Source organism: Coregonus clupeaformis, unplaced genomic scaffold (assembly GCF_020615455.1).
Source record: "Coregonus clupeaformis isolate EN_2021a unplaced genomic scaffold, ASM2061545v1 scaf0133, whole genome shotgun sequence".
NCBI lineage: Eukaryota > Metazoa > Chordata > Actinopteri > Salmoniformes > Salmonidae > Coregonus > Coregonus clupeaformis.
Genome location: NW_025533588.1, coordinates 95062 through 219891, shown reverse-complemented (window position 1 = coordinate 219891; position 124830 = coordinate 95062). Strand labels below are relative to the sequence as shown.

At 44.0% G+C, this 124830-nt stretch overlaps 2 protein-coding genes across 4 annotated transcripts; one reads left to right on the top strand and one right to left on the bottom strand.

Annotated features, from left to right (window-relative positions):
- Positions 1–14667: 14667 nt before the first annotated feature.
- Positions 14668–67935, bottom strand: LOC121555918 (protein phosphatase 1 regulatory subunit 1C-like). Of its 3 annotated transcripts, none has more exons than XM_041869775.2 (5): positions 67714–67935; positions 66889–66949; positions 39857–39897; positions 38931–38997; positions 14668–15827 (listed from the first exon to the last, which is right to left on the bottom strand). In XM_041869775.2, the coding sequence occupies exons 1-5, from the start codon at positions 67792–67794 to the stop codon at positions 15757–15759; spliced, it is 321 nt and encodes a 106-aa protein (XP_041725709.1). In that variant the 5' UTR covers positions 67795–67935; the 3' UTR covers positions 14668–15756. The 3 variants fall into 3 exon arrangements, with proteins under 3 accessions (XP_041725709.1, XP_041725710.1, XP_045069571.1); XM_041869776.2 differs by lacking the exon at positions 14668–15827 and adding an exon at positions 23276–23811; XM_045213636.1 differs by lacking the exon at positions 14668–15827 and adding an exon at positions 23818–24368.
- Positions 67936–107587: 39652 nt separating this feature from the next.
- LOC121555898 (neurogenic differentiation factor 1-like) lies at positions 107588–109546 on the top strand. Its single transcript, XM_041869758.1, has 2 exons — positions 107588–107689; positions 108213–109546. Exon 2 carries the CDS (start codon positions 108238–108240, stop codon positions 109234–109236), a length of 999 nt encoding a protein of 332 aa, XP_041725692.1. The 5' UTR covers positions 107588–107689; positions 108213–108237; the 3' UTR covers positions 109237–109546.
- The last annotated feature ends 15284 nt before the right edge of the window (positions 109547–124830 follow it).

The following is a 124830-nucleotide window of genomic DNA, read 5'->3' as shown; positions in this document are numbered from 1 at the left end:
GCTTTCCGGATTGAAACGTTTCGGACCATGGATAAACCCACCACGAGAACGGAAGGACTACAGATGGGTTTATTGGGTAAATGACGGGGCCTCTCCCAGGTGATCTGCCTCCTAGCAGGTTGAGGGGGGCTAGCAGCTGAGACTGATGACCTAGCGGTAGGCAAGGAGCGCAGATGAGTGTGCTTGGGCACTTCCACCTGAGAGTGAGATGGCAGCAGTAGAGATGTAGCGGAGGGACCCTGTACAGTATGATTGGAATGCACTTCCAGGTCTTCCAGGACCTTGAATCTCCTCCCCAACTGTAGCACTTCCGAAACATTTAATGGATTCCGTTTCCTGGAGTGCTTTACTCCCCAGACAGCAATCCAGGCATCCTGAGGCGGAGCAGAAGGGGTGGAACAGACCGGGCCCTTCGGTTTAGCTCCTAGCCTGGGCCATGGCTCATTTAAGGGAACCGAATGGAGTTTCTCCGTTACAGGCTCCCCAGAAGTGGAGGTGCCAAGCCAGGGGCAGGTGACGTCGTCGATTTTGGAGGTGGTTTGTGCAACCATGGAGTCCAGGAGTTCCTCGTCCTCCTTGATCTGGCGCAAGACAGATACTCTCCCCTCCAGCTCAGCGACTCTCTGGCTCAGGTACTGGCAGGTGGTACATCCAGGGGTGAGCGAAGCCATGAGAGACATCCAACTTTCAGCTTGCTCCTCTCTGTAGGTCGTCTTGTCGTTGTTGGTAACCAGGAATCTGGGACACAAACTTGCGGTCCCAGCCGTAAAGGCTGACCGCGTCGCGGAATCAGTAGCAATGCAAACTTTAGCTATGATTTAAAAACGATTTCATAAAAACAACAAACCGAGTGTAGGCAGTACACGGTTCTGTTGCGTGATGACGTATGTGGTGGGAGTCAGAAAGGAATGAGGCTTAGATTATTGTATTCTCACATCTCGAACACAAACAACTGGGCAATCGTCACTAATGTCTTGGGCGAAGACACAGAAATATAAACTGAACAAAATATTACATGCAAGAATTTCAAAGATTTTACTGAGTCAATTGAAATAAATTAATTAGGCCCTAATCTATGGATTTCACATGACTGGGAATACAGATCTGCATCTGGTGGTCACAGATACATTAACAAAAAAAGTAGGGGTGTAGATCAGAAAACCAGTCAGTATGCAGCGTGTCACATCTCCTTCGCATAGAGTTGATCAGGCTGTTGATTGTGGCCTGTGGGATGTTGTTCCACTCCTCTTCAATGGCTGTGCGAAGTTGCTGGTTATTGCCGGGAACTGGAACACGTTGTCGTACACGTTGATCCAGAGCATCCCAAACATGCTCAATGGGTGACATGTCTGGTGAGTATGCAGGCCATGGAGGAACTGGAACATTGCCAGCTTCCAGGAATTGTGTACAGATCCTTGCGACATGAGGTAGTGCATTATCATGCAGAAACTTGAGGTGATGGCGGCAGATGAATCGCACAACAATAGGCCTCAGGATCTCATCACAGTATCTCTGTGCATTCAAATTACCATCTATAAAATGCAATTGTGTTCATTGTCCGTAGCTTATGCCTGCCTGCCCATACCATAACCCCACCGCCACCATGGGGCACTCTGTTCACAACGTTGACATGAGCAAAACGCTCACCCACACGATGCCATACACTCTGTCTGCCATCTGCCCGGTACAGTTGAAACTGGGATTCAGCCGTGAAGAGCACACTTCTCCAGCGTGCCAGTGGCCATCGAAGGTGAGCATTTGCCCACTGAAGTCAGTTACGACGCCGAACTGCAGTCAGGTCAAGACCCTGGTGAGGACGACAAGCACGCATATGAGCTTCCCTGAGATGGTTTCTGACAGTTTGTGCAGAAATTATTTGTTTGTGCAAACCCACTGTTTCATCCGCTGTCCAGGTGGCTGGTCTCAGACGATACCGCAAGTGAAGAAGCCTGATGTGGAGGTCCTAGGCTTGCGTGGTGAAACGGGTTCTGCGGTTGAGGCCGGTTGGACATACTGCCAAATTCTCTAAAATGACGTTGGAGGCGGCTTATGGTAGAGAAGTTAACATAAAATTCTGTGGTAACAGCTCTGGTGGACATTCCTGCAGTCAGCATGCCAATTTCACGCTCCCTCAAAATCATCTGTGGCATTGTGTTGTGTGACAAAACTGCACATTTTAGTGGCATTTTATTGTTCCCAGCACAAGGTGCACCTGTGTAATGATCATGCTGTTTAATCAGCTTCTTGATATGCCATACCTGTCAGGTGGATGGATTATCTTGGCAAGGGAGAAATGCTCACTAACGGGATGTAAACAAATTTATGCACCAAATTTGAGAGGAATAAGCTTCTTCTTTTATTTTTTTATTTTTTATAGCACAGTCAGAAATGAGAGTGAGATACATGTAGAGGGATAGACAAATGAGAAGGGCTGAGACGGGATTCGTATTCACCACATTGCCAGACATTTGTGGTCCGGTGTTGCAGTGGCGAACCACTATGCCAGACTCCGGCACCACTTTAGAATTCTTATGTTCTAGAGCATCACAACACAATTCAACAGCGGATTGTTCCACAATGAAGTGGCTTTTCAAAAATCCATATTGTATGTGATATGGAATCCTATCACAAACAGACCAGTTTACTGCAAGGCTAAAGGAAATAGTTTAATCAGAAATAATTTTGCTAACATGACCATCAACTGACCCATCAAATGGTCTTGCAATGGAGATGGTAGACTCATTTAGAAACTTTAATATGCTGTCATCGGACTTAGATAATGTGGCTATCAGACAGAATTAGATTTCCTTTTTCATCACATCCAACATCCAGACATGGTCATGACGAAGACTAAATCTGGTAAATTATGGTACAATACAGTGGAAATGGCCAAATCTAGAAAAATAAGGGATCTCTATCGTTCAGGTTTCTGACATTTTGTTCAGGTTTGTTTGGCATGGCTTAAACATTGTTCAAATATTGTCATCATTTGAATCTTCCCAGACTCTCCCTGACATTTAACCTTAACAGGCTGACCAGACCGCCTGCGTTGCGTACCCGAGCGTTGCAAAATAAATGTACACATACATGTTATTCAATCATTGCAACCACGCTGCTCACGTGCGTCAACGAGCGTCTGCGTAGCCAGGTGACGCTCGATGCACTGCAATTCCCGCCTGTCCCATCTCCTCATTGGTTTTTAGGAGCATATACCCATGTGGGTGATCGAAAGATGAACGGAGGTTCACACTCCAGTCCAGTTGGTGGTGGTAATGCACCTTAAAGATGGTTACCAACAACCATATAAAGTCCAAAGAAGAAGAAGCCTGAAGGAGGAGAGAACTAGAAACTAAATTGGTTTACTCTTTTATCTGTGGATTAATTGTCGGAGTAGAGGACCTTGTGCATTTCAGACTCTCCCTGACATTTAATCTTCAGGATACTTCCTAACTGGCTTGTAGATAATGGTGTTACACTGTAGCCTGATACAAGATAACCTGTGTCAAACAACCATTATTTATACATATTTTTAAAGTTCTTGGATGCTATATCCTGGGTTGTGTTCATTGGAGCACACAGCAAAAAACGTTTTGAAATACTTTGCAATGGAAAAGAAAAATGAGTAGTCCCTCCCTGTTCCAGTCCGTTTTCTTGGTTCCTAATGAACACGACCCTGGACTCTCCTTTGAGAGGTTAGTTGGGAGGATTCATGTTGTGGTCTAGCCATGAGAGGATTTCACCTCTGCCTCATCTCTCCACAACAAGAAGAGAAACCCTATGATCTTGCATGAACTCACAAGACAGATTGATCTGCAATCTAATTAAAGTGTCTGTAAATAGACAATGAAGGAGAGCACACATGCAGAGACTCTCCCGCCACACAAATACAGTATGCATGCATACACAAGCACCATTCACACTCTGTATTCAACATTGCTTTTGAAACCTCCTATGCTTACTTTTATAATTTTTTTAATGTAAAAATAAATCACAGATTCATAAACATCTTGATTTTAATGTACCATGATGGCCCCATTAAAATACATAAAGAATGTGAGGTGAATGGATCAAGGTTTGTTTGGATTATTGTTAAAAAAAAACGGATAGAATCTTGCAAAGGAGTACAGTACGTGGTTGTGTGTATGCCTTTATTATTTTGTAGTAACTAAAACATGGTGAGCTTTAGTTGATTATCATCTTTCACATCATATATGAGTCTCCACAGGAAGAGACTCGTCATTGGCAAATCTACTGTATCATTGTCTGTACTTATAGTACCTGGCACGAAGAACCCATACACACATTCTACAAGATGGCGTAGCAGTGCGGTCGTGTTCTTTGTTGTGTGTCCGTGTAAATAGCCAGTTTTTTTGTATTTTTTTGTATTTTTCGTACATATTTCCCTATCACACTTTTCATCCTTCTACTAAATATACTTTCCTGCAACCCGCCTCACTCAATGTGGAACGGATTCTATTATTTACTCACCTTTATCTAGAATCTCCAGTTGAAACTAGCTAGCCAGCTAACTAGCTACTTGCTATTAGCCACCGTTAGCGGTTTTCACCCAGAACATCGGATTTTCTGCCGGAATAACTGAATCACTGGACCCTAACACCGGATCGCAACTAGCTAGCCACAACCAAATGGATGTTGCTGTAGGCTAATCACCACTGCCCCCGAAGCAAGCACCAGTTAGCCTTGAGCCAGGCCCATATCCCGGCTATCTACCTCTTTGTCTACCGGACGGGAGTAGCCAGCTAACTAGCTACTTGCTATTAGCCACCGTTAGCGGTTTTTCACCATTGTCCGTGGCCTGCACAATCTACCAGCCAGTTCTAGCCTGGACTATTATCGGCCAGTCTGCACTGTCTGCACAGCGCGTTATCGACCCAGAACATATCGGATTTCCTACCGGAATCACTAAATCACTGGACCTTTAACACCTGATCATCGCAACTAGCTAGCTGCAACCAAATGGATGTTGTTGTTGGCTAATCAGCCTTGAGCTAGCCTCGAGTTAGGCACATCTCCCGGCTATCTACCTCTCTGTCAACCGGACGGGACCTCCTAGAGTCGACACGGAGCCCCGCCGATCCTTCACGACTGGTCTGCCAACGTAATCGTCTGTGGTTTCAACAGGCTTCCCGTTGTGACGACCACGAAGATCCATCTGCTAGCCCCGGCCCGCTAGCACACGCAAACAGCCGTGCTTCCTGCTCGCTGTACTTTAGCACCAATTCGAACTGCTCTCGGACTCACATATTGCTGTTCACTGGACCTTATGATCACTCAGCTGCACAGCTGATGCCTGCTGGACTGTTCCTTTACACGGTACCCTGTCCTGTTTATCTGTTTAGCCTCAGCCCAAATTTTCATCGCCATTACCAGTTGTTGTCTTAGCTCTCTCTAATAACACCTGTGATTGCTTTATGCCTCTCTCCCATGTCAATATGCCTTGCCTATTGCTGTTCCAGTTAGTTCTTATTATACAATTTCAATATAGAACCCCAAGTCATTCTCAAACTGCCTCAAATATCTCCTTTGTTCCACCCCCCATATACGCCGAGACCGGCTCAATCGGTGTCTCCAGTGATGCTATCTCTTTCATTGTTACCCAACGCTTAGGTGTACCTCCACTGTACTCATATCCTTCCATATCCTTGTCTGTACATAATGCCATGAATCGATTCTACAATGCCCGGAAATCTGCCCCCTTTATTATCTGTACCCAATGCACTAGAAGACCAATTCTTAAAGCCTTTAGCCGTATCCTTATTCTAGTCCTCCTCTGTTCCTCTGGTGATGTAGAGGCTAACCCAGGCCCTGCAGCCCCCAGTATCACTCCTACTCCCCAGGAGTTATCATTTGTTGACTTCTGTAACCGTAAAAGCCTTGGTTTTCTGCACATTAACATCAGAAGCCTCCTTCCTAAGTTTGAGTTATTCACTGCGTTAGCACACTCCGCCAACCCTGATGTTCTGTGTCTGAATCCTGGCTTAGGAAGGCCACCAAAAATTCAGAAATGTCCATCCCCAACTACAACATTTTCTGTCTAGATAGAACTGCCAAAGGGGGTGGAGTTGCAATCTACTGTAGAGATAGCCTGCAGAGCTCTATCATACTATCCAGGTCTGTGCCCAAACAGTTTGAGCTCCTACTTCTAAAAATCCACCTTTGGAGAAATAAGTCTCTCACTGTTGCCGCTTGCTACAGACCCTCCTCAGCCCCCAGCTGTGCCCTGGACACCATATGTGAATTGATTGACCCCCATCTATCCTCAGAGTCCGTACTGCTTGGTGACCTAAACTGGGATATGCTTAACATCCCGGCAATCCTACAATCCAAACTAGATGCCCTCAATCTCACACAAATTATCAAGGAACCTACCAGGTACAACCCTAAATCTGTAAACATGGGCACCCTTATTATAATAATAATAAATAATATGCCATTTAGCTGACGCTTTTATCCAAAGCGACTTACAGTCATGCGTGCATACATTTTTGTATATGGGTGGTCCCGGGGATCGAAACCACTACCTTGGCGTTACAAGCGCCGTGCTCTACCAGCTGAGCTACAGAGGACCACATTATTGATATCATCCTGACTAACTTACCCTCTAAATACACCTCCGTTGTCTTCAACCAGGATCTCAGCGATCACTGCCTTATTGCCTGTGTCCATAATGGGTCCGCGGTCAAACGACCACCCCTCATCACTGTCAAACGCTCCCTAAAACACTTTAGCGAGCAGGCCTTCCTAATTGACCTGGCCCAGGTATCCTGGATGGATATCGATCTCATTCCGTCAGTAGAGGATGCCTGGTTGTTCTTTAAAAGTGCTTTCCTCTCAATCTTAAATAAGCATGCCCCATTCAAACTTGACTGCCCTTGACCAGCACAAAAACATCCTGTGGCGTACAGCATTAGCATCGAATAGCCCCGGCAATATGCAACTTTTCAGGGAAGTTAAGAACCAATATACACAATCAGTTAGGAAAGCAAAGGCTAGCTTTTTCAAACAGAAATGTGCATCCTGTAGCACTAACTCCAAAAAGTTTTGGGACACTGTAAAGTCCATGGAGAATAAGAGTACCTCCTCCCAGCTGCCCACTGCGCTGAGGCTAGGAAACACTATCACCACCGATAAATCTACAATAATCGAGAATTTGAACAAGCATTTTGCTTCGCTTCTCCTTCACACAAATTCAGACAAATGATGTTCTGAAAGAGCTGCAAAATCTGGACCCCTATAAATCTATAAATCATCTGGGCTAGACAATCTGGACCCTTTCTTTCTAAAACTAGCTGCCAAAATTGTCGCAACCCCTATTACTAGCCTGTTCAACCTCTTTCGTAACGTCTGAGATCCCCAGAGATTGGAAAGCTGCCGCGGTCATCCCCCTCTTCGAAGGGGGTGACACTCTAGATCCAAACTGTTACAGACCTATATCCATCCTGCCCTGCTTTTCGAAGTTTTTGAAAGTAAAGTACCAAACAAATCACCGACCATTTCGAATCCCACCGTACCTTCTCCGCTATGCAATCTGATTCCCGAGCTGGTCATGGGTGCACCTCAGCCACGCTCAAGGTCCTAAACGATATTATAACCGCGATCGATAATAGACAGTACTGTGCAGCCGTCTTCATCGACCTGGCCAAGGCTTTCGACTCTGTCAACCACCGCATTCTTATTGGCAGACTAAATAGCCTTGGTTTCTCAAACGACTGCCTCGCCTGGTTCACCAACTACTTCTCAGATAGAGTTCAATGTGTCAAATTGGAGGGCCTGTTGTCTGGACCTATGGCAGACTCTATGGGGGTGCCACAGGGTTCAATTCTTGGGCCGACTCTTTTCTCTGTGTATATCAATGATGTCGCTCTTGCTCCTGGTGACTCTCAGATCGACCTCTACGCAGACGACACCATTTTGTATACATCTGGCCCTTCATTGGACACTGTGTTAACAAACCTCCAAACGAGCTTCAATGCCATACAACACTCCTTCCGTAGCCTCCAACTGCTCTTAAACACTAGTAAAACTAAATGCATGCTCTTCAATCGAACGCTGCTGGCACCCGCCCACCCGACTAGAATCACTACTCTCGACGGGTCTGACCTAGAGTATGTGGACAACTACAAATACCTAGGTGTCTGGTTAGACTGTAAAATCTCCTTCCAGACTCACATTAAGCATCTCCAATCCAAAGTGAAATCTAGAATCTGCTTCCTATTTCACAACAAAGCCTCCTTCACTCATGCTGCCAAACATGCCCTCGTAAAACTGACTATCCTACCGATCCTTGACTTCGGCGATGTCATTTACAAAATAGCCTCCAACACTCTACTCAGCAAATTGGATGTAGTCTATCACAGTGCCATCCGTTTTGTCACCAAAGCCCCATATACTACCCACCACTGTGACCTGTACGCTCTTGTTGGCTGGTCCTCACTACATAGTCGTCGCCAAACCCACTGGCTCCAGGCCATCTATAAATCACTGCTAGGCAAATCTCCGCCTTATCTTAGCTCATTGGTCACCATAGCAACACCCACCCGTAGTATGCGCTCCAGCAGGTATATCTCACTGGTCATCCCCAAAGCCAACACCTCCTTTGGCCGCCAGTTCTCTGCTGCCAATGACTGGAACGAACTGCAAAAATCTCTGAAGCTGGAGACTCTTCTCTCCCTCACTAACTTTAAGCATCAGTTGTCAGAGCACCTTACCGATCACTGCACCTGTACACAGCCCTTCTGAAATTAGCCCACTCAACTACCTCATCCCCATATTGTTATTTATTTTGCTCATTTGCACCCCAGTATCTCTATTTGCACATCATCTCTTGCACATCTATCATTCCAGTGTTAATACTAATTGTAATTATTTTGCACTATGGCCTATTTATTGTCTTACCTCCATAACTTGCTACATTTGCACACACTGTATATATATATTTTCTGTGGTATTTTTTACTTTATGTTTTGTTTTACCCCATATGTAACTCTGTGTTGTTTTTATTGCACTGCTTTGCTTTATCTTGGCCAGGTCGCAGTTGTAAATGAGAACTTGTTGTCAACTGGCTTACCTGGTTAAATAAAGGTGAAATAAAAAATAAAAATAAAATAACGTCATTTGGTTTGTAAAGAAAGATTCTCCAGACTTCCTTAACAACAAATGTCTCATAAATAACAAGGGTAAGGTAACGTACAGGATCTTCACTATTATATACAAAAGTATGTGGACACCCCTTCAAATTAGTGGATTTGGCTATTTCAGCCACACCCGTTGCTGACAGGTGTATGATAAAGAGCACCCAGCCACCCAATCTCCATAGACAAACATTGGCAGTAGAATGGCCTTACTGAAGAGCTCAGTTACTTTCAACGTGGCACCGTTCCAACAAGTCAGTTCGTCAAAATTGTATTTGTGGCGCCGGAGAAGATGGCTGCCGTTTTACAGCCCTCTAACCAATTGTACTATTATGTGTGTTTTTTCGCGTTATTTTGTAATTCATTCTGTACATAATGTTTCTGCCATCGTCTCTTATAAACAAAAAGAGGTTCTGGATATCAGGACAGCGATTACTCACCTCGTATTGGACGAAGATTTTTTCTTCAACGAGTCGGACGCGAAGGATATCCTACAGACACCCGACAAGGCCCAAATCCCCGTCATTCGCATGAGAAATAGACGGAGATATCGTGGACGTAGGTCGGGGTGCCTTGTAAGGATCCAACGGCGAGCGAGTAAACTGCCTCTTCCATCAACCCTATTAGCCAATGTTCAATCATTTGAAAATAAATTAGATTACCTAATATTACGGTTATCCTACCAACCGGACATTAAAAATCTCATAATAAGCTGTAGACCACACTATCTACCAAGAGAGTTTATCTATATTTTTCATAGCTGTCTATTTACTACCACAAACCGATGCTGGCACTAAGATTGCACTCAATGAACTGTATAAGGCCATAAGTAAACAGGAAAACGCTCATCCAGAGGCAGCGCTCCTAGTGGCCGGGGGACTTTAATGCAGGGAAACTTAAATCCGTTCTACCTCATTTCTACCAGCATGTTAAATGTGCAACCAGAGGAAAAACAACTCTAGACCACCTTTACTCCACACACAGAGACGCGTACAAAGCTCTGCCTCGCCCTCCATTTCGCAAATCTGCCCATAACTCTATACTCCTGATTCCTGCTTACAGTGGGGAAAAAAAGTATTTAGTCAGCCACCAATTGTGCAAGTTCTCCCACTTAAAAAGATGAGAGAGGCCTGTAATTTTCATCATAGGTACACGTCAACTATGACAGACAAATTGAGAAAACAAATTCCAGAAAATCACATTGTAGGATTTTTAATGAATTTATTTGCAAATTATGGTGGAAAATAAGTATTTGGTCACCTACAAACAAGCAAGATTTCTGGCTCTCACAGACCTGTAACTTCTTCTTTAAGAGGCTCTTCTGTCTTCCACTCGTTACCTGTATTAATGGCACCTGTTTGAACTTGTTATCAGTATAAAAGACACCTGTCCACAACCTCAAACAGTCACACTCCAAACTCCACTATGGCCAAGAACAAAGAGCTGTCAAAGGACACCAGAAACAAAATTGTAGACCTGCACCAGGCTGGGAAGACTGAATCTGCAATAGGTAAGCAGCATGGTTTGAAGAAATCAACTGTGGGAGCAATTATTAGGAAATGGAAGACATACAAGACCACTGATAATCTCCCTCGATCTGGGGCTCCACACAAGATCTCACCCCGTGGGGTCAAAATGATCACAAGAACGGTGAGCAAAAATCCCAGAACCACACGGGGGGACCTAGTGAATGACATGCAGAGAGATGGGACCAAAGTAACAAAGCCTACCATCAGTAACACACTACGCCGCCAGGGACTCAAATCCTGCAGTGCCAGACGTGTCCCCCTGCTTAAGCCAGTACATGTCCAGGCCCGTCTGAAGTTTGCTAGAGTGCATTTGGATGATCCAGAAGAGGATTGGGAGAATGTCATATGAAACCAAAATAGAACTTTTTGGTAAAAACTCAACTCGTCGTGTTTGGAGGACAAAGAATGCTGAGTTGCATCCAAAGAACACCATACCTACTGTGAAGCATGGGGGTGGAAACATCATGCTTTGGGGCTGTTTTTCTGCAAAGGGACCAGGACGACTGATTCGTGTAAAGGAAAGAATGAATGGGGCCATGTATCGTGAGATTTTTTGTGAAAACCTCCTTCCATCAGCAAGGGCATTGAAGATGAAACGTGGCTGGGTCTTTCAGCATGACAATGATCCCAAACACACCGCCCGGGCAACGAAGGAGTGGCTTCGTAAGAAGCATTTCAAGGTCCTGGAGTGGCCTAGCCAGTCTCCAGATCTCAACCCCATAGAAAATCTTTGGAGGGAGTTGAAAGTCCGTGTTGCCCAGCGACAGCCCCAAAACATCACTGCTCTAGAGGAGATCTGCATGGAGGAATTGGCCAAAATACCAGCAACAGTGTGTGAAAACCTTGTGAAGTCTTACAGAAAACGTTTGACCTGTGTCATTGCCAACAAAGGGTATATAACAAAGTATTGAGAAACTTTTGTTATTGACCAAATACTTATTTTCCACCATAATTTGCAAATAAATTCATTAAAAATCCTACAATGTGATTTTCTGGATTTTTTTTTCTCATTTTGTCTGTCATAGTTGACGTGTACCTATGATGAAATTTACAGGCCTCTCTCATCTTTTTAAGTGGGAGAACTTGCACATTGGTGGCTGACTAAATACTTTTTCCCCTTAATATTGAGAAACTTGTTATTGACCAAATACTTATTTTCCACCATAATTTGCAAATAAATTCATAATCCTACAATGTGATTTTCTGGATTTTTTTTCTCATTTTGTCTGTCATAGTTGACGTGTACCTATGATGAAAATTACAGGCCTCTCTCATCTTTTTAAGTGGGAGAACTTGCACAATTGGTGGCTGACTAAATACTTTTTTCCCCCACTGTAGTATTAAAAAATAATCAAATGATATTGTGCATCCTTCTTCCCCTGAGACAAATGGCACATTACCTTGGTGACAGGCGTGTGTGAGAGACGTTATCGTGACTGGTGTGTGATATGTCTTCACAGGAGAGAGTGCAGAGATAAACGAAGAGGAGCCCCAGAACCCTTAATCCACCCCTTTGCAACTTTGTCTCTCATGTTCACTATCAGTACTATAATTTTTTGTAAATAAATTATTTTCAGTCTTATGTATGGCTATTTATTAAAGATACTACTGCAGCACAATGTTTTATTTTCAACAATCAGTTCTGCATAGGCTACATTGTTATACTGTATGGGCACCATTTTCGGGGAGCGAAAGACAACAGATCTGTGCAAAAAGTACTGATTTGATTTGAAACTTTTCTTATAATAATAATATGCCATTTAGCAGATGATTTTATCCAAAGCGACTTACAGTCATGCGTGCATACATTTTTTTTGTGTATGGGTGGTCCCGGGGATCGAACCCACTACCTTGGCGTTACAAGCGCCGTGCTCTACCAGTTGAGCTACAGAGGATGTGGTAAGGAGGCGACAATATGCATTGCTCAGTTTACAAAACTCTCGTTACAGTAAATATGTGCTTCCTTACAACAAACATTATTGAATACATTATTTTAATAATTAAATCATGCTGCCAGAATATAACGAGGTTAACAGTATTTTTTGTGCTCTTTTTCCACCACTATTTTGTTATATTTGTAAAGGTGTGCCACCCCCCCTCTCCCGCCCTCATACAATGGAGTATGAAATTTCATTATGAATCATCTAGCACTGTGCTCTGAAACATACAAGGATAAACATGTACAAGGACAAATATGTTTATTTTCTCAAAATATCCAAACAACAAATAGTGCCAAAGACTATGGGTAAAATAAATGTTTGTATCTTGAACATAATAGTAGGCCTACAGTACAGGTTGGCTACAACATAATAGACAAGAAGAGTCAAAGACAGATGGAGGATTGGCAGGTTTCCTTCTGGAAATATGGACCCATCATGGACGTGTCAGCTGAAACCTAACTCTTCAGTCTAGTCTAATAAAGAGGAGCACAGCACTCAGTTTGATTCAATTTGCTTATGATGGCCATTAGGGGCCATGCTAAAAGCATTCGCTAAAGGTATGGGTAGTTCTGGCTTGGACAGACACATTAGGTGATATAGCCTTTGCAGCAAACCAATTCCGCTATAGTATATATACTGAACATAAATATAAACACAACATGTAAAGTGTTGGTCCCATGTTTCATGAGCTGAAACAAAAGATCCCAGAAAATGTCCATAAGCACAACAGTTTTGTGCATACATTTGTTTACATCCCTGTTAGCGAGTATATCTCCTTTGCCAAGATAATCCATCCACCTGACAGGTGTGGCATATCAAGAAGCTGATTAAATAATTAAATAGCATGATCATTAGACAGGTGCACCTTGTGCTGGGGACAATAAAAGGCCACTCTAAAATGTGCATTTTGTCACAGAACACAATGCCACTGATGTAAAAAAAAAATTAGGGAGCATGCAATTGGCAGGCTGAGTGCAGCAATGTCCACCAGAGCTGTTGCCAGAGATTGTTATGTTATTATCTCTACCATAAGCTGCCTCAAACGTCGTTTTAGAGAATTTGGCAGTACGTCCAACCGGCCTGACAAGCGCAGACCACGTGTAACCATGCCAGCCCAGGACCTCCACATCCGGCTTCTTCACCTGCAGGATCATCTGAGACCAACCACCCAGACAGCTGATGAAACTGAGGAGTATTCTGTCTGTAATAAAGCCCTTTTGTGGGGAAAAAAACTCCCAGGCCCACCCATGGCTGCGCCCCTGCCCAGTGATGTGAAATCCATAGATTAGGGACTAATTTATTTATTTCAATTGACTGATTTCCTTATAAGAACTGTAACTCAGTAAAATCGTTGAAATTGTTGCATGTTGCATTTATATTTTTATTCAGTATATTTAAAACAAAAAGATAGCTTAGACAGGTCCTGTGATAGAGAGAATCATCAGTGTTGATACACACAACAACCAAATGGTTATATACATTACCAAATAGGGTTTGTTTGGCTCGTAACCATAGCGGATCCCTTTTTGGTGCTATACACTAAGTGTACAAAACATTAGGAAGACCTTTCCATGACATAGACTGACCAGGTGAAAGCTATGATCCCTTACTGATGTCACTTGTTAAATCCACTTCAATCAGTGTAGATGAAGGGGTGGAGACAGGTTAAATAAGGATTTTGTAAGCCTTGAGACAATTGAAACATGCATTGTGTATGTGTGCCATTCAGAGGGTGAATGGACAAGACAAAACATTGAAGTGCCTTTGAATGGGGTATAGTAGTAGGTACCAGGCTCACCGGTTTGAGTGTGTCAGGAACTGCAATGCTGCTGGGTTTTTCACACTGAACAGTTTCCGGTGGTATCAAGAATGGTCCACCACCCAAAGGACATCCAGCCAACTTGACACAACTGTGGGAAGGATTGGATTCAACATGGGCCAGCATCTCTGTGGAATGCTTTCGACACCTTGTAGAATCCAAGCCCGACGAAGTGAGGCTGTTCTGAGGGCAAAAGTGGGTGCAACTCAATATTAGGAAGGTGTTCCTAATGTTTTATACACTCAGTGTATAGAACCCTTTTTTGAAGGTTCTATAAAGAACTATGCTCATACAGTTCTAAATTTAACCTCTATATTTAATTTTATTTAGCCTTTATTTTATTTAACCTTTATTTTCTATAAGGAAGTCTTTTCTAAGGTTTTAAAAATAACTATTAAAAAAAAGGTTCTATATAGGACCCTTTTTTAATACCTTTCTCAATCTCAAATATTCTACAAAGGACTTTTGAAGAACAATACAGGGTTCTTTTTTTCTGGTTAGCTATATTATATTATAACAAATCCATAGATATTCTTATGTTAATTGACAAGTTGAATCAGATGTGCTAGCTCTGGAACAGCTGGGATCCCTGAGGAGAGAATTGAGTACCACTGATTTAGACATCAGTTCTCAATTGACACAAGGCCATATGTGCATTTTTTACAAGACACCATTACTGGCCACAGTCATATTTAACATGTAACGGCATAACAGAAAACAGTAGATAAACTTGGACCTCACGGTTGCACAAAACGAGCTGTGAGCAAACCACAGCCAAAAATATTTGAATGAGCCAACCCCACTACATTTTAATTATCACTAAAATAGAAAATAAACCTTTTCTGAACTGCTTAGAACCATTGAAGGGCTCAAAGGGTTATTTGAGTCATTATGGTTCCACATGGAACCATCACCCTTCCCAAAGAACCCTTGAGGAACCCTCCTTTCTTAGTGTTTATTAATAAATTAAGTAAATTGCATTGTATCTATGATACAATTATTGCTTATAGTTTAAATTGCTTATAGTTGAAATTGTCCTCTATCAGGTTGAATACAATTGTGCATTGTCGGCTATTATTGCCTCCCTTACTGCTGAGTTGAATAAGACTTTTACACTGTAGCCTGTCTGAGAGAATGAAAATAATGTATGTACATGAAAGCAAACTCAGGAAAGACATGAACATGAAGACAGATCATATCTTATCCAGGTACGAAAATAGAAGGTTGAGTTTTTGGCTCCGACAAGGCTGCGTCCTGCAGCACTCATCCCTCCCTTCCTCCCTCTGGGCTGTGAATGGGGAGCAGAGGCAGTGCTCTCAGTCCTGGGTATTTGAGACTTCCTCCTCTTCAAGTAGGGAAGATGTCTTCTGTGTCTTGGGTATTTTCCCTAGTGTGAAAACATACATATATATAAAGAACTATCATGGTAACCAGGCTGACATTGCACCCCTCCCTCTTCAACCACATGCAATCATGCATACAAACTCATACACACTCACAACAGTTAAAAAGAAGTTCAGGATTTTACAACTTGATGTTAAATGGTTCCTCACCCTGAAAGTAGTCTATGGGCCAGGAGAAATTGTAATCCATGTTTCAGTTTTCTCTAAACAGCTACTATAAAGTTCAGCTAACTTTAGCCACCAATAGGAATCAATCAGTCATGGGTGAACAGGGAGTACAGGAGTGGGTTGAGCACGCACCCTTGTGGGGCCCCAGTGTTTAGGATCAGCGAAGTGGAGGTGTTGTTTCCTACCTTCACCACCTGGGGGCGGCCCGTCAGGAAGTCCAGGACCCAGTTGCACAGGGCGGGGTTCAGACCCAGGGCCTCAAGCTTAATGATGAGCTTGGAGGGTACTATGGTGTTGAATGCTGAGCTATAGTCAATGAACAGCATTCTTACATAGGTATTCCTCTTGTCCAGATGGGATAGGGCAGTGTGCAGATTGATGGCGATTGCATCGTCTGTGGATCTATTGGGGCGGTAAGCAAATTGAAGTGGGTCTAGGGTGGCAGGTAAGGTAGAGGTGATATGATCCTTGACTAGTCTCTCAAAGCACTTCATGATGACAGAGGTGAGTGCTACTGGGCGATAGTCGTTTAGATCAGTTACCTTTGCTTTCTTGGGTACAAGAACAATGGTGGCCATCTTGACGCATGTGGGGACAGCAGACTGCATTACCTTTGATCTTTTAGTGAGTAAATTGAGTAATTTATGTCAGCAACGTCGGCGGCTCATCTATGCCGGACTTTCCTGGGACACCCTCTGTAACTAATGTTATATGCAGTGTTGGGGAGTAGTGAACTACATGTAGTTCAATCAGTAACTACATTTTGCACTAGCTTGGTGGTAATTGAAGTAAATTCCAATCTTGGTAGTGTTTTCAGTAGTTAATTACTTTTTTGCCAACTAACTTCTGTGAACTACACACTACATTTTTTTGCAAAAATAAAATATGGGTGAAGGCAAGAATTTCCTTTCTTTTTCGGCATCAGACCTGCCTAATTATCACTTTAAAAATAGTTTTTGTGTTTAACAGGATGAATTACACATTCTGTTAACATCTGAGTACTGAGGGATCTGTTCTTGCAATTTGTATTCTGACATTTCAGATTTAGATATGAAAATTTTTCAGAAAGTAGTTTGGATGTAGTGAACTACTTTTTCAAAGTAACTTTAGTTAAGTAAACTAGAGTTTTCTTAACGGTAGCTTTAGTGAAGCTTAACTCCTTCCAGTGTGAAGTAATTAGCAGCTTGTTAAACTATCTTTCCAGTTTAGCTTCCCCAACACTGGTTATACTCTATGTCAGACATTTGTAGATCTGAACATCTGATTTAGTTTAATATTGCATTATTGTCAGTAAAGCAATTGAGACTGTTAATCTGTTTGTGTTTTGTATTATTTAGTTACATAGAAATGTACTTAACGAAAGTAGCTAGCTAGCAAGAGACGATTCGTGTTTACATTATACAGTATAAATTATCTTGCAACATATTTAACAAAACCTTAACATAGAACATTAGCATATATAATAACCCTACATGGCTAATAGCAAAAGGTAACTTGCTAGTGCAGAAGCTATAGGTTATCCCTCGTCATGATCCATGGTTATTTAGCAAGCTGCCCAAGTTAGCTGGCTTTCTAAGCCATCACTCGTCATGATCCATGGCTACATGGGCTACTATATAGCCTTCAAGGACTCTGTCAACCCTGGGAAAACATGCCAATATGAAAACCTGGTACTAAACCTTGTACTAGCTACACTACAAAATAAACATCCGGACAATACAGACCCGACAGCTAAGAGGATATCCATCCAGAGGAGGGCAGTTAAAGGGCAGCAGTGGAAGGAAGCACTGAGAGCTGCTGTCAAGGTGTTGTCTGTCAGTGTAGGTATCTCTTGTGGGTCTTCCCAATGATTACAGGTGATTAGTTGTGGTTTGCTGATATTATCACGCAGTCAGCACTGGTCACCATCCTCTGTGTCAGATTTTCTTTTTTTAAGTGAGAGGGTGGGAGTCGGGAGACGAGAGATGTGTGTGCCTCACAGTCACCTCAGCACAACTATGCCGTGTGATGTTACTGCCTATTCACTCAATCTGCTGCCTGCCAGACATCCAGGCTAATGGTAATACAGATGACACAAGATAACTACATAAAGAAACGTTTAAGTTCGTAATTATCATCTAGCTATATAGTGGGGAGAACAAGTATTTGATACACTGCCGATTTTGCAGGTTTTCCTACTTACAAAGCATGTAGAGGTCTGTAATTGTTATCATATGTACACTTCAACTGTGAGAGACGGAATCTAAAACAAAAATCCAGAAAATCACATTGTATGATTTTTTTATAATTAATTTGCATTGTATTGCATGACATAAGTATTTGATCACCTACCAACCAGTAAGAATTCCGGCTCTCACAGACCTGTTAGCTTTTCTTTAAGAAGCCCTCCTGTTCTCCACTCATTACCTGTATTAACTGTACCTGTTTGAACTCGTTACCTGTATAAAAGACAACTGTCCACACACTCAATCAAACAGACTCCAACCTCTCCACAATGGCCAAGACCAGAGAGCTGTGTAAGGACATCAGGGATAAATTTGTAGACCTGCACAAGGTTGGGATGGGCTACAGGACAATAGGCAAGCAGCTTGGTGAGAAGGCAACAACCGTTGGCGCAATTATTAGAAAATGGAAGAAGTTCAAGATGACGGTCAATCACCCTCGGTCTGGGGCTCCATGCAAGATCTCACCTCATGGGGCATCAATGATCATGAGGAAGGTGAGGGATCAGCCCAGAACTACACGGCAGGACCTGGTCAATGACCTGAAGAGAGCTGGGACCACAGTCTCAAAGAAAACCATTAATAACACACTACGCCGTCATGGATTACAATACTGCAGTGCACGCAAGGTCCCCCTGCTCAAGCCAGCGCATGTCCAGGCCCGTCTGAAGTTTGCCAATGACCATCTGGATGATCCAGAGGAGGAATGGGAGAATGTGGTCTGATGAGACAAAAATAGAGCTTTTTGGTCTAAACTCCATTCGCCGTGTTTGGAGGAAGAAGAAGGATGAGTACAACCACAAGAACACCATCCCAACCGTGAAGCATGGAGGTGGAAACATCATTCTTTGGGGATGCTTTTCTGCAAAGGGGACAGGATGACTGCACCGTATTGAGGGGAGGATGGATGGGGCCATGTATCGCGAGATCTTGGCCAACAACCTCCTTCCCTCAGTAAGAGCATTGAAGATGGGTCGTGGCTGGGTCTTCCAGCATGACAACGACCCGAAACACACAGCCAGGGCAACTAAGGAGTGGCTCCGTAAGAAGCATCTCAAGGTCCTGGAGTGGCCTATCCAGTCTCTAGACCTGAACCCAATAGAAAATATTTGGAGGGAGCTGAAAGTCCGTATTGCCCAGCGACAGCCCTGAAACCTGAAGGATCTGGAGAAGGTCTGTATGGAATAGTGGGCCAAAATCCCTGCTGCAGTGTGTGCAAACCTGGTCAAGACCTACAGGAAACGTATGATCTCTGTAACTGCAAACAAAGGTCTCTGTACCAAATATTAAGTTCTGCTTTTCTGATGTATCAAATAATTACAGTGGGGGAAAAAAAGTATTTAGTCAGCCACCAATTGTGCAAGTTCTCCAACTTAAAAAGATGAGAGAGGCCTGTAATTTTCATCATAGGTACACGTCAACTATGACAGACAAATTGAGAAAAAAAATCCAGAAAATCACATTGTAGGATTTTTAATGAATTTATTTGCAAATTATGGTGGAAAATAAGTATTGGGTCACCTACAAACAAGCACGATTTCTGGCTCTCACAGACCTGTAACTTCTTCTTTAAAGGCTCCTCTGTCCTCCACTCGTTACCTGTATTAATGGCACCTGTTTGAACTTGTTATCAGTATAAAAGACACCTGTCCACAACCTCAAACAGTCACACTCCAAACTCCACTATGGCCAAGACCAAAGAGCTGTCGAAGGACACCAGAAACAAAATTGTAGACCTGCACCAGGCTGGGAAGACTGAATCTGCAATAGGTAAGCAGCTTGGTTTGAAGAAATCAACTGTGAGAGCAATTATTAGGAAATGGAAGACATACAAGACAACTGATAATCTCCCTCGATCTGGAGCTCTACGCAAGATCTCACCCCGTGGGGTCAAAATGATCACAAGAACGGTGAGCAAAAATCTCAGAACCAAATGGTGGGACCTAGTGAATGACCTGCAGAGAGCTGGGACCAAAGTAACAAAGCCTACCATCAGTAACACACTACGCCGCCAGGGACTCAAATCCTGCAGTGCCAGACGTGTCCCCCTGCTTAAGCCAGTACATGTCCAGGCCAGTCTGAAGTTTGTTAGAGTTCATTTGGATGATCCAGAAGAGGATTGGGATAATGTCATATGGTCAGATGAAACCAAAATATAACTTTTTGGTAAAAACTCAACTCGTCGTGTTTGGAGGTCAAAGAATGCTGAGTTGCTTCCAAAGAACACCATACCTACTGTGAAGCATGGGGGTGGAAACATCATGCTTTGGGGCTGTTTTTCTACAAAGGGACCAGGACGACTGATCCGTGTAAAGGAAAGAATGAATGGGGCCATGTATCGTGAGATTTTGAGTGAAAACCTCCTTCCATCAGAAAGGGCATTGAAGATGAAACGTGGCTGGGTCTTTCAGCATGACAATGATCCCAAACACACCGCCCGGGCAACGAAGGAGTGGCTTCGTAAGAAGCATTTCAAGGTCCTGGAGTGGCCTAGCCAGTCTCCAGATCTCAACCCCATAGAAAATCTTTGGAGGGAGTTTAAAGTCCGTGTTGCCCAGTGACAGCCCCAAAACATCAATGCTCTAGAGGAGATCTGCATGGAGGAATGGGCCAAAATACCAGCAACAGTGTGTGAAAACCTTGTGAAGACTTACAGAAAACATTTGACCTGTGTCATTGCCAACAAAGGGTATATAACAAAGTATTGAGAAACTTTTGTTATTGACCAAATACTTCTTTTCCACCATAATTTGCAAATAAATTAATAAAAAATCCTACAATGTGATTTTCTGGATTTTTTTTCTCATTTTGTCTGTCATAGTTGACGTGTACCTATGATGAAAATTACAGGCCTCTCTCATCTTTTTAAGTGGGAGAACTTGCACAATTGGTGGCTGACTAAATACTTTTTTCCCCCACTGTATGTCATGCAATAAAATGCAAATTAATTACTTAAAAATCATACAATATGATTTTCTGGATTTTTGTTATAGATTCCGCCTCTCACAGTTGAAGTGTACCTATGATAAAAATTACAGACCTCTACATGCTTTGTAAGTAGGAAAACCTGCAAAATCGGCAGTGTATCAAATACTTGTTCTCCCCACTGTATGTGAATCATAACGATCTAGCTAACAAGCTAGTTTAACAGGCAAACTAAAACTAATGGTATGCAAGGTAGATGACTAGCTAGTTGTAAATTCTTCATGCTAGCTAATGTTAGCTACCAATTCTTTATGGCTAGCTATCTAGAAAGTTAGCCCTATTGACGTACTATGGGGTTGCGATCTACGCACACTACAGTGAGAATTGTAGGCAGGTAAACATGCCAAAATTAATACAATGTATTTATTATCGTATCAAGATAAAATACTGTAGTCAGGCAACATATGAGATGTTAATGGTCAACATTTCATTCTGAAGCCTGAGTTTATTTTCTCTCGTTTCAGCCCAAATAATGGGCACCATGGATTTCACTAAATCTTTCGTTGATTTTTACATGGTTGCGTCATATTTCTGTCCATACTTTTCATTGAGACTTGCATCGATGCATACTTCGAAATGTGTACAAGCCGAGTACGCATCCGAGAAGTGCCCTCCGTGCTCCGTTTCGCATACTTTGATTTAGACTCATACTCCGACTGATGCATGAGAAACACCCTAGGAGTGATATGGTCAATTGTCCAATTGACAAAATCTCATGGCCAAATCAACATATTTGGTTTGATGTTAGTTAAAGGTTATTTGGCTTTAAAAAATAAAAACGATTTCTCAAAATATCCCCTTATCACTTTCATTGATTGTCAGCTAGCGGTAGTTAAAGTTAGCTGAAGTATGTAGTGGCTCTTTAAGAAAACAGAACCATGGATCACAGTTTCTCCTGGCCCATAGACTACTTTCAGGGTGAGGAACCATCTAACATCAAGTTGTAAAATCCTGAACTTCCCCTTTAATGTGCATACACTGTTTATAAAATTCACATATATCCAACAGATACTGCATTCTAACGGCTCTATTAAGTCAGATCCAATGTTATGGCGGTGTCGGAGGTAGAACTGCATTAGTGCTGTCAAATACACAAGCAGCTCCTGGCATTATACTTAAAGCGGACATTGCCATTGGCTGCACGTAGTCGCATTAAGAGAAATACCATGCAACCTTGTTTACAAGGGCGAACACTGGAATGTGAGATGTAATCTAGACCTCAATTAGGCTGTTAGAAATCCTCATTATTTCTTTATAGCCTACACTTTCTCGTTCTGAACTTCTAACATTAGTGGGATGGGTGTGGCTTCGTGACAATGATCAAGAGCAGCTGCTCACCGATTTGACAGCTCCAACGCCGTTACACCTCCGACATTGGCAAAACATCAGCTTTGCGGGTGTCGGCTATCGCCGGTTAATGCTTGATCTGATTGAATCAAGGCCTAAGACTGACAGACACACACTTATAATCACCCTCCTGTTGGGAATCCTCTAATTGTTCCATGAGGTCACCCACCACCCTTCTGGAGTACTTATGGTATACCCTGCCCTCTTTAGAGAAACCAAAACCCCAGTACTCTACTTAGTGTCAGAGCTGACATAGTGCTCTCAAAGAATTGAGTCATTATGGGCCCAATAAGGAGAAGAATGTGTCTATCCCTACTGCTCTGAGATCAGAGGTCAGGTTTTTTGCCTTCCCACAGAGAGTCCCAACTGGCGAGGGTCAGAGGCGCATAAAAGTCCATTTATGTACTCAACATGTTCCCCACAGTCTCTCTCTCTCTCTTTCTTTCTCCCTTTGTTTCTGTTCTAAGTGGGATCCACATTCCATGTTTTATGCTTGTGTCAGGTGCTAGAGGTTTTGTTTGTGCTTTTACAGCTATGGGGATGTTGACTCATGCACACCAAAGCCAGACGTAGGTATTTTCATGGTGTTGCTGTACTAGTCAGGCCCCTAGTGCCATTCCATTTACTGTACTGTGAATCCTTGTGTTAGTTCAATGTAGCAGAGAAATATGTGGCATTTCATAAAACACATTTTATTTTAACAAGTTCCATTCATTTTGCAAGATAAACCTTAAGAACAGTACATATTAACATATTAATAACAAGAGACCAACTATCGTCTAAATTGACAAAAAACTAACAAACAAACCAGCAAGCTTTCTGAACAAAAATATGATTTGAATGATGTCTTAGACCTCACTAATTACATAAATGACCTAACATCAAGTTAGATAAGCAATGAAAATAATCCAATCTTACACTTCTGGGACACTATGTACATCAGGAGAGCTGGAGCTGTATAGTTTATGGAAACATAACTTCCAGTGATAACAACCATTGTATAATTGGAAGCAGAAACAGAGGACCAGAGTTTTGTTCAGTAGGCACGAAACAAAATAAAACGTTTTGAAACTTAAAGAGATGGGGAGGTATTATCTGAAATGTTCTGTTGCAAAACGTTTTGCTACGGTGTGCCCTAATGAACATGACCCAGGAACAAGCGATAGACAGGAAGACAAAACAGAGTGACATTGTTATCGCGAGATAGACGTGGGACTGGAGATATTGTCCTGCTGACTTGTAGACTCTAATAATAATAAAAATATGATAATGACAATAATAATAGTAATAATGATAACAAAAGAGGGAGAGAAAGAGAAAGGAGATATATTAGTAACATGTTGGAGAGAATTCATCCCCCCCAAATAAATCTGAAGAGCAGCACAAACTTTACATCTTTCATCTTGATCCTTATTTTATTTTCATTATTCGTTTATGATATTTTGTAGAGAGAAGCATAAAACTGCTGTTTGTGTGGATGATGGTGCAGGTGATAAGCAACTTAGTGGAAATTTCAAATAGTTTACTTGTTTTTAAGGTGAGGTGGGACAGCGGCAGACACTGAGCCACACTTACCCCCAGTACAGTTGCTGTCTGCAACTGGGAGCCCCCCATTGGCTAGCAGTAGATGATTGGCATAAATCTCATTGCCATTTGGCTCATCAGGTCCGTTATGATTACCCCGTTGGGCAGTATTGCCATAGTGCTGGGCTGTGATTGGGCTGAGCTGGTCAGTGTTCTCACAGAGACCCGCTTCCAGATGTTCTGGTTTCTGAAAGTGTTGGTCCACTACCATCTGTAGCTCTGAACTCGACAGGGGAACACAGAAGCACCATATATGGTGGGAAGCTGACAGCTGAGCTAATACATGTTTAACATTGATCAATAATAATGTGTTATTGTAGATCTTTGAGGGGTCTTTGAAACTGAACCAAGAGGATAAACTATTTAGGTTGAAAATAAGGGTAATAAATACAAAGAGAGCAGAATTAAGAGTGTAACGGCCACAGAAAAGTATTAGAGGAATGAGCCATATGAGAAACTTACACACCTTTACATACTTGATACAATATATTAACCTATTCCACTATTTGGTTCAACTAACCAATCACCCAAGCCACCACATTCCCTGACACACTGTTACAATACTCACCATGAATAATTTAAAACTATGTGCATTGCATTGAACAGCAAAGTCTTTGTAATTAACTTTAGTCTTTCCTTCTCTGCTCCTAACTGATGCTCAAACACTTGATATGCCCGCAGTAGCAGAGCAACTGGAAGTCCATTACAGCTCTGTTACAGAGTGGCTGAAGGCAGCTAGCTAAGTGCCCATGCAGAACTCAGCCTTGGGCGGGCCGTGTCAGTCCATTTGCAGGCATTTACTGCATGACCACTCTGGCTGGATCAATAGCAGAGATAAATATGCATTTAGCGTTAAACAACACTTCTATTCCAGGAATGAGCTGCTCTGTTAAAGTGAGTCAGCATGGAGATCCTAAAGCTCACCCCCTGCCTCTTCGAAGAACTCCCACACTCCTCTTTGCTTCATGGCTGAGGTAATGGCTCTGCAGAAGATGGTTCATTTGAGTCCAATGGCATTTCTGTCTAATTGTTATGAATTGTGACTATGGTCCAATCCATGTATTTTAAGTTCAGTGAGGCCACCGATTATCCCTTCATTAGTTCTAGAGTATAGAGTATGATATATTATAAAGACTATTAATTGTATTCTAGTATAGTTATGTACATTGTAAAGGGATATCAGCCTAACCTCCAACATGAAGTAAAATGATAGGTATTGCGTGTGTGTGTAATATAATATATATACAGTGCATTCGGAAAGTATTCAGACCCCTTTACTTTTCCATATTTTGTAACGTTACAGCCTTATTTTAAAATGGATGAAATAGTTATATTCCCTCATCAATCTACACAAAATACCCCATAATGACATAGCAAAAACAGGTTTTTATAAATTTTTGCCAAAAAAACCCCCTGAAACATCACATTCATAAGTATTCAGACCCTTTACTCAGTACTTTGTTGAAGCACCTTTGGCAGAGATTACAGCCTCAAGTCTTCTTGGATATGCCGCTAAAAGATTGGCAAACCTGTATTTGGGGAGCTTCTCCCATTCTCCTCTGCAGATCCTTTCAAGCTCTGTGAGGTTGGATGGGGAGCGTCGCTGTACAGCTATTTTCAGGTCTCTCCTGCGTTGTCTTGGCTTTGTGCTTAGGGTTGTTGTCCTGTTGGAAGGTGAACCTTCACCCTAGTCTGAGGTCCTGAGCACTCTGGAGCTTTTTCTTTTGATCAAGGATCTCTCTGTACTTCATAGTTCCCTCGATCCTGACTAGTCTCACAGTCCCTGCCGCTGATGGTACCAGGATTCCTCCAGACGTGACGCTTGGCATTCAGGCCAAAAAATTCAATCTTGGTTTCATCAGACCAGAGTATGTTGTTTCTCATGGTCTGAGAGACCTTTAGGTGCCTTTTGGCAAACTCCAAGGGGGCTGTCATGTGCCTTTTACTGAGGAGTGGCTTCCGTCTGGCCACTCTACCATAAAGGCCTGATTGGTGGAGTGCTGCAGAGATGGTTGTCCTACTAGAAGGTTATCCCATCTCTACAGAGGTACTCTGGAGCTCTGTCAGAGTGACCATCGGTTTCTTGGTTACCTTTTCCAATATCTATGTTTTTGCATGCACATTGTTTGATAAATGAATCTTATGCTACTCAAATATAAATAAAATACATTTTTCTAAACTAATCCAATCTTTTACTTGGATTTATTGCACTCATTACTGAAATGGTTGTTCCAGTTTAGATGCTTTAGGTAGTCTCATATGTTAGTTTTCCCAACCCTGGCAGTCATTCTGAATGCAGGTTGTGGGTGAATAAAAAATTGAGATTTTGGATATCCCCGCTCTGGCTGGATTGCAATAGGAATTACACATTGCTTTGCAAGCCAGCATAATGCGACTTGCAAGTAGTGATGGGCATTCTGAGTCTTTTCGGTGAGCCTGATTTTTTGGCTCCGTTCAGCAAAAAGAGCTGTTTATTTGGCTCCCAAACGGCTCTTCGTTCAGTAGTGCATAAAAATGGATGAAAAAACATGAAAAATAGCACATTTCTAATCATTTTTCTATAGCCTAAAAAGTTGCCTGCCATTATGTCTGATTATGAACTGTGAGTTCAAATACATATACAAAATGGCTTAAGGACAACAAAGTCAAGGTATTGGAGTGGCCATCACAAAGCCCTGACCTCAATCTTATAGCAAATTTGTGGGCAGAACTGAAAAAGCTTGTGCGAGCAAGGCGGCCTACAAACCTGGCTCAGTTACACCAGCTCTGTCAGGAGGAATGGGCCAAAATTCACCCAACTTATTGTGGGAAGCTTGTGGAAGGCTACCCGAAATGTTTGACCCAAGTTAAACAATTTAAAGGCAATGCTACCAAATACTAATTGAGTGTATGTAAACTTCTGACCCACTGGAAATGTGATGAAATAAATAAAAGCTGAAATAAATCATTCTCTCTACTATTATTCAAAAATGTCACATTCTTAAAATAAAGTGGTGATCCAAATGACCTAAAACAGGGAATTCCTACTAGGATTAAATGTCAGGAATTGTGAAAAACTGACTTTAAATGTATTTGGCTATGGTGTATGTAAACTTCCGACTTCAACTGTATATATATATATATATATATATATATATATATATATATATATATATATATATATATTGTATATATTTTTATTTTTCTTACACAATGCAAAAATGTGCATGGACCAGAATAAGGCTCTCTCCTCACTACCTATTGTTCCTGCAGGGAGGAATTAACATCTTCAGATAATGTTTCTATAACTTATATACAGATAATCATTGTCTGGAGCAAAAAAATATGTGAGAATGGCGCCGGAGGAGATGGCTTCCATTTTACGGGCTCCTAACCAATTGTGTCCCTCGACTAACCTGTACCCCCGCACATTGACACGGTACCGGTATCACCTGTAAATAGCCTCATTATTGTTATTGTATTGTTATTATATACACTACACTACCAGTCCAAAGTTTGGATACACCTATTCATAATAGTGAAGACATCAAAACTATGAAATAACAAATATGGAATCATGGAGTAACCAAAAAAGTGTTAAACAAATCAAAATGTATTTTATATTTGCCTTGATGACAGCTTTGCACACTCTTGGCATTCTCTCAACCAGCTTGATGAGGTAGTCATCTGGAAAGCATTTAAATTAAAAGTTAATTTGTGGAATTTATTTCCTCCTTAATGCATTTAAGCCAATCAGTTGTGTTGTGACAAGGTAGGGGTGGTATAAAGAAGATAGTCCTATTTGGTAAAAGACCAAGTCCATATTATGGCAAGAACAGCTCAAATAAGCAAAGAGAAATATATATAGAAATGACAGTCCATCATTACTTTAAGACATGAAGGTCAGTCAATACGGATAATTTCAAGAACTTTTAAAGTTTCTTTAAGTGCAGTCACAAAAACCATCAAGCGCTATGATGAAACTGGCTCTCATGAGGACCGTCACAGGAATGGAAGACCCAATGTTACCTCTGCTGCAGAGGATAAGTTCATTAATTTCTGCCCAAATAAATGCTTCACAGAGTTCAAGTCACAGACACATCTCAACATCAGCTGTTCAGAGGAGACTGCGTGAATCAGGCCTTCATGGTCGAATTGCTGCAAAGAATACACTACTAAAGGACACCAATAATAAGAAGAGACTTGCTTGGGCCAAGAAACATGAGCAATATACATCAGACCGGTGGACATTTTGAGATTTTTGGTTCCAACCGCTGTGTCAATGTGAGACGCGGTGTAGGTGAACGGATTATCTCCGCATGTGTATTTCCCACCGTAAAGCATGGAGGAGGTGTTATGGTGTGGGGTTGTTTTGCTGGTGACACTCTCCGTGATTTATTTAGAATTCAAGGCACACTTAACCAGCATGGCTACCACAGCATTCTGCAGCGATACGCCATCACATTTGTTTTGGGCTTAGTGGGACTATCATTTGTTTTTCAACAGGACAATGTCCCAACACACCTCCAGGCTGTGTAAGGGCTATTTTACCAAGAAGGAGAGTGATGGAGTGCTGCATCAGATGACCTGGCCTCCACAATCCCCCGACCTCAATCAAATTGAGAAAAATACTTTGGGATGAGTCGGACCGCAGAGTGAAGGAAAAGCAGCCAACAAGTGCTCAGCATTTGTGGGAACTCCTTCAAGACTGTTGGAAAAGCATTCCAGGTAAAGCTGGTTGAGAGAATGCCAAGAGTGTGCAAAGCTGTCATCAAGGCAAAGGGTGGCTATTTGAAGAATCTCAAATATTAAATATATTTTGGTTTGTTCTACACTTTTTTGGCTACTACATGATTCCATATGTGTTATTTCATAGTTTTGATGTCTTCACTATTATTATACAATGTAGAAAATAGTAAAAATAAAGAAAAACCCTTGAATGAGTAGGTGTGTCCAAACTTTTGACCATTAGTGTATGTTCAAAAAGAGACCTTAATCACTACTTGCAGGCCTGATGTGGCCTGTAAACCATGAGTTTCAAGCCACTGTATTATGGTAAAACTAGGCCCTCAAAATAAGGCCTTACAAAACACAGTATGTATAGTTTTAAATACATTTATTTTAAAGATCACTTATTGGATTAGGACCTCAATACAACAACCATGTCTTTGTCACTAACAAATACAGTCATGGGTGGTAACTCTACAATTCAGTTGAAATCAAGGCAACCTGGGAAATATGCAAATAAGGCTTTACTCTCAGCAGTGTGTTAATTTAACACTGAAAAGTAAGTCATTTATGGAGGACATCTGTTCTGTGTGTGAATCCATGATAACAATGACGGATAAATCAGACTCGAGGGACAATCAAGGCAAAACAACATGGTTGTGGAAGGAATTGCAGAATCTCTACATGAGACCTGGACGGAGTCTGAGGACAAAGTGAGGGAAATGATCTCTGAGAAATTGAAGATGGACCACAGGAAGATTGAGGTGGAGCGCGCCCACAGGTCTGGAAAACCCACCACCTGCCCAGGTGACAGGCCCAGGCCACTGGTGGTCAGGTTCCTCAGGTTCTAGGACAAGGTAGCTGTTCTGGAAAGAGCCAAGAACTTGAGAGGAACATACAGTCAGGTCCATAAGTATTTGGACAGTGACACAATTTGAATCATTTTGGCTCTGTACGCCACCACAATGGATTTGAAAGGAAACAATCAAGATGTGCTTTAAGTGTAGACTTTCATCTTTAATTTAAGGGTTTTGCCAAAAATTATTGTATGAACCGTGTAGGAATTATAACCAAGTTTTAATACATGGTTGCAAATCCTTTGCAGTCAAGGACTGTCTGAAGTCTGGAACCCATAGACATCACTAGATGTTGGGTTTCTTCCCTGGTGATGCTCTGCCAGGCCTTTACTGCAGCTGTCTTAATTCCTACTTGTTCTTGGGGCGTTTTGCCTTCAGTTTTGCCTTCAGCAAGTGAAATGCATGCTCAATGGGATTCAGGTCAGGTGATTGACTTGGCCATTGCAAAACATTCCACTTCTTTGCCTTAAAAAAGTATTGGGTTGCTTTCGCAGTATGCTTCGGGTCATTGTCCATCTGCACTGTGAATCGCCGTCCAATGAGTTTTGAAGCATTTGGCTGAATCTGAGCAGATAACACAGCCCTAAACACTTCAGAATTCATCCTGCTGCTTTTGTCAGGAGTCACATCATCAATAAATACAAGGGAACCCGTTCCATTGGCAGCCAGACATGCCCACGCCATAACACTAACTCCACCATGCTTCACAGATGAGGTGGTATGCTTCAGATCATGAGCAGTTCCTTCCCTTCTCCATACTCTTCTCTTCCCATCATTCTGGTACAAGTTCATCTTTGTCTCTGTCCATAGGATGTTGTTCCAGAACTGTACTTTTTTATATGTTTTTTGGCAAACGCCAAGCTGGTCTGCCTGTTTTTGAGGCTTACCAATCTGTATTTACTCTGGTGAAGTCTTCTCTTGATTGTTGACTTTGACACAGATACGCCTACCTCCTGGAGGGTGTTCTTGATCTGGCCAACTGTTGTGAAGGGGTTTTTCTTCACCAGGGAAATCATTATTCTGTCATCCACCACAGTTGTTTTCTGTGCGTTCTTTCTTTTTAAGAATGCACCAAATAGTTGATTTGGCCACACCTAATATTTTTGCTGTCTCTCTGATGGGTTTGTATTGATTTTTCAGACTAATGATGGCTTGCTTCACTGGCAGTGACAGCTCTTTGGACTTCATATTGAGGGTTAACAGCAACAGATATCAAATGCAAATGCCATACTTGAAATCAACTCTAGACCTTTTATCTGCTTACTTGTAAATTAACTCATGAGGGAATAACACACACCTGGCCATGGAACAGCTGAGCAGTCCAATTACCTTTGGTACCTTAAAAAGGGGCACATATAAAAAGTGCTGTAATTCCTACACCGTTCACCTGATTTGGATGTAAATACCCTCATATGAGCTGAAAATCAGCACTTTCAGCTCATATTCATTATTTAATTTCAACTCCAATATGCTGTGGTAGACAGCTAAAATAATAATAACTTGGTCAATGTCCAAATATTTATGGACTTGACTGAATATCTTCCTCAACGAGGACTATCCTGAAGCTATGCGCCAGAAGAAAAAATAACTTATCCTAGCCATGAAAGCTGCCAGAGCACATGGGGACATTGCTTACATCCGCTATGACAGTCTCATTGTCCACCCTCCCTCCCAGAAGCCTGGAAGGGATGAGAGAGCCAAGCCTATGGGTTCGTAGCTTCAACCCCCCCGCAGCACAGACACGCCAATTGATTAATGGACTGCTGAATGTACTGTATATATTTTTCTCTTGCTTTGTTTGCTCTTTTCAGTATTATGTCTATCTTTGATAAGCTACCCAGGAAAGGGCTGAAAATAGCCCAAATTAATATATGTAGCCTTAGAAATAAGGTTCATGAACTCAATAACTTCCTAACATCAGATCACATTCATATATTAGCAATTTCTGAGACTCACTTAGATAATTCATTTGATGATACAGCAGTAGCAATACAAGAATATAATATATATAGAAGAGACATAAATGCTTATGGGGGAGGTGTTGCTGTATATATATATATTCAGAGCCATATCCCTGTAATGCTTAGACACGATCTTATGTCAAGTGTTATTAAAGTGTTGTGATAACAGGTTCACTAGCCACATCTAAAGCCTTTTCTTTTGGGGTATTGCTATAGGCCACCAAGTGTGAACAGTCAGTATCTAAATAATATGTCTTTAATGCTTGATAGGGTATGTGATGTAAACAGAGAGGTCTACTTTCTTAAGGACCTGAATATTGACTGGTTTTCATCAAGCTGTCCGCTCAGATTACAGTGCCTGTAATCTGGTTCAGGTTATAAATCAACCTACCAGGGTGTTTACAAACACTACAGGAACAAGCTCATCCACATGTATCGATCACATTTTTACTAATACAGTAGAACTTTGTTCTAAAGCTGTATCCGTACCCATTGGATGCAGTGATAAAAATATACAGTGGCGGAAGTATTCACCCTCCTTGGCAATTTTCCTATTTTGTTGCCTTACAACTTGGAATTAAAATATTTTTTTGGGGGGTTGTATCATTTGATTTACACAACATGCCTACCACTTTGAAGATGCAAAATATTTTTTGGGGTGAAACAAACAAGAAATAAGAAAAAAAAAGAACGAAAACTTGAGCGTGCTTAATACTTTGTAGAGCCACCTTTTGCAGCAATTACAGCTGCAAGTCTCTTGGGGTATGTCTCTATAAGCTTGGTACATCCAGCCCATTCTTCAAGGCAAAACTGCTCCAGCTCCTTCGAGTTGGATGGGTTCTGCTGGTGTACAGCAATCTTTAAGTCATACCACAGATTCTCAATTGGATTGAGGTCTGGGCTTTGACTAGGCCATTCCAAGACATTTAAATGTTTCCCCTTAAACCCCTCGAGTGTTGCTTTAGCAGTATACTTAGTGTCATTGTCCTGCTGGAAGGTGAACCTCCGTCCCAGTTTCAAATCTCTGGAAGACTGAAGCAGGTTTCCCTCAAGAATGTTCCTGTATTTAGCGCCATCCATCATTCCTTCAATTCTGACCAGATTCCCAGTACCTGCCGATGAAAAACATCCCCAAAGCATGATGCTGCCACCACCATGCTACACTGTGGGGATGGTGTTCTCGGGTTGATGAGAGGTGTTGGGTTTGCGCCAGACATAGTGTTTTCCTTGATGGCCAAAAAGCTCAATTTTAGTCTCATCTGACCAGAGTACCTTCTTCCATATGTTTGGGGAGTCTCCCACATGCCTTTTGGCGAACACCAAACGTGTTTGCTTATTTATTTCTTTAAGCAATTGCTTTTTTCTGGCCACTCTTCCGTAAAGCCCAGCTCTGTGGAGTGTACGGCTTAAATTGGTCCTATGTACAGATACTCCAATCTCCGCTATGGAGCTTTGCAGCTCCTTCAGGGTTATCTTTGGTCTCTTTGTTGCCTCTCTGATTAATGCCCTCCTTGGCAGGTTTGGTGGGCGGCCCTCTCTTGGCAGGTTTGTTGTGGTGCCATATTCTTTCAATTTTTTAATAATGGATTTAATGGTGCTCCGTGGGATGTTGAAAGTTTCAGATATTTTTTTATAACCCAACCCTGATCTGTACTTCTCCACAACTTTGTCCCTGACCTGTTTGGAGAGCGCCTTGGTGGTGCCCCTTGCTTAGTGGTGTTGCAGACTCTGGGGCCTTTCAGAACAGGTGTATATATACTGAGATCATGTGAAACTTAGATTGCACACAGGTGGACTTTAATTAACTAATTATATGACTTCTGAAGGTAATTGGTTGCACCAGATCTTATTTAGGGGCTTCATAGCAAAGGTGGTGAATACATATGCACCCACCACTTTTCAGTTATTTATTTGTTATAATTTTTTGAAACTATTTTGACTATTTTGTGTATGTCCAAATAAAAATAAATTTAAATTACAGGTTGTAATGCAACAAAATAGGAAAAACGCCAAGGGGGATGAAAACTTTTGCAAGGCACTGTAGTGGCTATATCCAGGAAAGTTCCAACAGCTGGGCCTAAAATAGTGTATAAGAGATCATACAAAAGATTTTGCTGTGACTCATATGTGGATGATGTAAAAAATATTTGTTGGTCTGATGTGAATAATAAGGAGCATCCAGACGCTGCACTTTATGAATTTATGAAGTTGCTTCTTCCAATTAATGATAAACATGCACCCGTTAGTAAACTGACTGTTAGAACTGTTAAGGCTCCATGGATTGTTGTGGAATTGAAGAACTGTATGGTTGAAAGAGATAGGGCAAAAGGAGTGGCTAATAAGTCTGGCTGCACATCTGACTGGCTGACTTACTGCAAATTGAGAAAAAGTGTGACTAAACTCAACAAAAAGAAGAAGAAACTGTATTGTCACGAGGGTCTATGTCGTCCAAGTATGACCAAGGCGCAGCGTGTCCAAGAAACATGACTTTATTAAACAAACGTTATCGGACTACAAACAAAAGACGACTCAATGAAGTCCACGGTACACTGACCAAAAGGAACAAAAACCCACAATACCCACAGGAAAACAATCAGAATAAATATGGCTCCCAATCAGAGATAACGAGCCGACAGCTGACACTCGTTACCTCCGATTGGGAGTCATTGACCAAACCTAGACATAAACCCCACAGAACTGCAAACATAGAAATACACCCAAAACCCAACATAACCAAACCAAAACCCAACAAAACAAATACACACTGGCTCAAATATAAAAGTCCCGGAGCCAGAGTGTCACAGTACCCCCCCCTAAAGGTGCGAACTCCGGGCGCACCAGCATACAGTCTATGGGAGGGTCTGGGTGGGCGTCTGTCCACGGTGGCGGCTCTGGCCCTGGTCGTGGTCCCCACCCCACCTTAGTCACTATCCGCTTCCGTAGCCTCCTCCATATGACCACCCCCCAACTAAACCCCACTGGATTAAGGGGCGGCACCGGACTAACGGGCAGCACCGGACTAAGGGGCAGCACCGGACTAAGGTGCAGTACCGGACTAAGGGGCAGCACCAGGATAAGGGGCAGCACCGGGCTAAGGGACAGCACCGGACTCAATGGCGGATCCTGGCTGGCTGGCTCTGGCGGATCCTGGCTGGACGGCTCTGGCGGATCCTGGCTGGACGGCTCATGGCTGGCTGAAGGATCTGGCTGCTCATGGCTGGCTGACGGATCTGGCTGCTCATGGCTGGCTGACGGATCTGGCTGCTCATGGCTGGCCGACGGATCTGGCTGCTCATGGCTGGCCGACGGATCTGGCTGCTCATGGCTGGCCGACGGATCTGGCTGCTCATGGCTGGCTGACGGATCTGGCTGCTCATGGCTGGCTGACGGATCTGGCTGCTCATGGCTGGCCGACGGATCTGGCTGCTCATGGCTGGCCGACGGATCTGGCTGCTCATGGCTGGCCGACGGATCTGGCTGCTCATGGCTGGCTGAAGGCTCTGGCTGATCCTGTCTGGCGGAAGGCTCTGGCTGATCCTGTCTGGCGAAAGGCTCTGGCTGATCCTGTCTGGCGGAAGGCTCTGGCTGATCCTGTCTGGCGGAAGGCTCTGGCTGATCCTGTCTGGCGGAAGGCTCTGGCTGATCCTGTCTGGCGGAAGGCTCTGGCTGATCCTGTCTGGCGGAAGGCTCTAGCGGCTCCGGTCTGGCGGACGGCTCTGATGGCTCATGGCAGACGGGCGGCTTATGCAGCGCTTGGCAGACAGACAGTTCAGACGGCGTTGGGCAGACAGGCAGTTCAGGCGCCGTTGGGCAGACGGGCAGTTCAAGCGCCGTTGGGCAGACGGGCAGTTCAGGCGCCGTTGGGCAGACGGGCAGTTCAGGCGCCGTTGGGCAGACGGCAGACTCTGGCCGTCTGAGGCGCACCGTAGGCCTGATGCGTGGTGCCGGAACTGGAGGTACCGGCCTGAGGACACGCATCTCAGGGCTAGTGCGGGGAGAAGCAACAGGGCATGCTGGACCCTGGGAACGCACATAAGGGCTAGTGCGGAGAGCCGGAACAGGGCATGCTGGACCCTGGGGACTCACATAAGGCCTAGTGCGGAGAGAAGCAACAGGGCATGCTGGACCCTGGGAACGCACATAAGGCCTAGTGCTTGGTGCCGGAACTGGTGGTCCCGGGCTGAGGACACGCATCTCAGGGCTAGTGCGGGGAGCAGCAACAGGACGCACAGGACTCTGGGGACACACAGGAGGCTTGGTGCGTGGTGTAGGCACTGGTGGTACTGGACTGGAGCGGGGAGGTGGCGCCGGAAATACCGGACCGTGCAGGCGTACTGGCTCCCTTGAGCACTGAGCCTGCCCAACCTTACCTGGTTGTATACTCCCCGTCGCCCGACCAGTACGGGAAGGAGGAATAACCCGCACCGGGCTATGTAGGCGAACCGGGGACACCATGCGTAAGGCTGGTGCCATGTAAGCCGGCCCGAGGAGACGCACTGGTGGCCTGATGCGTGGGGCCGGCTTCATGACATCCGGCTCAATGCTCAATCTAGCCCGGCCGATACGTGGAGCTGGAATGTACCGAACCGGGCTATGCCTGCGTACAGGAGACACCATGCGCTCTACTGCGTAACACGGTGTCTGCCCGTACTCTCGCTCTCCACGGTCAGTCCAGGGAGTAGGCGCAGGTCTCCTACCTGACTTCGCCACACTCCCTTTTAGCCCCCCCCCAAGAAATTTTTGGGTAGTACCCACGGGCTTCCAGCCTCGACTCCGTGCTGCCTCCTCGTACCACCTCCTCTCGGCTTTAGCTGCCTCCAGCTCTTCACGAGGGCGGCGATATTCTCCCGGTTGTGCCCAAGGACCCTTTCCATCCAGTATCTCCTCCCAAGTCCATGAATCCTTGATAGGCGTCCATAAATCCTGTGTAGGTAGGTCATGTTGCCGCTTGACACGCTGCTTGGTCCTTTTACGGTGGGTTTTTCTGTCACGAGGGTCTATGTCGTCCAAGTATGACCAAGGCGCAGCGTGTCCAAGAAACATGACTTTATTAAACAAACGTTATCGGACTACAAACAAAAGACGACTCAATGAAGTCCACGGTACACTGACCAAAAGGAACAAAAACCCACAATACCCACAGGAAAACAATCAGAATAAATATGGCTCCCAATCAGAGATAACGAGCCGACAGCTGACACTCGTTACCTCCGATTGGGAGTCATTGACCAAACCTAGACATAAACCCCACAGAACTGCAAACATAGAAATACACCCAAAACCCAACATAACCAAACCAAAACCCAACAAAACAAATACACCCTGGCTCAAATATAAAAGTCCCGGAGCCAGAGTGTCACATGTATTCTGAAGCAAAGATCAATGATATAAAGAACGATGGAAAACAAACTTTGCAGTACTTTATATGAAATGATGGGCAGAAAGACAAATTCAACTCTATCTTTCATCGAATCAGATGGCTTATTCATCAAAAAACCATTTGATGGTGCCAATTATTTTATTTTAATGATTACTTCATTGGCAAAGTGGGCAAACTTAGGCAGGAAATGCCAACAATGAACAGTGAGCCAAAGGGTTTTCTTTAATGGAAGCTTCTCTAATGTCAAACATGTAAAGTGTGGTGTACCACAGGGCAGCTCTCTAGGCCCTCTACTATTTTCTATTTTTACCAATGACATGCCACTGGCATTAAACAAAGCATGTGTGTCCATGTATGCTGATGATTCAACCATATACGCATCAGCAACCACAGCTAATGAAGTCACTGAAACCCTTAACAAAGAGTTGCAGTAGGTTTTGGAATGGGTGGCCAGTAATAAACTGGTCCTGAACATCTCTAAAACTAAGAGCATTGTATGTGGTACAAATCATTCCCTAAGTTCTAGACCTCAGCTGAATCTGGTAATGAATGGTGTGGCTGTTGAACAAGTTGAGGAGACTAAATAACTTGCTGTTACCTTAGATTGTAAACTATCATGGTCAAAACATATAGATTCGATGGTTGTAAAGATGGGGAGAGGACTGTCCGTAGTAAAGAGATGGTCTGCTTTTTTGACACCACACTCAAGCTGGCTCTAGTTTTGTCTAATCTTGATTATTGTCCAGTCGTGTAGTCCAGTGCTGCAAGGAAAGACCTAGTTAAGCTGCAGTTGGCCCAAAACAGAGCGGCACGTCTTGCTCTTCATTGTAATCAGAGGGCTGATATAAATACTATGCATGCCAGTCTCTCTTAGCTAAGAGTTGAGGAGAGACTGACTGCATCACTTCTTATTTTTATAAGAAACATTAATGTGTTGAAAATCCCAAATTGTTTGCATAGTCAACTTACACACAGCTCTGTCACACACACTTACCCCACCAGACATGCCACCAGGGGTCTTTTCACAGTCCCCAAATCCAGAACAAATTCAAGAAAGTGTACAGTATTATATAGAGCCATTATTGCATGGAATTCCGTTCCATCTCATTTTGCTCAAATAAACAGCAAACCTAGTTTCAAAAAACAGATAAAGTAACACCTCACGGCACAACGCCTCTCCCCTATTTGACCTAGATAGTTTGAGTGTATGTATTGATATGTAGGCTACGTGTGCCTAAAATAATGTATGTATTTCTGTCCTTGAGCTGTTCTTGTCTATTAATGTTCTGTATTATGTCATGTTTCATGTTTTGTGTGGAACCCAGGAAGAGCAGCTGCTGCTTTTGCAACAGCTAATGGGGATCCTAATAAAATACCAATACCAAAATACCAATACCCCTATAGAAACTGGAACAGTGTTAAATTTAACACTGAATAATTTGCTGTGTACAGGGAAACCCAGTGGATTCAAAATACTGCCTACACCCCCCCAGTGCACCTACACATTCCCAGAGTAATCTTTCCATTCCATGATAAGGCACCTTGCAGGGAGCCACAGCAACTAAGCAGACCTGGTTCAAATACTATTTGAAATATTTCAAATACTTATAGCGTTTGCTTTGGCCTGCCTTGAGTGCAAGATGGGTGGGATTTGTAATTTTGCAACTATTCTACTGGTTTTATTGTGCAAGGCATTCTCAATCAACAGGATGAAAACAGGATGAAATAGAAATAAGATGAATTACTGCAAATCATATTGAAAAAATATTGCATTGTTAGAATGAATACTCTCATACTCCTGTTCTGGTGTGTAGCTAGTAGTAAATATTAGGGTACTCATACAATGGCTGATGGGAGGTGAGCGTTATGGTGGTACCTTTCATGGTGGGCGGGATGAAGGTGCTCTGCTTCCTCTGTGCTGGGGACAAATCTGCACCCTGGAGCTGATGGGAGGAGAGGAGTAAACCAAATAAAAAGATCCAGTTTCACTTCAGCTATTTTAAGATGACAAAATTCAAAGGTAAGCGGGTCAGACGTGCCTCCATAAAATAACCTCTTAAGAAACCATGTGCCTCCATAAAATAACCTCCCTGAGGAATGCTGAAATGCTGTCTAAAAGGAGGAAGTCTATCAGACTCTTGTATTACACAACATAAACAACAACACGATGGTCAACAATGATGGTCCATGAACAACCAGAATGTTTCTCTTAGCAATATTTCACAGCATTGGGACACAATGACTTTCAGTTCAGGTGAAGATCTCCATATATAAAGGATGGCTGACATTGCCAATGTGATTTGTAAACACATTTGTAAAAACCTGCATAAAAGGAAGCCCTGGGGCCTGACGATAGCCTCCAATCCCAAACTAACCCATAGGCCTTACCCCTCTGCCTTTCATGTAGATCTAGAAAGATAAGATAGGTATAAGCAAAATGGTAATAGTTCAACTTTGCTATCAAGATAGTCTAAGTGGAATTTTGGCCATGTTGTTTATGTTTACACCTCTCCAATCTTGACAGAAATAAACAAGTACCTAGGGGGTTAGGGGCTAGTGGTAAGAAATCAATTTGGGATTGGGTGTGAATGTGGTAGATGATGGTATAAGTCAGAATCCTCCGCCTACATATGGACAATAGTCCTGGGTGAAGTTTCCCTAAGGTACATATCTAGGATCAGCTTCCCCTCCCCAAATCCTAACCTTAAGCATTAGTGGCGAAAATGCAAAACTGACCCAAGATCAGTGTCTAGGAGCAACTTCACCCTACACCTACACAAAATAGTGTATACGTTTACTTACATCTTCCATACTGCTGCTTGTTGTCCGGTTCTCATCTGCTTCTAGAAGAAAAAGGGAAACAAGCACAATGATTTGGTAAAGGAGGTGGGCACACAGTTTTCAATTACAGAAATGTGAAAAGGGAAACTTACCAAGGTCCAAGGGAAAATAAAAGATTTTTTCTTTCTTTGTTTTATTCCAGCCGAGGTCACAATTAGAGTCAATTTCATTCTACGCATGCATGAAGCATAACTGACTTGTAAAAATATTTACAGCATTGAGAATACATTTTTTACACATCCAGTCACCTCCAAAATTATTGGCATATCATATAATATCATATAATATAATATATACAGTGCATTCGGAAAGTATTCAGATCATTCAGACCTTGACTTTTTACACATTTTGTTACGTTACAGCCTTATTCTAAAATGCATAAAATAAATATTTTTTTTCATCTATCTACTGTAGACCATCTTCCATACAGAAGAGCAATTGTATTAATATAAAAAAATCTAAGCACTGTTTTTTGTTGTTGCATACAATCACTATAGCTCAGAATTTTTATTATTTATTTTATACAGCCTTTTTTGCTCACCTTTATCAAGGGTGCCAATAATGTTGGAGATGATTGTATGTACACATTGTAATGTTTTGAAAAATAAAACGAGAGAGAGAGAGAGAGAGAGAGAACAGTCTGCAGCCTCACTCTAGTAGAATCTGAAGTCAAATATCTACTGTTTGCTGATGATCTGGTACTTCTGTCCCCAACCAAGGAGGGCCAACAGCAGCACCTAGATCTTCTGCAAAGATTCTGTCAGACTTGGGCCCTGACAGTAAATCTCAGTAAGACAAAAATAATGGTGTTCCAAAAAAGGTCCAGTTGCCAGCACCACAAATACAAATTCCATCTAGAAACCGCTGCCCTAGAGCACACAAAAAACTATACCTACAGTGAGGGAAAAAAGTATTTGATCCCCTACTGATTTTGTACGTTTGCCCACTGACAAAGAAATGATCAGTCTATAATTTTAATGGTAGGTTTATTTGAACAGTGAGAGACAGAATAACAACAAAAAAATCCAGAAAAACACATGTCAAAAATGTTATAAATTGATTTGTGTTTTAATGAGGGAAATAAGTATTTGACCCCTCTGCAAAACATTACTTAGTACTTGGTGGCAAAACCCTTGTTGGCAATCACAGAGGTTAGACGTTTCTTGTAGTTGGCCACCAGGTTTGCACACATCTCAGGAGGGATTTTGTCCCACTCCTCTTTGCAGATCTTCTCCAAGTCATTAAGGTTTCGAGGCTGATGTTTGGCAACTCGAACCTTCAGCTCCCTCCACAGATTTTCTATGGGATTAAGGTCTGGAGACTGGCTAGGCTACTCCAGGACCTTAATGTGCTTCTTCTTGAGCCACTCCTTTGTTACCTTGGCCGTGTGTTTTGGGTCATTGTCATGCTGGAATACTCATCCACGACCCATTTTCAATGCTCTGGCTGAGGGAAGGAGGTTCTCACCCAAGGTTTGACGGTACATGGTCCCGTTCATCGTCCCTTTGATGCAGTGAAGTTGTCCTGTCCCCTTAGCAGAAAAACACCCCCAAGGCATAATGTTTCCACCTCCAAGTTTGACGGTGGGGATGGTGTTCTTGGGGTCATAGGCAGCATTCCTTCTCCTCCAAACGCGGCGAGTTGAGTTGATGCCAAAGAGCTCGAATTTGGTCTCATCTGACCACAACACTTTCACCCAGTTCTCCTCTGAATCATTCTGATGTTCATTGGCAAACTTCAAACGGCCCTGTATATGTGCTTTCTTGAGCAGGGGGACCTTGCGGGCGCTGCAGGATTTCAGTCCATCACGGTGTAGTGTGTTACCAATTGTTTTATTGGTGACTATGGTCCCAACTGCCTTGAGATCATTGACAAGATCCTCCCGTGTAGTTCTGGGCTGATTCCTCACCGTTTTCATGATCATTGCAACTCCACGAGGTGAGATCTTGCATGGAGCTCCAGGCCGAGGGAGATTGACAGGTCTTTTGTGTTTTTTCCATTTGCGAATAATCGCACCAACTGTTGTCACCTTCTCACCAAGCTGCTTGGCGATGGTCTTGTAGCCCATTTCAGCCTTGTGTAGGTCTACAATCTTGTCCCTGACATCCTTGGAGAGCTCTTTGGTCTTGCCCATGTTGGAGAGTTTGGAATCTGATTGATTGATTGCTTCTGTGGACAGGTGTCTTTTATACAGGTAACAAGCTGAGATTAGGAGCACTCCCTTTAAGAGTGTTCTCCTAATCTCAGCTCATTACCTGTATAAAAGACACCTAGGAGCCAGAAATCTTTCTGATTGAGAGGGGGTCAAATACTTATTTCCCTCATTAAAATGCAAATAAATTTATAACATTTTTGACATGCGTTTTTCTGGATTTTGTTGTTGTTATTCTGTCTCTCGCTGTTCAAATAAACCTACCATTAAAAGTAAAGACTGATCATTTCTTTGTCAGTGGGCAAACATACAAAATCAGCAGGGGATCAAATACTTTTTTCCCCTCACTGTACCTCGGTCTAAACATCAGCACCACAGGTAACTTCCACAAAGCTGTGAAAGGTCTGAGATAGAAGGCAAGAAGGGCCTTCTACGCCATCAAAAGGATCAAAGGCTAAAAATACATTGCCCTTTACAGTTGTGAGGTGTGGGGTCCGCTCACCAACCAAGAATTCACAAAATGGGACAAACACCAAATTGAGACTGCATGCAGAATTCTGCAAAAACATTCTCAGTGTACAACGTAAAACACCAAATAATGCATGCAGAACAGAATTAGGCCGATACCCGCTAATTACCAAAATCCAGAAAAGAGACGTTAAATTCTACAACCACCTAAAAGGAAGCGATTCCCAAACCTTCCATAACAACGCCATCACCTACAGAGAGATTAACCTAGAGAAGAGTTCCCTAAGCAAGCTGGTCCTGGGGCTCTGTTCACAAACACAAACAGACCCCACAGAGCCCAAGGACAGCAACAGCAACACAATTAGACCCAACGAAATCATGAGAAAACAAAAAGATAATTACTTGACACATTGCAAAGATTTACAAAAAACAGAGCAAACTGGAATGCTATTTGGCCCTAAACAGAGAGTACACAGTGGCAGAATACCTGACCACTGTGAATGACCCAAAATTAAGGAAAGCTTTGACTATGTACAGACTCGGTGAGGATGGCCTTGCTATTGAGAGAGGCTGCCGTAGAGAAGAAAACAGGCTATGTGCACACTGTCCACAAAATGAGGTAGAAACTGAGCTACACTTCCTATCCTCCTGCCAAATGTATGACCATAGAGACACATATTTCCCTCAGATTACACAGACCCAAAAATAATTCCAAAACAAAACCAATTTTGATCAACTCCCATATCTATTGGGTGGAATACCACAGTGTACCATCACAGCAGCAATATTTGTGACCTGTTGCCACAAGAAAAGGGCAACCAGTGAAGAACAAACACCATTGTAAATACAACCCATACAGTGGGGGAAAAAAGTATTTAGTCAGCCACCAATTGTGCAAGTTCTCCCACTTAAAAAAATGAGAGAGACCTGTAATTTTCATCATAGGTACACGTCAACAATGACAAAATGAGAATTTTTTTCCAGAAAATCACATTGTAGGATTTTTTATGAATTTATTTGCAAATTATGGTGGAAAATAAGTATTTGGTCAATAACAAAAGTTTCTCAATACTTTGTTATATACCCTTTGTTGGCAATGACACAGGTCAAACGTTTTCTGTAAGTCTTCACAAGGTTTTCACACACTGTTGCTGGTATTTTGACCCATTCCTCCATGCAGATCTCCTCTAGAGCAGTGATGTTTTGGGGCTGTCGCTGGGCAACACGGACTTTCAACTCCCTCCAAAGATTTTCTATGGGGTTGAGATCTGGAGACTGGCTAGGCCACTCCAGGACCTTGAAATGCTTCTTACGAAGCCACTCCTTCGTTGCCCGGGCGGTGTGTTTGGGATCATTGTCATGCTGAAAGACCCAGCCACGTTTCATCTTCAATGCCCTTGCTGATGGAAGGAGGTTTTCACTCAAAATCTCACGATACATGGCCCCATTCATTCTTTCCTTTACACGGATCAGTCGTCCTGGTCCCTTTGCAGAAAAACAGCCCCAAAGCATGATGTTTCCACCCCCATGCTTCACAGTAGATATGGTGTTCTTTGGATGCAACTCAGAATTCTTTGTCCTCCAAACACGACGAGTTGAGTTTTTACCAAAAAGTTATATTTTGGTTTCATCTGACCATATGACATTCTCCCAATCCTCTTCTGGATCATCCAAATGCACTCTAGCAAACTTCAGACGGGCCTGGACATGTACTGGCTTAAGCAGGGGGACACGTCTGGCACTGCAGGATTTGAGTCCCTGGCGGCGTAGTGTGTTACTGATGGTAGGCTTTGTTACTTTGGTCCCAGCTCTCTGCAGGTCATTCACTAGGTCCCCCCGTGTGGTTCTGGGATTTTTGCTCACCGTTCTTGTGATCATTTTGACCCCACGGGGTGAGATCTTGCGTGGAGCCCCAGATCGAGGGAGATTATCAGTGGTCTTGTATGTCTTCCATTTCCTAATAATTGCTCCCACAGTTGATTTCTTCAAACCAAGCTGCTTACCTATTGCAGATTCAGTCTTCCCAGCCTGGTGCAGGTCTACAATTTTGTTTCTGGTGTCCTTTGACAGCTCTTTGGTCTTGGCCATAGTGGAGTTTGGAGTGTGACTGTTTGAGGTTGTGGACAGGTGTCTTTCATACTGATAACAAGTTCAAACAGGTGCCATTAATACAGGTAACAAGTGGAGGACAGAGGAGCCTCTTAAAGAAGAAGTTACAGGTCTGTGAGAGCCAGAAATCTTGCTTGTTTGTAGGTGACCAAATACTTATTTTCCACCATAATTTGCAAATAAATTCATAAAAAATCCTACAATGTAATTTTCTGGAGAAAAAAAATCTCAATTTGTCTGTCATAGTTGACGTGTACCTATGATGAAAATTACAGGCCTCTCTCATCTTTTTAAGTGGGAGAACTTGCACAATTGTTGGCTGACTAAATACTTTCTTCCCCCACTGTATTTATATTTATTTTCCCTTTTGTACTTTAACTATTTGCACATCATTTTAACACTGTACATAGCCATAATATGACATTTGAAATCTGTCTAGTCTCCCGAGTGGCGCAGTGGTCTAAGGCACTACATCGCAGTGCTAGCTGTGCCATTAGAGATCCTGGTTTGAATCCAGGCTCTGTTGTAGCCGGCCGTGACCGGGAGACCCATGGGGCGGCAAACAATTTGTCCAGGGTAGGGGAGGGAATGGCCGGCTGGGATGTAGCTCAGTTGGTACAGCATGACGTTTGCAACACCAGGGTTGTGTGTTCGATTCCCACGGGGGGCCAGTTTGAAAAATATAATGTATGCACTAACTGTAAGTCGCTCTGGATAAGAGTGTCTACTAAAATGTAAATGTCTATTCCTTTGAAACTTGTGAGTGTAATGTTTACTGTTCATTTTTGATTGATTATTTCACTTTTGTTTATTATCTATTTCACTTGCTTTGGTAATAAAGCCCTTTGAATTGAATTGAGAGAGAGAGAGAGAGAGAGAGAGAGAGAGAGAGAGAGAGAGAAGGAGAGAGAGTGCTGTGAAATGGGTTAAGGGGAACATATCCAGGATGCTATAAAGTAACCACATCAAAAGGTCACATCATTTTAATCCATAATTGATTTAGAGGAATCAGGCAAAATAACTATTTTAACTCTCACTCTTTTTCCCTCACTACACTCCTCAACAAAAACACTATTGTTAAAGCTCCAAACATGTTCTAATCATTTTAGTGGGAGAGTAACTGGAACTGGAGGCCTGCACTGCTCCAATGGGGTCGCTTGTAAAAGTTTCCCCCAAATTCCCTCTGGTGTTTACGAGTGCTTTGATCATTCACAGCAGGCAATATCAGAGTAAAGTGCCCATTGATGATTTTATACAACAGCCGAGACTTGGAGAATCAACTAGGAAACAGCACACTAACTTTTGTTACACCCTCAAAAACTGCACACCACCCCAATCATTCCTCCAAATCAAAGCATATTAAATCACATTTTATTTCTCACATGCTTCATAAACAAAAGGTGAAGACTAACAGTGAAATGCTTAGTTACGGGTAATTTTGCAACAATGCAGCATTAAAGATAACAAAGATAAAATATAAATATAAATGGCAGTGGTGTAAAGTAAAAATACTTTAAAGTACTACTTAAGTAGTTTCTTTTTGGATATCTGTACTTTACTTTACTATTTATATTTTTGACAACTTTTACTTTTACTTCACTACATTCCTAATGAAAGTAATGTACTTTTTACTCCATACATTTTCCCTGACACCCAAAAGTACTCGTTACATTTTGATAGGAAAATTGTCCAATTCATGCACTTATCAAGAAAACATCCCTGGTGATCCCTACTGCATCTGATCTGGTGGACTCACTAAACACAAATGCTTCGTTTGTAAATTATGTCTGAGTGATGGAGTGTGCCCCTGGCTATCCGTAAATAAATAAAAATAAGAAAATGGTGCTCTATATTTTGCTTAATATAAGGAATTTGAAATTATTTATACTTTTACTTTTACTTTTGATACTTAAGTACATTTGAGCAATTCCATATACTTTTGATACTTAAGTATATTTAAAACCAAATACTTTTAGACTTTTACTCAAGTAGTATTTCACCTCCTGAGTGGCGCAGTGAGATCTAGAGATCCTGGCTCTGTCGTAGTCGGCCGCGACCGGGAGACCCATGGGGCGGCGCACAATTGGCCCAGCGTAGTCCAGGGTAGGGGAGGGAAAGGCCGGCAGGGATGTAGCTCAGTTGGTAGAGTATGGCATTTGCAACGTCAGGGTTGTGGTGTCACGATCGTCAAAAGGAGCGGACCAAGGCGCAGCGTGATATGAGTACATACTTTTATTATAATTCACCACACGAACAAAAACAACAAAATGATACGTGAAGACCTTGGTAACATACACAAACCTACACGGAACAAGATCCCACGAATAACAAGTGCACACAAGGCTGCCTAAGTATGGTTCCCAATCAGAGACAACAAGCAACAGCTGATTCTCGTTGCCTCTGATTGAGAACCACACCGGCCAATACAGAAACACATAACCTAGAACATACCATAGAAACACGAAACATAGACTCTACACAATGAAACTAACACTCTGGCTCAACATACAAGAGTCCCCAGAGCCAGGGCGTGACAGTACCCCCCCTCAAAGGCGCGGACTGCGACCGCGCCAACATAAACCCAACAGGGGAGGGGCCGGGTGGGCATTCCTCCTCGGAGGCGGATCCGGCTCCGGGCGTGACCACCACCCTCTAACAACCCCCCCGTAGCGCCCCTGGTCTGGTCTGGCCCCGCTGGCTGGAGCTGGACTGGACATCGGTGGAGCGGATTGCTTAGGCTCCGGTGTGGAGCAGCTGACCGGTACCTGACCAGGCACCGGTGAAACAGGCACGGGCTGTGCCGGACTGACGACCCGCACCACAGGCTTGGTGCGGGGAGCAGGGACGGGCCGGACCGGGCTGGCGACGCGCACCACAGGCTTGGTGCGGGGAGCAGGAACGGGCCGGACCGGGCTGACGAAGCGCACCACTGGCTTGGTGCGGGGAGCAGGAACAGGCCGGGCCGGGCTGACGACGCGCACCATTGGCTTGGTGCGGGGAGCAGGAACGGGCCGGACCGGGCTGACGAAGCGCACCACTGGCTTGGTGCGGGGAGCAGGAACAGGCCGGGCCGGGCTGACGAAGCGCACCACTGGCCTTATACGGGGATCAGGAACGGGCCGGACTGGACTGGTAACACACTTCAGTACCTCTCGCCGTGCCTCTACACTTTCCTTCCCTCTAATGACCAATGGCCCCCGTAACCTGGTGGCCTTCTCTCCATGTCCACAAACTCGCCCTTTATCTGCCTCCAGCAGCCCCGTCGTCCATGCCATGTGCCCCCCCCAAAAAAATTATTGGGGGTGCCTCTCGCCTGTCCGACGACGGCCCGGTTGGCGCCGCTTCTCCTCTCCTGCCTGGGTCTCCCCTTCATCGCCCTTCGGTAACGGACGGCCTCCTCCTCGGTGATTTTCCCCCAACCGAGGAGGACATCCACTAATGTTACCTCCGGCGTTGGCTCCTGGACACGCTGCTTGGTCCTGTATTGGTGGGATCTTCTGTCACGATCGTCAAAAGGAGCAGACCAAGGCGCAGCGTGATATGAGTACATACTTTTATTATAATTCACCACACGAACAAAAACAACAAAACGATACGTGAAGTCCTCGGTAACATACACAAACCTACACGGAACAAGATCCCACGAATAACAAGTGCACACAAGGCTGCCTAAGTATGGTTCCCAATCAGAGACAACAAGCAACAGCTGATTCTCGTTGCCTCTGATTGAGAACCACCCCGGCCAACACAGAAACACATAACCTAGAACATACCATAGAAACACGAAACATAGACTCTACACAATGAAACTAACACCCTGGCTCAACATACAAGAGTCCCCAGAGCCAGGGCGTGACATGTGGGTTCGATTCAGTATGAAAACAAACAAAAAAACATGTATGCATTCACTAACTGTAAGTCGCTCTGGATAAGAGCGTCTGCTAAATGACTAAAATGTAAATGGGTGACTTTCACTTTTACTTGAGTCATTTTCTATTAAGGTATCTTTACTTTTACTCAACTATGACAATTGAGTACTTTTTCCACCACTGATAAATAGTGACATGGAATAAATACACAATAAAAAAAATATTTGTCACGCAAACATATTTTGCAGATGTTATCAAAGGTGCAGCAAAATGCTTATGTTTCTAGCTCCAACAGTGCAGTAATCCCTAACAATACAAAACAATATGCAAAAAATCTCCAAAAGTAAAAGAAAGAAATTAAGAATAGCAAATAGAGTCAAAATATAACAAATAACATTAAGAAGTAAAAATAACATGGCTATATAGAGGGAGTACCAGTACCGAGTCGATGTGCTGGAGTATGAGGTAATTGAGGTAGCAATGTACATATAGGTAGGGATAAATTGACTAGGCAACAGGATAAGTAATAGACTCAGTTGTAGCAGCAGTGTATGTGGTGCAGTAGCAACAGCGTATGTGGTGAGTGTGAATGTGTGTCTGTGTGTGTGAGGGTGTGTGTGTGTGTGTGTGTGTGTGTGTGTGTGTGTGTGTGTGTGTTGGGGTGTCAGTGTAAGTATATGTGTGTGTGGGGGGGGGGAGTCAAATGTGTGTGAAGAGTCAGTGCAAGAGAGTTAGTAAAAAAAAAGGTAAATGCAGGTAGTCTTGGTAGCCATTAGCTATTTAGCAGCCTTGTTTAGCAGTCTTATGGCTTGGGGGTCGAAGCTGTTCAGGATCCTGCTGGCTCCAGACTTGGTGCACTGGTACCGCTCGCCATGCGGTAGAAGAGAGAACAGTCTATGGTTTGGATGGCTGGAGTCTTTGACAATTGTTTGGCCCTAACACCGCCTATTATAGAGGTCCTGGACGGCCAGGAGCTTGGTCCCAGTGATGTACTGGGTCGTACTCAACACTCTCTGTAGAGCCTTGCAGTACCAAGCAGTGATGCAGCCAGTCAAGATGCTCTCAATGGTGTAGCTGTAAAACTTTTTGAAGATCTGAGGGCCAATGCCAAATCTTTACAGCCTCCTGAGGGGGAAAAGACGCTGTCATGCCCTCTTCACAACTGTGTGGGTGTATGTGGACCATGTTAATTCCTTAGTGATGTGGACACCGAGGAACTTGAAGCTCTCGACCTGCTCCACTATAGCCCCGTTGAATAGGATGGGGGTGTGCTCGCCCCTCCGTTTCCTGTAGTCCACGATCAGCTCCTTTGTCTTGCTGACGTTGAGGGTGAGGTTGTTGTCCTGGCACCACACTGCCAGGTCTCTGACCTCCTCCCTATAGGCTGCCTCATCATCGTCGGTCATCAGTCTTACCACCATCGTGTCGACAGCAAACTTGATAATGGTGCTGGAGTTGTGCATGGCCACGCAGTCGTGGGTGAACAGGGAGTACAGAAGGGGACTGAACACACACCCTTGATGGGCACCCATGTTGATGGTCAGCGTGGCAGATGTGTTTTTACCTTACTGCCTGGGGGCTGCCCGTCAGGAAGTCCAGTATGCAGTTGCAGAGGGAGGTGTTCAGTCCCAGGATCCTGAGCTTGGTGATGAGCTTGGAGGGGACTATTGTGTTTAATGCTGAGCTGTAGTCGATGAACTGCATTCTTACGTAAGTATTCCTTGACCAGTGTGGAGTGCAATAGAGATTGTGTCATCTGTGGAACTGTTGGTTTGGTATGCAAATTGGAGTGGGTCCAGGGTGTCTGGGATGATGGTGTTGATGTGAGACATGACCAGCCTTTTAAAGCATTTCATGGCTATAGATGTGGGTGCTGTGGGGCAGTAGTCATTTAGGCAGGTCACCTTGGCTTTCTTGGGCACGGGGACTAAGGTGGTCTGCTTGAAACAATTTGGTATTACAGACCGGGTCACGGATAGGTTGAAAATGTCTGTGAAGATACTTGCCAGCTGGTCAGCGCATGCTCTGAGTACGCATCCTGGTATTCCGTTTGGCCCTGTGGCCTTCGGAACATTAACCTATTTAAAGGTCTTACTCACGTCGGCAACGGAGAGCGAGCTTGCACAGTCTTCCGGAACAGCTAGTGCTCTCATGAATGGTTCAGTGTTGCTTTCCTCGAAGCGAGCATAGAAGGCATTTAGCTAGTCTGGTAGGCTGGCGTCACTGGGCAGCTCGTGGCTGGGTTTCATTTTGTAATCCGTGATAGTTTGCAAGCCCAGTCAGATCCTTCAAGCGTCAGAGCCGGCGTAGTAGGATTTGATCTTAGTCCTGTATTGATGCTTTGCCTGTTTGATGGCTCGTTGGAAGTCGTAGCGACAATTCTTATATGCGACCGGATGAGTCCTGCTCCTTGAGAACTTTTAGCTCAGTGTGGATGTGGCCTCCCAATGGTTGAATCAATGTTGTTTCCCCGTCATTTTGAGAAAATTATGTTGAACCAACATGGAATAGACATTGAATTGATGTCTGTGCCCAGTGGGCTGTAATCCATGGCTTCTGGTTGGAGTATGTACGTACGGTCACTGTGGGGACGACGTTGTCGATGCACATATTAATGAAGCCGGCGACTCTACAGCAGCACCAAAATGAAATGGTCCGGAATAAATTCATGCAACATTGAAATGGCTATGAAATCATATAAACAAATTCATGCTCGTTTGCTAGTTGTAACACAATGATCTTTACCATCTCGACAGTGATACAGGCCTACTACTGTAAGTCCAAGAAACACATGGCGATTAAGAACCCGCCCTGGCATTTCTGGAGTAAACAGTGACACGTCATCTGGCAGGAGAGAATCAGCAACCTGACAAAGAGCTACTCTATTGGACAAAAGCTTTGGATAAGACAGGGGGTCCTAACCAGGGGCTGGAATTGGTTCAGGGAACAGAACTGAAAAAAGAAAAAGAAACAAAGGAACAGAAACAGAACCGGGCAACGAAAAGTTATTTATTAATCTTGAGAACCAGTTGATAATGCAATTTCCCCCTCCCTAAAAAACCATCCGTAATGTCAAGTGTATAAATATGTACTTCAGTAAAGTTATGATGCTAGCAATAGCCTAAACACATTCCAATTCACATCATGCCATGATGTTCAACACTTCAGTCTCCTCTATGTCCACCCCTCTCTCCCGCTCTCCCCCCACCTGTGAAAATTCAGACGCATCTTGCGCCTGCACCTATCTGACCAATCAAACATGTAAACAACTAGCTTGCCCGTTACATAGAAAGCTGCTCTATCTGCGGTAATTGGTGGAGTAAATTAATGTTAAATAGTTTAAACTATTTTGATTTCACGTGTAAAAAATAAAATAATAATAACTATATGAACCGTTACTTTTTGTTGGGTTCGAACCGGATCATAACTTTATTATGCTGGTGGGAACACTGCAATGGAATTAAGAAAAAAATTGTTTCTGTTCGGAACTGAATGATTGAAAAATTATTTCGGATCCAACCCCTGGTCCTAACTTCACAATAGCGGCAGCCAGGGGCGCAACTTTGGTTTTAGAAGTTCATTTCCTGCATTTCTAAACAAACTAATATGACCCAAGGCCCTTCTAGCCATCTCTATTTAGAACAACAAAATCAGTCATAAGAGATAATTATTAATGTGTTTAAGTGATTGATAAGACTGAACTAGATCGGAAAGTATTGAGACCCCTTGACTTTTTCCACATTGTGTTAGGCTACAGCCTTATTCTAAAATGGATCAAATTGTTTTTTTCCCTCATCAATCTACAGACAATACCCCATAATGACAAAGCAGAAAAAGGGTTTTAGAAATGATTGCTATTTTATAAAAAACAAAAAAACTGAAATATCACATTTACATAAGTTATCAGACTCTTTACTAAGTACTTTGTTGAATCACCTTTGGCAGCGATTATAGCCTCAAGTCTTCTTGGGTATGATGCTACAAGCTTGGCACACATGTATTTGGGGAGTTTCTCCCATTCTTCTCTGCAGATCCTCTCAAGCTCTGTCAGGTTGGATGGGGAGCGCTGCTACACAGCTATTTTCAGGTCTGTTCAGAGATGTTCGATCGTGTTCAAGTCCAGGCTCTGGCTGGGCCACTCAAGGACATTCAGAGACTTGTCCCGAAGCCACTCCTGCGTTGTCTTGGCTGTGTGCTTAGGGTCGTTGTCCTGTTGGAAGGGGAACCTTCGCCCCAGTCTGAGGTCCTGAGCGCTCTGGAGCAGGTTTTCATCTCTTTACTTTGCTCTGTTCCTCTTTGCCTCAATCCTGACTAGTCTTCCAGTCCCTGCTGCTGAAAAGCATCCCCACAGCATGATGCTGCCACCACCATGCTTCACCGTAGGGATGGTGCCAGGTTTCGTGAAGACGTGACGCTTGGCATTCAGGCCAAACAGTTCAATCTTGGTTTCATCAGACCAGAGAATCTTGTTTCTCATGATCTGAGAGTCTTTAGGTGCCTTTTGGCAAACTCCAAGCAGGCTGTCATGTGCTTTTTACTGAGGAGTGGCTTCCGTCTGGCCATTCTACCATAAAGGCCTGATTAGTGGAGTGCTGCAGAGATGGTTGTCCTTCTGGAAGGTTCTCCCATCTCCACATAGGAACTCTAGAGCTCTGTCAGAGTGACCATTGGGTTCTTGGTCACCTCCCTGACCAAGGCCCTTCTCCCCCGATTGCTCAGTTTGGCCGGGCGGCCAGCTCTAGGAAGAGTCTTGGTGGTTCCAAACTTCTTCCATTTAAGAATGATGGAGGCCACTGTGTTCTTGGGGACCTTCAATGCAGCAGAAATGTTTTGGTACCCTTCCCCAGATCTGTGCCTCGACACAATCCTGTCTCGGAGCTCTATGGACAATTTCTTCGACCTCATGGCTTAGTTTTTGCTCTGACATGCACTGTCAACTGTGGGACCTTATATAGACAGGTGTGTGCCTTTCCAAATCATGTCCAATCAATTGAATTTACCACAGGTGGACTCCAATCAAGTTGTAGAAATATGGAAACATAAGGTATTTCTGTTCGTTTTTTAATACATTGTCATGAGCCCTCTCACTCCACCAGGTTACCACCTTAATGTGTTTCCACTATCTTCCACTCTGCTCATCTCTCTCTCTCTACTCAGCCTAACGAGCTCCACCTGTCCCTGCTCTGCTCGGCTCTAATTACTCTGCCAGCTGCGCTGCATTACCCACTAACCTCTCCCAGTATTTAAAGTCCCGTCTCTCAGCTCTCCTTTGTCAGATCGTCTGCAAAGCTCACACCCGGAACCTGTGTGCTCACGCTTCTGGCTCACCCTTGTTTTGTGACCCCGGACCTGCCTGATTCTTGGATACTCTTCTGCCCCAGGAAAACCAGACCTGCTTTCTGCCATTACGACTCCTGACTACTCTTCGACCCCGGTAACTCTGACCAGCCTTCTGCCTTGCTACAACGTATTTGGATTTCCCTTGAACTGTACTTCTGCCTTGTTTCATCCGCCCCGTTGTGTCTGTGTTTCCTCCCCCCAGGACTTCTGGACCACCAACCACCGGCGTCATCGGACGCACCGCTGCCACTGGGGGGCACAGACCCAGCACATTGGACGGGATAACCCCTGGAGCCTTCACTCACTCCCTACTTCCCTTCTCCCTTAAGTTTTAATAAACTTTCTGGTGTGACGCAATTGTGGTCCTCTTGTCGTCTGTCTGAACCGTGACAGTACGATCTGACCATCATGGACTCAGCGCACACTTCCCCCGACATGGAAACCGAAGAACCTGAGCAACCCACCGCCATGCTACGCCTGGAACACACTGAGAGAGAGCTAGGCCGCATGAGCGGCGACATCACCTCTCTGCTTCAGGTCGGCCACCAACAGCATCAGCAGTTCCAGCAGCACCAGCAGCAGTCCCAGCAGCAGCAACAACAACTCGCCAGGATCATTCAACTCCTCACCAACCTTACCCCAGCCAGTCTGCCCACCAGCCCTGCCTCCGAGTCACCTGCCCCGGTCATTTCAGCCGCTGCCCCGGAACCCAAGATTGGAAACCCCGAGCGGTTCAACGGCGATTCTACCCAGGTCCGGCCATTCCTGACTAGCTGCCGACTTCAGTTCTCCTTGCAGCCAAGGACCTTCGCCACGGAGGGGGCTAGGGTCGGGTATGCCATCACTCACCTGACGGGCCGAGCTCGACTCTGGGGAACAGCAGAGTTCGAACGTCAAACCCCCGCATGTGCAACCTTCGACCTGTTTGCTGAGGAGATGCTGAAGGTGTTTGACCTGGATTCACCAACCGCAGAGGCGTCTCGTGAACTGTTCAGTATTCGACAAGGCAGACGTACAGTCGCAGACCATTCCATCGACTTCCGAACCCTGGCAAGACGAAGTTCTTGGAACACACCATCGTTGGTGGACGCGTTCTTCCATAGCTTGGCTGACTATATCAAGGACGAGTTGGTCTCCCATGAACTGCCTTCCACTCTTGATGAAGCCATCGCACTGACTGTCCGGATCGACAGAAGGATACAGACCCGTCGTCGTGAGAGGGGGCGCCAAGGTCCACCAACTACCGGCATTCGGAGAGATCCGACTGGGCTCCTGTCAGCTACTGCCACTCACCCAAGTCAGCTTGATCAGTCGGAGCCTATGGAGATTGGGCGAGCCTCTCTCACTCCTGCAGAGCGCCAGCGCCGCTTCACCTCCGCCTCTCTGACTCTACTCACACCCTGGCTGCTCTGGTGGATTCTGGCGCCGAAGCCAACATAATGGACATCAAGCTGGCACGCCAACTGGGACTGGAGAACCTCCGTTTGACACCTCCTATTCCTGCCCGGGCACTGGACGGACACTTACTCGGATCGGTCACTCATGTCACGGCCCCGGTCTTGATGGGTCTGTCCGGAAACCATCAAGAAACTATCCAGTTTCACCTGCTCCCCCTCTCCAGGCCAACCCCTCATCCTGGGTTACCCATGGCTCCGCCCGGCACAACCCTCAGCTCGACTGGGTGACCGGGGTGATCAGGGAGTGGGGAGAGGACTGCCACCGAACCTGCCTGCTTGCTGCCGCACTACCCCCTCGGCCAGTACCTACTAACTCCGCCCCTGACCTCTCCCATGTCCCAGAATGCTACCATGGTCTCAGAGAAGTGTTTAACAAAGCAAGAGCCACATCTCTGCCTCCTCACCGACCGTACGACTGTGCCATCGACCTCCTCCCTGGAACAGCTCCTCCAAGGGGCCGTCTTTATTCGTTGTCTGCTCCTGAAAGAAGGTCCATGGAGGACTACATCAATGCCTCTCTGTCCACAGGATTGATCCGTTCATCTTCATCTCCGGCTGGTGCTGGCTTCTTCTTTGTGGGGAAGAGGGACGGATCTCTTCGCCCCTGCATCGACTACAGGGGACTCAACGACATCACAGTGAAAAACCGTTACCCTCTCCCTCTGCTCACCTCTGCTTTTGAGTTGCTCCAGGGAGCCACTGTTTTTACCAAGTTGGATCTCAGAAACGCTTACCACCTAGTGCGGATCCGGGAGGGAGATGAATGGAAGACCGCATTCAATACACCAACAGGCCACTACGAGTATCTGGTTATGCCTTTTGGCCTCACCAATGCTCCTGCTGTGTTCCAGGCTCTAGTGAATGATGTACTGCGGGACATGTTAAACAAGTTTGTCTTCGTTTACCTGGATGACATCTTAATCTACTCCAGAAACCTGTCTGAACACACCCGCCATGTCCAGCAAGTCCTTCATCGTCTTCTGGAGAATTCCCTCTACGCCAAGGCAGAGAAGTGTGAGTTTCACGTCAAGACAGTGGCCTTCCTGGGGTACATAGTGGCAGAGGGAAGTATCCAAATGGATCCTGCCAAAGTATCAGCAGTCACGTCATGGCATGTTCCGGAGAACAGAAAGAAGCTGCAACAGTTTCTGGGGTTTGCTAACTTCTATAGAAAGTTTATCCGGAACTACAGTACCGTTGCTGCCCCTCTCACTGCTCTAACCAGCACCAAGCAACCCTTCACCTGGACCCCAGCAGCCGACAAGGCCTTCAGTACCCTCAAGGTAAGGTTCACCTCCGCTCCCATCCTCCAGATGCCTGACGTGGACCGGCAATTCATTGTGGAGGTGGACGCCTCGGATGTGGGAGTTGGTGCTGTGATTTCTCAGTGGGCTGCGGAGGATAGGAAGCTCCATCCCTGTGCCTTTTTCTCACGTCGGTTGTCCCCCTCTGAGTGCAATTACGACATAGGGAACCGAGAGCTGCTGGCTGTGAAGCTTGCCTTGGAGGAGTGGCGTCACTGGCTGGAGGGGTCCACCATTCCATTTCTCGTTTGGACCGATCATAAGAACTTGGAGTACATCCGCACGGCCAAACGGTTGAACTCCAGGCAGTCCCGCTGGGCCCTGTTCTTCACCAGGTTTAATTTCACTCTGTCATACCGGCCTGGATCACGCAACACCAAGCCAGACGCCCTCTCCCGTCAATTCCAGAAGGATGACAACCCCTCCAAGGATCCTGCATCGATTCTGCCAAGTCCCTGCATCGTAGCAGCTCTGACCTGGGCTGTTGAGGAACAGGTGCTGGAAGCTCTCCGTAACCAGCCCGGTCCCAGCACTTGCCCAGCTGACCGCCTTTTTGTCCCCGAAAACCTAAGGTCCCAGGTCGTTCAGTGGGGACATGACTCCCGCCTAGCTTGTCACCCTGGCTCCACCCGCACTTACAACCTGCTCGCCCAGAGGTTCTGGTGGCCCGCTCTGAGAAAGGATGTACGGGAATTCGTCCAAGCCTGCCCCATCTGCAACCAACACAAGTCGTCCTGCCAGCCCCCAGCCGGATTGCTGCAGCCCCTGCCTGTGCCCAGACGTCCCTGGTCTCACATCGCCCTTGACTTTGTCACGGGGCTGCCCCCCTTCAAGGGGCAAGACCGTCATTCTCACCATAGTTGACCGATTCAGCAAGATGGCACACTTCATTCCCCTCCCCAAGCTCCCAACCGCCAAGGAGACCGCCCAGGTGGTCCTGGAACACGTCTTCCGGATCCACGGACTGCCAAAGGATGTAGTTTCTGACCGTGGTCCACAATTCTCCTCCGCTTTTTGGAAGGAGTTCTGTCACCTGCTGGGAGCCACAGTCAGTCTGACTTCCGGATTCCATCCCCAATCCAATGGGCAGTCAGAGCGGGCAAATCAGGAGCTCGAGAAGGCACTGCGTTGCATGACTTCACGCAACCCCCCACTCCTGGTCGCAGCAATTGACATGGGTGGAGTACGCACACAATTCTCTGACCTGCTCTGCCATCGGTATGTCCCCTTTCCAATGTGTTTATGGATACCAGCCTCCTCTATTTGCCAGTCAGGAAGGGGAGGTTACTTGCCCATCTGCACTTGCGTTTGCCCGTCGATGTCGCCGCACCTGGTCACAGGCCCGAGCCACACTTCTCAGATCCGTTGCCAGCTACACTACCGGGGCCAACCGTCGGAGAATCCCTGCTCCCACCTACCATGTTGGTCAAAGGGTGTGGTTGTCGTCAAGGAACCTGCCACTCAGGGTGGAGTCGCAGAAGTTGGCACCTCGGTTCATTGGCCCATTCCCTATCATAAGAGTGATTAGCCCAACTGCTGTCCGGCTCCAACTGCCTAATTCCATGAGGGTGCACCCCACTTTCCATGTGTCTAAGATTAAGCCCATTCATGAGAGTCCGCTGGTCCCTGCTGCGCCTTGTCCTCCTCCTCCACGGCTCGTCGATGGTGGTCTGGTTTACACCGTCCGCCGCCTGCTTCGGTCCAGACGGAGGGGTAGGGGTCTCCAGTACCTCATTGACTGGGAGGGCTATGGACCTGAGGAAAGGACCTGGGTGCCAGCTAGTCGGATTGTGGATAGGACTCTCATCACCGCCTTCCACCAACGGCATCCTGATCAACCTGCAATCCGTAGGGGGCCGCCCCAGAGGGATCCCTAACCGTCCTGCCCGCTCGGCTTCCTGTCCTGTGCCTGATCCTGTCTCGGGACCTGTCCCATCTCCCCGACCACGGCCCTCCGGCTTCCTCCGAGGATGAGGGCGTTCGCTCGGACCGTTCGGAGGAGTTCTAGCCCTCCTCCGGCTCCCCTCCTCCCGCCCGGCGTGGTGTTGCTCTTGGGACTTCTGGGGCCGTCCCCTTGGGGGGGTTCTGTCATGAGCCCTCTCACTCCACCAGGTTACCACCTTAATGTGTTTCCACTATCTTCCACTCTGCTCATCTCTCTCTCTCTACTCAGCCTAACGAGCTCCACCTGTCCCTGCTCTGCTCGGCTCTAATTACTCTGCCAGCTGCGCTGCATTACCCACTAACCTCTCCCAGTATTTAAAGTCCCGTCTCTCAGCTCTCCTTTGTCAGATCGTCTGCAAAGCTCACACCCGGAACCTGTGTGCTCACGCTTCTGGCTCACCCTTGTTTTGTGACCCCGGACCTGCCTGATTCTTGGATACTCTTCTGCCCCAGGAAAACCAGACCTGCTTTCTGCCATTACGACTCCTGACTACTCTTCGACCCCGGTAACTCTGACCAGCCTTCTGCCTTGCTACAACGTATTTGGATTTCCCTTGAACTGTACTTCTGCCTTGTTTCATCCGCCCCGTTGTGTCTGTGTTTCCTCCCCCCCCAGGACTTCTGGACCACCAACCACCGGCGTCATCGGACGCACCGCTGCCACTGGGGGGGGGCACAGACCCAGCACATTGGACGGGATAACCCCTGGAGCCTTCACTCACTCCCTACTTCCCTTCTCCCTTAAGTTTTAATAAACTTTCTGGTGTGACGCAATTGTGGTCCTCTTGTCGTCTGTCTGAACCGTGACATACATTTGCAAACATTTCTAAAAACCTCTGCTGTAATGTAACACAATGTGGAAAAGTCAAGGGGTCTGAATACTTTCCGAAGGCACTGTAATTCATTAATCAATTTTGTGTTGCACCTTTAACCAATAGCCTGACAAATGAACAACTCTTACAAATAAAGTACAAAGACGTAACTTTTTATTGTCTTTATTAAGACATCTTTATATCAAAATTTCAGCCAGACCGCACAGCCTGTATGCCCAACCCCCACCAGTCTAGTCAACAACTCAACTCTTTCCACAGAACAACTTCCTTCCCATTTTTTTTTATGGTTCAAGGGAAAGGTTTGGAAAACAAAAGTTGAATAAAAACACACATACACCTACACATTACCACACAGACACAGTACATCCTCCATATAAATCATATCATAGGCCTAATAGTGCTGTATAGCTCTTTTTACTTACACAAAATATAGCTTGGTCACCCCATCCTGCCCATAGGGGTCCACGACCCTGCTGCGCCCCAACCCAACACACCCCACTCAGCTTTAGGATCTTAGTGAAACATTCATTATTGGTTTCAGGTGTGTTAGGCCAAAGCCAGAGTGGCAACCAACAGTACGGCAGACCCCCCGGGCCAGGACTGAGCAGCCCAGCAGCTAGGGACTGCCTAAATAGGTATCTCCACTGACGTGGGCAAGTTTTCAATACAGACTCCTTTTGTCGTACATTATTCCATGTAAGTTGCACAGTATACCCTCAATCTTGTAATAATTCAAATCTAATGATACATAACTTGACATTCCTTCGATCAATAGTGGCAGGATAACCAACCTTCCAATTAATGGCAATTCATTTCTTAGCAACTACAAATGCTAGGTTACACAGTTTATTCTGATAAGTCTCCAGTATCAACATTTCCAAGCAAACAAAAACAGGGAGAAGGGACAAGCTGTAGACATGCTGAGCTAAAAGAACATACTCTTTGCCAGAATTCAGCCAGCCTTCACAAGACTACAACATCAAATATGTCCCATTTTGTGTTTTACACCTCCAGCAGAATAAATACATTTCTGAGTGCATTATATTCAGTTTCACTGCCATATAGTACGTTCAATGGATGGTCTTAAACTGCAGTAATTTATGTCTGAGATTGTAGAACATGACTGGGTATTATAACATATTTGTATTAATTCATCATTAGTAGCATCTCTCAGGAAACGAGGCATATGTCGCACGTCACTACGTCACAGGAGAGGCATTTGAACGTAAACTTAAAAAAATATCTAAATACATTTTTGGACAGAAATGCCTTCTGGAACATGTGAACTTTCATGTGCCTTAATAACAAACTTGTTTTCCATCTGTAAATATGAATAAAATTATTAAATTACGAGCCTAGTTGGTTTAGGCACGGAAAAAGACAGGAACCTTCCCGCTAGCCATGATTGGCTGAGATAATGGATGGGCTGGACATCCCGAGAGATGAGTTTGGATTGGTCTGCCATGTAGCACGCTTCTGTCTATAACATGAGCCGGTCAGTATGTGTAACTAATCCGTTCTAACACTGCTTTTTTGAAAGATATCACGTAGTAGAACGGCAAAAGTGTTGTTCTCCACTTTCTGGAGGACCGAGTTTTGAAATCAGTGGAATGCCCGGTGGAATTAGAGTATGACAGCTAACGAGATGTAGAAAATTCTGGCGTTTGATTGCAAATATGCAGAGGGGGTCGAAAAAGAGAACATTCATTTCAATTAACAGGTGTGCCTTGATAGAAGTTAATTTGTATAATGTATTTCCTTCTTAATGTGTTTGAGCCAATCAGTTATGTTGTGATAAGGTAGGGGTGGGATACAGAAGATAGACCTATTTGGTAAAATACCATGTCCATATTATGACAAGAACAGCTCAAATAAGCAAAGAGAAACAACAGTCCATCATTACTGTCATCAAGGCAAAAGGTGGCTACTTTGAAGTATAGCAAATATAACATATATTTTGATTTGTTTAACTCTTTTTTGGTTACTACATGATTCCATATGTGCCATTTCATATGTCTTCACTATTATTCTACAATGTAGAAAATAGTAAAAATAAAGAAGAATCCTGGAATGAATAGGTGTGTCCAAACTTTTCACTGGTACTGTATACGGGTAAGATAGTCTAGATAGCTACATTTTCAGATATAATACTTTTCTAATTTTGCGTACTGTAAGCTAGCTAGCTAACGTTAGCTGGCTGGCTTTCTAGCTTACTCTACTTGTATGATCTGTGTAGAAAGATTTTTCGTATCTCAGAGCCATTTGCATTGCTAGTTATAGCCTAGCTAGCTTGCTAACATGGAACCTGGTTGGTTAGCTACCTGCAGATTCATGCAGGGTATTAACATTATGAGTTGGGATTATGGTTAATTGTTTAGCTAGCTAGCTACATATCTAAACAAAATACGCTACTATGCAAGTAACCATTTCACTACACGTTCTGTATCCTGTGCATGTGTCAAATCAAGTTTGATTTTATTTGATATAGTATGTGTTTACCAGAGATGGTAATGTGAAGAACATGACCTGCACCTGCACCAAGGTCAAAACAGGATACAGCGTTAGGCCAAAGATACTAAATTCTAAAATTCTCCATTAGAATGCCCTGCTTTTATTTCTTCACAACCGTAAGCTATTTTCTGTAATTGGCTCGCCATTAACTTGTAAATAATTATCTTGTTGTGAGTTTATTTCCTGTAATAATGAAGACATGAGCTAAAGTGAAGACGTTGTCAGCTATATGATATAGTCATTATTTGTACATTAGCTAGCTAGCTAACGAGCTAGAAACGAACCAAAACATTGTTTCGAAAGTTGCTTTTAGTTGCCTGGTTTGCTAGATTGACATGTACTAAATTCATTTTTAAACGGGTGGATTTATTGGTGTTAAAATACACTAGTTATGCTATTTTGGACCATCCGGCTGCTGATGTCATGCAGCCTGTAGTTTTTGTGTTTATACTTTTTCATAACGACAATGACAAGTTTGATGTCGGACCAGAATAGAATGTTCATGATGTCACCACGACAACTGTCAATAGACGTAGTATAAACCAGCCTTTAGTCTTGACATCTTTGATTGTTTAGTACATGGCCTCACATGTGAATCCTTAAAGAGATGGGTGGGGATAAGGCTTAAGAGGGTGTGAACGATGCTGAATGGGTGTAGACAAAGACGAGCTCTCCAGTAGGTTTACCAAAACATTCAAGGGACATTTTTTCAAAAGTGAGGTTACAAGTTTATTAACTTTCAAAGCAGAATTACTTTCTCATTGTTCCTCAACTGTAGTGTATGATATACAATTTTCTAGCTCTGAGTGTCTCCTTTTATCAGCCAACAAGTTCTCAGCATATGTGGGAACTCCTATCAACACAATTTCAAATGTTGCTACATAAGACCAAATCAAGCCGGTCGGTCACATTTTTGTTTGACATGTTTTGCGTGATCTGGAAAATACTCTATCAACCCTTGATACAGTTTGGAAATCAACTTTAGAGGTTAATCAGACTGCCTTCAAATAGTATAAAGCTTTGATGCTTCTTGCTTGTCCAGTGTTTGCTGCACATAGAGAATTAAGTGTTGTATCTGCAAAAGCTCACTTCTGAGCCGTCACAGACTGGTCTTCATTGGCTGCCTGACATTGATGAGACCCCTGTCACCATCTGATCCTGCTCAGATGAGGCATGATAAAGAATTACCTTAGTGTACATTTATATATTATATTATCCAAGAATAATATCCCAGACTGTAGCCTACCCATCAAATCAAAATTGAACTTTGTATCCATTCACTGATTTTTATAATATACTGCAAAATTCACCTGAGCTTCGTAGACTGGTCTTCCCTGGCTGTCTGACCCTGCAGGGACATGATGAGCATAGTGTTGTGTACTGACTGTGCACCATGACAGTGAAGCCTGTAGAGCTGTTTATAATGTGTCAGTAGGGAATTAGCTAGGGAAACTGACAGATCAATAACGTTACATTGCTATACTCACTAATAAAACTCACATTGCGCTGAAAAAAATGGTCTTCAATCATTGGCAGCTGTTTTCATTGTTTGATTCAGGTCTAGTGTGATTGAAGCAAAAAAAGAGCTAAAGTTAGTGAGCTAGCTAGTTAGCTAGCTAACATTAGGCAACTTTTGGCTAGCTCTAGCTAATGGTACAATGGTACATCATCAAATTTACTTCTGTTGAAACGGGACAAAACAACAGCCTCAGAGCAATCGGGTATGCTGTTTTCCTGTTTCAGCTGGCTGGATTTAGGACTGCATGGACAGTTTTAGAATATTGGGGGGGGGGTCATGTCCCCCTTGTGCCCAGTGAAAGTTGCGCCCCTGGCGGCAGCAAACCTATAGGGCCGGTTTCCTAGACACAGAAAGTATTGGACTTAAAAGGATATGGAGATTCTCCATCGAAAGTGCTTCTTAGTCCAAGGCTAAATTTAATCTGTCTCTGGAAAAATGGCCCTAGCGTATAATGCAAGTTTGGCTAGTCAGAAGTCTCAGAACAGAGAATATTCATACTGTACTGTGGTGTAGACTCTGAGCCAAGCCACAGAGCCCCAGTCTTACAAACCCACCCACAAGAAGGGAGAGAGGGGGAGGAGGAACACAACTGCACCTACTGTTCTCTGAACAGTGGCTTCTTTACTACAAGGTGTTTACGCAATATGATTCAGCTGACATGGTGTCAGCTTTACAGAAAACAGACTTCGAAGTGGGCAAGGGAAAGTGAGAAAGGGAACGTGAGCAAGTAAGATGTAGCTACCAGACTTACAAAACCAAAACACTTACTGTGTTTCGGAGTGTCCCCCCACTAACTTTCTATGAGTTTTGTCCATCTGATCTCTGTTGGAGGGGGAGGGGGGGTTTCAGATTCAAGGTTCAACAGTTAAACCATTCCAAACCAGCTTTACAACTGCACAGCCTGAGCATTGGCATGCCATAATGTTGCTCCAGGATACATTTTATAAAATTGTATCCTAAAACCTACACAGCCTACAAGTAAAGACACTAACGAATGGAACTGGAAAATCTGGACGTAGAAAATACACTGATACAGATTCTAGACTACAACATAGGTTGATGGATGTGAGGGTGGCTTCACATGGAAATAAAGAAGTGCACGGTCACATGAAAATCAGCACAACATAGCCCAATGTCAAAAGAGAGAAATATTGCTTGGCTCCAGCTTCTTGCCTCTTTTCAGTGGCCTTTAAAGGGATAGTTTACTTTTTGGAAAATGAAACTAATACTTTCAAAAAATGTACTATCCCTGTTAAAACACTACTTAAAAAGATGTTCATGTTATACTCATCTTATCATGAGTTAAATCCCACTGGGCACAGATGTCAATTCAAAGTCTATTCCACATTGGTTCAACGTAATTTCATTGAAATGACATGGAAACAAAATTGATTCAACTAGTGTGTGCCCAGTGGGATGTTTGTCATTTTAAAGAATGTTTCTGCAGATGTGGCCCTTCCAGTAGGAGTCCACCCACTCACTGCCTAAACAGTCTTATTGTTACATGTTATACTGTATAATATGTATAGTATGTACAGTCGTGGTCAAAAGTTTTGAGAATGACACAAGTATTGGTCTTCACAAAGTTTGCTGCTTCAGTGTTTTTAGATATTTTTGTCAGATGTTACTATGGTATACTGAAGTATAATTACAAGCATTCCATACGTGTCAAAGGCTTTTATTGACAATTACATTAAGTTTATGCAAAGAGTCAATATTTGCAGTGTTGACCCTTCTTTTTCAAGACCTCTGCAATCCGCCCTGGCATGCTGTCAATTAACTTCTGGGCCACATCCTGACTGATGGCAGCCCATTCTTGCATAATCAATGCTTGGAGTTTGTCAGAATTTGTGGGGTTTTGTTTGTCCACCCGCCTCTTGAGGATTGACCACAAGTTCTCAATGGGATTAAGGTCTGGGGAGTTTCCTGGTCATGAACCCAAAATGTCGATGTTTTGTTCCCCGAGCCACTTAGCAAGGTGCTCCATCGTGCTGGAAAAGGCATTGTTCGTCACCAAACTGTTCTTGGATGGTTGGGAGAAGTTGCTCTCTGAGGATGTGTTGGTACCATTCTTTATTCATGGCTATGTTCTTAGGCAAAATTGTGAGTGAGCCCACTCCCTTGGCTGAGAAGCAACCCCACACATGATTGGTCTCAGGATGCTTTACTGTTGGCATGTCACAGGACTGATGGTTGCGCTCACCTTGTCTTCTCCGGACAAGCTTTTTTCCGGATGCCCCAAACAATCGGAAAGGGGATTCATCAGAGAAAATGACTTTACCCCAGTCCTCAGCAGTCCAATCCCTGTACCTTTTGCAGAATATTAGTATGTCCCTGATGTTTTTCCTGGAGAGAAGTGGCTTCCTCGCTGCCCTTCTTGACACCAGGCCATCCTCCAAAAGTCACCATCTCACTGTGCGTGCAGATGCACTCACATCTGCCTGCTGCCATTCCTGAGCAAGCTCTGCACTGGTGGTGCCCCGCAGCTGAATCAACTTTAGGAGAGGGTCCTGCCGCTTGCTGGACTTTCTTGGGCGCCCTGAAGCCTTCTTCACAACAATTGAACCTCTCTCCTTGAAGTTCTTGATGATCCAATAAATGGTTGATTTAGGTACAATCTTACTAGCACCAATATCCTTGCCTGTGAAGCCCTTTTTGTGCAAAGCAATGATGACGGCATGTGTTTCCTTGCAGGTAACCATGGTTAACAGAGGAAGAACAATGATTTCAAGCACCACCCTCCTTTTAAAGTCTGTTATTCTAACTCAATCAGCATGACAGAGTGATCTCCAGCCTTGTCCTCATCAACACTCTCACCTGTGTTAACGAGAGTATCACTGACATGATGTCAGCTGGTCCTTTTGTGGCAGAGCTGAAATGCAGTGGAAATGTTTTTGGGGGATTACGTTTATTTTCATGGCAAAGAGGGACTTTGCAATTAATTGCAATTCATCTGATCACTCTTCATAACATTCTGAAGTATTCTCAAAACTTTTGACCACGACTGTATATATACACTGTATATGTGCAGTATATGTAAACTGTGTACTGCTCTGTGCTACAGTATATACAAATGCCTTGTTATGACTAATATTCAGCTAGAATTCCTGTCCAAACTATGAGTTGACTCATTTTATTTGACCTTTATTTATCCATCTTTGTCTCATTAAGATAAAAATCTATTTTGCAAGAGAGTCCTGATCAAGTTAGCAGAAGAGTCCACAGTTCTCCTAAAGAAATAGCCACTCAATAGTATATGAGAGAATGTCCTGACTTCTATAAACTCACAGTAAACATTATGCTGATAATGTAGGGCAGATACAGTATATAGTCTCTAGTGTGAGAGTGAAGACATGCTGTAAAAGCCTGTAGAAATGATATGGTGGTGTATGCCACTCCATTGTAACCTTAGTAGCAGTACACACAAGGAGCGATATACACATACACACACACACACTGTGATGGGATAGAGTTTCCCCTGTCTTACCTGCCCCAGATGGCTCGTGGTAGATGACCAGCGTCGCAGGGGTGGGTCTTCTCCTACGAATCTGAGATGGGGGAAGAAGGGGTGAGGGATAGCCTATGATACAGCTCTGGGGTGAAGTTTCCCCTAGGTAAAGATTTACGATCAGCTTCCCCTTCCCCAATCCCAACCTTAATCATTAGTGTGTGTGTGTGTGTGTGGGGGGGGGGGGGATAACCACCCTACACTATAATGCACAGCAGGATCTAATCCTCAGCAGCATCTAATCCTCTAATTCTGTGTGTTCCATCCATTACTAGCCGAAAGAGTTGCATCAGGCTGATATTGGTTGTAGTAATGGATGTATGGGCATGAAGAAGGTTTTGCTTCAACCATTAAAGAAACATGATATTGTTCATGCTGACTGTGTAAATGCAATCAACTTCAAGCATGATGTTTGTGAATCATCTTTAGAAGAATTGCTAGATAGTTTATTGCACAAATATTAAAATTAGCTATAAAGATGATCATGAATAAAACCAAACGCTATTCCATAAAGACCAGGGCAATTATGTATTAAGCGTCTCAGAGCAGGAGTGCTGATCTAGGATCAGCTCCCCCTGTCCATGTAATATTATTTATTGTGATCTAAAAGGCTAAACTGATCCTAAATCAGCACTCTTACTCTGAGACACTTGATACATACGTCCCCAGCTCGTCAACTAGCAACAAACCCATCTAGCCATCTTCTCTCTAGTGAAGTCCAAATGACCAAATATACCCGTCACCCCATGCACAGTACCTGCCACCCACCCCCCACAAGCCAATAGTGCAGTGGGATGAACTCACATGCTCAGCTGCCTGAGGGTCCAACTGGCTCTGAAAGGGAGGCACAGAAAACTGGATCTTCTTGGGACTGTTAGGCTCCATACTGCTACCACACGAAACAGACAGAGAGAGCGCAAGGGAGATGGAGAGGTAGAAAGAGAGGAGGGGAATGCTGACAGAGAGAGAGAGGGAGGGGGGCTGTGTAGACAGGCACACAGTAGCAGTCGCTCTCCTCCTCCTCCTCCTCCGGATCCCTCCAACTACCCCGGAGTGGATAGCCCTCCCTCCACTTCTCCAGACAAATAGTTAAGGTTTTATCACAGGGGAGAAGGGGAGAGATTGAAAAGGAGCTTCTGTCCCGTGATCAGTATTTGATATTTGTGGGTAATGTAGCGGTCTAATGTAGCTATGCTCCTTTGTACATGTGCATCCCATGTACATGATGCAGTATGCCTCTGATATTGTAGAACTGCCTCTAAGTGCAAAGCCGTGGTAGAGTGGGTAACACTCCCAGCTTTACGCACATGTACGATTCTCCGCCGGAGACTGGGATTCAATCTCAGAGTCCACCTCTCACACTTTGTTTCCTCTTAACCTGCCACCTAATCTGTTTCTGATACATCTGTAATTAAAAAAATAAAATATAATAAAAAATACGCAATACGACTCTAAATCTCTATAGGGCTGCCTCTGATCAACCCTACAGAATACATGTGGGTGGCCCAGTTCACAGGGCTCTGAGTATGACTGGCAGCCTTTTATTTTATTTTATTTTACCAGGTAAGTTGACTGAGAACACATTCTCATTGACAGCAACGACCTGGGGAATAGTTACAGGGGAGAGGAGGGGGGATGAATGAGCCAATCAAATCAAATCACATTATATTTGTCACATGCGCCGAATACAACAGGTGTAGATCTTACCGTGAAATGCTTACTTACAAGCCCTTAACCAACAATGCAGTTTTAAGAAAATATTTACTAAATAAACCAACAAATATATATATATATATACATATAAAGTAACACAATAAAATAACAATAATTGGGCTATAAACAGGGGGTACCGGTACCGGAGTCAATGTGCGGGGGTCAGGGACGGCCTGTTCAATAGGGCGATATGGGCGACGCACTGCCAAACGGGAAAAGGAAGGGATTTTTTTTCTAATCAATCATATCACGGCAACAGTAGTTATCAGTGTTCACGTCTGATCTGCCAGCCACTAAATGTCAAATCAGGCTAAAGTCATGCTTCAAATGGCCCCGCCCGTTTTTGGGGCGATTTCAGTCAGGTTGAAAATCGCCCAGAAGTCTCTCATAGCCTGTCATGTAAAATCAATTTTTTTCAAATTTCAAAGCTTTCAATACATTCTCTATGGGTGTCTGTGGGCTTGCACTTACGCGCTTTCGTCATACGTGACGTAACCATGAACGTAACTAAGACAATAGCGGCTAGCAGCGTCTCTGTTGCGACCTGCAGTGTGACGTTATTTTATGTTTTTAATTTGTAGACTTAGTTTACAAACATTCTGCCAACCATGGATTTCCAGTGGTGGGTTTTGGACTGATCTTGTTGATCGTGTACATACCCGCTACGAACGGACTAAATAATGAAAACGCTGCTGGCAGCGGAATCCAATACAGCTGGGAGACTTGGCTGGATGACAGAGTCCCGGACAGAGAAGTGGAGCCGGCCGGCTTCACCCTGGTCAGAGCGGACCGCGATCCTGGTAAGAGAGCGACTCTGTACCCCGACATTGAACTGCTTTCTGTGTCATTGCGACCTTACTATCTGCCCCGTGAGTTCCCCCAATTGTTTGTTACCGTTGTGTACTGTTGATAATCACAAGTTTACTGGAGAACTGAGACCAAGTAGAGACTTTGGACAGGGTGGATATGGTATAACAAAGGCAGTTTATTCAGAGGTAAAGATATCTGGAATCGCGTGCACGGACTCGTTCGTCAAACTCTTAGGGAGAAGAGAGCCCCGAAAACATTGTGTGCAGACATTTTATACAATAAATGATGTAGGTTGAATCTAGTAGTTCTGATCTTCTGATTGGTCCTGATGAGTTGGGCGAGGTCCCCTCCACTGTTGCATTGGCTCTGAGTCGGGTTCTCTGTCTTCAAATGTTCAGCCTAAAGAGAGGGGATTTTTGTGTGTGTGTGTGTGTGTGTTTAACAGTGATGATGTGTGTGTGTGTGTGTGTTATCAGTGATGATGTGTGTGTGTGTGTGTGTGTGTGTGTCCTCAGAGCAAGAACTCGTGAGTTGGAAGAACTGAGAGACCTATGGCGTGGGTGTTGTCCTTGGCCACCTGCTGACAAGGCTGACAAGATAGGACTCTTTTGTCCATTGTTATAGGATAGGAACAGCATTGATTGAAAACAAACGCCCAACACAAAATGGGTCATGCACAAGATTTTAGTCAGACCAAGCTATAACATTATATATTTACTACGACAGTACATTCAACCAAAAGCTAATATAACAAAGGCATCAGAGATTATTTATAATCTGTCACAGAAACTGGAATCCATCTCCCCAGATCAGTCAATAAATGCTTCTGGTATTGACTTATATGCTGCCCCTGTCTTCATGTTGTTGCTGGACATATCTTTTTTAAAATGTGTGTAGGTCACCTAAATCATCAGAAAAATTGCCCCTCCTGAGAATTTTTTCAGGAGCCGCCACTGGCGGGGGTACAGGTTAGTCAAGGTAATTTGTACATGTAGGTAGGGGTAAAGTGACAATGCATAGATAATAAACAGTGAGCAGCAGCAATGTAAATACAAAGGCGGGGGGGGTGTCCGGGTGGAAATAGTCCGGGTGGACATTTGATAAATTGTTCAGCAGTCTTATGGCTTGTTAAGGAGCTGTTACAGAGGCTTGTGGACCTAGACTTGGCTCTCCGGTACCGCTTGCCGTGCGGTAGCAGATTAACAGTCTATGACTTGGGTGATTGGAGTCTTTGACAATTTTTTGGGCCTTCATCTGTCACTGCCTAGTATGGAGGTCCTGGATGGCAGGAAGCTTGGCCCCAGTGATGTACTGGGCCTTACGCACTACCCTCTGTAGTGCCTTATAGTCGAATACCGAGCAGTTGTAATACCAGGCAGTGATGCAACCATCAGGATGCTCTCGCTGGTGTAGCTGTGGAACTTTTTGAGGATCTAGGGACCCATGCCAAATCTTTTCAGTCTCCTGAGGGGGAAAAGGCGTTGTCGTTCCCTCTTCACGACATTCGCGGTATGTTTGGATCATGCTAGTTTGTTGGTGATGTGGACACCAAGGAACTTGAAACTCTCGACCCGCTCCACTACAGCCCATCGATGTGAATGGGGGCTTGTTCGGCCCTCCTTTTTCTGTAGTCCACGATCATCTCCTTTGTCTTGCTCACATTGAGGAAGAGGTTGTTGTCCTGGCACCACACTGCCAGGTCTCTGACCTCCTCCCTATAGGCTGTCTCATTGTTGTCGGTCATCAGGCCTACCACCGTTGTGTCATCAGCAAACTTAATGATGGTGTTGGAATCGTGCTTGGCCACACAGTCGTGGGTGAACAAGGAGTACAGGAGAGAACTAACAATGCACCCCTTAGGGGCCCCCGTGTTGAGGATCAGCGTGGCAGATGTGTTGTTGCCTACCCTTACCACCTGGGGGCGGACCGTCAGGAAGTCCACGATCCAGTTGCAGATGGAGGTGTTTAGTCCCAGGGTCCTTAGCTTAGTGATGAGCTTTGTGGGCACTATGGTGTTGAACGCTGAGCTGTAGTCAATGAACAGCATTCTCACATAGGTGTTCCTTTTGTCCAGGTGGGAAAGGGCAGTGTGGAGTGCGATTGAGATTGCGTCATCTGTGGATCTATTGGGGTGGTATGCGAATTGGAGTGGGTCTAGAGTTTCTGGGATGATGGTGTTGATGTGAGCCATGACCAGCCTTTCAAAGCACTTCATGGCTACCGACGTGTGTGCTACAGGGTTGTAGTCATTTAGGCAGGTTACCTTCACTTTCTTGGGCACAGGGACTATGGTGGTCTGCTTGAAACATGTAGGTATTACAGACTCGGTCAGGGAGAGGTTGAAAATGTCAGTGAAGACACATGCCAGTTGGTCCGCGCATGCTCTGAGTACACGTCCTGGTAATCCGTCTTGCTCCACGGCCTTGTGAATGTTGAAATGTTTAAAGGTCTTGCTCACATCGGCTACAGAGAGCGTGACCACACAGTCGTCCGAACAGCTGGTGCTCTCATGCATGCTTCAGTGTTACTTGCCTCGAAGTGAGCATAAAAGGCATTTAGCCCATCTGGTAGGCTCGCGTCACTGGACAGCTCGTGGCTGGGTTTCCCTTTGTAGTCCGTAATAGTTTTCAAGACCTGCCACACCCGACGAGCATCAGAGCCGGTGTGGTAGGATTCAATCTTAGTCCTGTATTGACGCTTTTACTGTTTGATGGTTCTTTTCGGTAGCATCAACATTATCTACAAAATAAGTTACAAACAATGCGAAAAAAACACACAAAATAGCACAATTGGTTAGGAGCCCGTAAAACGGCGGCGCCATTCTTATTGGAAGCTGGGGATGATTAGGTGGCCATTATAGTATGAGGGCTAGATTGGGAATTTAGCGTGTTGGCTGACACAGAAAAACAAAATATGTCAGCGTGCACAAACTCTACCCACATTCGGATTACTTTAGATTTTTAGAAAGTGTTTTACTCAATTATTTCGATCACTGGTGAGCTCACCCCTTATGTGATACAAATTAAATAGTAATTGCTATTAGCTCATTCATATTATGGTTTCTGTCAGCCGAGAGATAGCTAAATATTAAAATATGACAGCTTGTGTTAGTTCACTCTTTCCTCAGACTAATGTAGCCTACATTTTCCGATTTGGATGAGAATTGTGTTATGCTGTTGTTACTTCGGTGAATGTCCGAACATCTGCATCCAAAAATCAACATCTCACATTGAGAACATAAAGTTGTAAAGACTGTGTTTGTGCAAAATGTTTCTGTGAAAAAAAAGTGTGGCCAGCTCAAACGCTGACTGTTGCAATGTTCTATCTACTGAAGTGTTCTAATCACACCAGTTTAAGCGTTATGATCACACTGGTGTGTTCGTACATGTCAAAAGGTTAAACAAATGTGTTGGCAAAAATGTCCAAGTCACTTGTTGCGACTGGTACAGGTACAGTATTTTGTTGCATTACAACCTGTAATTTAAATGGATTTTTATTTTGAATTTCATGTAATGGGCATACACAAAATAGTTCAAATTGGTGAAGTGAAATGAAAAAAATAACTTGTTTCAAAAAATTCTAAAGAATAAATATCGGAAAAGTGGTGCGTGCATATGTATTCACCCCCTTTGCTATGAAGCCCCTAAAAAAAGATCTGGTGCAACCAATTACGTTCAGAAGTCACATAATTAGTTAAATAAAGTCCACCTGTGTGCAATCTAAGTGTCACATGATCTGTCACATGATCTCAGTATATATACACCTGTTCTGAAAGGCCCCAGAGTCTGCAACACCACCAAGCAAGCGGCAAAATGAAGACCAAGGAGCTCTCCAAACAGGTCAGGGACAAAGTTGTGGAGAAGTACAGATCAGGGTTGGGTTATAAAAATATGTCAGAAACGTTGAACATCCCACGTAGCACCATTAAATCCATTATTAAAAAAATTGAAAGAATATGGCACCACAACAAACCTGCCAAGAGAGGGCCGACCACCAAAACTCACGGACCAGGCAAGGAGGGCATTAATCAGAGAGGCAACAAAGAGACCAAAGATAACCCTGAAGGAGCTGCAAAGCTCCACAGCGGAGATTGGAGTATCTGTTCATAGGACCACTTTAAGCCGTACACTCCACAGAGCTGGGCTTTACAGAAGTGGCCAGAAAAAAAGCCATTGCTTTAAGAAAAGAATAAGCACACACATTTGGTGTTCGCCAAAAGGCACGTGGAAGACTCCCCAAACATATGGAAGAAGGTACTCTAGTCAGATTAGATTAAAATTGAGCTTTTTGGCCATCAAGGAAAACGCTATGTCTGGCGCAAAGCCAACACCTCTCATCACCCCGAGAACACCATCCGCAGTGAAACATGGTGGTGGCAGCATCATGCTGTGGGGATGTTTTTCATCGGCAGGGACTGGGAAACTGGTCAGAATTGAAGTAATGATGGATAGCACTAAATACTAATTGCTTGAGGGAAACCTGCTTCAGTGTTCCAGAGATTTGAGACTGGGACAGAGGTTCACCTTCCAGTAGGACAATGATCCTATGCATACTGCTAAAGCAACACTCGAGTGGTTTAAGGGGAAACATTTAAATGTCTTGGAATGGCCTAGTCAAAGCCCAGACCTCAATCAAATTGACAATCTGTGGTATGACTTAAAGATTGTTGTACACCAGCGGAACCCATCCAACTTGAAGGAGCTGGAGCAGTTTTGCCTTGAAGAATGGGCAAAAATCAGTGGCTAGATGTGCCAAGCTTATAGAGACATACCCCAAGAGACTTGCAGCTGTAACTGCTGCAAAAGGTGGCTCTACAAAGTATTGACTTTGGGGGGGTACTTGCATGTGCTTTGTCAAAGCCTATGTTTTATTTTATTTCACCTTTATTTTGACAGGGAAGACATATGGAGACCTATGTCTCTTTTCCAAATGCGCCCTGTATAATACAATATAAAATACACATTAAACACAATATATCTATATATACACTGAGTATATCAAACATTAGGAACACCTTCCTAATATTGAGTTGCTCCCCACCTTTTCCCCTCAGAACAGCCTCAATCCATTTCTCAATTGTCTCAAGGCTTAAAAATCCTTCTTTAACCTGTCTCCTCCCCACTTCATCTACACTGATTGAAGTCGATTTAACAAGTGACATCAATAAGAGATCATAGCTTTCATTTAGAATTTTGTTCCAACAATACGGTGCATAAAAACTAAAAGCAGATTTACTTAGTCAGATACTCCAGTAAGTAATTTGCTAAATATTAGGAGTTGAGAAATAAAGTTGACATCATTAGAAAGAAGATATTATCTTATTTTCTACTGTATGTATGTAGTTCAAAATATGTATTACTGGTTTTCGCAGACCCCCTGCAGTTCCTCTGCTGATCCCTAGGGGGCCACGGTCCCCCGGTTGAATACCCATGTTGTAAAAAATCATAACAGTCATTGGGAGCCTGGGACCTGACAAACCGGACATCCACATCCAACAACTGTCGAAGGACAGAGGGATACACTAGCTAGAACCTTCTCAAGGACCTGGTAGGACCATAAAGCATGGCTCTGTGGCTGCCCAATTCGCAACACTGTATTTTGTTCCAAATGCTAGCTAATGGACAGAGCAACAGGATAAAACCTGTTGTATCACAAAGAAAGATCAAATTAACTAGTCAGTTACAATAATTTTTAGACACATTCAGAAATAGTTTGGTTGATTTTTGAGGTCAAATTAATCAGTAGAAATGTAATTAACTGTAAGGCGAGCAATTTTAAAAAATCATAATCTTTTAGATTTTATAAGAAGTTATACCCATTGTAATAATGCTAAACAATCTTAGTATAACACCCAGCGACCTCACCAAGATATTTGAACCTTTTGGTATTGTAGCGAACGGCGGGACAGGGAATACAACCCAGGTCACTGGCGTGAAAGGCAAACACATTTCAAACAATAGGGTTGACCCACCTGGTGGGATATATAACGTGGCTCATATAGCGAAGATCGCCACACTGCCCCCTCCTAACGGTAAGGCACAGCCCTGTGCTTTGACTACAAGGCCCCCTAGCACGTCAGAGCAGTGTTTTCGAAACGGTGGGGCAGGGAAGCAAAACTGCATCGCTGGCGTAAAAGACAAACACCCTATGCATCATGCCAATAGGGTTAACACACTTGGTGGGATTTGTAATGTTGCTCATATAGCGAGGATTGCGAAAGTTGAATGGTTTTGGAATGACAGTCACAGGGACATGGGTTTGAGTCCCAGTCATGGTACCCCCCCTAATCCACTACATTGGTTTCAGGTGTTGGACAGCACCATTGAAAGATATCCCAGCTGAGTTTTAGTCAAAATACATTTTTCAGAGGCATAGAGCTCCTATTTTTCGTAAGATATACACATGCCCTGGAGGGGCGTTGGCAGGCGCTGGGTCCTCCTGAGCCGCCAGGCGGATTTCTTCGTCCACATCCCAAAGGACAGGTGCCACGATGAGAGACGGTGGCAGGATAAGACTCCCCAGATCCTTCCTTTCTCCGGTGTGGTGCATCCTGAAGAGTACGTCGGCTTTCACATTCTGGGATCCTGGGCGGTAGGACAGAATAATCTGAAAGCAAGTAAGAAATTGGGCACACCTGGCTTGACGAGAGTTCATCCGTTTCGCTGCCCGTATGTGCTCCAAATTCCGGTTGTCAGTGAGAATCCGGAATGGATGGACTGCGCCCTCCAGCCAGCATCTCACCCACTTTTCATGTGTCTCTCCTCAGGCCGGTGGTTCCTGGTCCTCTGGCGGATGTCGTCCCCCGGGGTATGCCCCCTCTGCCCCTGGACATTGAAGGGAGTCCGGCGTATGCGGTGAGGGACCTGCTGGACTCCAGGTTCCGTGGGGGACGGCTCCGTTACCTGGTGGACTGGGAGGGGTATGGTCCTGAGGAGAGGAGCTGGGTTCCGGCTGGGGACGTTCTGGACACCAACCTAATTCGGGACTTCCACTGTCGCCGCCCTGATCGGCCCGCTCCTCATCCTCGGGGTCGTCCTCCTGGCTGGTGATGTCCTGCGGCGGAAGCCGCACGTCCGTGGGGGCTACTGTCACGTCTCCTCCCATTGCTCCCCTCCGGCGCTCTCCACTAACGTGGAACAACAAACCACCGGCAGGCAGATCCTCCGGCATGAGGGGGACCAGGCTGTGATCCTCTTGGGATCCAATTGATGGTGGGGTTGTGTAGTCTGAGCCAGCGCAATCCCAAGACGATCCGGTGAAGGGGTGACGTGGCAATGTGGAAGGACAGCTCCTCGCGGTGCTTCGGTAGTGTGGGAATGGTGATGGTGATGGGGAGAGTGACGTGTGTAATGGTGCCTGATCCAAGTGGTTTATTGTCCAGCGAGGTGACGTGTAGCGGAGAAGGCAGTGGCAAGGTGGGCAACCCCCATTCGGAGACCAGCTCCCTATCTATAAGGTTCCCCGCTGATCCGGAATCTATCATTGCCGTGGAAAGCGAAGAGAAGGAAGAACCATTCACCGTTAGGGGAACTAAAAACAATAATTTGTTGACAGTTGATGACGGAACGGCGACGGGAGTTATACCGCCTAGATAGGGAGCCGCCATGAGATCTGTGGTCCGTGGTGGTGTAGGGGGTGCTGCCCACCTCCATGGGTGAGGACTCGAAGGCAGGGCGGCTTCCATAGCTCAGATGGGGTAAGCGTTGAGGCTCCGGGAGGTGTTGGGAACGCCGTCGGTCTCTCAACATGTCGTCAAGACGAATTGACGTGGCGATGAGGATATCAAGGTTCATCTCGTCGTCCCGACATGCGAGTTCCGTCGTGTTGTCCTCCCGTAAGCCTCTCCTGAAGGCTGTGCGCAGAGCACGCTCATTCCAGCCGGAAGACGCCGCAACCGTGCGAAAGGTCAGGGTGTACTCGCACGCACACCCCCGTCCTTTCCCTCCATGGGATGATCGAACACCGCCCTGAACCGAGCGAGGAAGGTGGAGTAGGGAAGCGCCGTGGCCTCACCTCCTTCCCAGACTGCCATGGCCCAATCCAGCGCCTTTCCCTTCAGTAGCGAAATTACCAGCGCTATCCTGGCTTGGTCCGATGGAGATGCCCCACGCTGACGCGCCAGATACATTGAAACCTGTAGCAGGAAGCCTCTGCATTTCGTTGTTTTCCCGTCATAGCGCTCCGGCAGGGCGAGGGGTCCCTCAGACGTTGGCGATAGCCTGGGAGGAGGTGGACTGGATGCACTCGCCACTCCCTGAGGTGGAACCGGAGCGATGGTCAGTTTATTCAACGGGAGGAGACGTGACAATGCTGAACTGCTTCAGCTTCTATTCAGCTTGAATTCTACATTTAACACTCCCACTCAAATATTTTTAGACAGCTGAAGCAAGCAAGCACATTTTCTTCAGGAATGTACCTATTCTATTTTAGTAATATTTATAGGGCCCTATACAATGCAGTAGATTTTTCCCCCAAATTATTTTTTGTTATTTGCTAAATTCAGTTTTCAGTTTTATTTCTCCAGGTTCTCACTCTCAAATTCACACTTTTAAAAAAATAGAATAACAACAAAATTGGATGTTCTAAGTCCACAATAATGCTTTAACCACATCAGGAGACCACTTTTGATTTTGAAGGTTGTAGTTCCCTTTGAATTCAAAAATGTTGCCAAATGGATTGAAAATGAAATACACAAATATCGAATTTACATAAGTATTCAACCCCTGAGTCAATACTTTGTAGAAGCACCTTTGGCAGCGATTACAGCTGTGAGTCTTTATGGGTATGTCTCTAAGAGTTTTCCACACCTGGATTATGCAACATTTGCCCATTATTATTTTCAAAATTCTTCAAGCTCTGTCAAATTGGTTGTTGATCGTTGCTAGACAACCATTTTCTTGTCTTGCCATAGATTTTCAAATAGATTTAAGTCAAAACTGTAACTCGGCCACTCAGGAACATTCACTGGTTTCTTGCTAAGCAACTCCAGTGTAGATTTGACTTTTTTTTAAGGTTCCATAAAGAACCATGCTCATAAAGTTCTATATGGAACCTGTATTGTCACGTTGTATAATGATTAGAAGACAGACACAGGAATACGTATTAGGGTTTTTTATTACTCCACCCAACACAATGTACATCATGAAAAACTATCTAAACAATCCACGGGACGAGACCCGTAATAACAAGAGAACAATACACGGTATTCACGAGACCAACAGACATCGGACAATAATCGACAAGGACAATGGGGAACAGAGGGCACACATATACATATACTAATCAGGGGGAATGGGAACCAGGTGTGCGTAACGAGACAAGACAGTCCGGGGTTGGTGGTAATGAACCAGGTAAGTGACGTAGACCTCCGGAGCTGGTGAATGGAATGAGCAGCAGTACCGGGGGGATCCATGACATGTATGGTGCTATAAAGAACGCTTTCCTTATAATGGGTTCTTAAAAAAAGGTTCTATATAGCACCAAAAATGGTTTCTGCTATGGTTACAACACTTTTTATAGTTCTTTATAGAACCTTTTTGGAGAATGGTTCTATAATAACTAACCTTTCTCAATCTCAAAGGTTCTTTGTAGAACCATACAGGGTTTTTGATTCTGGTTTGATAGCCATATCATATTGTAAAAATTCCTTAGGCTTTATTAATGTGTTTATTATCAAGTTAAATCAGGTGTGCTAGCTCTGGAACAGCTGGGAATCCCTGAGGAGTGAATTTAGATCTACTGACTTACTGAGTCTTTCACAGGACACCATCATTGGCCATGGTCATACATCATCTAATAGCATATCACAACTGTAATGACACTCTCACAACTTAGATAAACTGTAATGACACTCTCACTCACGGGTGCACAAAAAGAGCAGTGCATAAACCACGCCCCAAAATATTCAAATGAGCCACCGCCCCTACATTTTAATTATCACTAAAAGAGGAAAGAACCCTTTTTTGAACTGCAAAGAACAATTGAAATGCTCAAAGGGTTCTTTGGGTCAGTATGGTTCCACAAAGACCCAGCACCCTTCCCAAAGAACCCTTGAGGAATACTCATTTTTTTGTGTGTCCTCTCGAGAGTGACCTTACTGTATCTCCCTCCAACTCCAATGTGTTATTTCGGTAACACTTAATGTTTCCCTTTATTCAGATTACAACCTCTCACTTTCAGTTATTTGAAAAGGAAATCATCTCCCAAATATCACTATTTCTAAAACAAGCCATAGAAAGTTGGTTGCAATTTCAATTTAATCCTCCAGAAACAACAGAACAAAAAATGCAACAAATATTGTGGTTAAAGTCAAATGTACTAATTGATAAAAACCTTTTTTTTTGGACAAAATGTTTAAAAAAGGTATAATCTTCGTAAATGATCTCATCGGTAGGACAGGTGGAGTCATGTCGCACATGCAGCTAACAAAAACATATGGAAATGTCTGCTCTACCCAAAATTACAACCAAATAATTGCAGCATTACTGCAAAAATGGAAGAGGAAAGTGGAAGGGGGAAAAAGTAAGGAACTTGTCTGTCGGCCTTGCATTAAAGAACATAATTGGTTAAAGAAAACTGTGATAAATAAAAAAGTATACCAGTTTCATTTAAGGACCAAAAGATTGACAGCCGTCCCATATAGATTGCAAAATAGTTGGGAAGAGATTTTTGACGTACCAATTCCATGGCATAGTGTTTATGAACTGATATGCAAAATGACGCCGGATTCAATTTTTTAAAATTTAAAATTTAAATTATTATATAAAATTCTTGCAACCAATAGAATGTTATTTATATTGGGGATACAATCTTCCCAGCTCTGCAGATTTTGCTGCGAAGAGACAGAATCATTAGATAATTTGTTTTGGTACTGTCAATTTGTTGCTTGTTTTTGGACACAGGTCCAGGAATGGCTAAATGATTGCAATATTTACCTGGAGCTAACCCTGCAGATAGCATTACTGGGTGATCTGAAAAGTCATAGTCAATCGAACAATAATATAATAATACTTTTAGCAAATACATTTACTTTCAATTTACAATCTGTAGAAACAATGATAATAGAAAGGTTCAGAACTTTTGTAAAACATCACAGTACAGTTGAAAAATATATGGCAAATAGAAATCCAATATGGATGGTGTTAAGAGATAGATGGTTGGTGTTGAATGGAGTTGAAGGATGGGACTAATAACAACTAACAACAACCAATAACAAGAAGATAACTAATAATGTAAGCATACTGTGTCCATAATAAGAATAATAAGTATATAGGTTATAGGTTGAGAGCTTTTGTGAAAGAGCACAGTTAGAAAGATATGATATGGCATATAGAAGCAAACCGGATGGACATCATGAAAATGATCGGAGAGGTTGAGGGTAGAGGAAGTTCAGGAGTAAAAACAAACTAAATTGAATTATTGTAAAATTGACTGTGTCCATAAAATGTATATAGTATGTACAGTGGGGAGAACAAGTATTTGATACACTGCCGATTTTGCAGGTTTTCCTACTTACAAAGCATGTAGAGGTCTGTAATTTTTATCATAGGTACACTTCAACTGTGAGAGGCGGAATCTAAAACGAAAATCCAGAAAATCACATTGTATGATTTTTGAGTAATTAATTTGCATTTTATTGCATGACATAAGTATTTGATCACCTACCAACCAGTAAGAATTCCGGCTCTCACAGACCTGTTAGTTTTTCTTTAAGAAGCCCTCCTGTTCTCCACTCATTACCTGTATTAACTGCACCTGTTTGAACTCATTACCTGTATAAAAGACACCTGTCCACACACTCAATCAAACAGACTCCAACCTCTCCACAATGGCCAAGACCAGAGAGCTGTGTAAGGACATCAGGGATAAAATTGTAGACCTGCACAAGGCTGGGATGGGCTACAGAACAATAGGCAAGCAGCTTGGTGAGAAGGCAACAACTGTTGGTGCAATTATTAGAAAATGGAAGAAGTTCAAGATGACGGTCAATCACCCTCGGTCTGGGGCTCCATGCAAGATCTCACCTCGTGGGGCATCAATGATCATGAGGAAGGTGAGGGATCAGCCCAGAACTACACGGCAGGACCTGGTCAATGACCTGAAGAGAGCTGGGACTACAGTCTCAAAGAAAACCATTAGTAACACACTACACCGTCATGGATTAAAATCCTGCAGCGCACGCAAGGTCCCCCTGCTCAAGCCAGCGCATGTCCAGGTCCGTCTGAAGTTTGCCAATGACCATCTGGATGATCCAGAGGAGGAATGGGAGAAGATCATGTGGTCTGATGAGACAAAAATATAGTTTTTTGGTCTAAACTCCACTCGCCGTGTTTGGAGGAAGAAGAAGGATGAGTACAACCCCAAGAACACCATCCCAACCGTGAAGCATAGAGGTGGAAACATCATTCTTTGGTGATGCTTTTCTGCAAAGGGGACAGGATGACTGCACCGTATTGAGGGGAGGATGGATGGGGCCATGTATCGCGAGATCTTGGCCAACAACCTCCTTCCCTCAGTAAGAGCATTGAAGATGGGTCGTGGCTGGGTCTTCCAGCATGACAACGACCCGAAACACACAGTCAGGCCAACTAAGGAGTGGCTCCGTAAGAAGCATCTCAAGGTCCTGGAGTGGCCTAGCCAGTCTCCAGACCTGAACCCAATAGAAAATCTTTGGAGGGAGCTGAAAGTCCGTATTGCCCAGCGACAGCCCCGAAACCTGAAGGATCTGGAGAAGGTCTGTATGGAGGAGTGGGCCAAAATCCCTGCTGCAGTGTGTGCAAACCTGGTCAAGACCTACAGGAAACGTATGATCTCTGTAATTGCAAACAAAGGTTTCTGTACCAAATATTAAGTTCTGCTTTTCTGATGTATCAAATACTTATGTCATGCAATAAAATGCAAATTAATTACTTAAAAATCATACAATGTGATTTTCTGGATTTTTGTTTTAGATTCCGTGTCTCACAGTTGAAGTGTACCTATGATAAAAATTACAGACCTCTACATGCTTTGTAAGTAGGAAAATCTGCAAAATCGGCAGTGTATCAAATACTTGTTCTCCCCACTGTATAAGCTGGAGGTAGAGGCCTAAGCGCTGTTGTTCACTAGTTTACTCCAATTAGGGAAGGGGTGGTGGGGTTGGAAGATAATAAAGGGAAATATATTTTTAAAAAGAATATGTATATGTATGTATGTGTATGTATGTATGTATGTATGTATGTATGTATGTATGTATGTATGTATGTATGTATGTATGTATGTATGTATGTATGTATGTATGTATGTATGTATGTATGTATGTATGTATGTATGTGTGTATATGTATGTATGTATATATATGTATGTACTCCCGAGTGGCGCAGTGGTCTTTGGCACTGCATCGCAGTGCTAGCTGTGCCACTACAGATCCTGGTTCGAGTCCAGGCTCTGTCGCAGCCGGCCGCGACCGGGAGACCCATGGACGGTGCACAATTGGTCCAGCGTCGTCCAAGGTAGGGGAGGGTTTGGCCGGCAGGGATGTGGGTTCGTTTCCCACGGGGGGCCAGTATGAAAACAAACAAAAAAACATGTATGCATTCACTAACTGTAAGTCGCTCTGGATAAGTGCGTCTGCTAAATGACTAAAATGTAAATGTGTCTGTATATATATATATATGCATATTTGCGAGGAAAAAAAACATATGGGGGATTGGAAGTGATGCAGACAATTACATTGATTGAAGTTACAATGTATCTGCAATATTAAACTGATCTACCCCCCACCCCCAAAAAAATAAACAGTGTGAACCTTCATAATCTCTATAAGGCTATGTTATGTCTCTATATAGATATTTTCAACAGACTCAAAATGGCTTTTATTTAGTCAGGGTTATTGTGCATTGGTAATAGCACATTACAATGCATTATAACAGCTTATAAACAAAGTGCTATGCAGGCTTTAAATAAAGTGGTACTGGTAGTTCTGATTTTGCAAGTAGTTTGATAGTCTGTTCTGTATTTAATGTGCAAAAAAACAAGTATATTAAAGAAACGTTTGACCTCCATAAAGACACACACGTCTACAGTCTGGAGATTGGAGTGTTATTTGTGTGCCTCATTCCATTATCCTGACACATCTACTAGATGACCCTCAGACAGATATTGAAAAGCCAAACAACATTCAGCAACCCTCCATTTTCAATTCCACTAATGGTTGGTCGAAGAATTTGGCGTTTAAACGTGAGGTGATAGGTAAGGTACAGTAAAGAGAACTGACAGGCTTGTCATGTGTGTGTATGTGTGTGTGTGTGCGCGTGTGTGTAAGTGCGTGCGTCCGTGTGTGCGTGTGTCCGTGTGTGTGTGTGTATGTGTGTGTGTGTGTGTGAATATAGTAATTCGCCCTCATCTCTGTGAGAGCTGCTAATGTAATTACTCCCTGGCAGGAGAGGGAGATGGAAGTGCTTTATTGAACCATTACAGGCAGTTATTTCCACTAGTGCCATCTAGAGTGGAGTGCATTTTGACTGCATTCAGTGATAGGGAGCAGGTCGGCAATCTCTGAACACTCACACATTGCTAACCTGGTTCATACACAGCTCCAAAGGTCAAACACTGGTGAAGAGCACCAGCACAGTACCTGAATATTGGATGTGTTACAGTTATAGGTAATCCGTACCGGAAACATACATGTAAAAAATGTGTTGGGAATCCATTACACAATAACACATTTTATAAAATAAAATAAATATTGTACGCGTTAAAAAACCATTCTACCCTGTATTTGCTTCCACAAACACATGAATATCTAGTATTTAGTGCATTTTTTGTTCTTAATAGTGACGTGCGGTCAGGGTAGGCATGGGAGGCAGTGAAAATGAAAAAAATAAAATATTGCCATGAAACATAAATATATATACATTTCATCAATAATAATTTGGTCATCGTCAATTTCTGCATGATAAATCCGATTTCTGAACTAGTACACCCAAATTTGCGGTGATCTGGTAAAAAATGGACAAGGAGGCCAGGAGAAAGGCAGACTCGCCAGCTGCCTTTCTCACCCTCCAAACTCAATGCAAGGCATTGACATGAAAGGCAGAGAGCTTCGCTGTCTTTTATGTGTCTATATGTCCCATTCATTTTCTTTGCACCAAAAATGATTAATGCGCATGCGTATTGGCGTGAAAAAAGGCAGAGCTCGCTCCCGCCAATGGACGTCAGACGTCATCTGCCGCCTCTTGGCAGTTACATTCATTTTACTGCTAGCTAAAGGTAAACTGATCGGGGTGGCTAACATATTGCATCTGAAACAGTTTTCAAAGTTGGATTTTCTAGCGAAATAGAGTGTGATAAGGGATGGAAGCCAAAACCTAAGCTTAGAGACCTACATCAAAGGAAGGGACAGAAAATAACACAATCATTTCAACCTGAGTGGTATCAATGGAAAGACTGACTCTGTGGCTGTGCTGCTAGCAGCCGACTCTACTGCTTCCCCTGCCTGCTGTTCTCCACCAGCAACAGCGTGTGGACAAGAGCCAGTTACTGCGACTTGAATAACTTGCCTATAGCACTCAACAAGCATGAGAAATCTGTGTCTCACATCCAAAGCCAGATAGCTCTTAAGACATTTGACAGCACACGGATAGACCTGGCCTTGAATGAACAATGGAGATTGAAAGTCAGCATGCACAATGCAATGGAAAAAGAGAACGGTGACCTAATTAATACTACATGCTACCTAGGTAAACCAGAGTTAGCATTTTGTGACAATGATGAGAGTGCCAGCTCATCAGACAGTGGCAAATATGTGGAACTATTACATGCCTTTGCAAAAAAACATTAACAGTTAGCAACCCATTTAGAGACACATTCAATGACAAATTGAAAACATGTTTTTAGACATTTTAGCAAATTTATTGAAAATGAAATACAGAAATATCTCATTTACATAAGCATTTACACCCCTGAGTCAATACATGTAGAATTGCCTTTGGCAGAGATTACAAGCTGTAAGTATTTCTGGGTAAGTCTCTAAGAGCTTTGCACACCTGGATTGTACTATATTTGCCCATTTTCCTTTTCAAATTTCTTCAAGCTCTGTCAAATTGATTGTTGATCATTGCTAGACAACCATTTTCAAGTCTTTCCATAGATTTTCAAGCAGATTTAAGTCAAAACTGTAACTCGGCCACTCAGGAACATTCACTGTCTTCTTGGCAAGTAACTCCACACTCTTAGAAAAAAAGGTACTACGTTCAATCATATAGGGTTCTTCAGTTTGTCCGGTTTTGCGCCTCCTCAGGCTCGTGTGGTGGAGGAGATCTTTGTGGGCTATACTCAGCCTTTTCTCAGGGTAGTATGTTGGTGGTCTGTTGATATCCCTCTAGTGGTGTGGGGGCTGTGCTTTGGCAAAGTGGGTGGGGTTATATCCTGCCTGCTTGGCCCTGTCCGGGGGTATTGTCGGACAGGGCCACATTGTCCCCCAACCAGTCCACCTGGTCATGCTGCTGTTCCAGTTTCAACTTTTCTGCCTGTGGCTATGAAACCCTGACCTGTTCACCGGACGTGCTACCTTGTCCCGGACCTGCTGTTTTTGACTCTCTCTCTCTCTACTGCACCTGCTGTCTCGACCTCTGAATGCTCAGCTATGAAAAGCCAACTGACATTTACTCCTGAGGTACTGACCTGTTGCACCCTCTCAACCACTGTGATTATTATTTGACCCTGCTGGTTATCTATGAACGTTTGAACATCTTGAAGATCAATCTGGCCTTAATGGCTATGTAGGTTTATAATCTCCACCTGGCACAGCCAGAAGAGGACTGGCCACCCCCCTCAGAGCCTGGTTCTTCTCTAGGTTTCTTGCTAGGTTCATGTCTTTATAGGGAGTTTTTCCTAGCCACTGTGCTTCTACATCTGCATTGCTTGCTGTTTGGGGTTTTAGGCTGGGTTTCTGTATAGCACTTTGTGACACCTGCTGATGTAAAAGGGCTTATAAATACATTTGATTGATTGATTGATTGTCCCCATAGGGGAACCCTTTTTGGTGCTAGGTAGAACCCTTTACAGAGGGTTCTACCTTGAACCCTCTGTGTAGGGTTCTTTATAGAACCCACTGTATATGGTACGTGGTCCTCTGTAGCTCAGCTGGTAGAGCACGGCGCTTGAAACGCCAAGGTAGTGGGTTCGATCCCCGGGACCACCCATACACAAAAATGTATGCACGCATGACTGTAAGTCGCTTTGGATAAAAGCGTCTGCTAAATGGCATATTATTATTATTATATGGTTCTACAGTGCCTTGCAAAAGTGTTCATCCCCCTTGGCCTTTTTCCTATTTTGTTGCTTTACAACCTGTAAATTAAATTTATTTTTATTTGGATTTCATGTAATGAAAATACACAAAATAGTCAAAATTGGTGAAGTGAAATGAAATAAATAACTTGTTTCAAAAAATTCTAAAAAATAAATAACGTAAAAGTGGTGCGTGCATATGTATTCACCCCTTTGCTATGAGGCGCCTAAATAAGATCTGGTGCAACCAATTACCTTCAGAAGTCACATAATTATTTAAATAAAGTCCACCTGTGTGCAATCTAAGTGTCACATGATCTGTCACATGATCTCAGTATATATACACCTGTTCTGAAAGGCCCGAGAGTCTGCAACACCACTAAGCAAGGGGCACCACCAAGCAAGCGGCACCATGAAGACCAAGGAGCTCTCCAAACAGGTCATGGACAAAGTTGTGGAGAAGTACAGATCAGGGTTGGGTTATAAAAAAATATCAGAAACTTTGAACATCCCACGGAGCACCATTAAAACCATTATATATATATTTTTTTAAGAATATGGCACCACAACAAACCTGCCAAGAGAGGGCCGCCCACCAAAACTCCTGGACCATGCAAGCAGGGCATTAATCAGAGAGGCAACAAAGAGACCAAAGATAACCCTGAAGGAGCTGCAAAGCTCCACAGCAGAGATTGGAGTATCTGTCCATAGGACCACTTGAAGCCGTACACTCCACAGAGCTGGGCTTTATGGAAGAGTGGCCAGAAAAAAGCCATTGCTTAAAGAAAAAAATAAGCAAACACGTTTGGTGTTCGCCAAAAGCCACGTGGGAGACTCCCCAAACATATTGAAGAAGGTACTCTGGTCAGATGAGACTAAAATTGAGCTCTTTGGCCATCAAGGATAACGCTATGTCTGGTGCAAATCCAACACCTCTTATCACCCCGAGAACACCATCCCCACAGTGAAGAATGGTGGTGGCAGCATCATGCTGTGGGGATGTTTTTCATCGGCAGGGACTGGGAAACTGGTCAGAATTGAAGGAATGATGGATGGCACTAAATACAGGGAATTTCTTGAGGGAAACCTGTTTCAGTCTTCCAGAGATTTGAGACTGGGACGGAGGTTCACCTTCCAGCAGGACAATGACCCTAAGCATACTGCTAAAGCAACACTCAAGTGGTTTAAGGGGAAACATTTAAATGTCTTGGAATGGCCTAGTCAAAGCACAGACCTCAATCCAATTGAGAATCTGTGGTTTGACTTAAAGATTGCTGTACACCAGCAGAACCCTCCAACTTGCAGTTTTGCCTTGAAGAATGGGCAAAAATCCCAGTGGCTAGATGTGCCTAGCCTATAGAGACATACCCCAAGAGACTTGCAGCTGTAATTGCTGCAAAAGGTGGCTCTACAAAGTATTGACTTTAGGGGGGTATAATGACCATTGTTATGTTTGGAGGAAAAAGGGGGTTCCTTGCAAGCCGAAGAACACCATCCCAACCGTGAAGCACGGGGGTGGCAGGATCATGCTGTGGGGGTGTTTGCTGCAGGAGGGACTGGTGCACTTCACAAAATAGATGGCATCATGAGGAAGGTAAATTATGTGGATATATTGAAGCAACATCTCAAGACATCAGTCAGGAAGTTAAAGCTTGGTCGCAAATGGGTCTTCCAAATGGACAATGACCCCAAGCATACTTCCAAAGTTGTGGCAAAATGGCTTAAGGACAACAAAGTCAAGGTATTGGAGTGGCCATCACAAAGCCCTGACCTCAATCCTATAGAAAACTTGTGGGCAGAACTGAAAAAGCGTGTGCGAGCAAGGAGGCCTACAAACCTGACTCAGTTACACCAGCTTTGTCAGCAGGAATGGGCCAAAATTCACCCAACTTATTGTGGGAAGCTTGTGGAAGGCTACCTGAAACGTTTGACCCAAGTTAAACAATTTAAAGGCAATGCTACCAAATACGAATTGAGTGTATGTAAACTTCTGACCCACTGGGAATGTGATGAAATAAATAAAAGCTTAAATAAATCATTCTCTCTACTATTATTCTGACATTTCACATTCTTAAAATAAAGTGGTGATCCTAACTGACCTAAGACATGGAATTTTTACTAGGATTAAATGTCAGGAATTGTGAAAAACTGAGTTTAAATGTATTTGGCTAAGGTGTATGTAAACTTCCGACTTCAACTGTATATGCAGTATCATAAGGCCTTTCTTTGAGGGCCTAGTTATACCCTAACACAGTGGTGTTAGGAAAATCCTGGTTTACAGGTCACATCAGGCCTGCAAGTCCCATTATGCTGGCTTGCAACGTGATGTGTAATTCCTATTGGAATCCAGCCAGTTAGGATATCCAATAAGTACAAATGTTAATCACCCGCAACCTACATTCAGAATGACTGCCAGGGTAGGGAAAATGTAATACTGAGAATACCTCAATCACTTCAACTGGAACAACCATCTCAGTTGGGAAATATGATATATGGTTCAATGTAGAACCCTTCTTGCCTTACAAAGAATCCCTATTGCCTTCCAAAGAATTGTGAAAGAATCCTTTCCTCCAAAATCAGTTCTTAGGATGTTAAAGGTTTATAGGTAGAACCCTTTGTCTTACACAGCATCCTTGTCTTCCAAAAAGGGATCTTGGTAGAACCCTATCCCTCTGCAAATAACCCTTTTGGAAGCCTTTTTTCTAAGAGTGTCTGGTGGAAAGCAAACTGAATGAGGTTTTCCTCTCTTCTTTAAATAATATTTTTGTAGTCATCTCCTTGTGAATGATTTTGCCGAAAAATTGTATCTCCTATTTGGTGTTTTAGGTTATTGTCCTGCTAAAAGGTGAATTCATCTCTCAGTGTCTGGTGGAAAGCGAACTGAATCAGGTTTTCCTCTAGAATTTTGGCTGTGCTTAGCTCCTTGGCCTAGTGGACAGCAATAGTTTTGGAAATATTTAGGACTAACTTATTCCTTGCTACCCATTCCGAAACTAACTGCAGCTTTTTGTTAAGTGTTGCAGTCATTTCAGTTGCTGTAGTAGCTGAATAATTGATTAAAACACACTCTTTTGCAATGAAGATCTACAGTAGCCTCAACAGTACTCTCTGGGGTAGCACCATGGTGTAGCCGGAGGACAGCTAGTTTCCGTCCTCCTCTGGGTACATTGACTTCAATACAAAACCTAGCAGGCTCATGGTTCTCACCCGCTTCCATACTTACACAGTAATTATGGCAACTTCCGGAGGACGTCCTCCTACCAGAGCTCTGCAGCATGAACTGACATGTTGTCCACCCAATCAAACAGCCTGGTCTCATAGACTAGACCTAACATAGTAAACGTAAATTCAGGACACTCAAATTAGTATGATATATTACATTTAGTGTGGTTACATAAGATAGATGGTCCAATGTGTCTCAGCTTGCAATGCCAGGGTTGTGGGTTCGATTCCCATGGGGGACCATTATGAGAAAAAAGAAGAAATTGTCACTCTGGATAAGAGTGTCTGCTAAATGACTAAAATGGAAAAATATACATGGTTTAGTTTCGTAAAGATATTTTAGTCTACTCAAACACCCGGCTTAAACAGAGAGGGATGCTATGTTAGCTAGCTGGCAATGGCTATCCAACACTGGAACTCTTCCAAGTCAAGGTAAGCTTTTGGTTTTATTAATTTATTGCCACCGGTGCCCGCCGGTGTAACCGCTAAACTGCTTGCTGTACACTGTACTGCATGATTGTAGCAGGTTTACTAACGCGTTAGTTCTACTAGCTATGTTGACTATGATGTTAGCTATTATGGCAACAGTGATGTAGGCTGTGTGTAGCAGTTAGCGGTTATAGTATGACGGTTTGGCTTCTGAAGATTTTTTTGCCTGGTCACAGAATAGTGCGTAGATGCGAGAAGGAATTATACAACGAGCAAAGAGATCATGCTGTTTGTATGTGGCTGCCATAAAAGTGAACTGTGTTTGAGGGTGATCAGGGGTGTATTCATTCCGCTGATTCTGTTAAAACGTTTCTTAAACGGAAGCAAACAGAACGAAGCGGGGATAAACATACCTGAAATTGTCGAATATAAACTCTCTTTTGCAACTGTTTGGAAATCAGCTAGATGCAGGCAAGAGTGTGCAAGTCGGTATTGAATGTGTCACTGTCTGTCACCTTGATTACTCAAATTATTCTCTCGACCTGTGCACCTACGTTGTATTTATACGTAGGCTAGGTTGTAGCAACCTCTTGATGGGTATAGGGAAAATTCAAGTATCATGTAGTAGCCTAAACCTATCGATGTTACATTGAGCTGGGTAAATGGAATATGAATGGCAGTAATCTAATATGCTGTAAAAGAAATAAGGCTATTCTCAAAATCTTTTTTAAATCCTCTCTAATTTTAAATGGCACCGACTGCCACTGCAATCAAGGGGGTGTTCAAATTGTTACAAAATTGTTTCATTGTGATGGGGATGTCTGGAATCACTCCTCTTCTTTCTCTTCTTGCTCTTCACAGTCACAATCCTTTCCTGGTTGAGTTGGTTGGTCCAGTGCTGTCTGTGTCTGTGTCTCCCCCTGCTGTGTGAGAAAGGCTCCAGTCCTGCCGGGGTGAGGTGCTGATGAGCTCCAGGTCGGGTCTGGGTGGAGATGAGGCAGACCTTGCCCTGTAGAGGCCTGTCTTGGGATGGAAATGAGAATGGGTTGAGGGCCCAAGGTTGAGGAAGCCAGGGGCCCTGGCTGTCCCGACTTTGATCACATCTGCTGTGGCTTGCTAGCTCAGAGGAGTGGGCAGAGATTAGGGTGTTGGTGTGAGTAACATTTAAACTCTTCCTGAAGAGAGAACTGCTGCTCTCTCAGGGGCATTTACAACTGGGGAAATACAGTCCATCACACACAGATTTGGAATCATCTTAGAAACAGGAACCACACACACACACACACACACACACAACCAGGCACCAGACAAGCCAACAAGGAAAGCCAGGAGTAGCCAGCACACTGAAACAGGAGATCCCCCACTCGGTCTGCTGGGTCATCTGAGGAGGCTATAAAATACTCACCGGCCCAATGACACCCAAATGGGACACGCCAGACTGTCTGTCCAAGCTCTGACCTCTTCTTCGGCCCCAAGTCTACAACGCAAATGCACTGAGTTAGCCCCAACAACTCCATCGCTTAAAAAACACTGTCATATAGACAATCATTCATGAGGTATGGAGAAATCCCTCATATACAATATGTGGGTGACTGAACTGTGTTCTGAAAATGTCACATATTGATACCAGAAGGCATAGGTGAAATGTTTTGCAATAATTGTGTTTGACCACTGACCGTAGGATGGCAACAGCGGTTGGAAAGATGGGAGGATAGCAACTGCTGATCCGTACGGCGCAGACTTCTGTCCAGCTGCAGTCGCAGCTCCTGTACTTCCTCACTCACAGCCCTGCGCAGACCATGCAGCCGCACTGCCTCATGTCTAAACACAAATATGATTTGACAGATCAGTAAACTACAGGTATCTACCAGACAGACAGACACACAGACAGACACACACCCACACACACTAACACACCCGCATACACACACACAGGAAGAGATAACGTTAGACTAACCTCTTTTCTGTTGTCTGAGTATGTTAATTTCCTGATTCTTTATCAGTGGGCGGTAGACTCTTAGACTCTTCCTCATCCTCTGCAGCCCCTGCAGGGCCCTCTGAGAAAAGGACAGAGGGGACCTATGTATACTTCATACAGTATGTAAACTTGTGACATGAAAGTTGTGACTAATGAAAGTGTCTATTCAACACCCAGCAGGGTGGGATGTATATATTTAGGAGGGACATGGCAGGTTCACGTAGGGGAGAGAGAGAGAGAGAGAGAGAGGAGAGAGAGAGAGAGAGAGAGAGAGAGAGAGAGAGAGAGAGAGAGAGAGAGAGAGAGAGAGAGAGAGAGAGAGAGAGAGAGAGAGAGAGAGAGAGAGAGAGAGAGAGAGAGAGAGAGAGAGAGAGAGAGAGAGAGAGAGAGAGAGAGAGAGCAGGAGAGAGAGCAGGAGAGAGAGAGAGAGAGAGAGAGAGAGAGAGAGAGAGAGAGAGAGAGAGAGAGAGAGAGAGAGAGAGAGAGAGCAGGAGAGAGAGCAGGAGAGAGAGAGAGAGAGAGAGAGAGAGAGAGAGAGAGAGAGAGAGAGAGAGAGAGAGAGAGAGAGAGAGAGAGAGAGAGAGAGAGAGAGAGAGAGAGAGAGGAGAGAGGGAGAGAGGGAGAGAGAGAGAGAGAGAGAGAGAGAGAGAGAGAGAGAGAGAGAGAGAGAGAGAGAGAGAGAGAGAGCAGGAGAAGAACAGAGCGCTAGAGGAGAAGGTGAGAACGATGACGGGTGACAGAGAACAACCCATTAGAGAGCTGGCCACCCCCGCAGAGAAGCCAGCAGAACACCCCACCTCAGATCCTGGCCAAAGTCTCGACATCACACCCAGACAAACAAATGTAGAACCCCAAGCCCAGGGGATCCCAAACCCTATGAGCAACCCTCCAGTCAGACACCCTGATAGCCCTCATGACGACCCCCCAACACCCACTGAGGACATGCACAAATCAAATCAAATCAAATCAAATCAAATTTTATTGGTCACATGCGCCGAATACAACAGGTGCAGACATTACAGTGAAATGCTTACTTACAGCCCTTAACCAACAGTGCATTTATTTTAAACAAAAAAAGTAAAAATAAAACAACAACAAAAAAAGTGTTGAGAAAAAAAAGAGCAGAAGTAAAATAAAGTGACAGTAGGGAGGCTATATATACAGGGGGGTACCGTTGCAGAGTCAATGTGCGGGGGCACCGGCTAGTTGAGGTAGTTGAGGTAATATGTACATGTGGGTAGAGTTAAAGTGACTATGCATAAATAATTAACAGAGTAGCAGCAGTGTAAAAAGGATGGGGTGGGGGGCAGTGCAAATAGTCCGGGAAGCCATGATTAGCTGTTCAGGAGTCTTATGGCTTGGGGGTAGAAGCTGTTGAGAAGTCTTTTGGACCTAGACTTGGCACTCCGGTACCGCTTGCCGTGCGGTAGCAGAGAGAACAGTCTATGACTAGCGTGGCTGGAGTCTTTGACAATTTTGAGGGCCTTCCTCTGACACCGCCTGGTATAGAGGTCCTGGATGGCAGGAAGCTTTGCCCCAGTGATGTACTGGGCCGTACGCACTACCCTCTGTAGTGCCTTGCGGTCGGAGGCCAAGCAGTTGCCCTACCAGGCGGTGATGCAACCAGTCAGGATGCTCTCGATGGTGCAGCTGTAGAATTTTTTGAGGATCTGAGGACCCATGCCAAATCTTTTTAGTCTCCTGAGGGGGAATAGGCTTTGTCGTGCCCTCTTCACGACTGTCTTGGCGTGTTTGGACCATGATAGTTCGTTGGTGATGTGGACACCAAGGAACTTGAAGCTCTCAACCTGTTCCACTACAAGCCACAGATTGTACTCCTTATAGACTCAAACGGGAAATACATACAAGAAAATAAACTTTTTCCAAAACACACAGTGTCTAAACTCTGGTGTCCAAACACCCAGCGCGCCCTTCTGTCTGAGGACCAACTAGGATCACCCAGCCACATAATAATACACACAGGCACAAACGACCTGAGAACACAGCAGGAAAGGGTGGCCACAGCACTCAAGGGAGTGATAGAAAAAGCTTCTTCTACTTTCACCAACACACAAGTGGTTATTTCAACCCTGTTACCACGAAAAGACTTCCACCCTGCTACCATACAGCGGGTAAACACAAGTATTTCCCGTGACTGTGCATCAAAACCAAATGTCTACCTGGCCCACCACTCCACCCTGGACGTGAACAGCCTTTATGACCAGGTCCACCTATACAAGGCAGCAGTGCCCACCTTCGCCCGGACCCTAAAGGATATCGCCCTCAACCGCAGACCCAACACCTCACACAGGAGCAACAGATCAACAGACACCCCGCCCAGACCAGCGAGACACTCTCCCAGACCTGCGGGACCCCCCCCCCCAGGACCTACACATAGAGGACCCCCGCAGAGAGGACCTACATCCAGACCACAGCACCATCAACCACATCTACACTCCCACCCCCACCAATTAACTCCCGCCCAAGTCAACCATGCCCACACCCCATTTAGGCCCCCTCAGATCAGACCTATGCCCCTCCTACCCACCCCAAGCCCCCCACTCCCACAAAGAGGGCCTCAACATGAAAGTCACACATACGCCCAGGCCGTGAGCAGGCAAACAGGCCCAACACCCACTCTTACACTAGCCCAAGCCAATGGCATGTACCAGATGCTCAGCAGGCTCTTTTATTTTTTATTTTTTATTTATTTCACCTTTATTTAACCAGGTAAACCAGTTGAGAACAAGTTCTCATTTACAACTGCGACCTGGCCAAGATAAAGCAAAGCAGTGCGATAAAAACAACAACACGGAGTTACATATGGGGTAAAACAAAACAAAGTCAAAAATACAACAGAAATACATAAAATATACAGTGTGTGCAAATTTAGCAAGTTATGGAGGTAAGGCAATAAAATAGGCTATAGTGCAAAATAATTACAATTAGTATTAACACTGGAATGATAGATGTGCAAGAGATGATGTGCAAATAGAGATACTGGGGTACAAATGAGCAAAATAAATAACAATATAGGGATGAGGTAGTTGGGCGGGCTAATTTCAGATGGGCTGTGTACAGGTGCAGTGATCGGTAAGGTGCTCTGACAACTGATGCTTAAAGTTAGTGAGGGAGATAAGTGTCTCCAGCTTCAGAGATTTTTGCAATTTGTTCCAGTCATTGGCAGCAGAGAACTGGAAGGAATTGCGGCCAAAGGAGGTGTTGGCTTTGGGGATGACCAGTGAGATATACCCGCTGGAGCGCAGACTACGGGTGGGTGTTGCTATGGTGACCAATGAGCTAAGATAAGGCGGGGATTTGCCTAGCAGTGATTTATAGATGGCCTGGATCAAAGCAAACCCTCTGCTCACAATTACTGGCCTGAGGCCAAACCACACAACCAACAACATTAGACACTTTATGGAACACAAAGCCTTCACTATTTCATCCTGGAATATCCAAGGCCTGAGGTAATCTGCCTTTGGCCTAAAGAGCAGGAATCTGGACTTCACCAAAGAAATCGGAAATACAGACATTGTCATCCTACAAGAAACATGGTATAGAGGAGACGGACCCACTGGTTGCCCTCTAGGTTACAGAGAGCTGGTAGTCCCATCCACCAAACTACCAGGTGTGAAACAGGGAAGGGACTCAGGGGGTATGCTAATTTGGTATAGAGCAGACCTATCTCACTCTATTAAATTAATCAAAACAGGAACATTTTACATTTGGTTAGAAATTCAAAAGGAAATTGTCTCAACAGAGAAAAATGTCCTCCTGTGTGGTACCTATATCCCCCCACTAGAATCCCCATACTTTAATGAAGACAACTTCTCCATCCTGGACAGTGAAATCAATCATTTCCAGAACCAGGGACATGTACTAGTCTGTGGCGACCTAAATGCCAGAACTGGACAAGAACCTGACACCCTCAGCACACAGGGGGACAAACACCTACCTGGAGGTGACAGCATTCCCTCCCCCATATACCCCCCTAGGCACAACTACGACAACATAACCAACAAAAACGGGTCACGACTCCTGCAGCTCTGTCGCACACTGGGTATGTACATAGTCAATGGTAGGCTTCGAGGGGACTCCTATGGTAGGTACACCTATAGCTCATCTCTTGGCAGTAGTACTGTAGACTACTTTATCACTGACCTCAACCCAGAGTCTCTCAGAGCGTTCACAGTCAGCCCACTGACACCCCTATCAGACCACAGCAAAATCACAGTCCACTTGAACAGAGCAATACTCAATCATGAGGCATCAAAGCCAAAGGAACTGAATATTATTAAGAAATGCTATAGATGGAAGGAAAGTAGTGTTGAAACCTACCAAAAAACTATTAGGCAACAACCAATTCAATCCATTCTAGACAACTTCCTGGACAAAACGTTCCACTGTAGTAGTGAAGGTGTAAACTTGGCAGTAGAAAACCTAAACAGTATATTTGACCGCTCAGCTTCCCTATCAGATCTAAAAATCTCTAACAGAAAACCAAAGAAAAGTAACAAAAGTGATAAATGGTTTGATGAAGAATGCAAAAACCTAAGAAAGAAATTGAGAAACCTATCCAACCAAAAACATAGAGACCCAGAAAACCTGAGCCTACGCCTTCACTATGGTGAATCACTAAAACAATACAGAAATACACTACGGAAAAAGAAGGAACAGCATGTCAGAAATCAGCTCAATGTAATTGAAGAATCCATAAACTCTAACCACTTCTGGGAAAATTGGAAAACACTAAACAAACAACAACACGAAGAGCTATCTATCCAAAATGGAGATGTATGGGTAAACCACTTCTCCAATCTTTTTGGCCCTATAACAGAGAACAAACAGCAAAAAAATATACATGATCAAATGCAAATCTTAGAATCAACTATTAAAGACTACCAGAACCCACTGGATTCTCCAATTACATTGAATGAACTACAGGACAAAATACAAACCCTCCAACCCAAAAAGTCCTGTGGTGTTGATGGTATCCTCAATGAAATGATAAAATATACAGACCACAAATTTCAATTAGCTATACTTAAACTCTTTAACATCATCCTTAGCTCTGGCATCTTCCCCAATATTTGGAACCAAGGACTGATCACCCCAATCCACAAAAGTGGAGACAAATTTGACCCCAATAACTACCGTGGGATATGCGTCAACAGCAACCTTGGGAAAATCCTCTGCATTATCATTAACAGCAGACTAGTTCATTTCCTCAGTGAAAACAATGTACTGAGCAAATGTCAAATTGGATTTTTACCAAATTACCGTACGACAGACCACGTATTCACCCTGCACACCCTAATTGATTAACAAACAAAACAAAACAAAGGCAAAGCCTTCTCATGCTTTGTTGATTTCAAAAAAACTTTTGACTCAATTTGTCATGAGGGTCTGCTATACAAATTGATGGAAAGTGGGGTTGGGGGAAAAACATACGACATTATAAAATCCATGTACACAAACAACAAGTGTGCGGTAAAAATTGGCAAAAAACACACACATTTCTTTCCACAGGGCCGTGGGGTGAGACAGGGATGCAGTTTAAGCCCCACCCTCTTCAACATATATATCAACGAATTGGCGAGGGCACTAGAACAGTCTGCAGCACCCGGCCTCACCCTACTAGAATCTGAAGTCAAATGTCTTCTGTTTGCTGATGATCTGGTGCTTCTGTCACCAACCAAGGAGGGCCTACAGCAGCACCTAGATCTTCTGAACAGATTCTGTCAGACCTGGGCCCTGACAGTAAATCTCAGTAAGACAAAAATAATGGTGTTCCAAAAAAGGTCCAGTTGCCAGAACCACAAATATAAATTCCATCTAGACACCGTTGCCCTAGAGCACACAAAAAACTAAACATACCTCGGCCTTCAGGTACATCAGCGCCACAGGTAACTTCCACAAAGCTGTGAACGATCTGAGAGACAAGGCAAGAAGTGCCTTCTATGCCATCAAAAGGAACATAAAATTTGACATACCAATTAGGATCTGGCTAAAAATACTTGAATCAGTTATAGAACCCATTGCCCTTTATGGTTGTGAGGTCTGGGGTCCGCTCACCAACCAATAATTCACAAAATGGGACAGACACCAAATTGAGACTCTGCATGCAGAATTCTGCAAAAACATCCTCCATGTACAACGTAACACACCAAATAATGCATGCAGAGCAGAATTAGGCCAATACCTGTTAATTATCAAAATCCAGAAAAGAGCCATTAAATTCTATAACCACTTAAAAGGAAGCGATTCCCAAACCTTCCATAACAAAGCCATCACCTACAGAGAGATGAACTTGGAGAAGAGTCCCCTAAGTAGGCTGGTCCTGGGGCTCTGTTCACGAACACAAACACAAATAGACCCCACAGAGCCCCAGGACAACAACAACAATACAATTAGACCCAACCAAGTCATGAGAAAACAAAAAGAGTATTACTTGACACATTGGAAAGAATTAACAAAAAAAACAGAGCAAACTAGAATGCTATTTGGCCCTAAACAGAGAGTACACAGTGGCAGAATACCTGACCACTGTGACTGACCCAAACTTAAGGAAAGCTTTGACTATGTACAGACTCAGTGAGCATAGCCTTGCTATTGAGAAAGGCCGCCATAGGCAGACCTGGCTCTCAAGAGAAGACAGGCTATGTGCACACTGCCCACAAAATGAGGTGGAAACTGAGCTGCACTTCCTAACCTCCTGCCAAATGTATGACCATATTAGAGACGCATATTTCCCTCAGATTACAGCGATCCACAAAGAATTCGAAAACAAACCCAATTTTGATAAACTCCCTTATCTACTGGGTGAAAAACCACAGTGTGCCATCACAGCTGCAATATTTGTGACCTGTTGCCACAAGAAAAGGGCAACCAGTGAAGAACAAACACCATTGTAAATACAACCCATATTTATGTTTATTTATTTTCCCATTTGTACTTTAACTATTTGCACATTGTTACAACACTGTATATATACATAATATGACATTTGAAATGTCTTTATTCTTTTGAAACTTCTGAGTGTAATGTTTACTGTTAATATTTATTGTTTATTTCACTTTTGTTTACTATCTACTTCACTTGCTTTGGCAATGTTAACATACGTTTCCCATGCTAATAAAGCCCTTAAATTGAATTGAATTGAATTGAGAGAGAGAGAGAGTGAGAATGATACAGTAAAAGAGGAAGAATGATAAAGGACAGGAGGAGCATTTAGGCATGACAACATTGAGGAAATAGCCTCTGAGGCTGCCTGAAACACAAGTCAAATAGGCTGTCAGACTGCTAGAGATAACAGTATCAGTAGCTGTCTATGACGTGCTGAGCTGGCAGACATGACAATCTCCTAGCATTGGGTGTCTGGGCACCTCCACCAAAGGCTGGGTTACATAACAATGTGTCTGCATGAAGAAACACCACAGTATGTGTACTAAATGGACAGAGTTACGAGATGAGCTGGGGATGTGCCGCCCCCTGTCAGTGTGTATGTGGAAATGCAAATGACATTTTTAGTATGTGTGTATGTGATCCCTGTGGGGATTGAACATGCAACCTTTGTGTAGCGTCACTCTATTACCAACTGAGCCACACAGGACATTAGATGGGCTCACCTTAGCCATGTCCTGTGCTGATGTCCCACTGGCACCATGGAGAACTCTGAGCTGACGCTCTCTATCAGTAGGGAGGTGAGCAGGAGGATGTCCCATTGTATAAGGCAGGAACAGCTGCAGTTGGCACAGTTGGCACAGTGTGCCATGCAGCATGGCGCAGGGGCTGGCAGTCTTTTCAGTTGGCTGTGCATGTTAGTGTAATCCCTACTGTGTGGATGTGTGTTTAAGCTATAGCTACTGTAGAATTCAGGGGTGAGTTCACTGTGACCCCAGCTATGAGGGACATTGGCAGTCCTACTAACAGACCAACCATAGTGAGCACTGCTAGGAGGATGGTCAGTCACTGCATAGTGGGCACTGTTAGGTTTTAAATATGGCTGCAGTTGTGACTGTTGTTGTAGTTGTTGTGGTTGTTGCCACTCTTGTTGAGGTTGCGGTTGTTGCCACTGTTGTTGCTGCTGTAGCTGTTGGAGTTGGAGGTCTTGCCACTCTAATTTTTTATGATGTGGCAGTTGTTGCTGTGGTTGTTGCCATTCTCATTGTTGTTGCAGTGTCAGGTGGTAGCCTGGAATATGAGTGTTGTCCACAGTCTGAAGGCCTGTAGTAGGGAGTACTGTTTGAGGGTTGGTTTGGCACACTGTGGTCTCTCCAGGGACTGTGCCGCTCCCACTGGGTCTGTTCAAGCCAGAGCAGGGTGTGGCTGGGGAGGGGATGGGGAAGACTGGTCAGCTGACCTGGCGGGGGGTCAGGGTTCACGGGCATGCTGGGAAGATCTCTCTCCTTATTGGTGGGTTTGTTAACGATGCAGGTAGAGTGACAGGACCACTGCTCTTCCTCCTCTTCCTTAACCACCTCCTCCTCCTCTTTTTTTTTAGGGGGTAGATCAGCTTTAATATTGCAGATAGATTGTAACTTCCATCAATGTAATTGTCTGCATCACTTCCAATCCCCCATGTATATTTTTTCGCAAATAGATATACACTACAAGTCAAAAGCTTGGACACACATTCAATGTTTGTCTTTATTTTGACTATTTTTTATATTGTAGAATAATAGTGAAGATATCAAAATTACGAAATAACACATATGGAATCATGTAGTAACGCAAAAAGTGTTCAACAAATCAAAATATATTTTCTATTTCAGATTCTTCAAATAGCCACCCTTTGCCTTGATGACAGCTTTGCACACTCTTGGTCCGTGTGTCTGCAAGTTTTTGTTATTTCCTTTTTGTGTGCAAGTAAAACCTAGACAACCAGGTGAGGGGAGTTCCTAACTTTATTAACAACCTTTTTTGATCAATCAAGTACAAGGGAGAAGTGAAAACCCGCAGAAACTCTGCCCTCCAGAAATTGAGTTTGACACTCCTGGATTAAGCCAAGCGCTCTGAAACTCTTTCTGAGGTCACGGGTGTTGTAAGGACACAGTAACAGTACAATCAGGACCATGTCAGGGCATTCCTGCTCGGTGCGTTGCGATTGGGCTCTCAGGTACACAGTGAGGTCGATCCTTTTGGTGCGGGAAGCGGGGCTGAAGTAGCACTGGGGGATCTTAGAGTATATGTTAGCTTCCTCTCTGCTGAAGCCAAGGTTATAGAGAGTATCCTCTGTGTCTTCCTTATAGTACAGCTCAACCTCAGATACACTTTGAGGAGAATAAGGACAACAAGAACAAAAATGTGCGTTAGATTTTGTTTTATTGCTTTGAGATGATACAGCACTTATTAAACTCGCTTCTTTCAATAATAAGAAGGGGAACAAAAAATGATACTTCACTTGCTCTATTTAGGCCCATATTAAAAGTTTAAAGTAAGAGTTCTGTTGAGACTGAGAGGGTGCTGAGTATAGCCATCCATATCTCTGGCTGTGTGCACACTGCTCTCTGACCCCTGGCATTATACCAGTTATAATTTGAATTAGTTTTAGTAGTTTAGACAGCACACAAATACCAGGTCCTACACTAAAGGGCAGCCAAACCGATGTTGGTACTGATAGTTCAGAGGTTAAGTTTCCCCTAGGTACAGATCTAGTTTCAGCTTCCCCTCCCCCAATCCTAGCCTTAACCATTAGTTGGGAAAATGCATAACTGACCCAAGATCAGCATTTACGGGAAATGTCACCCTACTCTCTGTTGTGTGGACAATCTGGGAGCAATAAGGAGGCCCTCATGGACAATCAGACTGAAGGCCTGACAGTGCCTTGTGAATCCTGCATGGTTGGTTTTGGGTTTGAAATATAATTTGGATTGTTTTGGAATGTCACAGGACTCATGTGAAGTTGGTAATGTTGATGTGCCAACTTCTGTTTGTAGCATCCGAACCGTTTGGGCTAAAAGCTAATGTGACCTCACTGTGGAAAGGGGAGATTCTTAGTTTTGCTCTAAGACCCCCACAAGTGTCACAGGACTCATCTGAAGGTAACCCATACAAATGAATGGAAGTGTGGAGGTAGTTTTGTGCCCCAAAAAATAAGGGGTTAAATATGTGTAAAAATATATTTCTATATACAGTATATATATTTCATGAGTTTACTTATATCTCCTAGATATTGGACAGACACAAAACCTTAACCTTAACCTTAACCATAACCAAATCCTATCTTTTATCTTTTGACTGTCCCCCCATTTAAAAAAAGTTTTCTGTATGTAAAACATTGATATTTGACATTTTAGTCATTTAGCAGATGCTCTTATCCAGAGTGACTTACAGTTAGTGCATTCATCTTAAGATAGCTAGGTGAGACAACCACATACCACAGTCAAATACACAGTATATGAACATTCCATTCCAGCTAAACAATGGACATAGAGTTTTTCTGATCATAAATGGGGGCATCCAAAGGAATCTTACAAAAAGAGAAGATATAACTTGAAGTTTCTCTCTCTTCACTTTTTAACATTGTTCCTTAATGATCTGCCTTTACGTGGTCCTATATTAAGTAGACTACATTTACTTATGATGGGTAAATCGGAAAACAAATGATAATTTGCTATGCAAATATAGGCCTTTATTAAGAAAAGGAGGTGTGCAAATAAAATAGCTCTATTTGACATGTATCATCTGACAGCACATGTAGACAAACGAAAACCCTACCATTGAATACATAAACCATGACTGTACAGAACTAACGTCAATGCTACATTCCAAAGAACAAACATATATATCCAAAAACATTTCAGGCTACATAGTGTTAAATTCTTAAATTTAACTAAATCAATACACGTCAAGGGTATATTCTTTGTCTTTGAGCTGTTTATTCAGCCAGCAGACCGAAAAATGTGCCATAGGGGTCAAATTAATTCAGGTTACAGTGGCTTGCGAAAGTATTCACCCCCCTTGGCATTTTACCTCTTTTGTTGCCTTACTACCTGGAATTAAAATTGATTTTTCGGGGGTTTGTATCATTTGATTTACACAACATGCCTACCACTTTGAAGATGCAAAATATTTTTTTTTGTGAAACAAACAAGAAATAAGACAAAAAAACAGAAAACTTGAGCGTGCATAACTATTCACCCCCCGAAAGTCAATACTTTGTAGAGCCACCTTTTGCAGCAATTACAGCTGCAAGTCTCTTGGGGTATGTCTCTATAAGCTTGGCACATCTAGCCACTGGGATTTTTGCCCATTCTTCAAGGCAAAACTGCTCCAGCTCCTTCAAGTTGGATGGGTTCCGCTGGTGTACAGCAATCTTTAAGTCATACCACAGATTCTCAATTGGATTGAGGTCTGGGCTTTGACTAGGCCATTCCAAGACATTTAAAATGTTTCCCCTTAAACCACTCGAGTGTTGCTTTAGCAGTATGCTTAGGGTCATTGTCCTGCTGGAAGGTGAACCTTCGTCCCAGTCTCAAATCTCTGGAAGACTGAAACAGGTTTCCCACAAGAATTTCCCTGCATTTAGCGCCATCCATCATTCCTTCAATTCTGACCAGTTTCCCTGCCGATGAAAAACATCTCCACAGCATGATGCTGCCACCACCATGCTTCACTGTGGGGATGGTGTTCTCGGGGTGATGAGAGGTGTTGGGTTTGCGCCAGACATAGCGTTTTCCTTGATGGCCAAAAAGCTCAATTTTAGTCTCATCTGACCAGAGTACCTTCTTCCATATATTTGGGGAGTCTCCCACAACACCAAACGTGTTTGCTTAGCAATGGCTTTTTTTCTGGCCAGTCTTCCGTAAAGCCCAGCTCTGTGGAGTGTACGGCTTAAAGTGGTCCTATGGACAGATACTCCAATCTCCTTGCCTGGTCCATGAGTTTTGGTGGGCGGCGCTCTCTTGGCAGGTTTGTTGTGGTGCCATATTCTTTAAATTTTTTAATAATGGATTTAATGGTGCTCCGTGGGATGTTCAAAGTTTATGATATTTTTTTATAACCCAACCCTGATCTGTATTTCTCCATAACTTTGTCCCTGACCTGTTTGGACAGCTCCTTGGTGTTCATGGTGCCGCTTGCTTGGTGGTGCCCCTTGCTTAGTGGTGTTGCAGACTCTGGGGCCTTTCGGAACAGGTGTATATATACTGAGATCATGTGACAGATCATGTGACACTTAGATTGCACACAGGTGGACTTTATTTAACGAATTATGTGACTTCTGAAGGTAATTGGTTGCACCAGATCTTATTTAGGGGCTTGAAAGCAAAGGGGGTGAATACATATGCACGCACCACTTTTCCGTTATTAATTTTTTTGTGATTTTTTTCATTTCACTTCACCAATTTGGACTATGTCCATTACATGAAATCCAAATAAAAATCCATTTAAATTACAGGTTGTAATACAACAAAATATGAAAAACGCCAAGGGGGATGAATACTTTTGCAAGGTACCGTATACAGTATATGCAGATGACAGAGTCCTGTACTACTCAGCTAAAACCACCAGGGAGTGTGAGGAGTCAGTCTCAAACGACATCAAGGGGGCAGCTGCCTGGTTTGCTGACAACACGCTCTCCCTACACCCTCAGAAGAACAAGGCAATGCTGTTTGGCAACCCACAAAAGCTGAGATACACAGGCAGAAGTATTACAATGACAGACAGACAAAACACTTATGAACAAGTAAACACCATAAAGTACCTGGGGATGTAGTTGGACCCACACCTACACTGCACTGAACATGCCAGCCTGGTCACAGGGAAACTACTGTCTGGGTTTGTCACTCTAAAAAGGGCAAGGGACTTTGTCTCCAAGGACATCATCCTGACAATTTAACACAGCATGATAACAACTCACCTGGACTACCGTGCCACAGTATGGCTTCCCACCCTACATCATTGCAATAAGACAGGTCTTAACCAGCTACAGCGTATCATTAACAGGGCTGCTCGTATCATGACCGGGCATTCACGGAGGGAACACATAAAGACTGAGGTTCTTCTGCAAAAAGCTGGAATCGATCCATTCAACACTCTAGTGACTGTTTTCAAGGCGACACAGCACAAACTGCCTGAATACGTCAGACCTGTTCAGGTGGGAGTCTCCACCCATCCTCCGGGGCCGCATCAGAGCAGCAGACAAAGCCTATGAACAATGGGACACGCACCTACTGGCACAACCATCAGCGAAAAACATGGCCTTTCAAGGCAGTCTGCAGTTCTTTGGACCATTGCTTTGGAACAAGCTGGACTTAGCCACACGACAGCTAGCTAGCATGTCCGCCTTCAAAAGAGCAGCACATAGCTGTAATGTGAGCGTGGTTTTGTATGTATGCTACCGCATATGATGTGTGTACTTCTATGTATGCTGTGATTTTAGATGTGCTTTTGTATGTATGCCAATGGGTATACTGTATATGTTTTTATTGATTCTATGGAACCCAGGACTTGATGTGGCAATTGTTACTGAGTGGACTCTCCTGGCTAAATAAATAAAATAAATGAATGAATGAACATGGGTTAGGTCAAGGTTGAGTTTAGGTACGGTTTCAGTGAGGTCAGGGTAAGAGTTAGGTTTAGGAAAAGGCTTAAAAATGTGCATTGGGTTAGCGTACCACCGCCCGCCGCCATTCATTTTCTGCCAGTTGAATATAAACTACTTTTCAGTAACATGTCTTAGTTGAGCTGATAATGGGTACTGTGTAATTCCACCTCACCTGCACTGCCCCAGCCAATGTGTGACCTCTTTGCATCTGAATCCTACAAAAAACAGACCTACACTCAAAATGTAATCAAAGGTCCGTCACTTACATTTCTCTCACTTTTTTCCTCCCAGTCTCTCTCTTGCATAGAACATTGATAAAGCGAATGTGTGTGTATGATAACTCTGTATAATACCTTGCCCCTGGGTGAAATGGTTTGCCTCCTCAGAGCTGTCAGAGGTGGTGTCCATTAGTTCAGAGATGGTGCCCTGTATTCTAGGGATGGTGGACCCAATGCTGCCACTGCAGCTCGAAGCCCAGGACCTTTTCCTTGCTGGAGCAAAGTTAAAGGGTTTTGCCCAGGCTGCAGGAGCACAGACCTCAATGCCTGACTGACTGTCTGACAATGTGACTGACTGATTGTGTGACTGACTTAGTGCTGCCATAGCGGGCCTCTTTCACCTCCACAACAAAGGGAGGGGACAAGCCAAGACTGTCACATGTCACTACGGTACACAGAGATATGTGTAATTTTTGTATGTACTTAATAGACACTCCAATCTAGTCAATCCAACTGATAAAGCAGTTTTTGCAAGTGATTAATGCTGAAGGTAAGACATTCTTACGGATTGAGATAGATTATTTATCTCATTGACAATGTATCATTAATGATATTTGTGGGACATCAAGGACAAGAAGGCCACAATGTGTCCAGCACACACAAACATGGCCTTTTGCTGTCCGCATTCCAATGACTGGAGCTACCAGAGTTAGAGAGCACGCAGAGTTAGAGAGATTACACTCTAAAAGCAGAATATTTAAAACCAGATTAAATCCATGTTTAGAGTTGTCTGACCCACTGGCCTACCTCGATGATTGTGCATTTAGGCCTGGAACTTTATTGTGAAGGGCACTCTTTAGGGCTGCAAGCCTTTTCCTATAGGCCTAGAAAAGGCTACAAGTGTTGATGGTAAGTTATAGGTCTTCTACTACCCTACATTACTAATAATAATAGGCATATATCAACTGCCTAGGCTATTAGGCTAATACTACAATCAAATCCAACAAACATTTGACCATAATAAATTCACACTGTCACACTAAATATAACTGTAGGCCTATAACCAACCTAATCTCTATCTGCCATAATTCAGGCTATTTAGCCATGTCTATGCCTCAACAGAAACAAAATATAGGCCTATGCTGCTGGGTGAAATAGGTTAGGGTGCGCGTGAGGACGCTCCTTTCATGGCGCACACCTGCTAATTGGAAGACTTCATTTATCCTGCGGGTGCAAACAGGTCCTTGGAGTCTCTGACTGGCGACAGATGGTCGGTTTCTTTTCAGCCACGATAGGGGATGGCACCCAGAGGTCTAGCGAATCTAAATTGGAAACGTCACGTGAGGCTTGAGGCCGTTTGCCCGAGTCTTGGCCAGCCATATGGCACGTGTCGGAGAAAGGGGCGGGCATTGATCCCACCGTTGTCCACGCAGGGATTTTATAAAGTGCATCCATAGGTGCACTACACCATCAGTCAGCCTCAGCATCAATACTATAAAACTGCAGCATCCAAGGTTTGAAGACTGATTGAATCAGGACTTTTCAAAGGATATGGAACTCTTATAACAACAAACTCTGTATTAAAAGGTAATTATTTACAGTTTCAGTTTTAAGAGTGTCTCTAGTCATAGCTATTTCATGCCTGTAGACTGCTATTAATGTTGGGTTTAAACATTACTCTGTTGTTATTTTTTTGTGTAAACTGTGGAGTTTTATAGCCTATATTTTTCACTTAGTAGTACATAGTACTGAGAAGTGGTTATAGGGCTATTCAACATGCGGGTGTTTAGGTCAACTTGTTGTCATATATAGGCCTATTTATGAAAACAATTGCAAAGGCACTTTATTATGCGCAGGGATGATGCACAAGGATGGTAATGATGAAAGTATGAGTGCCTCATTCAGCCTACTATGCCTCATAACAATATTCATTGCCTGCATTGCTATTTGGCAGGTATTAATAGTTTAATCTGTCTAAGCTCAGATCATGCAGTTACATAATCATACATGGGCGTTATGATTTCATAGAGCCACACACAGTTGCCGCAGGTGTCTTTGTATCAGCAGTTTTTAACTGTGTAAGGAACTTTCTCCTTCTCTGCCCTGACAGACAATCTCACACAGAAGACAGCGCCATGCCAGTGTCACAGCAGGACGTTTCCAAATGGACCGAGGAATGTCGCGCCACTCAGAACATGGAAACAGTAAACGGTGCGCACAAGACCATGAGTAAGGGCGGCGTCAATGACGACGACGATGGATTTAACAGAATGGAAGAGAGTAACAACGATGTGGAGCAGGGGGAAGGAGGAGGGTCCGGGGAAGAAGAGAGCCTTGATGAGAGTCCTAAGAGGTGTGGGACCAAGAGGAATAAAATGACAAAAGCCCGACAACAGAGGTTTAAGGTGCGGCGCATGAATGCCAACGCGCGAGAGAGAAACCGTATGCACGGGCTCAATGACGCGCTCGAGAGTTTGCGTAAAGTTGTACCTTGCTACTCGAATACTCAGAAACTCTCCAAAATAGAAACATTGAGGTTGGCAAAAAATTACATATGGGCTCTCTCTGAGATCTTGCAATCGGATGAAAGTCCAGATGTGATGTTGTTCGTGCAGGCTCTATGCCAAGGACTGTCCCAGCCCACCACCAATCTAGTGGTAGGATGTCTGCAGCTCAACCCCCGGACGTTTTTACCGGAGCAGGCCCAGGACATCCCGTCTCAGGTGCACCAAACATCGACTGCATCCTTCTCTTTGCACCCCTCCTACCCTTACCCTAGCCCGCCGTATGGTACCATGGACAGCTCCCATATCCACCGCGCCAAGCCCCACACTGTCGACAATGCGCTTGAACCGTTCTTTGAAACTACATTCACAGACTGTCCCAGCACCAGCCCCCATTTCGAGGGACCCCTAAGTCCACCATTGAGCGTGAATGGGAACTTTTCCTACAAGCACGAGTCAACGGCGGAGTTCGACAAGAACTATGCCCTTTCGATACACTATGCAACTCAAGGTCTGGCGGGAGTGCAATGTCTTCATCCATTTTATGCAAGCTCATCACAGCGCTTTGATATTCCCATGGACAACGTTATGTCGTATGAGACTCATCACGAGAGGATGCTGAACGCTTAGCTCAATGCCATATTCCAGAAAACATGAAACCCTTGAAGTGTCGAACATTTTGTTTTTGATTACACATGGACAGTGAATGCACTTGTAAATTATTTATGTATTTATTTATTCGTTACTAACTTTAGGGGTCGAAATTATTTTTGGTTTGACATACAATTATACTGTTTCATTCTTCTCTGCGAACTTCTTGATAGAAAGATCAAATTAATGTGTGTTGCCCAACCCAATCATATACCAAGAGCAATAGTTTGGATTCATCAAATAATTGTTACAACAAACAATAATGGAAATAAAAACGTTTCTATATGCATGACTTTGTTTGTGTATTTCTCAACCAATTACTTATCCCTCTTTGTAGTGATTGTGCTATCAATGTATACCATTATTTAGTCTACTCACTCTTTTACCCAAGCATTAGCCTGCTAACAAGAACACTGTATGTGCTGTCCAGTGCTTAAATTAGAACCTGGAAGAAGATGTAGGCTAACTAACGATAATGGACATCCAGCTTTGCACTGGTACAACATGTGCCAAAATGGACTAAGTCCAGCTGACTGCACTGTTGGAAGGATAAAGAGATAGCAATAGTCATCATCATGTCTTTCTCCTTTCAATGGATCAATAATCTAGCTGCTCTGTAGTTGTTGGACTCTCATACATATGATTATTAGTCAATAACACAGTTATTATTCCATTTGTCATTAGCCTCTGATGTTTGCCTATCAATTACTCTGGTGGTCAAAACACAACAGGATACTGAACACAACAAGACGCAAGATGTGACCTTCCTCCACCATTCAAACTTCAGACAGTCAGTAGACATCAGACCATGGATTCAAATAGTATTTGTTTTCTTTCAGATAATTTAGCTGTGCTTGTTTGAGCTTGCCAGGCGTAATGAAACCAATGCAATAGTGCCAAAATTGCAAACCCCGCCCATCTGGCACTCCAGGCAGGTTAATTTAAAACACAAAGTATTTTAAATAAAGCAAATACTATTTGAACCCAAATATGGACATGGATTACTATTAAAGTACTACTCAACCTAAAACAATCAGCACAAACTGCTGCCGAATATTTTGTATTGTAGATATGTGGTAGTAGAGTAGTGGCCTGAGGGCACACACTTAATATGTTGTGAAAAGTGTTATGAAATGTAATGTCATGTAATATTTTAAATTGTATATAACTGCCTTAATGTTGCTGGACCCCAGGAAGAATAACTGCTGCCTTGGCAGCAGCTAATGGGGATCCTTAATAAATACAAATACAAATACAAACATTACACACTAATATACAGTATAGTAATATATAGTACACAGCATGAGTATACTATAAACTCTGCAGCCTTATATTATGAATGTGTGAAACACTTTTAGACCTGAACCGAGGACAAAGAGATTGATAAAGAAGAGTGTCTTTCTGAGTGCTGACGTAGTCTATAATGCTTTTGCTGGCTATGAAAAAGCTTACTAAGCCCTGTCATAAGACTTAATGATATAATCCCTGTTATTGTTGCGCAGATGTTATGAAACCGTATTCCTCATCTATGGCCATTTTATGAGATCACTGAGTCCTTTATCCACCTCTGCATTAGAAATGACATTATGTAGTCTTCATGGTTAATGAGGTGACATCCTTGTTGTCCACATTATTTCCACAATACACAATTTATAAGGTAGTAGCCTTTACTGTGCTTTTGATTTGAAATGATCAGGGGGCTCATAAAAAATATAATTCACACCACATACAGTATATACAGTACAATGCAAATACAAACAGTGACAACCTATTTGTGTGTTTGTTGTACCTTCATGATACAAAGCCAAGCTTCACAAGGCTAGCTAAGTATTAAGGGCCAACAGATTTAGGTGTCATGGGATTAAATGAGGAGAAGACTCTCTTGACTGGAAAACAACATCAAACTATTTACTAAAGTAATTGTGTGTAAAGAGGTCAAAACCATCATGTGAAAGAGATTCTGCCTATATTGCAGTAACCCCCACCCCCATTAGACAGAATGCTGTAACTATTATCCACTGAGATAGTTATCTTTTGAATAATATGCATAAAGCATCATACTTGAATGTTTAACTATTATCATATATGTTCTCTTATATTGAATACTATGGTGATGTGGAAAGACAGAGGGACCAAACACACAATGCCAGAGTGGAGGGGGCTGCATGACTCCAGTGCTACCAACTCTATCATGACCCCAACAAAAATTTCAGTATGTCCAAAATATTATGTCAATGTGTTCCCAACAAATATGTCTAGCCAATAAAACATTTTGGTTTCAGAAGTTTCTGAGTAAATGTTCCTCTCCATGACTTATTACCTGATTAAATAATGTCTATTAACTGTAAAATGTATGACAACAAAATTAACACTCAACCGGCTGGTTGATTTGTGTGTATATGGTATATGTTGTGAAATTGTTAGATATTACTTGTTAGATATTACTGCACTGTCGGAGCTAGAAGCACAAGCATTTCACTACACCCGCAATAACGTCTGCTAAACACGTGTATGTGACAAATAACATTTGATTTGATTTGTTTAGAGCATGTTTTGACAGTGGATTTAAAAGTGGATACGACACAAAACTTAACTTGAACTTGATTGGTCATCTCTCCGAGCTCTCCTTTCAAATACATGTAAAATAAATACTGCCCATCTGTGTGTGTGTGTGTGTGTGTTGCCAGTTAGTGTGTCTCTCAGTGATCTACTTTAGGGTCAGCTCCAGAGATTGGGTTAACCCCTTCTGAGAATCAGCCCATGCTCGGGTGGGGTAGGTTCACGGGTGCTCATTTAACCCAGATTGAGGAGGGTAATCCTGGGGCTTAGAATAAGTCACTGGATCAGATGGTCAAGGTTGAGGCACGTAATGGCATAACAGTGTTGTGTTTGTAAGGCACCAAATGTTAGCAGTGTGCCGAGAATCCCAGTTACCTTCTAGGGATTTACTTTCCAATCCAATTTTAGCCCGTGATTTCAGATAAGATTGTCAGAGTAATATATATTAGCCTATTTTCCGAGCCAAGCATGTTGTCTTCCTTGAGCATTCAGAGCAGTGAGACCACCCTTGTTTGTTAACTGACCAACAATCTATGTACATACAAAGTAAACAAAAAGTGTTGGCATGGACCAAGCCAATCTATGCAGACAAACTGCGTTCACTGACTTCACTTCACTGACCTCAGATACTGTAGATGACACACTGTGGATACATTTTGGGTACATTTCAGTTGTCTTAAGAGCTGATATTGTCTGATATTTAATCTGATTAAGTGGAGGTCAGTCCAGGTAGGAAAGGAAGAATGTACCTCCATTATAAATGTGAGAACATTTTAAAACAATATTTAAGAAATGTAAAAACAAATGTAATACAACTTTAATATTCTGATTATAGGTTAGCAAAACAAGCTTTATTCCCTTATCACAGCTATTCATTCAACAGTCAGGGATGGGCAAAAATTACAAAATACAATTACAAAACACAAATACAGATCAATGTATCAAATTATACAACGGGTGGTTCTAATCCTGAATGCTGATTGGTTAAAACCGCATGCCAGCCGGTGTCTATTCCACAAGTTACCACCGGCTAAATCTATGACTTAAAATGCCTATTTACTCTGTTCCATCTGACTGCGCAATCCACTGTCTCATCAGCCCAGCCAGGCAATTCATATACTTGATCTCCACTATAAAAACCATCTAGACATTATCTCACATTTCTTTGAGATTTGTACGAACCTTGCTATCTGTCTCTCCGACATTTGCAACATTGTTTCAATATTCAAATTTGATCTCCAGCTGTCCCATAGTAATGAACGTGTCAGGAGTCGGTACGAGACAGACAGGCAGGCAGCGTTTCTCAGCCCGTCGAAATCATGAATCAGCTGGCATCATTTTTATGGATATACAAAGAAATGCCCATTGAAAAAAGGTAAAACAAAATGTTTTCAGCTAGTTTGCAGTCTTTCCAGTATCAGTTTGAAGTGATTGTGTTAGCTGTGTTGTTGGCTAGCTCCTCTGAACAACAGTGTCCTGACGAGAGAACACATTTTCTATGCCAGGTGAAATCGCGCCTCATTAGCTCATTATTATGGATGTATCCAAATATATGTCACTAGAAAACATTTACATTTACATCATTTAGCAGACGCTCTTATCCAGAGCGACTTACAAATTGGTGCATTCAACTTATGATAGCCAGTGGAACAACCACCTTTTTTTTATGGGGGGTGGGGGAAGAAGGATTACTTTACACTATTCCAGGTATTCCTTAAAGAGGTAGGGTTTCAAGTGTCTCCGGAAGGTGGTCAGTGACTCCGCTGTCCTGGCGTCGTGGGGGAGCTAGTTCCACCATTTGGGTGCCAGAGCAGCGAATAGCTTTGACTGGGCTGAGCGGGAACTGTTCTTCTGTAGAGGTAGGGGAGCTAGCAGGCCAGAGCTGGATGAACGTAGTGCCCTCGTTTGGGTGTAGGGTCTGATCAGAGCCTGAAGGTAAGGAGGTGCCGTTCCCCTCACAGCTCCGTAGGCAAGCACCATGGTCTTGTAGTAGATGCGAGCCTCAACTGGAAGCCAGTGGAGTGTGCGGAGAAGCGGGGTGACATGAGAGAACTTGGGAAGGTTGAACACCAGACGGGCTGCAGCGTTCTGGATGAGTTGTAGGGGTTTAATGGCACAGGCAGGGAGCCCAGCCAACAGCAAGTTTCAGTAATCCAGATGGGGTATGACAAGTGCCTGGATTAGGACCTGTGCCGCTTTTTGTGTAAGGTAGGGTCGTACTCTGCGAATGTTGTAGAGCATGAACCTGCAGGATCGGGTCACCGCTTTGATGTTAGCGGAGAACGGCAGGGTGTTGTCCATGGTCACGCCAAGGTTCTTTGCAGGAGGAGGACACAATGAAGTTGTCAACCGTGATGGCGAGATCATGGAGCGGGCAGTCCTTCCCCGGGAGCAAGAGCAGCTCCATCTTGCCGAGGTTCAGCTTGAGGTGGTAATCCGACATCCACACTGATATGTCTGCCAGACATGCAGAGATGCGATTCGCCACCTGGTTATCAGAAGGGGGAAAGGAGAAAATTAATTGTGTGTCATCTGCGTAGCAATGATAGGAGAGACCATGTGAGGATATGACAGAGCCAAGTGACTTGGTATATAGAGAGAATCGGAGAGGGCCTAGAACTGAGCCCTGGGGGACACCAGTGGTGAGAGCACGTGGTGCGGAGACAGATTCTCACCATGCCACCTGGTAGGAGTGACCTGTCAGGTAGGACGCAATCCAAGAGTGAGCAGCGCCGGAGATGCCCAACTCGGAGAGGGTGGAGAGGAGGATCTGAAGGTTTACAGTATCAAAGGCAGCGGATAGGTCTAGAAGGATAAGGAGGAGAGAGAGTTAGCTTTAGCAGTGCGGAGAGCCTCCGTGACACAGAGAAGAGCAGTCTCAGTTGAATGACCAGTCTTGAAACCTGACTGGTTTGGATCAAGAAGGTCATTCTGAGAGAGATATCAGGAGAGTTGCTAGAGACGGCACGCTCAAGAGTTTTGGAGAGAAAAGAAAGAAGGCATATTGGTTTGTAGTTGTTGACATCGGAGGGATCGAGTGTAGGTCTTTTGAGGAGGGGTGCAACTCTCGCTCTCTTGAAGAAGGAAGGGACATGGCCAGCGGTCAAGGATGAGTTGATGAGCGAGGTGAGGTAAGGGAGAAGGTCTCCGGAAATGGTCTGGAGAAGAGAGGAGGGTATAGGGTCAAGCGGGCAGGTTGTTGGGCGGCCGGCCGTCACAAGTCGCAAAATTTCATCTGGAGAGAGAGGGGAGAAAGAAGTCAAAGCATAGGGCAGGGCAATGTGAGCAGGACCAGTGGTGTCATTTGACTTAATAAATGAGGATCGGATGTCGTCAACCTTCTTTTCAAAATGGTTGACGAAGTCATCCACAGAGAGGGAGGAGGGAGGGGGAGGAGGAGGAGGATTCAGCAGGGAGGAGAAGGTGGCAAAGCACTTCCTAGGGTTAGAGGCAGAGGATTGAAATTTAGAGTGGTAGAAAGTGGCTTTAGCAGCGGAAACAGAGGAAGAGAATGTAGAGAGGAGGGAGTGAAAAGATGACAGGTCTGCAGGGAGTCTAGTTGTCCTCCATTTCCGCTCTGCTGCCCGGAGCCCTCTTCTGTGAGCTCGCAATGAGTCGTCAAGCCACGGTGCAGGAGGGGAGGACGGAGCCGGCCGGGAGGATACGGGACATAGAGAGTCAAAAGATGCAGAAAGGGAGGAGAGGAGGGTTGAGGAGGCAGAATCAGGAGATTGGAGGGAGAAGGATTTAGCAGAGGGAAGAGATGATAGGATGGAAGAGGAGAGAGTAGCGGGAGAGAGAGAGCGAAGGTTGCGACGGCACATTACCATCTGAGTAGGAGCAGAGTGAGTAGTGTTGGAGGAGAGCGAGAGAGAAAAGGATACAAAGTAGTGGTCGGAGACTTGGAGGGGAGTTGCAGTGAGATTAGTAGAATAACAGCATATAGTAAAGATGAGGTCAAGCGTATTGTCTGCCTTGTGAGTAGGGGGGGACGGTGAGAGGGTGAGGTCAAAAGAGGAAAGGAGTGGAAAGAAGGAGGCAGAGAGAAATTAGTCAAAGGCAGACGTAGGGAGGTTAAAGTCACCCAGAACTGTGAGGGGTGAGCCATCCTCAGGAAAGGAACTTATCAAGGCGTCAAGCTCATTGATGAACTCTCCAGGGGAATGACAAGGATGTTAAGCTTGAATGGGCTAGTGACTGTGACAGCATGGAATTCAAATGAGGAGATATACAGATGGGTCAGGGGAAAAAGAGAGAATGTCCACTTGGGAGAGATGAGGATTCCTGTGCCACCGCCGCGCTGACCAGATGCTCTCGGGGTATGCAAGAACACATGGTCAGACGAGGAGAGAGCAGTAGGAGTAGCAGTGTTTTCAGTGGTAATCCATGTTTCCGTCAGCGCCTAGAAGTCAAGGGACTGGAGGGTAGCATAGGCTGAGATGAACTCTGCCTTGTTGGCCGCAGAACGGCAGTTCCAGATGCTGCCTGAGACCTGGAACTCCACGTGGGTCGTGCGCGCAGGGACCACCAGGTTAGAGTGGCAGCAGCCACGCGGTGTGAGGCGTTTGTATAGCCTGTGCAGAGAGGAGAGAACAGGGATAGACAGACGCATAGTTGACAGGCTACAGAAAATGGCTACAATAATGCAAAGGAGATCGGAATGAAATGAACTAAACATCTGGGAAAGCGAGAGAGCGGGGCCTCCCTCACTTACGTTTCACTGAAACACTCAAATATAGCTCTCCCAACTTCCACTTTAGAAATTATAATTGTTGTAAACTACAGCGGTTCAATGTTTTCTAGGAATAGACTCTAACTTAGTTTATTCAGTTAGCTAACTTGGTACAGTATTCTTCCGTGAAAACTGTCCAGGGCACCGAATCCTATGACGCCATAGCCAACTAGCCTGCCAGCCTCCAATAACACGGTTTATCACCAATACTCGGTTACAACAAACCACCAGTGTGTTATCACGCCAAACAGATCATTCGTGTCCGTGTCTAACGTTGTGTAAAGTTTTGGGTTAGTTTTGACAGTTTGAGACAGCTTAAACAAATGCAAATGCAGCTACTGTTGTTATTCTGGCTGCACTGTTTGACGTGACTGTAAGTTAGCCGTAGTTGGATAAGTAGCAAGCAAGAGATATGAACGTTGCCAGCCAGTATGGCAATGGAACATTTAGAACGAACGACTGGGTAGCGTCCATATATACAGAACAAAAAGACTGAATGATTGGGTCGCGTCTCTGGCAACTGAACTGATAGAACGAATGACCAGCCGGCTTGGGTAGCAACCCTAGATTTGTGTCGGGGCTATGTCTTGTGGCAGGATGAAATAGTATGAATAATTTTATCAAAATAACGTTTTTAATGAAAATATGTCAATCATTATTTGAATATGTTGGTAACCCATTGTATAAAATTGATAATGGCCTCGAAGCCAGTGTTTGGAGGATATATTGGCACTGAAATGAACCACGAAGTACTTATATTTTGTAATGTATTTAATTAAACTACATGCATTTTGTATTTTAAAATACAAAAACAAATTTGCAAGTAGCTGGCCTGAACCGCAACAATATTCTCAGTAATGGTTACAAAAATGTTTACTTGCTATGACTGTGATATGTTGTTGTTTATTCTACCTTAGTTGAATGCACTGGATAAGAGTGTCTGCTAAATTACCAAAATGAAAATGTCTATGAACATACCAAAATAAATTGCAAAGCACACTGGGTATTATTATTGGCCTTGCTTTGGGGCAGAGCTCATTAGAATAATTTTATTTTCACATATACATTTATATTTAGTTAATTTAGCAGACTGTCATCACCCCATAGTGCTATTAGACTTCTGATATCAATGCAGGGTAAAAGCGGGCCAGAAAATTGTTAACCGCTCTATACAATTGAGGCGTGTATGGCGTTAACCAGTGCCACCATGTGGCTCCTTGAAGTGTTGCAAAGGAATTCAAACCAATGGTTTCCAGAATAAGTACTTGACTTAATTGAAATCGGTTCAACTTCAAGTAATGGGTAACATCGTAAAGACAAGTACCATTTAGTGGAATTGACATAGAGAGGTCATGCAGTTCCAAAATAACTGATTTCAACTGTCTTTAGAAAAGTTATTAACAGACCGTTTGAGAAAAGAAAACATCCAACATTTCAGTGCAATAGAGTGCTGAGGTGTGCCGGTGTCATTTTGTAGCACACAAAGCAAAAAAGTGATTTGCTGCCATTTCCCCCCATCAATTTTCCCATAAGATAGATTTTTTTTTATAGCGATAAAAGGTCTGTGTAAGACTTAGGCTGGCAATTTGCGATACGTTTTCTTCACCAAATTAATATTTTAAAGAGGTTTTTCAAACTTTTAGTCTTCCTTTTTAGTCAAAGATTGATTAACATCACCTTATCAGAACAATAGCTAGTTAGCCAAACACACAGTGTGTGAATACAGTCAGTGCCTTCGGAAAGTATTCAGACCCCTTGACTTTTTCAAAATTGTGTTAAGTTACAGACTTATTCTAAAATTGATTCAATAGTTTTTTCCTCATCAATCTACACAAAATACCCCATAATGACAAAGCAAAAACAATTTTTTTTGAAAATTTTGCTAATTTATGGAAGAAAAAACCCTGAAAATATCATATTTACATAAGTATTCAGACCCTTTACTCAGTACTTTGTTGAAACACCGTTGGCAGCGATTACAGCCTCAATTCTTCTTGGGTATGACGCTACAAGCTTAGCACACCTGTATTTGGGTAGTTTCTCCCATTCTTCTCTGCAGATCCGCTCACGCTCTGTCAGGTGGATGGGGAGCGCTGCTGCACATCTATTTTCAATTCTCTCCAGAGATGTTCGATCAGGTTCAAGTCCAGCCTCTGGCTGGGCCACTCAAGGACATACAGAGACTTGTCCCGAAGCCACTCCTGCGTTGTCTTGCCTGTGTGCTTAGGGTCGTTGTCCTGTTGGAAGGTGAACCTTCGCCCCAGTCGGAGGTCCTGAGAGCTATGCAGCAGGTTTTCATTAATGATCTCTCTGTACTTTGCTCCATTCATCTTTGCCTCAATCCTGACTAGTCTCCCAGTCCATCCCGCTGAAAAACATCCCCACAGCATGATGCTGCCACCACCATGCTTCACCGTAGGGATGGTGCCAGGTTTCCTCCAGACGTGACGCTTGGCATTCAGGCCAAACAGTTAAATCTTGGTTTCACCAGACCAGAGAATCTTGTTTCTCATGGTCTGAGAGTCATTTAGGTGTCATGTCATGAAGGAGGAGGCGAAGGAGGAGGTCGTCGGGTAAGTTTGGCTCTCTCAGTGTGTTCGTGCCGTGAGAGGAGGGGTTCTTCTTTGTCTGAAAGCAATGGCTAGCTAGTTTGCTAACTATTCTAGCTAACTAACTGGCTGAATAAGTTGACGACGGACTCGCTCAAGCTGTCGGAACTAACCCACAACGTTAGACACGGACACGAACGATCTGCTTGCGTGTTGATACACTGGTGGTTTGTTGTGGCCGAGTATTGGCGCTAAACCGTGTTGTTGGAGACCGGCATGCTAGCTGGCTGTGGCGTCTTATGACGAGATGCCCGGACGATTTTCACGAAATAATACTGCACCTAGTTAGCTAGCTGAATAAACTAAGTTAGTCTATTCCTAGAAAACATTGAACCGCTGTAGTTTACAACAATTATAGTTTCTGAGGTGGAAGTTGGGAGAGTTATATTTGGGAGTTGTGGTGAGGGAGGCCCCGCTCTCTCCTTTCCCAGATGTTTAGTTCATTTCATTCCGATCTCCTCTGCATTACTGTAGCCATCTGATGCAGCCTGTCAACTATGCCTCTGCCTATCCCTGTTCTCTCCTCTCCGCACAGGCTACACAAACGCCTCACACCGCGTGGCTGCTGCCTCTCTAACCTGGTGGTCCCTGCACGCACGACCCACGTGGAGTTCCAGGTCTCAGGCAGCCTCTGGAACTGCCGTTCTGCTGCCAACAAGGCAGAGTTCATCTCAGCCTATGCTACCCTCCAGTCCCTCGACTTCTTGGCGCTGACGGAAACATGGATTACCACTGAAAACACTGCTACTCCTGCTGCTCTCTCCTCGTCTGACCATGTGTTCTCGCATACCCCGAGAGCATCTGGTCAGCGGGGTGGTGGCACACGATTCCTCATCTCTCCCAAGTGGACATTCTAAATTTTTCCTGTCTATCTCCTCATTTGAATTCCATGCTGTCACAGTCACTAGCCCATTTAAGCTTAATATCCTTGTCATTTATCGCCCTCCAGGTTCCCTTGGAGAATTCATCAATGAGCTTGACGCCTTGATAAGTTCCTTTCCTGAGGATGGCTCACCCCTCACAGTTCTGGGGGATTTCAACCTCCCTACGACTACATTTGACTCATTTCTCTCTGCCTCCTTCTTTCCACTCCTCTCCTCTTTTGACCTCACCCTCTCACCGTCACCCCCTACTCACAAGGCAGGCAATACGCTTGACCTCATCTTTACTAGATGATGTTGTTCTACTAATCTCACTGCAACTCCCATCCAAGTCTCCGACCACTACTTTGTATCCTTTTCTCTCTCCCTCTCCTCCAACACTACTCACTCTGCCCCTACACAGATGATAATGCGCCATCGCAACCTTCACTCTCTCTCTCCCGCTACTCTCTCCTCCTCCATCCTATCATCTCTTCCCTCTGCTCAATCCTTCTCCCTCCAATCTCCTGATTCTGCCTCCTCAACCCTCCTCTCCTCCCTTTCTGCATCCTTTGACTCTCTATGTCCCCTATCCTCCCGGCCGGCTCGGTCCTCCCCTCCAGCTCCGTGGCTTGATGACTCATTGCGAGCTCACAGAACAGAGCTCCGGGCAGCTGAGCGGAAATGGAAGAAAACTAGACTCCCTGCGGACCTGGCATCTTTTCACTCCCTCCTCTCTACATTTTCTTCATCTGTTTCTGCTGCTAAGGCCACTTTCTACCACTCTAAATTCCAAGCATCTGCCTCTAATCCTAGGAAGCTCTTTGCCACATTCTCCTCCCTGCTGAATCCTCCCCCCCTCCTCCCTCTCTGTGGATGACTTCGTCAACCATTTTGAAAAGAAGGTTGACGACATCCGATCCTCGTTTGTTAAGTCAAATGACACTGCTGGTCCTGCTCACACTGCCCTACCATATGCTTTGACTTCTTTCTCCCCTCTCTCTCCAGATAAAATCTTGCGACTTGTGACAGCAGGCCGCCCAACAACCTGCCCGCTTGACCCTATCCACTCCTCTCTTCTCCAGACCATCTCCGGTGACCTTCTCCCTTACCTCACCTCGCTGATCAACTCATCCTTGACCGCTGGCTATGTCCCTTCCGTCTTCAAGAGAGCGAGAGTTACACCCCTTCTCAAAAAACCAACACTCGATCCCTCTGATGTCAACAACTACAGACCAGTATCCCTTCTTTCTTTTCTCTCCAAAACTATTGAGCGTGCCATCTTTAGCCAACTCTCTTGCTATCTCTCTCAGAATGACCTTCTTGATCCAAACCAGTCAGGTTTCAAGACTGGTCATTCAACTGAGACTGCTCTTCTCTGTGTCACGGAGGCTCTCCGCATTGCTAAAGATAACTCTCTCTCCTCTGCTCTTGTCCTTCTAGACCTGTCTGCTGCCTTTGATACTGTGAACCATCAGATCCTCCTCTCCACCCTCTCCGAGCTGGGCATCTCCGGCGCGGCTCACTCTTGGATTGCGTCCTACCTGACCGGTCGCTCCTACCAAGTGGCGTGGCGAGAAGCTGTCTCCGCACCACGTGCTCTCACCACTGGTGTCCCCCAGGGCTCAGTTCTAGGCCCTCTCCTATTCTCGCTATACACCAAGTCACTTGGCTCTGTCATATCCTCACATGGCCTCTCCTATCATTGCTACGCTGACGACACACAACTAATCTTCTCCTTTCCCCCTTCTGATAACCAGGTGGCGAATCGCATCTCTGCATGTCTGGCAGACATATCAGTATGGATGACGGATCACCACCTCAAGCTGAACCTTGGCAAGACGGAGCTGCTCTTCCTCCCGGGGAAGGACTGCCTGTTCCATGATCTCGCCATCACGGTTGATAACTCCGTTGTGTCCTCCTCCCAGAGTGCGAAGAGCCTTGGCGTGACCCTGGACAACACCCTGTCGTTCTCCGCTAACATCAAGGTGGTGACCCGATCCTGTAGGTTCATGCTCTACAACATTCGGAGAGTACGACCCAGCCTTACACAGGAAGCGGCACAGGTCCTAATCCAGGCACTTGTCATCTCCCGTCTGGATTACTGCAACTCGCTGTTGGCTGGGCTCCCTGCCTGTGCCATTAAACCCCTACAACTCATCCAGAATGCCGCAGCCCATCTGGTGTTCAACCTTCCCAAGTTCTCTCACGTCACCCCGCTCCTCCGCACACTCCACTGGCTTCCAGTTGAAGCTCGCATCTGCTACAAGACCATGGTGCTTGCCTACGGAGCTGTGAGGGGAACGGCACCTCCATACCTTCAGGCTCTGATCAGTCCCTACACCCAAACGAGGGCACTGCGTTCATCCACCTCTGGCCTGCTGGCTCCCCTACCTCTGCGGAAGCATTGTTCCCGCTCAGCCCAGTCAAAACTGTTCGCTGCTCTGGCACCCCAATGGTGGAACAAGCTCCCTCACGACGCCAGGACAGCGGAGTCACTCACCACCTTCCGGAGACATTTGAAACCTCACCTCTTTAAGGAATACCTGGGATAGGATAAAGTAATCCTTCTGACAATTCCTTCGACCTCATGGCTTTGTTTTTGCTCTGACATGCACTCACAACTGTGGGACCTTATATAGACACGTGTGTGCCTTTCCAAAACATGTCCAATCAATTGAATTCACCACAGGTGGACTCCATCTCAAGGATGATCAATGGAAACAGGATGAACCTGAGCTAAAGTTCGAGTCTCATAGCAAAGGGTCTGAATACTTATGTAAATAAGGTATTTATTTTTTTATTTTTAATAAATGTGCAAACATTTATAAAAACCTGTTTTCACTTTGTCGTTATGGGGTATTTTGTGTAGATTGCTGAGGAATTATTTTGAATTTAATCCATTTTAGAATAAGGCTGTAATGTAACAAAATGTGGAAAAAGTCAAGGGGTCTGAATACTTTCAGAAAGAACTGTACATGCTACACATACCTTATTGTAGGTATCTAAAATAATCATTGTGAAAACAAGAATGGGTGACATTTGATTAGAACCAGGCAGTCAGACTCCGCCTACAAAATGACAACAACACTTTGTCTCCCTACACAGGAGTAACTTTAATCATTTACAGCATATGGCACAAAAAATCTGTTACAAAAACAATGCTGCAATTTAGATGGCATCACAATGTAAACTATTAGAATTTAGACTATAACATTTTCTGAGACATTTCCAAAATGTGAGTTGCATAGAAAGGCATAGTTGCATTTCAAAAGCTGAGCATTTTTTCTAGTTACTATATGAAGTGCTGTTTGCTTTTGTTCATGTAGGTTAATCTCAGTATCAAGATATCTCCTGTCAGATATAAAGTGCATTTATTTTGTCATTTTCCACTGAATTCATATAAGTTCACATACAAAAAATAGTTCACATAATGATTCATTCAAGTTGTGCCAATGTTCACATTTAAAGTGTGTCTATTTGCCAGTTTTTCTCATGAGACAGTCACTGATTAAAGGGGAAGTTCAATATTATACAACTTAAAGGGCACGAACAGTCAACCTGTACACCCGCACATTGACCCAGTACCGGTACCCCCTGTATATAGTCTCGTTATTGTTATGTAATTTATTGTGTTACTTTTTGATATTATTATTTTTGTAAACTTTAGTTTATTTAGCAAATATTTTCTTTACTCTATTTCTTGTATAGCATTGTTGGTTAAGGGCTTGTAAGTAAGCATTCATAATTGCGGCGGAGGGGATGGCTGCCATTTTATGGGCTCTTAACCAACCAAGCTATTTTGTTAGTTTTTTTGCATTGTTTGTAATTTATTTGTTTCAAGCAGATCACCATAGTCCCTGTGCCCAAGAACACTAAGGTAACCAGCCTAAATGACAACTGACCCGTAGCACTCACGTCTGTAGCCATGAAGTGCTTTGAAAGGCTGGTCACGGCTCACATCAACACCATTATCCCAAAAACCCTAGACCCACTCTAATTTGCATACCGTCCCAACAGATCCACAGATGATGCAATCTCTATTGCGCTCCACACTGCCTTTTCACACCTGGACAAAAGGAACACCTATGTGAGAATGCTATTCATTGACTACAGTTCAGCGTTCAACACCATAGTGCCCTCAAAGCTCATCACTAAGCTAAGGACCCTGGGACTAAACACCTCCCTCTACATCTGGATCCTGGACTTCCTGATGGGCAGCCCCCAGGTGGTAAGGGTAGGTAACAACACATCCGCCACGCTGATCCTCAATACGGGGGCCCCTCAGGGGTGCATGCTCAGTCCCCTCCTGTACTCCCTGTTCACTAATGACTGCATGGCCAGGCACGACTCCAACCCCATCATTAGTGGTAGGCCTGATCACCAACCACGATGAGACAGTCTATAGGGAGGAGGTCAGAGACCTGGCCGTTTGGTGCCAGGACGACAACCTCTCCCTCAACGTGATCAAGACAAAGGAGATGATTGTGGACTACAGGAAAAAGAAGAGGACCGAGCACGCCCCCATTCTCATCGACGGGGCTGTAGTGGAGCAGGTTGAGAGCTTCAAATTCCTTGGTGTCCACATTACCAACAAACTAACATGGTCCAAGCACACCAAGACAGTCGTGAAGACTGCACGACACAACCTATTCCCCCTAAGGAGACTGAAAAGATTTGGCATGGGTCCTCAGATCCTCAAAAGGTTCTACAGCTGCACCATCGAGAGCATCCTGACTGGTTGCATCACTGCCTGGTATGGTAACTGCTCGGCCTCCGACCGCAAGGCACTACAGAGGGTAATACGTACAGC

Excerpts from the sequence above, each read along its gene's own strand:
- LOC121555918 (XM_045213636.1), bottom strand. The coding sequence starts at position 67,794 with ATGGAGCCTAACAGTCCCAAGAAGATCCAGTTTTCTGTGCCTCCCTTT. Across the intron at positions 39,898-66,888 it reads CCACGAGCCATCTGGGGCAG|AAGCAGATGAGAACCGGACA; the intron begins GTAAGACAGGGG and ends TTTTTCTTCTAG. Across the intron at positions 24,369-38,930 it reads CATCCCGCCCACCATGAAAG|AGCTACAGATGGTAGTGGAC; the intron begins GTACCACCATAA and ends TGTCGAGTTCAG.
- LOC121555898 (XM_041869758.1), top strand. The coding sequence starts at position 108,238 with ATGCCAGTGTCACAGCAGGACGTTTCCAAATGGACCGAGGAATGTCGC.